Raw genomic sequence first — 111,604 nt, 5'->3', positions numbered from 1 at the left:
GACTAAACCAAGCTATAGAAACTTTTTAACTACTTTGATTTATTCCTTATCACCACTGATAAATGATAATTACATGCTGTCAAGTCTATTCTGACAGTGATTCTTTCCAAGGTTTTCTAGCTACAGAAGGCTCAGAAGTGGATTACTGTTCCCTTCTCCTGAATGCATGCAGCTTGGTCAAGGCCACAGAGGCTGGCTTTCCCTCCTGGGAGGCACCGTGGGGAACCAATCTCCCAACCTCTGACTCTGCATCCAACACATTGAGGTATCCATCCGGCTGTATCATCATTTAAGTTATATAATTCTTCTGTATTCATTGTTTTTAAGATATGCAGATGACACTGTATTACTTGCTGAAAAGATGAGTTGAAATGACTAGTGAGGCAAGTTAAGGAAAAAAATGCAGGATTACAGTTGAATATAAAGAATGGAGATTATACAGAACAATCACTCAGCTAAATTCAAGATTTGCACTTCACAGAGGGCTGTCAAGAGCTAAGATCACCAACTCAGGAGTACATCATGTGCGTGAGAATCAGCCTTCCTTCTCTGCCTCTCTGATGTCTGTGACGACTGTGCTCTTGTTTAGGACTCTTTCAAGAGAATGCTCCAGGGTAGACATGGCATATTTTCCCAATCGGGCATTAACTATTTCCCCTACCCGATCTTTTCGTATCTGCTATACTGGAAAACAAAGGAAGTCACAACAAGGTTACAAAAAGAGTTTGTATTTGACTGAAAACAAGATTGCTTTGACATTGTTGCACCCACTGGACATTGCATTGTACACAATATAATGTTTATTTAAAAGGGAGGCAGAAGTTTAAGGTAGTGAGTTCTCAATTGATGATCACATTTCACCCTTACTGATGGAAAGGAAGTTGTTTGCCTGAAATCCCCTCTACTTGAAAGCAGCACTCCAGAAGTGGAAAAATGTATTTCTGAACAAGACACACAAAAAAGTGAGAAAACACTAATTACAATCAGGATGGATACCAATCTATGATTTTTTTTTTAAAAAAAATCAAATTGATTTAAATCACAATTGAAATATAAAATGATTTAAAACATATCCATCCTGATCACAATTTCTTTTTTAAAAATTAAGCTTATAATAGCCTGGAAAACCCACAACAACGAATTATAGCTTATATTTTTAAAACTACCAGGACCTATGTATTAACGATCTGTCTCCGTAGCAGTTCTGAACTAATTAAATGCCACAAATGAACGGGTTTCTAACATCCAGGAAGTCAAACTCTTGTTTTTAACTGAGATCCGAGGATATCCGTTAGCACCCACAGTAGCACAACACACAGTACATTATCGCTTATCTGGAGGGACAACGCTGTTCAGTTTTTTTCTAATTTTTGCCCGAAGTATGTTGAGATCTTCCTCATGGGCACAGAAGTAGCCGAGATCTGTGGTTGGATAAAAAGGAGTATAAAGTCAGACACAAATATGAGCAGTTCTGGGCACTTCTCTTTAAAGATTCTGTTCTTTCCACTTTGTAGTGAATGGAACACCACCAGGTATAAAAAAAAGGAAATATCAGTTGAAGGCTGGGAGCCCCAAGAGACACAGAAGCACAATAAAGCTGTAGAAAGGGGGGAAACCTATGGGCATGGGTCCACAAAGAGCTGAATATGGAATAAACATGTTCATTGGGCACATAATATTGTCTGTTGGGGTTGACTGAAAAACTTGGAAGGAATATAGGACAGAATGAAAAGGGTATCTCAAAAGATGATAATGGCTAGCTCGCCCTCTGAATGACAGTGCTCCACCCAGCAATTGTTGCAGGATTAGATCTTAAAACCAAATCTCCCAATTTGAAAAGGCACTTGTTCAGCAGGCTGAGGCAAAGAGGCAGTCTCTAAACCAACAAAATCAGGGAGCTGGACAGGGGGAAAATTGCATTTGCCTTCAGTGTGGAAGGGATTGTCACTCCCGTATTGACCTTCTCAGCCACACTAGACGCTGTTCCAAGTCCTCCATGCAGCGCACATTACCATAGTCTCTAAAGACTGAAGGGTGCCTACCTAATAATCTTAAACACTCAATTTAGGGAAGAACTGCTTTACAGTAGGCACACTGAGTTTCCACTCCCTATGGCACAGCCATGTTTTAACTTAGAATGGCTGCAATCAACAAGTGTAAATCATCATCCTTATGTTTTCCCCAAGTCATAATTCCCCTGAAGTCTGTCCTCCTTCACTGCATTATCTCCTAAATAATCTTATCTGAGTTTTCCCTAATCCGCCACCCTCTAAGAATCCTGAACGTCCCTCCACCTCAGAGAAAAGGAATACATAAAAACAGTGATGCAGGAGCTGGAGATGAGTGTTGTGCTCCACTGGATCTGGAAGGTGCCTGCTTTGCTTTATTCTTTGAAGGATAGTCCTGAGGTTCTCCTCATCAGCTAAGGAATTGTCTTCCCTGTACTGCTCAGAGATCTGTGTTCTGAAAACAACCTTCTTGTCTTTGAAACACAATCAGAGAACTGGGGTGGTGGTGGTGGTGGTGGGGAAGGGAGCAAATTCCTATTGAATTAGCCAAGATGCAGTAGATAAATAAATATTTATTTTATCAGAGCTTCAAATAGTTAGCTTTTCTGAAATCAGCATAGCCAAAGATCATGTAGCTAGGGGATTCTAGACATTATATATATATGAAGCAGTGGGCTTTAGTTTTGGCTTTAACAGTGGTCTTCAAAATTTGGGGAATACACTGCCCATAGGAGTATGTCCCACCTTCCTAACATTTCCTAATGAAATGTAGGAACACTGTTATAAAAATTGTTTCCATTTCCACAGCTCAGCTTAGCTCTAATGCCTTGTATCTCCTGATACAGCTCAGCCTGCTGTGTTGGGGAAGGAAAGGAAACTCAGATAACAATGGATGATTTGCTTCCCTGTGTTGCTTCCTGTGCTCAGCCACAAACTCATCCAGGACATGAAAGGCGATGGAAGGGAAGGCAGAAAAACACATGAAAAATGCATTAGCCACTCTGAACTGTGGAACATGGCAGGACCAAGCTTCAAAGAGACCGACCTGCTTAACGTAGTCATGCCATAGTCAAGAGACTCAGGCCCTCCCAGCAATGACCTTTGCCAACTTCATCCTTTTTGCACAAGAGTGGGAAGCTTTGGCCCTCCAGCTAGTTTGGATTTCAGTCTTCCCCAGCCTCACCCAACTCAGTTTATGACAAAGGATGATGTGAACTGCAGTCCAAAACATCTGGATGGTCCCAAGTTCCCCACCTCTGTTTGGATTTTTCTCTCCAAGCAGGGCCCTATTATCTATTTCACTTTGTTGCCTTATCTTCTGCCCTCAGTATAGACCAGGGATGGGTTTCAAGCTGTCACTGGATGAATTTTAACCAAATGCAGTCAAAGGTGCATCAGTAGCGCCATCTTGAAAAATCTCACAGTATTACTTATTTGCAAATATTTAGGAACCACTTATATCTGAATACTTTAAAGTGGTATATAACAACAAACAAAAAACATATGGTAAGGGAGGTAAAGGGCATCAGAGTACCCTCATGTTTTTAATTTTAAAAATCTAGCAGAATTGTACCCCCAGGTGTTATTCTCCCACACTTTGCTTTTTTTGAGGGGGGGGAATTGAAACTAGACTCCCCCCCCCAAAAGAAAATATGTACTCTGCAAACAGAGGACACAGGGGGCATGAAAATAGCTCTCAAAGCTTGTTTGGCTTGGGTTAGAGTGCTGGACTGAGACTTAGGAGATTCAGGGATCTAAACCTCATTGAGTTATGAAACCCATGGAGTGGCATTGGGCTAGTTCTTGGTGGTTATGACCATAATGGAGAAGAGGAAAGCCTACTATGCCAACTTGAGCTCAATGGGAAAAAAAACAGGATATAAACGTAAAATAATAATAATAGTGATACAGCATTTATGCCATCTATAAAGGAGATGGCAATGCTGAAGGATACCAACAAACAACAACATTACTTACAGATCCTGGTGATGCTGCTCCTGTCCTGCCTTCCTGTTGCCTTATGCTTGAATCCTGCAACAACCGAGTGCTGCTGCCTGACCCATTTGGGCTTTGAGACTTGTTAGTCTGTAGTTTATTCCCCAGAAGAGACAGCCAGTTTCTTTTGGAAGGAAAACCATTCTCCTTGTTGGCTGTTTTGACACTGGAGGACTTGAAAGGACACGGAAGGTTTAGGAAGTCTGTAGAAGAAACAGAGGCAGCCGGCTCTTTCAGGCTTTGAATGGCTTGTGCTACTCCATACACGGTCTGGCAGACTTCCTCATGAGACTCTGAGCCTCCTTCGAACGAATCTAGCCGGGATTTTTTACACACTGGGTGAAGTGCAGCCACACAGTTGCAACTTCTCAGACAGTTCACATTTCCTTCCTTGCTGGATTCTAGCCTCCTCTTGGCTCGCACTTCAGACCTCACGTGTGGTGATTTGGAGGCAGAAGCTGTTTCAGAAATTGTTGCTGTTCTTGTGTGCGAAGAAGGCACCTTCATTCCCTTCGCAGGACATGGGCTCGGAGTCTTGGTAACCCACCGTTTAATGGACATTGCCGAGGCTGATGTTGCTGGTCTGGATGAAACGCCCGAAGGTGTTGCCTTCTGCTGCCCCGCCGGAATGACAGGTGTGGACATGGGGATCTTGGCTGAAGAGCACGTGGGTGTGTTGGTAGGAAGCGGAAGATCTCCCGCGTAAGCTGGAGCACAAGCAGCCGGTTGTGGTGAAGAAACGGGGGGGCTGCCCACTGGGAGAACTTTAGCAGGAGTGCTGGGTCTTCTTTTTACAAATCCTAAGAAAGAAGCAAAATGCACAGGCCAAATGAGGACAACGTATTGTAAGGATGAATAAAGCAAAATCATACTCAAAACGTGTTAAGTGTCCCATACCAGGGCTGGCCCAAAACACTTTGATCCCACAGGCAAAGGACAAGATAGAGAGCTGCCCAACCACTCCTGCTTGGGTACATGTAGAAAACTTAATCAGGCTGGCAATTAAATGCCGATGACAAGAGCATGGATTATTATTATTTATTTGTACCCTGCTAAGAGCATCATGGAGGCTTAGGAGAACATAGTTACATACAGCTATATTCTGGGAGGGGTGTAGCTTAGTCACACAGCACATGTCTTGCACACAGGACCCAGTCTGCACTCTTAGCATCCCTAGATAAGGCTTGAAAAACCCTTCCCTCAGTCTCTGGTGAGCTGCTGCCAGTTAGTGTTTCTACTACTGGACCAGACCAAGAGTCTGATAAAGCAGCTTCGAACGTTCTATCCTAAAATCATTCTGCATCCTTCACCATCAGCCACCTAAGACAGTGGCTTCACTGTGCCTAATGGTAGGACTGGCCTTGTGTCACACTGTATATGGTTCTCGCCGCAACTTGTGTGCAATTATGCTTAGGACAGTAGGCAAAATTGTGGAAGACTGAATCAGATTAGAAAGCAGTGCAATGGGTGACTTCTAGAAGAATGTTTGCATCCTGGCAGAGATTGGTTTCCGGAGGGAGGGGGAAAAAAGATAAGAGTGGAAATAGCTGAAATCAGAAACTCTGAAGAATGTCAGGGAGCTACATACAGTAGAGTGGTTCTGCCCAACAAATTCCTTCAACATCCAGGCACAGGACAGACAGGCTTTGCCTCCATATTCTCAAGCATCAGAGACTATAAATTTGCTTTTTTCCAAAACAAGAAAAAAAATATGAGGCCCTGAAGGCCACTTCAGCAAAACCCACACAGATATATCACTTTGAGAAGAGAAGGTTATACTGTGCATCACAAAGAGATGAGTATTTCCTGCAAAACCACAATATCACAGTTTTGTTCTGCTGAAATGGGTGGGAACTCCCTGGATGTAAAATTTTGTCGAGACAGCACTGAAACAGTACTTGCCCAAGGCAACAATGAATCACAGTGCAAATAACTACTGTACTTGTGTGCACGTGTGTTCAAAGAGCCAAGGTCAGCAGGAAGCCTGCTTAAGGTTTGCAATGCTCATGCACTTCCTTTCCAATTTGCAAGTTATTTCAAGGCACAGCAAACAACGAGACCTGACATTTTACCTAAGGAAAGCACCAGCTTGATTTTTTGAAATCTAGCACACATACCATGTGCATTTTTAAGGGGATACCCCTTCTATACTTATAGTAATACGAAGGCTTATTTATGTGTTTGTGTGTGTGTGTGTATCCAAAGAGAATAAAGACATGTGCACATGTATATGCAATACACAAAGCATGAAAGAGAACTAGTACATCCTTTTCTATTGTTCTGCAAGTTTCCTGTATGTCAATTCTTTGTTCACAAAACTATCTCTTCCTGTCATCTTTCTAGCTAGAGCAGCCATTTAGAAACAGTACTGACTACTGTATGAATTTATCTCAGCCCCAACGCATGGGGGGAAAACTGTATAACAAACTCAATCCAAGACTTACCGTATTTTTTGCTCCATAAGATGCACTCCCCCCCAAAAAATGTGGGTGGGAAAGTCCGTGCGTCTTATGGAGCAAAGGCAGCTGGCCCCGTGGAGGGGAGCGTCGCGAGGGTCCGGGTGAGCCTTCCAGGACCCTTGCGACGCTCCTCCCACCCCCGCACGGATCCAGCGCCGGCAAAATCGCCAGTTTCTGGGACTCTTTTGAGGCTCGTCAAGCCTCAAAAGACTCCCAGAAACTGGCGATTTTGCCCCCGCTGGCCCCGTGGAGGGGTGGGGGGAGCCTTGCAAGGGTCCGAGGGAGCCTTCCAGGACCCTTGCGAGGCTCCCCTCCAACCCCCCACAGGTCCAGCATGGGCAAAATCGCCAGCTTCTAGGACCTTTTCTGAGCCTTTTAAGCCTCAGAAAAGGTCCTAGAAGCTGGCGATTTTGCCCCCACTGGCCCCGTGGTGGGGGTGGGGGAGCCTTCCAAGACCCTTGCGAGGCTCCACCCCCCCCCACGGGTCCAGCCTCAGAAAAGGTCCTAGAAGCTGGTGATTTCACACACCCCTGCCCCATGGGGTGGGGGGAGCCTTGCAAGGGTCCAAGGGAGGCTTCCAGGACCCTTGCCACACTCCCCCCACCCCTGCATGGATCCAGCTCCGGCAAAATCACCAGTTTCTGGGAGTCTTTTGAGGCTTGGGAAGCCTCAGAAGAGTCCCAGAAGCTCGCGATTTTGCCCCCTCTGACCCCGGGGGGGGGCAGGGTGAGTCTCTAAAGGGTCCTGGAACACACCCTAGGACCCTTTGGAGGCTAACCCTCCCCCCCCGCTGGGCCAGAGGGGGCAAAATCGCCACCATCTGGGACTCTTTTGAGGCTTGGGAAACTTCAGAAGAGACCCAGAAGGTGGCGATTTCGCCCCCTCTGACCCCCGGGGGGGGGGCAGGGCGAGCCTCCAAAGGGTCCTAGGGTGTGTTCCATAAGATGGACCTCTCCATAAGGCTCACCAATTTTTAGGAGAAGAAAACAGATTATTTTTTCCTGTTTTCTTCTCCTAAAAATTTGGTGCGTCTTATGGAGAGGTGCGTCTTATGGAGCGAAAAATACAGTAAGTACCTTGTAATTGGGCTCCACTGTCTTGCAGGTTTATTGCTAGGATTTTCCTCATAATTACATTAAGGCAAGATTTTGGATAGAAATAGAAACCAAGGATAGTCAGGACACAGCCAAAAGTTGTGAAAAAGCCCTGAAGATCTAAGGAAAGGGGAGTTGACTGGGGAGGGAGAGAAAAAGAAGGCTGTACTGTATAGCTAGAATTCATATTTCTCCATTTGCATGCCCTACCTAGAGGATTTACATAAAGATGGAAAAGGAATTAGAGAAAGATGGCTTTACTATTATTACATAACACCGTCTGAAGCAGGAAACTGTATTTGACATTCACATTGCTTGTCCTCATGTAGTTCTAGAACAGTAATAACACACGTAGCCGGTTCTCTACAAAGACAGCATAGCTGGGTAAGAACACTCTAAGAATTAACATGCACATACAGCTATTGCTGTTGCTACTTAATAGTTGCTTGGGATTTCACAGTATGAAGCATGTGAAATTTTAGGCGCTCTTTAACTAGCCTCGTAGGTAACTTAATACCCTGAAGGGCACTTTTATTTTCAATTCAGCAACATGTAATTCCAGTTTTGTTTACATAAAGCCAAGCATTCTCTTTCCTACAGAGCAGGTGCTTCCCTTCGACCCTCGTTTGTGCATACAAGCTGAGACAAAGACCTAAGTCAGCTCGTTCTGGGCTCTATCCAGCACTGCGAGCGCTGATGTTTGATAATGTACTGGGCCTTTCTTTTTCCTCTTTTTGCCCATGCAGCACACTCCAACCCTGCGGCAGGAGGCTATCCATCCCTCTGAAGCAGGACTGAAGGACATGCAATGGAAAAGGGAAAATCCATCCTGCTCACAGTGTTCCTTCCACTGGCTGAGAAAGACAGAGATACCTTGACATCTCAAGTCTAGAGGGCAGTTCATATTTTGTGTGACTATAGAAGCTTTCAGTCTACAGTGGTGTTTGATAAGAGGCAAGGAGCCCTCCCTCCCTCCCCCAAAGAAAACCTCTCAGAACAGTTCAGCTGGATCATGGTGCCCATCTAGTCCAGCATCTTGTTCCCAACATGTATGGTCTCGACCAATGGTTCCTAACCTTGTAAAGCCCAGGTGTTCTTGGACTACAACTCCCAGGCCAGCACAGCACAGCTAGTGGCGAATACTTCTGGGAGTTGCAGTCAAAGAACAGCCCTGGGTCCCCAGATGTTCTTAAGACTAAAACTTCCAGAAGCCTTCACCACTAGCTGTGACTGGCCAGGATTTCTGGAAGTTGTAATCCAAGAACATCTGGGGACCCAAGGTTGGGAACTAGTGGTCTAGATGAATCTCTTTAGTCTAAGTACAACCTTATTTACTCCACAACTGCCTCATCAACATTTTGACCCCAGCGTTCAGAGACAGACTGTTTCCCTACATCAGGTTCCATGAGGAATAATGGTGAACACCCACCAGTAAACACCTTCTGTATTACTCCAGCATTTTTGAAAATCTCCCAAGGCAATAGCCTCTCTGTTACACCCATTTTTCTTCCACTGTACTTCTTCAACTTACTGCTCATCAGTTAAAACTACCCTCTATCTACTCTCACCCTTCATTAATGATTTTACAGTCATCTTCCATTCCTTACATGATCCCGGCCTCAATGTTCTCCTTATAGAAGTCCTCCAATCACTTGAGAATTCTGGTTGCTCTCTTTGTACTTTAGCATGAGCACCTTATGCTGTCATCTATTTTTGTAAACAGTCAAGGCATACCACCTGATAGAACAGGCTTTTGCTGGCCAGTTTGCAGTAACCAGGCCACCACTGACTGATTTCTCTTTGCAGAGAATCTCGCCATTGAAGTGCTTTGATTTCTTAAAAAAATGTATGTGAAGATCGGGCTTTACCAGGCTGTTTCTGGGTGGCGCACAGTAAACAGCACTCTTGCCATGTTTCTGCATTGCTTTTCCACATTCAACCTACTGCCTCACTTATATTGAGATATCATCATCATAATTATACACATACAAGCTGTCCGCTTCATATAATTGTTGCTAAAACCAGTTTAGGACTGGTTTCTATTTTAAGACTTTATTTAAAAAGTTGCCAAGACCCAATTTTGAAAAACAACCACAAAGAACCAACAAAACCACTCAAAGATTCTGGGGTCTTACCTATTTCCTTTTGTTCTGCCACTTTCTTTTGGCGAGTCCAACCCACCATGCTACTTTTGTCTGGCCAGTTCTCTTGACTGGCGTGCCGTCTTAAACGCCAAATCTTGACAGTGTTGTCATCTGAACATGTGGAAATCTGGAAAACAGAAGGAAAAAGTCAACAGAGAAATACTGCACTTCTTTGAATATAATGATTATTTGGGGAGTGAAGGAATGAAGAGTTGGAAAGAGTTTGCATGCAACAGGCTCCCCCTCCTGTACTGAAAACTTCCCACTCACTTGTTATTAACAGATTTTTAAAGGAAGAAATATTTCATGATTTGAGAGGAGAGCCTGACAAAAATATGAGTCAAAAAAGATACATTATCAACACAAATTTTCAGAATGGTCTACAGGATTAAAAAGAGGGAAAAAATCCAATTATAAAAATTTGTCTTCGGCTTGTAACGTCTGGTGCTTATATCTGACTGAGATGATTTTATGTTTCCTGCAACTTTTATTGATTATGCTTTTAGTTTATGTTTTGCTCTGCTTTTTGCTTTAAGGCAAAAATGGAACACTAACAGGCCTTTAATACAACATTATTATAAATTATTGCTATGTTTTATTGTTTTAACAGTTATTAAACTAAAAACACCTTGGTCCATGAAAAAAAAAAACAGGTAAAAGCAGCATAAAATCAGATTAAAGAACCTGCATACGGTATTTAAAAAAGAAAGTCCAAAGAGAATAGTTTATATGCTGTGTGAGCCACTGCACAAGGAAAGATCCACAAATTGTGATCCATAATGGAAAAATCCTTCTTCTTACTTGGCACTTACTCCACTCCTGATGGTGGGGATACTTAAAAGAGAACATTCATAGCACAAGGGATGAGCAATAAGTACAGTGAGGAGCATACTGCTGGTTTATCAGGACTGACAATAGGTCAGCAAAAGTTTTCAATTCCCATGGAGTTTCTCAGTGCTCTGGCTGCTGAAGATTTCTGTTGTTTGGTAAATCCAATTCTCCACTAGATTTCTTGTTACATGTTGTTTATGCAAAGCAACCATCTATACACCCCAGTAATTTGTGAAGAATTAAAGCCCAATCCCATGCATGTCTACTCTGAGCTGTTGACTTCAATGAGACTCAGCCATTCATGACTCTAGGCTATGACAGGTTAGCAAGATAATGTCTAACTATTATAGCCCGTATTCTTGAGGAACAGCAGCTACTCACACTTTGGAAGAAAAGGGACATTTTGGCTTTCACTGTGGAGCTCTAGAGGCTTCCAAAGTAAAGACACAGAAGAATTCAGAAGCAAACCTTAGAGAAATCAGAAGGGCACCAGGCAACAGAGGTGACTTCTTGCAAATGGCCTTGAAGTACGATGGGAGGAAACTGGGGCTGAGACACCTAAAAATAGAAGGAAGAATGATATCAAAAGAGTTCAAGCCATCCTAAGCCTCTCACTAATCCAGAAATTCCCTACACATTAATGTTCTCTACACATTCTTCAGAGGAATCTCCCCCAACTTGCTCTTTCCAAATTTGTTAGACTATGGCTCTCAACATCGCCATCCAGTATGGCCAGTGATTGAAGATGATGGAAATCATAAACCAAAACATCTAACAACATGCTGCAGAAGTTAGAGAAAATAGGAGAAAGATATTATTGGCATAGCTAGTCAGTAAGCTCTATGCAGGGTGTGTTGTTATATGCCATTAAGTCACTTCTAACATGGGAGTCCAATGAATTAGTGACCTGCCAAAACCTTTAGCAACACCAGCTTTGCTCGGGCCTTGCAAACTCAAGGCTGTGCCTTCCTATATTAAACCAAGCCATTCCATATTTGGCCTTCCTCTTTTCCTGCAACTTTCACCTTTTCCCAACAGTGTTTTCATTTAGTAAATCCTGCCTTCTCATAATACGTATGTCCAGAACACGACAGTCTCAACTGAGTCATTTTTGCATTCAAAGATTTCCTCCACCACTGTATTTCATATGAATTCCCCCCCCATCAGTTTTCTTTACTGTCCAGATTTAAAATCAGTACTGTACATAGTAATAGCACAAGAGTATGCAAAATGTTTTGAAAATTCCAGTGCAAAGCACTTTGAATTCTGTAACTTCCCCTCTAATAATCTGAACCTTTTTTGTATGTCTTCCCATTTTGCATAAATATATTAACTTTCCTACTTAGGGAAGGGCAAAGAGTCACAAAGGATATCATAAACCACTTCAAACTACTAGAAATGTTTTTCAGCTGTGACCACCATCTGGGCTTTGGAAATTGCAGTAACCTTTGGCTATACACTTTTAAACACGACTTGGCAGCTACATGGACTGGTGTTCTAAAACAAAAATAGAACAGGAGTTGAAGTTCTCAAAACCCTGAATGCTGCACACAGTACCGTAAACTTCAAATCCAAAAGAAATCACATCATAAAGATATATCCTTTGCTGTCTAAAGAAATATGGGCATCATTAGCCCAATTCCTCCTGATCCAGGACAACCCCCCTAAAAGATCTTCACTTCTTAAGATTTTGGCAGCATTTTGGTTGACTCTCTGGCTTCCTTGATTTGTACAAAATTCTTTCTCAATCAGAAGAGAGATACAAAAGAATGAAAATTAAAGAATAGAGGGGAGGACCTTCTAAACAGGTGCAGAATATATCTTACAAAGAGCTCAGAGTGGCTTACGTCCCAAATTCCAACCAGAGAGCTTATAGGGCTGAAGCTTCTTAGTTTGTGCACTGTAACAGACTTCAGACTATCCCTTGGGCCATGTGGAGCACTTGGGTTTACTACAAGGTTCCTCCTCTCCAGCAAACCCACTAGTCATGTCTGTTGGCTTGCAAGTCTTCAGCTGATCCACTCGCACACTTAACATACTTGTACAGAACATCGAGCCTTAGTAATTGATTAGGATAAACAAAGGCGATTTGCAAGTGCAATGCTCCACTGGATTTATTGTTGCGTATTGTTCATGCAAAGCTAATGGTCTCTATGTACATGTTCTCCATGAAGATTTACAGCCCAATCCTGTGCATGTCGACTCAAAGCTGTTGAGTTCAATGAAACTTGCTCCCAGGTAAATGTGTAGGACTGTAATCCTTAAGATCACACCAACATCCTTTGACAGTCCATTCTATTTTGAGTGCATTGAGTTCAGAAGCCCTGGCGAGCCCTGGAGCTAGATTTGCTTCCTGTGACTCTACGCATAATAGAAAGAAAGACTTATTTTATGTGGCAGAACTTCAGGGATGTAGGAACAGGCAGCACTGGGTTGGCTCAGCTAAGACACCATTCACAGCTGCTGGGCCTGTTCTTCAACTAACCAAAATAGAAGAGAGCTGACATTCAACACACTTCTTCTAGATGAGCGGATTTCAACATTCCATACCTTATGTCTCACTAATTACTCTATCAAAGAACCTGGGCTCCATCATAGAAGTCTGAAGTCATGTTTTCCTGAGAATGACATTTATATGCTCACTGGCACTCCGTTTTTTTTTTTTTGTTGTTACATGCTTTCAAATCACCCTTGGCTTATGTGAACCCTATGAATAAATAACCTCCAAAACGTCCTGTTGTCAACAGCCCTGCACGGCTCTTGTAAACTCAAGACTGTGGTTCCTTAGGGAGTCACTCCATCTCATACTCGGTCTTCCCCTTTTCCTGCTGTCTTCAATTTTTCCTAGCATTACTGTCTTTTCCAGAGAATCTTCTCTTCTCACAAAGAATGATAGCCTCAGTTCCAACACTTTTGCCTCCGAAGATAGAACAGGTTTGACTATTTTCAATACTGTTATTATATTTATCCCTTATGTTACATTATAAAACCATTAAAATCACATTTCAAAATCACAGCATTGTTGGGATAAACAAAACCAAATTCACTGTATTAGTAATTGAAAACTGTGGTAATGGTATTGAGTAGAAATTTTACTGCTATGGTAGCTGTAGAAAAGAAAGATAATATCTAGGAAACATGCACTGCATATTGGCAGGGTGACATGGGACTTGCAGGAGAGTGGATTATTATCATGTAAAACCTGTGCCCACCTAGACTACTTCTGGGCCCCACTGGGTGAGTAGTTTATAGCCCTTGAAAAGTTATTGGGCTGCAACTCGTGCCAGCCCTAGCCAACACAGATAATGATAAGCAATGATAGGCGTTGCAATCCAGCTTGTGGGGGTTGTGTGTGTGTCCTATATTGCCCTACCCCATTCTAGATCTTCCCTCTGGAGGCAGAATAAGGAGCGGCACAGCATAAAATCTCACCTTTTGATAGTTTACCAAAGTGACACAGGCTCAGACTCCTGCCAATTATTTTTATTGGCTGAGCCAGAATATTCAGGATTAACTTTGGGAAATGGCACAGGTGAGCAAGTAAAGCGGCAAAGTGCCACTCCACCTACTTGGAATCATTATACATCTAATGAATAGGGAGCAACCTAAGATAACCTCAAGTGGCAGCAACAGCAGAATCTTAGATGCCCGTTTCTATTTTTCAGTAAGCTCTACTTCCTGAAGCTATGAGTCACTGTTAGTAATGTAATATTTGATGGGGATTTGCACTGATGACTAAGTGAACTTAATAGATTCTTCACCATGTGTGTAAATGAAGCTTACAAGGGATGGAAGAAAGACATAGAAGTAAAAAAGGATGCTCCACTTCTCCTGTTCTATTTCCTTTTCACAATAAATGGTTCTTAGCTCAGATAGCTTGAAAATTATATAGAGTACATAGTTCTTAAGCAAAATACTGTATAGTAGGCTGATTTGTGTCAGGTCACCTCTTTTTAATGCTGGTCTAAACCTCACTGCCCCAGGTTTAGACCAGCATTTTGCTGATTTGTTTATTTTTTTTACATGCTGGCCCATGCAAAATCCACTATCTGTTCCAAAGCAGGCAATACCATGGAAACTAGAGCCCTTTTAAGGAAGACAGCTAAGCTCTTGGTAGGGAAAATACCTTTGTTTACATTTAGCAGATTTTCCTTCTACTCTGTGTAGCAAAATCTCTTAATCCTCTATTAATGAGAACAGGCAAAAAAGATGCTATTTCTTGTTGGTTTTAGACTCAGAAGTAATAAAAAAACCCCATGTGTCTGCTTATGGTCCCTGGCTTCAGGAGCTCTTCCTCATCCTACCCATGGCAAAAACTCAGACCTTCTAATAACAGTCTGCATACATTTTAAAACTTTCAAGAAAAGCCAGTCCTTGTATAGAAAACAAGTTGGTCATCACAACACAGCCAATTCATGCCTTGAAGAGGACAGATATACTGTACTAAAAGAAAGAACAGTATATTTCACACACTATATCTCAGTCCGGTTTAAGATGTCACCTCTTGCCTCTTAGCTTCTCTCCCAGTGAGCAGTCTTTCAGAATGCTGAACTTCAGAAGCCTGGTCTGGAGAACTCAGATCCCATGATCCTGTCCCATGAATGAAGGATGATGGGTATAGCAGTAAACAGCTGGAGGGCTACAGCTGAGACAGGCTTTTGTCTTGATCCAGTCAAATTCTTTCTATGTATGCAGAGGGGCACACACATCTGCACACATAGGGACAGCAGGTGTCATGGAGTCTTGCATATATATTACCTTGGATCAGAGAAAGCCAGTCTTCAGTTGCAGCACAAATAGCTGAATGCACAACAGAAACATCTGTTAGATTTTTTGTGTTGTGTTTGTTAGCGTAGATATGAGGAACATTTGGTCTTATAGATGTTATGAACCACAGTTCTTAAAAGCCCCAGTTGTTCTGGTCAGTGGCATGGATGATGATAATTGCAGTCCAAAACATCTAAAGGGCCAAGGGTTCTCTACCTCTTCCTAGAGATAACAAGTACTAATGGAGCAGTGTAGGCTTGCCAATATACCCCTTTTTCTTATAGAGCAGATGGAACATCCACCAGAGTAATCATCTTATACTGTTCTCAGAGAAGGTTATGGGGAGAGGAATGACTTTAGGTTGAAAGCTTTATCACACAGCAGAAGGACAGAAGTAAAGATTTAATCCACACTTTGCTAGGTATGCTATATACTATGATTTCTTAATATATTCCTCACATATCAAAATTCACAAAGGACTGCATGGTAGAACAAGGGAAAATCCACCAAATAAATACTGATAAGTGCTAGCAGGAATTTATTTTCAAAATCAAATCAATGCAGACAGCACACTGGGAAGATAACAACTGAGGCTGATTCACACTGGAAATAATGCTCAATGCGATCACATACTTGAATATGCCATTATGAGAACAACTTGCCGTGATCATGACTAAACCTGCTGGATGAAGTCTGAAAATTGACTTAGCAAAAATTATTTTTTTAACATGCCATTTGTTTCTTTGACATTGCCCCAACATCTTTAGACTTCACAGGCAAACAATCACTGCTCAGTGGCAGAGCATGTGCTCTATGTGCAAAAAGTCCCTGGTTCAATCCCAGATATCACCAGGTAGAGCTGGAAAACAAGCCCTGGAAAGCTACCACCCCATTTTCATAGGAAGTAATGAGCTAAGTGGACCAATGGCCCGAAAAGTTGCGAGATAGATTTCTATGTTCCTATGCTTCTTCTGGTCTAGTTTTTGTCGCAGAGAGAATTAAAACATTACAAATCTGACATGCATATTAATCACATTCTGCTACACCATGTGCAATGTAGGGCTTGGTCATTGTCAGCTATATGCCCTTTTTTCAGCAGTGCATCTCCATCCTGTCACACTAGGCAATGAATGAAAAATTGCAAGTCATCACTTGTGAATAGGGAAATTGTATATGTAACGTTTCTGTCTTTTTCAATTCCATGGTTTTATCTTTTCTGCTATAAAAATATGTGAAAATAAGCATGATTTATTATCAACCTGGCAATATCTAAGCAGTTTGTGTCCGGCCCCCAACCTACCTCTCGATTAGAAGTTTTTCCACCATGAAGGAAAGAATGGTGGAAAGAATCTGCAAATTCCAATATACTATTGCCTGGGTTCATTCATCTCTTTACTACTCAAAGAGATGAATGAACCCAGGCAGTAAGTAGTATAGTGGAATCTGCTACACAAGTTCTAAGGTGGCTCTAATCTGCTAGGGATCTACTATCTAGAAAGACTATCTGCTTCTTTCATTTTCCACCAAAATGTCACAACATTCTGCCTTTCATGGGCCAAATTAACAGAAGCCAGTAGGGGAAAAGAGAGGCCTGCTTGAGAAGGACACAGATTCCCTCCCGTTCTTATCCAGATGAGCTTTCAGCATGGCTGGTTATTTTAGTTTTGATTTAGCGGAAGGCATTTCATTCTGCTTGTTTTACACTGGATGGGGTTGGCCCCGAATATATAAATAAATGTCTTTTGGTGGAAAAATAACACAAAAATATTTGCATTTCTTGACACATCGGCCCACGTGCCAAGTAAGCTCCTCAGCTGCCAGCCATTACTTGGGATTTTTGCTTAAGACTCTGGCTGAGCCCTTGTTGGAATAATGCAGAGCTCTTAACTCTTAGAAATTAAGCAGTCCAAGGCAGGGGGGAGGGTGGTGAGGAGACACAGTTCTGATGCAAGAGCTTATAAACTGGGGAAAGAACTGGGTAGAGGCTTGAGGGGAGAGGGGGAAAATATGTAACAACTAAACCAGTAGACTCTGGGTCATGTGGATTGCTATTAAATATGAAGCACCACCTATCAGCTTGTCATAGCTGGCCAAATAAACAGGTTTCAAAGGGGATTTTTAAAGGTCTACGTATTAAAACCAGATTAAGTTCAGCAACTTGAAATAAGCAGGAGCAAGGAGGAAAGGTAGGGGCAGGAAGTTATATTATGGCTTGCTCTCAAGCTTGACAGTTGTGTTTTGTGGGCAAAGCAGGCCAAGGATACAGATACTTTCTGACCTCCTCCGCACCCCCAGCCACTGCTATTCCTGTACAAACAGCAAAAGTGGAGAAACTTTGTGGATAGAACAGCCACAGGGACGTCAGCTGCTTACCTTCCAGATATACGCATTCTGGTCACTTGAGCCACTGATCAGGAACTGGTCATCTGGGCTGATGCTGGACTTAACGTAGAAACTGGAGTTCTGATGTCCACTGAAAACTGACACTGAGGTTTGGGGATGGGAGGACACACAACAAACCAGACACAACTGAGACTACAGTTCAAGAATAAGCCAGTCATTCAAGACAGGTGCATGCATCTCCTACCTATTCACATACCCTCATAATTACAAGAGATCAGTACAATGCTAAAAAAAGTAACATTTTTGTGCAGGGACTGAATTGGAAGAGGACAAAATAGTGAAAGTAGATTAGAATACTGGAGGAAAGCAAAAACAAATGTTCTCTGGATTGTTTTAGCTCTTCTCCTTCATAAAATTCTCACTGTACAACAGGGGAAAAGCAACTCACTCCCCACCCCCACCCCCACCCCCTTGCTGGCAAAACTCTGTTCTCTAGTCTAAGGAATACCTGAAGGAGTTTTTCAAGCTATGTTTAGCTTCGAGAAAAGAGAACCAAGATATATGATAGTCACCTTCAGATCTTTCAACATCTGTCACGTGGAAGACAGAGCAAGCCTGTTTTTTAATACTACACCAAATTAATTGGTGGACTTTATTAGAGGGCTTTAAAAAAACAAGAAGACAATCATGTGTCAGAGATGCCTCAGCTATAGATTTCCTGCATTAGCAGGGGGTCAGACTAGATGAATCTTGAGATTCCTTCCAAATCTAAGATTCCAACACTGTAACAAGGACAAGCATGACAACAAACGTCTTTTTAACAAATTTTACAAGCTGTGAAGGAAGAATAAACAAGTGCATCCTTACTCTGCCCCCTCATACAGGCAGGAATCCTGTTCAACAACAGGGCATACAGCTCCACCAGAGCCCTTGAAGATTCATAGTAACAGACAGAAACTGACCAACTCTGGGAGCAGCAGCTCATAATTAAGAAATGTTTGAAATAGTTGAAAAACTTGTTCCACATCCGGGAGTTCTTTTTGGCCACAGAGAAATTCAATCAAAAGCTTTTAAAGCTTATCCTGAGTTGCAATGCATGGGATTCCAGGGTAAACAAAGAAAGCTTACATGGATCTAAATCAAACTGCTAGTCCCTAGGAGTTTAGCCACTTTGAATCAACACCTGAATAGAAAACCAGCATTTACATAAATCTCCTTGATTCGGTGGGTCTGCTCTAACTGTGGCTCACAACTTGCACTAGACCATAAGGGTGGATTTGCTTTTTAAAAACAATTTAAATTAAAAAACATCATTTTTTAAAAAAACATTTTTTTAAAAAAATTATGACTTAAAATCAATTTGATTTTGAAAAAAATTATTGATTTTTACCCACCACACATAGTGAACAGAAGCAGACCTTGGCAGTCATAAAACCTGCCCCGAGTTTGTTCACTTTTCAAGCAATAATCTCACAATCCCAAAAGTCTGACTTAAACAAGCTCCAGAAACTTTAACGGAACTTGATTCTCTTTAGAAATTCACATTTCATTTCTTTTTGCCTTCGCAGTGATTACACTCCTTGCCCCAAGTTGAGCGTGCTTCAGTATAGGGGTATAAATCTATCTGTTCCCAGTGGCCCAGCAGGCCCGCATGCTAATCTCTGGTTCCAAGATCTGAAAAAAAAAGTTTCATCTGCAGAATATCAGAAGATAAAAATGTCTTTTAAAAAAATAGGGGATGTACCGAACTTGCCTTTCAACAGGTTGCCAGAACAGCTTAGAGAAAGTTTTTTTTTTAATTATCCCATTGCTTTTCCTTTCTATTTGATCAGCTACCTTATATTCCTTGCAGCACAGATTCAGTTCAGAGTCTATGCCTCCAAACCCTGTCGTTGTGGCTGTCTCCTTAAATCTTTTGCATCGAGCACTTTGGGGAAGCTGCAGCTCATCTTCTTTCCTGCAAGTGGCATCTGATTTCACAAGGAGGATGTACACCAGCTTGGTGACAGGGGTCACTCAGCTATTTTTAAGGACTCCGTAATAGCCCATCTGATCTACTACGCCTTAGAACGACTGCTCCAAATAGTTGAGGCTCTTGGGATGCCAAGAACTGGAAGTGCCTGTCCCTAACGGGGAGAACTACGTGCAGAGGCACAGCAGTCTGGGTTGACTATGGAGGTGGAACAGGAACATCCTCAGCCTTATCACAAAATGTTACAGAAAATGCCTATTAGGTAATGGGTGAGAAATTATTTTCGGGTCATTTTTTTTAACCAGAGGGTATATCCAATTTACACCTCCCACACTTGAACGCAAAAGCTTGCATACTGATCTGCACTCTCCCCAAAAATGTAGATTTTAAAAATATGCACAGCGGCACATAGGATGAGGACCATGCCTGTTTAAAACAAAATATTACCTAGCTACGTTTTCTGATAAGTACTTGATTCTGAATGAGCTTTGAAGAAAAGATGGGAGAACATGGACTAGGTTGGATAATTGTCAGGGATGTTGGTAAGTCTTTGGGTCTGAGTACCAAGTCCAAGCCTTTGATATAAATACACCAAGATGCTGTTCCATAATGTCTAAGAGAGGACTGCCAACCATCTTTTCCAGGCACCAAATGTGAAGATATCCTCTTTGCCCTTCTTCCTAACATCAGTTCAGGAGATTAAGATGGTGCTCTGTTTGGGCAAGGTACAAAAGTTCAGGTCAAGTGCTCTCCCTCCAGAAACCCAGCATAATTGGGAATTTGGGCTTAGAATCCTCAGTGTTTTGAGGGTTATACTAAAAATGCCTTTGGAATGGTCAGTAAATGCCAGTAAGCTCACTGGGCTTAGATGATCTTTGTATAAATGTACCAAATTACAAGATAGTTCAAGACGACCTTTAGCAATAGAAGCAGGGGCTCTCAGCTTTAATATTGATGACAAATAAACTCTCTCTCTTTAGCAATTAAAAATACTCTCCAAATAGTTCAGAAACAGAAACAATTCTTTAAAAAAAAACTTGCCACTGAAAATTAACAAAGTTAGGTGTGGGTGGGCTCATAGTTTTCCTGGGCTTGTTTCCAAGGCAGTCATAACCCACTTAAAACAGGAGTTGACAATAAGCTGCATGTGTTCCCTTACTAAACAGAGCTAGAGCACATACCACCATTTATTTGGCCGTACAGTTCAGCCAAGAGAATAGGAAGATTAACACCAAAAGGAAAAAAAAGTATTAAGAATGAGAAAAAGCAGCAAGAGGGAAAAAAAAAGCCAAGATCCAGCTTTGAGAAGTAGCTTGGGAAATTATTTTTTCCAGGCTCCGAGATCATGTTGATCTGAGATCAATTGCCAGAGAGGATAACCAGCCAAATACTAGCACCTAAAAGCTATAAAGCCTCCACAGTTGGCAGGAATGGGTGTTCCCCTGTTTTTCAAGGTCCTGTACATTCTTCTGACTTAGTTCCCTCCAACCTGACATCTTCCAGATGTGGTGGGTTACATTTCCTGGCCCACATGCTCCTTCCCTCTCCACTTCCTCAAGGCACTGATAATTTTTATAAAAATTGCCTTTGGAATAATCTATAAATGTCAACAAACTCATTGGTCCTTGCCAATTTTTGCCCAACTACATGGAATTACAGTGTACAATATGAGGTAAAACAGCTGGAGTGTAGCCCGGTTCCTGTGAAGTTTCACTGTCACACAATTTCCTCAAAAAGGGGAGAAAGATGCTAATATTCTACAAGCTTTTCAGGCTGCAAGAGAGACTAGAATCAGATGAAGTATGAAGTGAAACATAGCAGCACCTGCTTTTTAAAAGTTATTTAAGTCAGGCACTCAGTATTTGCTGCTCCCTGGTGGCCTGAGTAGATTCTACAGAGAATACTCAAAAACACCGAGATCTAAAGAAGGTGGCAGGGTGGGAAACCCTAATCTCTTCACATTATACAAAGCTAAAGTATGGAATTCACCATCACAAACTACAGTGATAACCACTAAAATCTATGGCTTTAAAAGCAGATTAGACAACAATGCACGCTGTATATAGATAAATGTAGACAACTGTTAAAGCAATCCATTTCCAGGCACAATCCAAAGTACTGGTTCTAACCTATAAAGCCCTAAATGGCTTGGGCCCAAGCTATCTCAAGAACCGCATCTTCCTTTATGAGCCTGCTCGTCCTTCTCTTGCTCCCAACACCTTTACAGGTGTGTTTGAGGAGGTCCTTCTCTGTTGCTTGTCCTTCACAAGCAGGTGAAGATCTTCCTCTTCAGGTAAGCTTTCCCTTAGTGACTGGATACCTGTCTAGGGTTTTTAAATGGATTGTTGTGCCTTACTGTTTTGAATGTGCTTTTGGTGCTGTGTTAAGTATGGTATTCATTTTATCCTTTTTGCTATTTGTATATTCATTGTTGTTAACTAGAAATACTGTCTTTTAATTATGTGAGCCATCTTACATTAAATTAAAAAATTTAAACAAAATAAATACTTAAGTAAATATAGAAAGGCTTTATTTCCAGGAAACCTGGATACAATTGTACTGCTAGGCAAAACCAGTCATAATAATTACATGTGTCAGATCTTCCTAAGTATAGCTTGTGCCTAACGTTATGGACAAATATTTTTCAGCTCTACCTTCCTTACCTGGAGTGGTCTTCAGACTAAGCAAACTGAACATGTATATGTTGTCATCAGTACAGTTAGCGAATAAGCAGGTACCAGTGGAGTCCAGAACAAGACTAGAATAACCTGGAAGAAAGGAAGTTCTCTATTTAAGTACCATCAACCATCTGCCTCTTGAGAAGTTTTAAGGAAAAAAGTGAGCGGGACTTGTAAGAAAATGTTCACCCACAGAACATGGCTGATTCTGCCGGTCCTAGGAAACTATGCTTCATTTCATTCCCTTCTCCTGTTTTTCTTTTCAGTCTCCCCACAGGACTCTGTGACCATAAAGCATACCCCGTCCTCAGCACTGGCGACAAACAAGAGTTCCTCTCCTATAGCTCCCCTTAGGGAGAACAGAGGGTCCTCAGAAGGAACTAGGTCAGTTTCTGTATCAAAACCCCTAGATCTACACACAGTCTCAACCAGAAGTACAACTGTAATTTCCAAATGCAAAGGAGATATTTGCCCAAATCTTCTTGCTTAGTTATGCTGCCCTAATACAAACAGAACAACTTTAGGTGAATAGCTTTATGTTAAGAAATCATCACAGGCATTCTTGCATACTGAGTTGTGTGACTTTCCGTGACTTTTAATGTCTTCAGTGATCTCTTAACAAGGGGAAGTTTGCCTCCAAAATCTATACTACTACTGTACATACCTACATAACAGGATTTCAGCTATTATTGCTGCATGAGAGTGCAATAGATATTCTGCAGCAGAGCAAAGCAGCGTTCTATAAGGCAACCCCAAACAAAAAATTGTAACTTTGACAATGGATCTTGGATAAACACCAAATTTAGAACACATGTAGCAGACAGTCTGCTTTTGTTCTGTACCGAATTTGGGGACATTTGGGCTAACAGTATTCAAGTTATGAATTTGTAAAAGCACTGGCAACCTTTTCTATCTGCTAATTTAAAACAGATCAAATACATGTATTGAAAAGACCAAACTTGGTTTCACAATGGTTGAAAAGCAGCCCTGACAATTGCTTTGTGCTGAGTAAGAAGTAGTTAACTGATGAAAAAAAGAAGTCCACTTCTGGGATTTTCCCTTGCGTGGTGTCACTTTGTGGATGGTAGTGAGCAGAAGATAGTCCTGTAGACCACTGGTTCTTAACCTTGGGTTACTCAGGAGTTTTGGACTGCAACTCCCAGAAGCCTTCACCACCTGCTGTGCTGACTGGGGTTTCTGGGAGTTGCAGTTCAAAAGCATCTGAGTAACAAAGGTTAAGAACCACTGCTGTAGACCATCTTGACTACTACAATTGGTGTTGTTCGGTCTGCTCTTTGTTATATAAAGCTTGGCATCTTTTTTCCTGCTAGCAATATGGGCACAATTTGGTGCCATTTCCTGACTTTCTCAATCATGGATATGGAAGCACAACATCCCATATTCATAAACCAGAGGTTTACTGAAGACAACCACCTGGCAGATATCCTTTGATATGTATTCCTGCATCGAGCAGGAGGTTGGACTTGATGACCTTAGAGACCCCTTCCAACTTCACCATTCTATGATTCTATGAATTGAATTTTAAGAGACAGAAGGTAAACAAAGGAACTATAAAACTTTGATGTGGAAGAACATTGGTCCCTTCCTTTTTTCAACAAAACATTATGTCCTACCAAGTTTACGTGTGCAGGTCCCAGGGTAGCTGAAAGACCTGGATGGCACTGGATCCTGATGATACACAGTGTAGTTCTTGCGCAGGTCCCATATCTTGATTACTCTGAAATTGAGTCAGAACATTCCATATCATACTTCAGTCTCATTTGTAACATGCACACCAATCAATGGTTAGAATATGCCTGAAATCAAGTTAGTAAGAACAAGTAACAAGAACAATTACCTGACTCGGCAGCAACGCTGGTGATTTTATGAGCTCTCAGCACATCCAGAATTATAGCAATTAAACTTACATCATCAGAAACAAACGTTTTCTTTTAAATGAACTAGTAGAGGCATATGTTAAGTGTCAGCTCACTGACAGGACTCCTCATCTCCAATATGTATTAGGCAGACTGCACATTCTATACTAAACTGTAGCTACAGTTGCTGATACCTAAGGAAAATGGAACCATCCCATGATTAGAGAAACAACATACTAGGTCTGAGTATCTGGGAGGGGAAGATGCTGTACCCCTTGCTTCATAGTCCCGTGCAAAGTAGGAAGATTCATTGTGCTGCCTGCCCCTTCTTTGTCCTGAACTTACTCAAAAACTCTGCTGAACCAACAAACCTTCTCCAACCAGATACACTTCCAGATGTGTTGGACTATGCTTCCCATCAGCCGCAGCCAGTATGGTGACACACAGCTGGGGAAGCATGGCTTAAACAGACACAAGTGAATCAATATGCAAACTTTTGGGTTCCGCTAGGTGTACATCCAGTGCAAACTAGAGCAGAATCACTGAATCCTCTGAACAACTGACTCCCCTCCACACCCTTCCCTGCTTCCTTAGTGGGATTAAATAACGTGTTTCCTTGGTACATGAATGTTTGTCTTCTAAATCTAACACCCATAGCTGGACCATACAAAATCTCAACAAGAACCAGTGTGTTGTACTGGTTAGAGACTTGCAGGGTTATAATGAAAACTGCCCTAAGTTCAAGGGAAACAAAACAAAGAGTCAATACTATATTTATTAGCAGAAACAGAATTAATCAGTTTTATTTTGACTTAACTTGTACAGCCAAAAAGTAAATTTACAACATAATTGGTTTAGATTATTATGTGTGTTGTGGTTTTATTTTACTGTGCTGTTTGTAAATCAGTGAAAGATAACATCTCACACACATAGTTAAGAAAAATTACTTGACAAAGATTAATCTTGAAATAGCTAGGATACAACTAATCTGAGTTTTATATGAAGTGCTTTAAAATACAAGATAATTTCAAAACTGCCAGGCTTGTCCATTAACGCACTCCATTTATTGTTATTAATAAAATGTAACTACATTTTAAATAAAAAGGTTAAAAATGTTGTGGACCATATTACCGACTAGGACGAAAAGAAACAAGAGAAACTTTGTTCACAATGGGATTGAGCAACGTGGCTTCTGCCTGTCTGAAATTTCTCGTACCAGTTAAGGTGAGTGCCCGTAACACACTTTCTCACTCTGTTTAATATAAGAAATAAATAAAACAGCTAATGCATGGGCAGCTGCCTCACTTTATAGCTGTGGACAGTTTGCTAAACAAGAGAAGGCAGCAACAATGTGCATTCATGAATGCCAGGCAGAACTATGAGAACGTGGGAGAGGAAAAAACCTGTTTATTATGCATTATTTGCTAGGTTAGTTGTAAATGGGTAAGTCCTCTTGTAGTATGTCTATCTTCATCCTTCCATATTTCCACATCATTTTACTTATGAAGGCTTGGCTTATTTCAGTGCTGCTATTTGTATGATTTAGTTAAAGCCAAAGAACACACTCCTAGATAGAGACAGATTCAGCCCCATCCTATGACACTGTCTTGAAGTATACCTTAGTTCCTGTCACAAAGTTACAGGCTCTACAGAGGAGAGATATCTGGTGAAGAAATGGAGCTGGTCTGGTGAGGTTCCCATTATAGTCCGCTAGAGTTGGGCGCTTTGTACTGGCCCATCTCATCTCCCCAGTTGGCCGAGCCACTCACCCTGCTTCGTGCAACATTGGGGTTCTTTTTCTCTGGCAGCACTCCAAACCAGCCAGCAGCCCAGCCAATCCAGCCCTGCCTCTCCAAGGAGAATCCCTGCCCCACCTCCTCAATGAAGTGGTTGGCTACCTAAGGTGGGGCCGGCTTGGCCGGGCGCCTGGCTGGATTGGAGTGCACAGGGCCCCAGCGGTGCGCAAAGAAGGGTGGCTGGCGGGGTGTGAGATGGCCCAGCACATCACCTGCGATGTCACACTTTGTGCTTCGTATGAAGCACCCATCTCTACATTCCACCCCTTGAGTAGAGGAGGTAACAGGTGTTTGTTAAGAGAATGGCCTCCTTACCCATCAACTGCTCCTGCTGAAATCAAGGTGTGTTCATTCTGAAGCAACACCACTGTCACACTCTGTTGGAAGTCCTTTAACAAAGAAATGGAAAAAACAAGCTAATGCTATGGCAAAGTAGGTAATGCAATTTCAGACTGATTAAATGTTCCATATAAACACAGTTTTCAGTAAATACTGTTTCCTCTGTTCTGCATCTACCAAAACAGCATTCTTTTACTAACACCAAAGGAACAATGGTTGTATCACAGTTCTTCAGACTATAGTAAGATGCAGAACACAAATGAAAGCAAGGTACAGTAGTTCAGGCTGCAATCTTACCCTTAAGCCCCATCTGACCCCTTAATAAAGATGCATAAGATAGTGCTATTGGCCATACAAACAATCCCAAAAAAGTACTAGCCCACAAGAGAGGAAAGGTGCACCAATTCTCATATATGATGCCAGTTGTTATGTGCAGTCAAGTCAGAACTGACTTACAGCAACCCTAGTGAGGCTTTAAAGATAAACGAGATATTTAAGGAGAGGTTTTACCAGTTCCACTCCCCTAGTCAGTTTCCATGGCTGAGCAGAGATTCGCATCCAGACCTCCTGCATCTTAGTCCGTTACTTTATCCATTACACACCATACTGGGTATCTCTGTGACAACAGACACCCTTGTAGTTTTAAGATGCAACAGCTTTTACTTTATTGGTCAAGGCTGAACAGATTTTAGACTGTCCTTTGAAACTGCTGCCTAATCTTAAGAGCAAGTGGGACCAGGGGGCAGGCAGGGGGGACAAAGTTGCATCAACATAACATCTGTATAAGCCTGGATGCTCAGTGTTGTCAAATTCACAAACTACAGGGACTGTGTCTAAGATTCAGATGGGATGTTCAAACATTTTAGAGGGCAGGAGAACACGTGTGAAAAGATAGACTAAGGCTGAGGTGAGCTATCAGAGGTAGAATAGTCATGGAGATGGGAAAAGATGGAGCAAATCAGTTGCAAAGCATCTGGATGTACGAAGTTCCGGGTTCAACCTCTAGGAAAACAACATAATAGGCAGACCTCTGGCCAAGGAGCATCCTGTATTTAATAAATATATAGGTATGTGACTGTTCTCTTCTCCTAAAGGTAAGATGTTTGGTGTGATCCACGTGTGAAAGAAAGCAACTACACACAAAAGGGGTTGATTTCTCTCACATGTGAATCACACCAAACACATCTACACTCAGGGAAACACAACAATCACATACCTATATATTTATTAAATACAGGATGCTCCTCAGCCAGAGGTCTTTGCTGCTATGTTCACGCATCACCCTAAAAGAAAGGGGTGATGAGTGAACTTCGTGTACCAAACTGAACGTAATCATTTAGGAAGGGTTCTAAGATTTTATTTTTTAAAAAGCATTGCTTCTCTGTCTGCTCCCCTGGGAGGATAGGTAATGTCAAAGGTCGTGTGGGTCTGCTGCCTGGCGTTTGTTCTTCCTTGGCACCAGCTCAGCATTTCCTATTCCCATTGTTTTAGTTTCTGGTCTTGGCAGATCTCAGCATCATGGGATGAGGGATGCAGAACCACATAGAATGGCACCTTTCTAAAAGCAACATGAAGTCAAATATTCCTCAGCTTCCAAATCCTTACCACTGAAGGAGCAAGCCCTCTCACATTCTGCTTTTTCTTCTTTAGTTTGGATGGCGTCTGCTTATCTAATATGTTGTGGGCTCCACTTATTTGTTTCACTTGTCTGTAAAATCCATCTGAAAGGCAGTTTTGAAAACAGTACTCTTTAAAAAAAAACTCTTACTGCACTGTAGCAGCACACCAAAATGGATTAATTAGGGCTACGTAGATACCCCAGTAAGGAGGGGGAATGATTAAACTGTAGCAAACAGTATCTTTTTAACTAGAGTTTTTAACTAGAGTTAAAAAGAGATGACCCATGTTGAAGTCCCTCATATACTTCACTGGGTGATCTAGAGCCAATCAGTTATGTCTTAAAATTGGAAGAGGTGGGGAGAAATAAGCATACCTTTCTTATTGCACCGAGTGTCCCAGACCATGATGTTTCCATCTCTTCCTCCAGTGCAGAACACAGCTGTTAAATATACAAGCAGGGCTGTTCTTTTAAGCAGGCAATACAGAATGCCATTCATGAAGGTCTCTCTGCCTTTAGTCTCCCCTCAGCCACCAGTCTAGATCCATAATGAGGCTTTTAAAAAAAACCTCCAAAGATGTGCATGGATGTTTTAAATATATATATTTAAATAAACATATATATACTACTTTTTTTTAACTTTTACTTTTATTAGATTTTACCCCGCCCCACCCCCCCCAGACAAAGTCTACTCGGGGCAGCTTACACACATGATAAAAAACATAATAACGTAGCAAACATCATAAAATCATCCAATACAACATAACTTTAACACTTATTTCTAAAACATTGCTGAGATGAAATAACTCAGAAAACAAAGAATAAAGATCGGTTAATTGACTGGAGGGAAGGCCTGCCTAAAGAGCCAAGTTTTTAAATGGCTTTTAAAAACACCCAGAAAGGGTGCCAGATAGATTTATGTTGGGAGGCTGTTCCATAGCCGAGGGGCCACTGCCAAGAAGGCCCGGTTTCTTGTTCTTTCTTTCCAGGCATGTCTTGGCGTTAGGCCCCTCAGTCGTTCCTGCTGGCTATGTCAGGTGATTCAGGTAGATCTATAGTATGAAGAGGGGGAAAGAAAGCTGTTGGAGAATAAAATGGCTAATTATCAGATTAATTCTCTCCTTTGGTACTCACAGAGGAGCCTTAAATAGCCAGCTGCCGTGGGGAGCGGCAACAATTTTCAGTGTGTTGCTGTTGAGAAGTGAAAAGTGTACTGTATTTAAATCTGTGATTATAGCCTTAACCATTACAAGCCATCTTGGGTGTCCTATGGCGGGAAAGGCGGCATATACATAACAAACAATCCACCCCAAGTGCTGTAATCTCTCTGCTGTTCCATAGACTGCAATTAGCTTTTTTTTTTCTCCAAAGAACCGTCACTGACACAAGTGGAGGCTTTTTCTTCTAAGTCTAATTGCAATGCAGAACAGCATGAGTGGTGTGGAGGGCAAGCAGCTGGGACTGAGAGACAGGCTTCATCTAGCCCTTCAGAACCCTTGTTGCACAAGCAGAGATTCCGTCACAGAACACTTGGTGCAGCCACAGCCGAACTTGGCATTAAGGGACCTTCCCTCAGTTCCATTGTTTTTTATGTCAATTAAGTTCGTACTGAGAGTCACTCTAGATGACCATATTAATATTTACCTCTCTCAAATTTAGAGAAAGCCACTGACTTGAGGCTGCACTGGTGTCCTTTGCACACTCCGAGTAGTTCACCAGTCCTTACATCCCATACTTTAGCAGTCTGGTCTCCTGAAGCAGTAACCTTAGAGAAGACAAACACCATTTCAGTCCTTTTCACACCAAAAGAGAAGAAATCCTGTGGAAGCCTGGAGTCTATAAGTGAATTGTGGCAGGAGCTCTTCTGATGGCAACTGTATGTGTCACCCCAAAATGGTGCAAATCGTCAGATAAAGCTATACTTTTTCTCAGAAATAAATCCAACCAGATCAAAGCAAAGCATGTTGTTTATATATTGCCCCATAGCACTTTAAGCACTCTCTGGGTGGTTTAGTTTTTAATTATGCAGGCTACAAATTGCTTCCTGCCACAGTAAGCTGGGTTCTCAGTCTATCTACCTTGGAAGGATGGAAGGCTGAGTTAACTGAGCTTGCTACCTGAGCCCATTGGAACTGAAATCAGGCTGTGTGCAGAGACTTGACTGCACCACTAGTTTAACCACTGCCCCCAAGGTTCCTACAAGATCAGTGGAATATACAACCAAGTAAGAGCCTACAGAACTGCAGCCTTACAAAGCAGGTATACAGATGGACTGAGAGGAAGGTGTAGGATTGAAAGATAATGGACATATGCATAACACACCCCAATATTCAGTGTGCAAGACAATATCCTTGTAGAATCAAAAGAAAAAAGGATTTTGGAAGTCATCCAGTTTAACTCTCTCTTCAATTGAGAACATGCTTCAGTATGTTTGAGAGATGGCCACTCTTTCTACACACTCTACATACTGAACTATTGCCAAAAATAAATAAATAAAAACCCAAGGAAGTATTTTTCAATGTCAAACAGCTCACATCATTACAGGCCTTGTACTCATGTGGAACAGACATGTGTCCCTGCAACTTCCAGTCCTTGGTTTTAGTTTTAAAAATAAAAGCTGCTAATTGAACTCCAAAACATCTGATGTGGGTGGAGTTATTCTAAAGAACCAGAACCAGCTTAAAAGGTATACAAGCCACAAGATATACCAATCATTCATAGACCCTAGCCACACAGTTTCTCATCTTGCCTATTCAATTTCTAAAAAAATATAAGTACAGTCAAGATATCGGTAAATGTCTTGAAAGAGAATTCCAAATTATCACACTGTCTACACCTCCAATTTTTAATATTCCATCAAAGCAGTGCTTTTTCCCTTGGCTTTCCTGAATCATAGAAGACATGGTGAAGAATGTATCACAAGGTGAGATAAAGGAAAATAAACCTTTATCCACATGGCTGACTTGCTAGGCTGTTCTTACTGGAGTAGCAAGAAAAAAAGGGGGGCACTCTTAAACCTGTAGCACATAGGCAAAGAATCATATTAGTTTACTCACAATTTTATGTTCCCTGGGCATCCATGCAAGATCAAAAACAGCATTTGAGTGAGCCTGCCACTCTGATGGGGGAAAAGGGGCATATATTAGTTCCAAATATAATAGCATCAACCCTAAAGGTAAAGGTAAAGGTTCCCCTTGACAATTTTTTTGTCCAGTCGTGTCCGACTTTAGGGGGCGGCGCTCATCCTGCTCTTCAAGCCATAGAGCCAGCGTTTGTCTAAAGACAATCTTTCCGTGGTCACATGGCCAGTGTGATTTAGACACGGAACGCTGTTTACCTTCCCACCGAAGTGGTCCCTATTTATCTACTTGCATTTGCATGCTTTCGAACCGCTAGGTTGGCGGGAGCTGGGACAGGCGACGGGCGCTCACTCCGTTGCGTGGATTCGATCTTACGACTGCTTGGTCTTCTGACCCTGCAGCACAGGCTTCTGCGGTTTAGTCCACAGCGCCACCACGTCCCTACTACAGCATACAGCATCAACCCTACTGGAGCAGAATATAAATTTCTGAAGTATTTTCTCCAAGCTTGCAAAAGAGCTTTCAGCTTGTCATGGAGGTTTAGCAGAAGGGAAACACAACTGCAGAGCAGGAATGAAAAAGAATGAAGTGGGGCAAGGCACTGGACTATACCCCTCCAAAACAGGGGTGAGCAAATGTAACCCTCCAGATCTTCGGGGATTACAATTCTCAGAAGTGCTTACCAGTGACTTGTGATGAGCAGAGTTCTAAATCAAAAAAATCCAGAGGTCACATTCATCAAAAGTTTAGCTCTGCAGTGTGTAGGGTGAGGAAGGCAACTTGTGATATTATTGAGATGTTCCTTGAAATGTTATTGAATTACAATTCCCAACAAACCCTAGTCAACATGGCCAGTGATGAGATATCATCGGAGTTGCAGTTTAATGATATCTGAATGGTGACAAGCTACCCATTCATAAAGCAAACTAGAGTTACAAAAAATGCATACAAATAGACCTCTTTTACAGCCTTTCGAGTACAGTGGTGCCTCGCTTGATGACGATAATCCATTCCGTTCAAATTAAGCGAAATCATTGTCAAGCAAAATTAAAAAACCCATTAGAATGCATTAGGAACCGGTTAATGCGTTCTAATGGGTGAAATACCTCATCGTCCTCTGAAGATCCTGCATAAGGCAGCAATTTTCCAGTGCTTGTAAAGTGAGCAATCAATGCTGAAAACAGCGGGGGAGCCATTTTGCACAGCAGGCAGCCATTTTGCGACCCACTGATCAGCTGTTTTAAAATCATTGTTAAGCAAACAATCGATTCCCAAAGCAGGGAACTGATTGTTGTCAAATGAAAAAAGCCCATAGGAACATCGATCACAATAGCAAAAAAATATCGTAAATTTGTCGTTTAACAAGGTAATCATTAAGCAGGGCACAACTGTATTGAAATTTTATTTGTTTTCGTTAAGAACTGACAATTATCTAATCAAAGGGCAATCCAGTACCTAGTTCAATTCCAAGTTAAACTTTTCCATTTACCTCTGAAAACTTGCTTGCTGCTTGTACAGGCATGTGTATCATACAGCCTAACAAATCCTTCTTCATTTGCAACAGCAAGGATGTGTTCCACGTCTGGAGCTGAAAACAAGGAATTGTGTTCACGTAATTGCTAGGATTATATTCTGTAAAGTGCAATGTACCTACCTGACAGGACAAATGCATAACGTACTATAAAAACCAAATATTACATAGCAGCGTGGAAACAACAAAGTGGATTTCAAAATAAAGTAGCAAGATACAGCAGCGTTTAGTCTGTTTGTGTGGCAGACCTTTATAACTTCCGTTACCTGTTGAAAATGTGCAGCCAAAAGGAGGAACTGGCATTCCCATTTCTCCATAGGAAGGATGATCATCTTCTGTAGTACAGCAATAACTTTCTAAAAGATGGTGTAAGGAAAGCCTTGACAGCAGACCTAAAATGAAACAATAACTTAAAATGGGCTTCTAGGCTCTGCTCTTTTGAAAGTCAAGCAACAAAACACTACAACAAAGTTTACAAGAATTGGCACCTGTCACTTTATTTCTATTGTTTAAGGGTAAACTATCCTATAGTAAAAGATCTGTTTGCATATTCACAGCACATGTGCCTGTATTGCATTTTCAACGCAGTCAATGCCTCTTCCCATTTCTTACCATAAATGCATGTTAACTCAAAGACTATTCTGAATCAAGTTCAGTCTTGCTTTTCCCTTGTCTTTGCATCTTCCAGTTTTAGGTATAGGTCAAGAGGACAATGGCTTTGCTGTCACACTCCAAGTCATGTGTTGCAGAAAGAGGAGCTAACACAGCGCAGAGGTGTTCCTGACATGTACCTTGTTTGCCCAAAAATAAGACCTAGTATGATTGTTCAGGATGCTCGTAATATAAGCCGTACCTCAAAAATAATTTATTTTATTTATTTATTTTTAATAACCCCCAGTTAAGTGAAACCCCGCCCTCCAACATTGTGTAGCAACCAGAAGATGACATGACTATATTGGAATAAATGTAGATTGTTGTACATGAAAAAAATAAAACATCCCCTGAAAATAAGCCCTAATGCATTTTAGGAGCAAAAATTAATATAAGACCCTGTGTTATTTTCGGGGGAACACGGTATATTTGCCAGTATAACTGAATTAACAGAACCAGCTTCAAAGAAAGAAGGCACAGTATGGCAGGGCGTATCAGCTTTGCAACAGTTTCCAGCAGGGGTGTTGTGCTTCTATTATAACTTCTTTCCATTTGTTTTTTCTTCCCATGTTTTATCCCCAGGCTAGACATAAGAGTCTGAAATGGAGGACATCTGAAATTGTAAGAATTTCCTCCATTACAACAAGAGCTGTGTTCAAATATCTGCAGGCTCCAATCACATGCCTTCTAAGTCATCATACTCCCTAACTAGCCAGTTGGATCAATACTTTTGTGTATGTATGTCCCCACACCTCTGCATTTCAGAACGCCTTAAAAAGATTCTTTTTTCCTATAGAATCAAAAGAATCAGGTAAAACCATTATTAAAGCATCATATATTTTTTTCAGATCTGAGGAAGAATGAAAGACATACTTCTATTAAGTCCTGATAAAAATGGAGCTCAAGGCCTAACAAGTGATGAGGATAAAGGAAAAGAGAGTCAGGTTTGCTTTGATTCCAATACAGCTGATGCATCCTTGTTGGGGTCCAGGTCTTTTAGTCAGTAATCCCTGTATTCTGACACACCCCAAATGTCACTTTAATTGCCCTCTGCAACAAGACAAGGTTAACAGCTTGGGGGTGTAAGTAATCTGAATGGCGTGCTGTGGTTGCACTTCGACCAGGTCATTCATCTCCGCCATGCAGCACACAGGGCAACCTGAGGCCACAGACCACCTACCATCTCTTAGGCTAATCTACATCAGAGCAAAGGGGAAAGGGCAGAAACACCCCCCAAGACTTGTTCGGAGGCTGCAAGGGATGTGGAGAAGTATAAATAGAACACAATTTAAAAAAAAATTTTTTTACGAGGCATGGAATTTGGGGGCCTGTTGTGCAAAACAGTGACGTTTCCCTCTCCCGAAATGCATAACATTCCCAAGTTAGAGGAAGAAAAACCTCGGTTTCCACAACAACATAATTCAAAATTAGAGACTGCAAACTGGGAGCTTTGGGGAGGGGTCCGAAATTTCCTCCGTCTCGTCCCCTCCCCCGCCCGCCATTCAAGCACACGTTCCCTCAACGCATACCGTGCGGCCCCGACTGGCACCGATGAAACAGGGAGCGACACAGCATAGTGGCGGCGACGACAGACCCCCAACCCGACAGACTCCCCACGAACCGTTCGCCGGAAGCCCAGCAGAGACTTTCTCTTGCTAGCCTAAACTCCCGCCAGAACGAAGTACGCGCCAAAGTGATTTCGCGCTCACCGATTGGATGTCGTAGGACACGAAACTCCGCCTTCTCCTTTCTATTGGTTTCTCCCCCCCCCCGCGGGAAGAAGGCCACGCCTACAAGCCTCCCTTTCTGGCCAGATCCAACCACGAACGCGCCTCCCTTTTCTGCAACTGCGCATGCGTACCCAGTTCTCCTATCCCTTAGTTCTCACTCGTTTCCTTTGAAACGAAGAACGTCCTCGCAAGGGCGAAGCGCATGCTCACTACCAGCGCGACGGCGGGAACGTAATGGCGCAGGCGCCGCAAGCAATGTGGCGTCTGCACATGCGTGGTAGCTGTCGCTTGAGCAGGCAGGGAAGCGCGGCGGGTTGAGGAGTTCGTGTGTTTTTTGTAGGCGGGGGAGGGGAAGCAATACGTGATACCTTTTCCCTTCCTCCCCTCGGAAGCTCTTGTATAACACGGTACAGCATGGCCTCAGCTTCCAAATCTTTCCTCGCCGATGCCGGCTATGGGGAACAAGAGCTTGATGCCAACTCTGCCCTCATGGAGCTGGATAAAGGTAAGGCAGAAAGCGTAGGCGATCCGCGCATGCGCCGGTCTGATCGGTCCCCGTCAGAAGCCCCGCCCCTTCGGTGTGAGGCGGGGAGTTTGAGGCGGTTTGCGCTCGTGTGAGGCAGAAAGTAGCGGAGTCTTAGTACAAGGCCTTAAGCAGGACTGTCTATAAACTGTTGGGTAGCTCAGTGGTTTAGTTTGAGAGTTCGGTTTCCCCACTGTGTCTGTTTGATAGAGGCTGGACTCCGTTGTTCAAAGATTATTATGTATTTGAGCTAACCCAATAGCTCAGTGAGTTAGGTCTCTGGCTATGGAGCCAGAGGTTGGGAGTTCGAGTCTCCCCACTGTCCCTTCCTATGACTAGAGCCAGCCTGTGTGGCCTTCGGCAAGCGCCACAGTCCCAGGGTGGTGGCTCCTTCAGAAGAAGGGAATGGGAAATTACCTCTCAGTGTAGTACAGTACAGTATATAGAAAACTCTGGAAAGGATCACCCTATGTTAGAAGTGACTTGTTGGCAAATGGTTATGATTATTACGCTGGCTTTATTGTGGCATAAGCCTCTTTGTTTTATTTCTGTATTACATGATGGGCTGGCTTTGTTTATGAAACCACAGTATAGTTCCCCCCTCATTTTGAAGCAGTCTTTTAAAAGCATTTCAGATTTTTTTTAAAAAAAAAAAAATTAAAAATGGAGGATAGGTAAAGGTAAAGGTTCCCCTTGACAATTTTTGTCCAGTCGTGTTCGACTCTAGGGGGCGGTGCTCATCCAGAAAAACAAAACACATAGCCCTCTGTGAAAGGCTGGCTCTTCTGACCAGCCCCTCTAGTTGGCATCTATCCAGTGTTGCAAAATCAGTCTTTCTGCAGTTGTAAAGAGAGTGCTTAATTTCCAAGAAGCAGGTATATAATTTAAAAGCATGCAAACAGCAGCAAAGATCAAAGATTGGTCTAGTACGAAATTGATCTGAGCAACACTAGATGCTGTTCAACGTCCTGCATACAAAGCACGTAACCATAGTCTCTCGAGACTATGAATAACTACTCGCAAAAGTGACCTGATGAAGAAACCTACCTGATAGAAGTCCCAGAAATAATATTAGTATTATTTGAACTTGAAAAGTATAATGAGAATATATAAGTATGCCTCGCATAACGAGCGCACCGTTTAACAACGAATCCGCATAGCGATCTATTTTTTAATGGGTAAAACATCGCATTGCGATGATCGGTAAGCGTTTCGCATTGCGATGTTTTTCTAACAGCTGATTGGCGGTTCCAAAATGGCCACTGCAACCATTTTTGCGCAGTTTCCTCGCTTACCGAGGGCGCGAAAATGGCGGCGCTATGGAGGATCTTCGCTGAACGGTGAGTTTGGGCCCCGTAGGAACGTTTAATGCGTTCCTATGGGTTTTTCCGTTCCGTTTAGCGATGTTTCCTCATAGCGACGATTAATCCGGAACGTCGCTATGCGGGGCACCACTGTATAATGAAAAGTATAAATGAGAAAAGCTGGAAGAGCATAGGAGCAGATAGTGCATTGAAGACCAAGGGAGAAAGAAAGTTACTCTGCCAGACCAGACCAGATGGGCGGGATATAAATCAAATAAATAAATAAATAAATAGTGTCAAAAATGCATGCTTAGTTTTGTAGCTGTTCCAGAAGAATCTTGAATGAGCAATCTCCAAAATGTTCTGTCCTCAACAGCCTTGCTCAGCCCTTGTAAACTGAAGGCTGTGGGCTCCTTTATAGACTCTATCTCACTGGTGGAAATACTTTGCTATATGTTACCATTGGTATGACACACCTGTTACTTTATTTTATTTGTTACATTTATACTCAACCCATCCTAGTGCCTAAGCATTACTCTGGGCAGCTAACAACAGTTAAAACATTAACTATCCAATTCTACCCATGAGAAGATAGATACAATAAAGAGAATCAATAGACAGTAAAACTTAGAAGAAGAACAAAAGGAAACCAGGATGACAAATCAAAATCAATAGTCAATCCAATTCATGGATCCACTGGGATGTCAAAGGGGTAAGATGTTTCTAAAGGCCTCTTCAAACAAAATGTGTTTTATCCATTTTCTGAAGGTCAGGGGAGAGAGAGAGAGAGCCAGGCAAATATTTATGGGTAATGCATTCCATAGTGTTGCTGTTACCACCTAGAAGGCAATGCCTTTTCTCTGAAAATATGATCAGTGGCAATTATTGTTTTGGGGCCAGGTTAAAACTTACATACTCTGTTAACCTTCAGAGCCAGTTTATATTTGGTATGGGTTTCTTAAAGTGTCTGATTTGCTTTTTGTTTTACTCTGTAGTCAAATTTTTGGACTAACAGGCAAAGCCCTTTTTTTATTATACTGTATACCAATTTCATCTCTTTTACACAGCATTGAAATGAAAACACCACATACTTGTTTGTTGCTTTACACACTGCTTCACCTTCTTTACATCATTCATACTGCCTTTTGTTATTTGTCACAGGTCTTCGATCTGGCAAATTGGGGGAACAGTGTGAAGCTGTTGTCCGTTTTCCCAGACTCTTTCAGAAATATCCATTCCCGATTCTAATTAATTCAGCATTCTTAAAGCTAGCTGATGTTTTCAGAGTTGGGTAGGTAAAACCTCTTTGTTCCTGATTCTTAGTATTCATCCAAATGTACAGTATTGTTAATTCAAAACACTGGTAGGAGCTTTTTCATGTACAATTTGAAAACAAGATTCAAGAAATACTGCCTTTTTTCATAGGCCCCTGTCTGCTTAGGAGTAGGTCATGTGGAGATATCCTGTTGCAGTATGTTCTGCAAAGACCAGAGAGAAGGCCTTCTTGATACCCATGCCCAGGCTTTAGAACTTCCTCCTGAGGAAAACACACCTTATCACTTCCTTAATGACCCTTCAATGAATAGCAAACTCTCCTCTCTTTTTTTAACATTTTAGTGTTAAGCTCTGTCAGTGGTTCTTCCAATTTTTTAACTGTGCTGTAGAATTTCATTTAAATGTTATCCCAGAGCACAGAGTGCTGTCCTCTGAAGATGCCGGCCACAGAGACTTGTGAAACGTTAGGAGGAACAACCTTCAGAACACGGCCAAAGAGCCCGAAAAACCCACAACAACCGTTATTTCTATCTATTTGTTTCACTTTTTCCTCCTTTTTTTATTTTGTCACTTCATAGCTTTTAGCTCTGTTTTTAGTAGTGATGTTGTAGTTTGGAGGATGTTGGTCATCATTTTTCAGTCACTCGATGCAATGGACTCTTCAGGGGAAAGTAGGGTGCAAGTGTGGTAATTAATTAAATTAAATATATATATCAAAACAGAAACAACTTCCTGAGGCTGTGTGTTCTGAAGGTTACTCAGCAGAGCGAGAAGCACCTGGAAAAGATCCTGAACGTGGATGAGTTTGTGAAAAGAGTTTTTTCGGTTATTCATAGCAACGATCCTGTTGCTCGAGCAATCACACTGAGGTATGCATATGTAACGGAGCCAGGGACTGCCTGGCTGCTGTGTTTAGTAAGAGAGGTTTGAGGTAGACTGCTAGTTGGTGTAGCCACTAGTGCTTACATTTATGAGCAGGGAGATTTCAGGGTTCCTGATGAGGTCTTGCTCAATTCTACTACCTTAATGTCATTGGAATGTAAGACAGAAGAGATGAATTTGGTATTTTCTGCTTCCGTGTCATATGTTTTACGGCTGAATTATGATCCTTCTGCAAGGCTTGGGCTTTTGGGCAGCTTCTTGTTTCATTTAGTTTTAGAACATTACACCTGTATCCAGTGGTTTCCCTTCTGCTAGCAGAACAGAAACAATTGATGGACTGGATTTCCTCTTCCTCTGCAGTCTCGTATGCATGCCCAGTACTGTTTCAGAAGATGGGTGGGATCATTTGAGGGACATGGCCAGAGTTCAGGGACACTTCAGGGAAAAGCAGGGCATGGGCTCTAGCTCCTTATATATATATATATATATATACCACTTTTCAGAAGATGCCCAGTTTGCATCATGCAAGTACATAATTTTTCCCTCTGCTTAGCTGCTGCCTGGCATTCCTCTGTTTTATTCTTCAGGATGTTGGGCAGTATGGCATCTATAATCCCAGAAAGGAAGAATGCGCATCACAGTATTCGCCAGAGCCTGGACTCCCATGATAACGTAGAGGTTGAAGCTGCCATCTTTGCTGCAGCTAATTTTTCAGCCCAGTCTAAGTAAGTAAACCACACACTGTATATGTGTTATTCCTTTGTGTTAAGGCAGTATTTTCCAATGATCAGCTGACATTTACATCTGATATTTTACTTACGTTGTCTTGTCTACTGCTTTATTAGTGCCATCTTTTAACAATGACAACAGCAAACCTTTTGATTTTTTCTTACAGTATAGCTGGTAAGACAGCTAGGGCCGGAAGATGATGTCTTAGATGATTAGTGTACTGTTTTATATATTGTGTCTTTTGAGATATTTAGATTTTATTTTAAGTCATCATGATAGGCATTCTTCAGTCTCGAGAGATAATGGTAACATGCTCTGTATTGAGAAGTGTCCTCTCCAGAACATGAAGCCTGGTTAAAGTAATATGGAGGATAGGCTGTTACCGGAGCAGCAAGTCCCCCCTCTCCACGTTGCTGAAATGGTCCAATGGAAAGGCAAGAGCCAATACAACTGGTTCCAGCAGCGTCTCAGGAGTTGGCAGAATGACATGAACTGCCTTCGGGACTCCAGCTCTGGATTTTGCCTCTAGGTTAACTCCTGAAGGCTTTTCCATGAGTGGATATAGCCACAAAGCAGCGGAGGTTTGAAATCGGAATTTTCCTTTTCCTAGATGGGCTGCATTCCATGGCTGACGACCCCTACCTACCTACCCGGCCAGCTCTCTAATAGTGCACAAGTATGATCTCACCCTTAAAACTTTCCTGCCTCCCAGGTGTATGCAGTGCTAATTGGCTTTCCTATTTACCATATTAGGGTCAGAGATAGAGTCAGAGAATTTGACTAAGGGCACACGGTCCTGGCACACCCTTATTTAAGGAGGAAAGCCCCACCTCCTAGGCCATGCAGGGGGGGGGGACAAAAAAAATCCCAACAAAAACAAACTCCTCAGCAAAATGTCCTCAGCAAAAAGAGTTTGTTATTTTAAGTAAAAGTTACCTAAACTGTTAGGTGATATTTGTTTATTTAAATAATAAATAAATCGTAACTTAGAGAAAGCAGCAGACTATTACCCAAGGATTTGGATTATCTATAAAACAAATAATGCAATATTAGTGGGACTTCCAGGTTAGTGAGCAGGAATAACACAAGCCCGCTCAGGCATTAACACATGTGGATCACACAGACAGTGATGGAAATTCGCTTGCCTGTGAACCATCACTTTTAACATCTGAAAATCACAGTCTGAAGAGAAGGCAGCTGTTGTACCTGTATAGGCTCTACATGTATGCTCTAGCTTTCCAGGAGGAGCCTGCATGGATCCTGCTACCCAACCCTCTTCAGACTGTCATTTTAAATTGAAAGTTGGCATTCTCTCATCAGTTATGAGAGCACATGGTATAAGAATGCCTGTCAGGCTCTTAACTAAAACAGCTACAGCAGTTACATGTGTAGTCCATATTGACTTTGCTCTTCTAATGAGGCTTTTTAGAATTTTGTAAACATTAAGAAACCAAAATGGTGTGATATTAATGCTCATTTAACTATGCTGAATTGATGAAGATACATAGCTTAACTTAAGTGTTCTCTGAGGGCTTTACATTCTCTGACCTGCCCCTCGAGAGGCCCAGTATATGTGAAGGTAATGACAATATTAATTATGTAGTTGTCTGGGGTTTAGAGATAGGCATGAAAGTCGGTGGTGCCATGTGTTCCCTTCCCCGGCTTGATCCCTGTGTTCTGCTCCTCTCCTCCTCTTCAGCTGTTTGACAGTCTCCAGCAGGAGCACAGGCTTCCCTGCCCCACCTCCTTGGCTGATTACCCACTCAGGCAAGGAGTCAGGATAATCAAACCCATTCTCCAGCCAAGGACTGGTTGAACAGCTGAAGAGGAGGGGGAGGGAAGTGCACTCTAACAGATGTGTGGGTCATTGGCCAGGGAATGTATGGCCCCTGTGGTGCTATGCATACGACATGAAATGAACCTCCAAACTGAGGTTCATGCCCATCTGTGGTGTGTTTTTTAAGCCTATGGATTCTACCTGGCATAGTTGCTCAGTGTAGTCCATGCTAGTTGCCCAAAGGAAGGTACTGTACAGTACAGTATAGAGATCTAATTCACACAATTGCTGAAGGCAGCACTTATCTCTTGCTTTGGTTCTCCTACTTTGTTTTGCTTAGGATTGCTTGCTCTTTCTGTTGTGCTCTTGCCAGCTAGTTGTTTTACAATGGCAGTAGCAAAAGGTGTGAACAAGCTGCAGTCTTTCAGTGAATGTCAAAGCTAACAGTGAGTTAGAAAATAGTGTCAGACTGCCAGTCTTTGCAATTCACTCAATTCTATCACAATTTCTTCTTCTTTATGCTTGACAGAGATTTTGCTGGAGGGATATGTAACAAAATAAGTGAAATGATTCAAGGTATGTATATTTTAATTGGCAGTAAAACAGCTCTGGAACTCACTGTTTAAACTTCAATGTATATTTTTGTTGTTGTTGTTAAAATATTTTGGGCCATTGGCTAGAATTTTAAAAGTACCTGTGAATTTGAAGTGCAGTCTTAAGATCTGGTGCATCAATTTCTCTCTGCCAGTGTTTTTTTCATATGGCTAGATTTCCTTCTTATTTTGTGTCGCGTTTTTCTGAAGTTGTATGTTTGAAGGTGAGTTCTGTATTTTAAATTTTTAAATTTACATTTACAAATGCGAGATTTTTTATTAAATCACATTTAATAAAAAACTGAACCATTCCAATGTCTTTCTTTTTTATTTATATTCCTATTTGTGTATATTATTTATGTGCTGCCTTTCTTCCCATAGAAGATGAAAGAATTAAGACTATGCAATAATCAGATTTTAAAGTGCTGTAAAACTGTATCGAAAATCAATTAAACATCTGCCAATTTTAAAATAACAATAAAAACAGTTCTAAAACATTTTTTTTAAAGTAAAGTTCTCTAGATTCAATAAATATAGCATTCCTGAGACTCCCACTTCTTGCTTAAAAGCTTTTCTGAAAAGGAAGGTCTTTGCCTGAGGACAGAAGGACAAGAGGGCGGGGACTACCCTAACTTCATAGAGTAGTCCATTCCAGAGCCTATGAGTATCCACTGAGAAGGCCCTTTTTCTTTTAATAATCCTCTTGTGGCCATGTTGGGGTGGCAAACAAGCCCAAGGCTTGCCACATCCTGTTCTTTAATGGTAATCCACAGCTTGTTATATCCTGTGAACTGGCCCAGTATATGAACTTGGCAGATTGCTTTGGGCTTTTTGTGAATGAGGAAACTTTGCATTTGTACTTTCTCACTTTCTTTCTTTTAGCAACAAAACCTTACAGCAACTTTTGCCATGGTTTTCTAGGTAGAGAGTACTCAGAAGTAGTTTACAGTTCTCTTCTTGGTCTGCCTTGGTGTGCAGCTTGCCCAAGGCTATGCAGGCTGACTCTTCTCCCAGGAGGCACGGTGGGGAACCAAACACCCAGTCTCTGGTGCCACAGACAAGTATCCATATGAGTAGTCGGTCTTTCCATTAGATTCATAGAAAGAGAAAGTTAACTTACAAATAGTGGCTAGATGGCTGTGTATTGAAACTCCTGGAATATTCCAATTTTTGTTACCTGGAAGTGAACAGAAAGGAGTAATTAAACAGCCGGGTGCTTCCATATTTCTGCAAAACCATACTGCTGCTAATTGTGAATAAACTTAGTCTTTGACCGGAGCTGCAATTTTGTACACATTTTGGAGTAAGTCCATTTGAACTCATTGGACTTCTTAGCATACAAAAGATCAGATTACAAGTGTTCAAGGTGTGTGCCTATTGCTTTATGCGACTGAACATAGTAGATGCTGTCTGTGTGGCCATTATTAAGCAACTACAGTCTTGCTTGTTACAGAATTACTACACTTAAAAGCAGTATACTGTATAACTATAGCTGAATGCTTGTTGAAAAAGTTCTGCCTTCCCCATAAAATATGTGGTTTTCTGATTAACACATTACATGGCCACTATACCTGTTTTTATTTTAATCCTGGTTGATTTACTAACCTAAGAGTTTACTTTTCCTTTCATATACTAGGTTTAGCTACTCCAGTAGACTTGAAGCTTAAGTTGATCCCTATCCTGCAGCACATGCATCATGATGCCAGCCTGGCTTCCAGCGCATGCCAGCTACTCCAACAACTGGTGACTTCCTACCCTTCCACCAAGATGGTCATTGTTACTTTGCACACTTTTACCTTGCTTGCAGCCTCTTCTCTGGTTGATATTCCCAAACAGGTAAAGCCTGTCAAAAATACCAATGTATGTATGTCTGTATCTGTCTATCTATGTTTGTCTGTCTATGTGCCTACACACATGTGAGTACACCCCTATATATGAAAATACACAGTGAGATAATTTATCGTGATTAAATTAAGACATAAAAAAACACAGACACAAAACCTCAGAAGCTTCCTTATAATCATTATCTAGACATGTTTCAGGTATATTTTAGCAGCTATAAGGGCTAGTAAGTTGCTTTTTAAAAAACGTCTTCAAAGGTAAAGCAAAAGCAGGCTCCACTTTGTGTTTTTTTCTTGCGCATGCACAAGATTGAGGAACATACAGAGCCCTGCGTGCGTAATAACTATAATGTCCATTTGAGACATTAATAAAGATGATATTATAGCATGGAAATGCTCTGGAGCTCTCAGAATTGTATAACATTCTGCTTATTGATTGTACATGTAGTTTTTTCAAATGTACATGCATAGGTTTTTTTTCTTGATTGCTTGCACTGCATGTGTGTTGAGAAATGTCATCAAAATCTATTCCATATTAAATTCACAGATACAGCTGTTGCTCCAGTACTTGAGGAATGACCCAAGAGAGGCTGTAAAAAGGCTTGCTATCCAAGATTTAAAGTTGTTAGCAAATAAAACCCCTCATACTTGGAGCAGAGAGAACATTCAGGTATATAGACATCCTCTTTGTTTTGGAACTGAACAGCCAGAATTGTAGTTGTAAGCTTACTGACCAAGAGATAAGGCATATTAGACGTGGTATGATTTCCTTCTGACTGTATTGAAGGTTGAACTCTGAATGTCTGTCTTCCCTCTCCTTGCGCTTTGGAAGTAGGACTCCTTTAAAAATAGTTGCCTTTTTGTTGTTTAAGGACTTGTCTAGTTGTGGTCTGTTGGTTGGTAGATGTCCAACATAAAGTAATTTCCCAGCATTGCAGCTGTAATCTGTAACATCTTACGGTGTGGTGGCTTCTCCTCACATATTTATGTTTCATGTGTTTAGTCGTGTCCGACTCTTCGTGACCCCATGGACCAGAGCACGCCAGGCCCTCCTGTCTTCTACTGCCTCCCGGAGTTGTGTCAGGTTCATGTTGGTTGCTTCGCAGACACTGTCCAGCCATCTCATCCTCGGTCGTCCCCTTCTCCTCTTGCCATCACACCTTCCTAACATCAAGGTTTTTTCCAAGGACTCTTTATGTTTCAGCACTACACTTTTCAGATGCTGAAGCAGGGAAGTGCTATCTAAGATGAAGAAGCAACATGATGAGGTGTGCTACACTTTATAAGGAAGATTCAGATGTCATTCCAGTCTTAGAATGAGGTTAAAGTAATCATCAACAGTGGAGGGGATTGGGCTAGTGTGTCCCACACACCCTATGGTTTTTTTTAACCTTGTCTTGGATGCCTGAAGAGTGCTATATAGAGACAACACTCTGTATGTTATGTACAAACATGCAGCAGAGTAATTTTTACTAAACTAAAGCAGTGTTGGGCAGCCACTGTGTGCTCTGTATCAGACTTAGGCTGAAGATAGCCACGACATGACCTCTCTGACACCCTACATTTCTAACTAATTAAGAAAAGCCCTTCTTCCTTGCACCGGGCTTAACTAGTTTCAGAAAGATGAAATAACGAACAGAAATTAGGATTCTTTCCTTTATTTGCATTCTGCTGTTCAATAAAATAACAGTCCCAGTTCAGAAAAAATGAAAGGAGCAGAAAGGGTGTGTGCGTACTAACCATATGTATATCCTGTCTCTGTCCTTTTAGCAAAACCATGTTTCTGTGTAAACATACTTGAAGAAAGTAAAATGGAAGTTTGTCAAGGTTGTGTAGGCTGATTGGTTGCTGGGGCTACGGAGCAAGCCTTCTGGGGATGTTGAAGCCAGTTTTTTTGATGTGAATCCAGGATTCTTTGGCCTTAGTGATGCTGGCTCAAACGTCTAGGCTGTTCTTTGTTCAACAGGCTTTGAAACCCTGCCATCCTGATCTCCTTCCCTATTACTTGGCCCTTCCAAGGTAGCTGGAACCATTCCCATCCAGTTATTTTCCTGGGGCTTTGTTCTGCAGAGACCACTGGCTCTAGCTCATATAGATTTATTTTAGTCTGTGCTCTTGGTATTAATCTGTTTTGGTCTGTCCAGCTCTAACCTAAGGCTCTGGGCCTGAAGCCTCTCAGGATATCTTCAACAGAACTGAATTGTGTGAGATTGGAAAGACCTTGAAAAATGATTTCCTGTCACAGTACCATGGCGGGTGACCGTAGTACTGCCCTTTAGACTCTTTAGACAGGTATATTTCTTGGAGGGGGCTGTAGGTTGTTCTGACATGGCTTTGCTGTGTCCAGTCTCTTTCTTAGTTGCATCGCTGTGCATTGTGACATACAGTCTTGTGATACTTCTGGCACACAGCCCACATTCTCAGAAGCTATTTATTGTAGCTTGACATTTCTGGAACCCCAAATCTTTAGTCTGTGCATTTTAGAAAGTAGGCTGTGTTTCAATGAGATCTCATCCTATAATAAATTTCTTAGTCTCAACAGTACAACACAATTCTCTGTTATTTTGCTGTGATAAATTAACACTGCTGCCTTATGGAAACTGGGATTGTGGACTCTTCAGCTGCAACAAGGAACCAGTTTATTCTTTTATAGTCAGACTTAGGCACCAATATCTTATGCAGATTCCTGATGACAGTGGACAAATGTTTGGCTTACGTGGCCAGTTGTTATGTGCCTTCAGATCACCTCTAGCATAATGTGACCCTATGAATTAATTACCTCTAAAATATCCTATCGTTTGCTGCTCTGCTGATCTCTTTCAAATTAAAGTCTGTGGCTTCCTTTATGGAGTCAATCTATGTCATATTTGGTCTTCAAATTTTCCTGCGGCTTCATCTTTTTCTAGCCCTTGTTTTTTAGCAAGTCTTATCTTTTCATGATGTGCCTCAGTTTTGTCATTTATGCTTCTAGGGAGAATTCAGACTTGATTAGCTCTAGGGCTCACTTGGTTGTCTTTCTGGTAGCCCCAGAGTATACACAGAACTCTCTTCCAGCACCATATTATGAATGAATCAGTTTTCTTTGTTCTTTACTTTCTAACGTTCACATTGATAAATAGTAATCAAGAATACAATAGTGTGGATGTTTTTGGCCATGGTCTCCAGTGATAAATCCTTGCGTTTGAAGATCTTTTCTAGTTCTTTCACTGCTGCCCTTCTGAGTCTCAGTCCTCTACAGATATCTTGACTGCAATATACAGTACATTCAGACTGACAGTGTTGTCATTGTCCACATAAAAGTTATGTAGGTCTCCTGTAATAATTATTTTGCCCTCTAAAAGATTAATTGCATTCCTGCTTTTACACTTTTTACTTTGTTAGGAGATGTTTCAAGTTAAATTAATGCAATGGTCCTATAGTTACTGCATTCCTTTCTGTCTTGGTGATTGGAATGTATATTGCAAGTTTCCAGTATGTGGGCCCTTGAGTTGTTTTCTATATTTGCTGGCATGTTCTTGTTAGGATTTTGACATATTCAGTCACTGTAATTTGAAGTAGTTTTGTTGTTATCCCATTTCTGGTTATTTTTTTCCCTTTCAAAGTCCTTTGAGAGCAGCTTTCACTTCACTTTCTAAAACTGCAGGTTCTTCTTCAAATATATCTACCATCCTTATATTTCTTTTGTATATATCTTCAGTGTGTTATTTCCACCTTCTCTTTATTTTATCATAGTCAGATAACATATTCCCCTGTTGATTTTGCAGTGTACTTAATTTGAGTTTAAATTTCTTTTTGATTTCTTATGAAAAAGATCTCTTTATCCCTCTTTGGTGTTTCCCTTCTGTATCGTTACAGATTATTGTAATAATTCTCTTGTTCTGTGTGACAGCTACTGAGAAACCATATTCAGGATTCAGTGTTGAGTTTCTTTCATGTTGTGTGACTTTTTCTTCTTCATATGTGACTCCTAGACCAAGAGTCCAAGGGGACATAAGTACACAATAAAGTGTTCTTGAATTGTTGGTCCTCTGCCTTTTTTTGGCAGTACAGAATTAATTCATTGTTGGATATCTCCTCTGCAGACTAAAATAAACCATCATAGAAAGTAAGCCAGTGTTGCATTTTGGGCAGTGGGTCTCTTCCTGTTTTTCTGGACATGGCTTCTCAGACAGCTTGGCTTCTTTGAGGAAAAATAGCTATTCATTTTTCTAGAATAGGATGTTTGTGGTATACTAAATAAGCTTCCCTTGTCAATTCCTGTGCGAAGGCCTCCTCTTCTTCTCTTAGCACAGAAGCTCTTTCTGAGCAGAGCTTGGAATTTCTGATTGATTGCTTTGTTAAGGGAGACAGCTGAGCCATTTTTTCTTTCTGTTGAAATGAAGCTTTTTATTAATTCTTCTTGTAGAAGTGATTTTTTTCTTATTTCCAAAATGAATGAAAAAGGAGAGTGCAGAATTTGTCTGTGTCTTGTGGTGGTTTGACACTGATGGTGAAACTGAACATTTCAAGGCATTAATTACAGTATCCAAATATCATATGCAAACAGTGGATCAGAATTGCTGGTCAGCTTCTCCTCAACCTGCTTCTTGTTGTGTTAGCTTCTTACCAAGGTGTATAGTATTGTTATAAAATGTTCTCAGCTATTCCAACTGATCAGGAGAATTCTATACCACACATCTGGCAACCCAGGCCACTCTGGGCGCTTTACATTCTATCATAACACAAAATATATGGCTCTAAAGCGGCTTACATTAAATACAACCCCACTTATGGTCTTCGGGAGAGCCACTAAGGAAAAGCTTGCCTGAAGAGAAAAGTCTTTGCCTGCTTGTGAAGGACAGCAAACATGGGGCAAGCCTGGCCTCCTGTAGAAGGGAGTTTTAAAGTTTTGGAACAGCAACAGAGAAGGCCCTCACATCTGTCCCCATCAAGTGTAGCTGTGAGGGTGGTGGGATTGAGAGAACAGCCCCCCCCCCGATTATCTTAAGACCCAGGGTGGCCCATAGGTGGAGATGTGGTCTTTTAGATAGCTTGGACCCAAGATGTTTAGGGCTTTATAATTTAAAATCAGCACTTTTAATTGTGCCTGGAAATGGATTGGCAACCAGTGGAGCTCCTGTAATGTGGTTTTTGGGATCCCTGTAACCAGTCCCATTTACAATCTGGCTGCAGTGTTTTGAACCTGCTGAAGTTTCCAATTACTTTCCCAAAGCAGCCCCATATACAGTACATTACAACAATCCATCTGGAATATAACTAACCCATCTCCAGGAATGGGCATAGCTGGCACACTAGTTTTAACTATGCAAAGGCATTCTTGGCCACTGCCAAAACCTGTGCATCTAGGCTCAAAGATGAATCCAGAAGCTCACCCGAGCTGTGCACTTGTGTTTTTAGAGGAAGTATACCCCCATTCAATACAGACTGTATCCCTGTATTTTTATCTGCTTTTGACTGAACAGGAGCTCCTCTGTCTTGCCTAGATCAAGTTTCAGTTTATTCACCCTCATCCAATCCATTGCTGACATCAGACACTGATCTAGAACTGAAATAGCTTCCTCGGATTTTTATGGAAAATAAAGATAGAGGGGACAGCAAACCCCAAAACTCTGGACAACCTCTCCTAGGAGCTTCCTATAGATATTAAATAGGGGACAAAAGAGAACCCTGATGATTAATACAGTATGTCAGTGGCCCCCAAATTTTCCCAACTGCAGACCAGTTGGGGTGTGTGGTTCATGCGTGGGGGGTCAGGGCACCTCCCATGCTCATGGGTGGACGGGGCATGTGCTTGGGGGCTGTGCCCGCAGGGGTGAGGGTCGCTTGTGTACAGGGGCAGGGGACGTGCTCATGGGTAGGTGGGGGCGCGGGGCACTTACATGCATCCTTGCAGGGGTAGGGGGAGTGTGTGCAGGGGGGGTAGATCTGTCTCTGCAGCGTGGTCCTGCCGGGGCCATGGCCCTCTACTGGGCTGCGGACCGGGGGTTGGGGACCCCTGCAGTAGATAAATAAGGAAAAGGACTAAAGAGAATCAGTAGCCAGGGGAAACCCTCACATGGGCCTAGCAATAGCAGGGTTTTGTGGGGGGGGTGTTGCATGAAGTGGAGTTCTGGGAACAAACCATGGTTCTAGTGGCATGAAATATTCAAGCACTGTACTATGTTTGATTTGGAGTAACCAGCTAAATCTTAATCTTGTGAACAATATTAAAGCATTATCTGAGACAGTTGACTCGCTTGGTTCAGAACCGTATCCATTTTGCTGAAATCTCCCGAAGTGCATGCCAGTTATTGTGTTCCCTAATGCGTTCTACTATACTCATACATGCATCAGAAATCTAGTAAGATTTGTTAAGACTGAGACAGATGGTGGCGTGTTAAATCACTGGCATTTGGGAGCTAAAGGCAAAAAGGTTGCAGAGAAAAATAATTGAAGATCTATCTTCTGTTGACCATTCTGTTTTCCTGTTTTTTACTCCTAACAACACATGGAACAGCTGTCTTTATTCTGGGGAATGTTTTGATCTTTCCATTGTTCACATAAGCACAACTCTGTATGTGGCAACTTGGCTCTTGGTTTTCATTTGTCATGGTTTTAAATGTGAAATGTGTTTCAAATATTTCCAGAGCTTGGGCTGTGAATGCCATTGTTTATACAGTCAAAAATGCAATCCCCATGTACAAAAGGCTCTCCCAGAAATGTGCAAAAATACTCAAAATTTTAGGGGCAAGGGAGGAGAAAATAAATCCCTAATGGAGAAGGTGAGCAATCGCAGAAATAGCCGAGTAAGAACTGGGTTAGCCGAGTGACCATTGAATGTTGACCAGAGGAGGGGTAGATGGGAGAGGAAGGAGAGTGTAAGCTTATAGACGAAAGTGTTAAGAAGAGCTCTTCACACACTGCAGCATTTTGTATACATGCTTCTTAATATTATTCTGCATGCAAGGAACCTTGTAAATTGAATACACTGCGCTCAATTGATAATATATTGTGATAGTGTTCCCAGGATGAATTTGACCTGGGATTGAGAGTTTCCCCAAAAGTATAGCCAGCCCTCATCTCCTGTTGCCTAGGTCCCTTTGAATCATATGAGTCATATCTTAGTCCAGGGACAAACACAACTTTGAAGACTCCAGATTTTTTAAATTATGTCTCTGGTTGAATGTTTCTGTAGGTAGTGTCACAAGACTGGTGTTGTTTCCTTGGCTTTTAAACCAAGAGGTACCTCACGACTCTTTTCCCCTCTTTTTAACATTTATATAAGGACAACCCAAGTAGTAATTAGGAGGTTGAAACTCATCAATATGCTGGTGATATTCAGCTACACTGATGCCATATAACCTCTTCTTTAGATTACTGTAATGTGCTAAATCAGTGGTTCTTAACATGGGCAATAATGCCTCCCATGGGGCGTTTTAATTTTTCAGGGGGGTGGTAGAACAAAAAGAGGCGGTGTGGGGGCGGTGGAACAGAAGGGGGACGGTAGGGGGACACTGGAGCAAGCCAAACCTGTGAAGGTGGCTGCAGCCACGGTGCTGGCAGTGGATCCAGACAATCCAGCTCTTTCTGCCTGCCACGTCTCACCTTCCTCCCTTAGGGGAGCACCGAGTGTGGATTGGGTGGAAGGAAAGGGTCTGTCGGGTCCCCATCCTTGCCCGGTGAAGCGCTGCCTTGCACTTGGGTGGGGAGGGAGAGACAAGCCCCATTTGTCTGTCCTGCCTTCCCGCCCACCTTCCTGCCCATTGCAAGGGAAGTGCGGAGAGAAACAGGTCGGTTTGGGGTGGCATGGCAGGATTTCTAGAGATGGGGCTGGCTCGGGTCATCCTGGGTGGGTGGGAATTTGGCAGCTTTTCCAGTTTTTCTTGTTGTCCTGTTGTGGCTGGCTGGCTGCGGGGGGGGGGGGGGAAGAAAGCTCACCTGACCAACTTTAAACGACTTTGAGGGACGTCGAACTTGGGGTCTTCCCCTGTCTTCCGTGAACACGGGTGTGGTGTGCCTCTATGTGTAAATCGTCTGGGAGAGAAAGCTCTCAAATTGAACTGAGAGCACTGAGGGCAAAATCCACGGGGCTGTCATAGAGAGACAAGCAAACACACTACAGAAAGTCAGCTGCTCCTCTTTCTCCCTGAACCCTGAGGATCCATTCAGTGAAGGCAAAAAGGGCAGCATGTCAGTGGCTTGAGTATAACAGTTTGCTTCAAGAAGGGGGTGGCAGGGGTGCTTCAAAAAGTTAGACTACAACTCCCACAATCCCCTGCCCTTGGCCCACCTTCCTGCCCATTGCAACGGAAGCGCGGAAAGAAACGGGTCAGTTTGGGGTGGTGCACCATCTTTCATTGAGCTATTTAGCAGTTCAGTTGTTTATTGTTCTGTTGGGTCCTTGGAAAGTTGTTTTTAAGGTAATTTGTTATGGATGTTGTTGTAACCCTCCTCCCCCAAAGTAATTTGTGTGAGTAAATGTTGAAAGAGTATTAATTACTCATTACTTTCTGACTACTGTAAAACCCTTAGGACTGTGAAGTGATTGGCATAAAACTTGAAAATTCTTCTCAAAATCTTCTGAAAAGATAATGTGAAAAGGTTACATTAAACAAGTTTCTTGTGTAGAAGGTTGCTTTGGTCAACAGACTTTTGCATTATTCTAACAATGCTCCTTGAATTTAAAGAAAAAACAATTTAAAATTGCTACAAGGCAATATATAACCCTAATTTGCTTCTTGATTTACTTAATACAAAGTCTACTATCTACAGAATTTCTCTCTAACTTTGCTCTGCTTTTTCAAAAAAAATTATTTTGAGACCCAAGTGGGCTGCTATCTTGAATTTAGGGTTCAGACAGCAGCAAAATCAATATTCCTTTCCTTTCAAACAAATACTCTATTATTCTAAGATTCTCTGATTCTTAAAATTCTGTTAGGACTTGTAGCTGAAGTGACAAAACCAGTTGCTAGCATATTATTGCCAGCAATGCCAATAATATGCCAGCTGACATATTATTGGTCAGTATGAAGACTAAGTATTTTGGTGAAACTAGAATGGGCCGTTAATACATAGTCCTGGCTATGTTTTCATAAGGATGTGGCCAGAAGCCATAGAGACATCTTGTTTTTAATTGCCACCCTTTAGTATCAGAGGTAGTTTGTGGAAGATAAAGTGAAGCTTTTATCAAGATGCATTTTTCAAGCTTTGGGATACACAGGCTTGTGTCTAGTAAGGCTCATCTTCCTGGTGGAAGGAGAAATTAGGCTGCTTCCCTACCTTAATTTTCTTTTTCCTGTGCTGCCCTCATTCTCCATTGCCACCACACCAAGGTCAGTTACCCAACTCACACTTAATAGTAGATCTGAAGTGGTCTGCAAGAGGGAGAGGCATCACTGAAAACTGTCTCCTTCCCTCTTCTGAAAGGGGACAGTGCCTTCTATCAGTGGAGTGACTTCCACTGGATAAAACCTCAGCACCCTTTTTTCATTTTCATGTCTTGTTTTGTGTTTTGCCCATGGGTGATTGATTAATTAGGAATCCTTCAGTCTCGAGAGACTATGGTAACATGCTCTGTATGGAGGACTTGGAACAGCATATCGTGTGGCTAAGAAGGCCAATTTGAGAGTGACCATCCCTTCCACACTGAACACAAATACAGTCTGTCCCCTGTCCAGCTCCCTGATTTTGCTGCTTTCAGGACTGCCTCTTTGCCTTGGCCTGCTGGACAAGGGTCACTTCAAATTGGGAGAGGCTGTGACGCAATGCCTGCCTCCAGGCTGAACACTCAGATGTCAAGGTTTCCCATCTGTTGAGGTCCATTCCTAAGGCCTTCAGATCCCGCTTGCAGATATCCTTGTATCACATCTGTGGTCTCCCTCTGGAGCGATTTCGCTGCACTAATTCTCCATACAGGAGATATTTTGTAATCCGATGTCAAAGGGATCTGATGTTGAGCCATCAAAAAATACAGTGCCCTTCATTCCCCATGAAAGGACATGATGATGGTAAGCAGTCGAGGTGGACATCCAATCTTGGGAAGTATTTTAAAAAGGCCCTCCCTGGGGAAACCTCTGGAAAAACACAACCTACAAACGGTATTCCAGCCCACCACAAAAATACAACAAATGTTACGGTCAGCAAAGGACAGAAGGGACCCCCTCACCACTGCAGGAGTATACCGGATACCTTGCAGTTGTGGCCAGGTATACATTGGAACCACAAAACGAAGCATCCACACCAGAATCAAAGAACATGAGAGACACCGCAGAGTAAAACAGCCGGAAAAATCTGCAGTAGCTGAACATGCCCTAAAACAAACTGAACATGAAATTCTATTTCAAAATACTGAAATACTGGACAACACCAGCAATCCTTACGTCAGAATGCACAGGGAAGCCATTGAAATCCACAAGCACCAAGAGAACTTCAACAGGAAGGAGGAAAGTTTGAAACTCAACAAAACCTGGCTCCCAGCTCTCAAAAACACAGAGTGCAAAAGGTCAGCGAACTCCACCCAGCCACAAGGTCAGGGGATTACTACACACAAAAGACCAACTAATGACACCCATCAACCACAGGGACAAATAATCTCCCCTCCTTATCACAATACACAACAAAACACACTAATCACCCATCTCCTGATCAGGACAACAGCCTCACAAACTAGCCTTCTCACAGCCATAAATACTCCACTCCCAGCCTACCCAGAGCACAGTTTGCTGTCCTCTGAAGATGCCGGCCACAGAGACTGGAGAAACGTTAGGAAGAACAACTTTCAGAACACGGCCAAGAAGCCCGAAAAACCCACAACAACCATTAGACTCCATCCGTGAAAGCCTTCGCGAATACATATTTTTGTTGTGCTTTCATAAAATTTTGTGTTCTTCTTGCATTCATCTTGTTTGGTTTTGTCTCTTTTCTCCTCGTTTCCTCTTCCTCCCTAAAATTCACATTTATTTTTGTCGTGCTTTCATAAAATTTTGTATTCCTCTTGTATTCATCTTGTTTGGTTTTGTCTGTTTTCTTCAATGCCATTTTTTTAAAAAATAAAAATAAAAAACAGGTTATCTGGGCTACCCAGAAATCAATAAATGGGTCTGAGGTGGACCAACCTACAGAATTCATCGCCACGTGATCGTCTCTCTATTAGGCGAGGATCTCACAGGAGGCGATGCATTGGAACCTGAACCCCTGACTCGGTCCCCCTTTTTTCCTCTCCTTGCAGGGCTCTGTCCTCCAGTTCCTCCAGTCCCGCATGCCAGGTCTTGGATCTTGTCCTATGGCTGGTGAATGTCTGGCTGTGTTGTTCGTTTTTAGGAGGTGGACTGTTTGTTCTGAATGGAATTTAGTGTCGCCTCCAAAACAGAAGCCTCTTTTGCCAGGTGCAACCTTTCGGAGTGGTGCTGGTGGTGGCCTGTAGAAGATCAGCCTTCTTCTTCAGGATCGTGGCTTCCAGAGCCCCCGTGGCGGCGGCTGCCCTCGGCAGGTTTGGGCCGGCCCTCTCTCGCAATGCCTCCAGCCCAGTCAGAAGAAGATGCAGTGTCTCATCTTCTATCTCTGTCACTGGAATGCTCTGTAAAAGGGCCCCTGAAATTTCCAGAGCTTTCATCTGGACCTCGTCCTGGCCATTGGAGAAATAGTTTGCCGTTTTTCTCAGGAGGTCCACGCTCCGTTTGGGGCTTTCTTTGACCAGGTGCTGGCAGAGGTCTACAATAGTTTTTGTGGAGCTGATGTTGGTCATCTTACACAGATGCCGAAGCCGTTTTTCTGCCACAAAATCCAGAGTGTGGGAAAAAGCAAGTCTGCACGCCTCCGAGACTTTGCGGTTCGGGTCGCTCTGGTAGACGAGCAGGGGTGCCAGATTTTGCTTCACCTGCTCCGCAAAAAGCGCCGGGCACTGCCATTTGGTCCAGGTGGCCAAGACTGCAAAGAGGTGGAGGGCCGCCCCGCGAACGTGGTCATCCTCGTCACACAGGAACACTGTGACGTTCCTGCAGATGTCTTTGAAGACGGAGGCCACTTTGCCCCACCTGAGGTGCTGGAGAACGAGGGCCAAGGTGTCCAACACTTCATTCACCACCGGGGCGTCGCGTAGGTGACCGCAAAGGACTTGAAGTATCACCTTCTTTTGTCCTCTCACCTCAACTGGTGCCCAAAAGAGAAGCCGGCCCAAGCTTCTCAGAGCCATGAGGCAGATGTCCGGCTGCTGGTCTTCGGCTCGTTCCTTCAGGACCGGAAGGAAGGCTCTCAGCCGGATCCTTTCTTTGCTGCAGAGCGGAATCACCTCTGTCAAGATTGTGGTTCCCAGGAGCCGGAGCTTTGAGGATCCCGACTTCATCCAGGGAAGGACCCTCTGGATGAGCACGCCCTCAAGCATGCCAGTCTGCAGCAGGCACCCAGTCAACATACGGAGGCCCTCCAGGTGAGTCGCAGGATCCGCAAACAAGCGCCAGGACTTCACTTGCTCCGGGAGAGAGTGCAGAAGCTGGGGAAATGCGTTCCGCACCATCGCCTCCATGTGCAGCCCCAAGAGAACTTCATACATGGCACAGGTGGCCTTATTACTCCCACCTCCTCCTCAAGCTGTTCACGGCCAGAGCCGGAAATGGTCCCCAGGATGGACGGCCGGGTCATGAAGGACAGCAGCTTCGGGAGGATCCGCAAGGCCAGGGATGGGTCCCCACCTAAGTGCCTCCAGATCCTGCTGGTCCCACAAGCCAGTGGAAGGCGTTGGCGGAGGAGGTGACTCACGACGGTGTCCAGGTGCTGGTGGGCCAAGGTGGAGACCGCCTCCATCAGGACCTCCTCCAAGCCATACTGCGTGGTGGCAGGCAGGTGGATGAAGAAAAGGTCCAAGAGCCCTGGGATCTGGCTCTTTATCGTATCCCCACGATTTTGGATGAGGGCGAGCAGCCAGCAACCCCCAGCCCTGGGACAGATGGGGATCCTGGAGGCGAGGTCTTCCAGGAGGGCTTCTGCGAAGTCCAGCACCTGATCTTCAGGAAAGTGGGTGCTCACCACCTTAGCCAGTGTGGCCGAGGCCCCAGTCAGATCAGGGGGGACTTCCGCTTGCAGATCACAGAGGGTGGAATCCAATTCTTTCTGTTCCTCCTCTGTGATTCTTGACCGGCCTTGAATGCGCACCAAGTGGCTGATGCCCTTGGCTGCCCATCGCCGGCACTCGCTGGAGCTCTCCCAGGTATACGGGGCTAGGAAGACCACCCGGCCACCATAGGCTTTCAGATTTTCTCCCTCCGGAAGACCTGCAGTGACCTGGAAGGCAGCCAGCACCTGGCAACTGGCCTGCAGGGCCCTCTCTTGGATCCACTCGGATCGTGTCAGCCAGGGCTCCATCACCTGGATCATTTCCTCAGTTCCCTCTGAGCTTGGATCTTCCTTCATGAGGACCTGGATGAGGTTCCCCATAGCTTCCATCGACCTGGTGTACTTGCGTCGGAAGCCTCCTGCTCCGTCCTGGCCCTCTTTTTCAGGTGCTCCAGGGGAGGGAGGGGAAACAGGCACCTGGTGACGAGAGCCAGCAGACACCGGAGGTCTTCAGCCAGCAGGCATGGCTTGAGTTGGCTGACAGAGACTACGGCTGTGATGGCTGTCGGGCAAAGGGATGTCTCAAAGAAGCGTTTCCTTCCAGGAAAGCCCAACAAAGTGTTGAGGATCTCTTCTTTGCAGGCCAGCCAGAAGCTGACATTCTGGGCTTCGTGGACGGCGTTGCAAATGTCCGTCACGCTGTTGCAGAATGTCAGCTCCATGTGGGTGCCCTTGTTCTCAGCGGTGACACCCAGGAGTTGGTAGCTGGCCCTGTAATGGCCGAGGGCTCGCCTCAGAATACCCGTCCCCGCCTCCAGCGACAACAACTCTTTCGGGGCCTGGAGGGCGATCTGGCCGTAGATGAAAACCAGGCCTTGGTGGAGCTGGCCTCGCCTGCTGTTCTGGTCATCCTTCTGGTGGGCGAGGAGGGCAGCCATCCCAGCTGTGCAGTCCTCTAATGTGGCCAGAGTGAGGCCCAAATGCCCCGCAGCAGAGAAAGAAAGGATCTTGGCCACTTTCTCTATCTGTGCTGCTTCCCGGAAATCAGATTTTTCCACCAGCTCCTTCAGCCTGCCCTGAACGAACGCCCAGTCCTTGCAACAGGCCAGCGACACTCCCAGCACTTTATAGAGGAAGCTCTTTTCCGGGGACCCATCAGTGTAACTGGGCCTCTGTTCTTCCAGTTTGATGATGACATTTTGGGTCCACCCATCATCCTCTATGTTTTTCAGAGTTCTCCTCAGAAACTGCAGAAGCTTCTGCTCCCATTCTGGCTGGCTCGCTCTCGGGCCTTCTGCCTGGCAAAATCTCCAGATCTCCGGGATCTGCTCTGCCCAAAGCTGAACGACGGCTTCATGGACGTCAGCCCGTAGGGCGTGCAGAAGTTGGAGGGCCCAGAACCCTCTCCGGCTACAAGGGGCAGCCGAGACCAGAAGCCGCACAAGGAGCTGCTGTGGACTTGGAAGTTTTACTCCTCCTTGGCAAGACCCAAGGTGCAGCCTGGATCCTTCTGGCCGAAGGGCGGCCAGCTCCTTCAGGCGCCTGCAGAGTGGCGTCACAGCACGAGCGTATTCCTCTGCTACCACAAGGGACAAGAGCTTCGGCCACGGAACTTTATTCCTTCCTGGGGCCGAAGCGTTGAGGTGCTCAAGCACGTTCATGGCTGGTCCTTGGGAAAGGACCTCCTTTTCTTTTTCAGCCAGGACTCTGACAGAGTCTTGGCCGTCTACGAGCATTGCTTCCATCATCAAGGAAGGAGACTGATCAGACAGCCAGTCTCTCTCTCTCTCTACTGGAAACAGTAAAGTGATGGGGCAAAGGGTGTGTGAGGAGGGGAAGGCTGGCTTTACTGTTGTGACAGGAGATGATGACTCATACTGACCAGGGAGGCTGCTGGCCTGGGGGTTGCTCCCATGGTCATAAAGGGCCACCAGTTGATCTCTTTCCTAATTTTATTTATTTATTTATTTATTTATTTATTTATTTAATTAATTAATTAATTAATTAATTAATTAATTAATTAATTAATTAATTAATTAATTAATTAATACCCTGCCCCTCTAGGCCATGTCTACTAGGAGATAATTATCTACATAGGAGATAATTATATCTCCTATGAAAGACTGAGGTCCGTTCAGGACTTCACATTGAAATAAAAACAGATTTATTGGTTTTTAAGTTATTTCAGGAATGGTTCTTACGCACATTCTTAAAGTTGCACAAAGCTTCAGAATTTTCCCTTTAACCCCTTCTATCTTAACTAATAGACCTTTGGTCTAGATGTGCAGCAGCTCTTTAAAATTGTTCAGGATTTATTTCTGGGACAAAATGTGGTCCTTATACATCTGTCAAGAACTTCCAGGCACATTTCAAGTTTCTGACTTTACTGGTTGCTGGGATATCTGAAGGACCACCTCCTTCTATACCAGCCTGCCCATAACACATGATGATTACCGGAGGACATGTTATATATTCCTTAGTTAGTGAAACAATGGTTGCAGTTGAACCTTTTCAGCAGTAGCATTCTAATGATGGACCTATTCCTTCTGCTTTATATGACTGATAAACAGTCCTCTTCTGACAGTAGTTTAATGTTTTATTATCACTCTTTAATTTTTATGCTACTTTTAAATTTTATTATATGGCTTTTTCTGCTTTGTGGTCTTTTATGTCATGTTCTAATGTTTTTATTGTACATTGCCTGGAGTGCCTGCTAGCAAAGGGTACGATTTTGTAAATGTAATAAACAATTATATATCTGGGGATTAGAGAGCTTTTTAGCACATCTTAGCCTCTGCACCTCTTTCTTTAGAAACTAACTGTTGGAAGGAATGTTTCTTGTTTACATAGAGAGCTGAGGAAAACTCATGGCCGTGGAGCATTAGTCTTTACTATTTTTTTGTAGAAGGCTTTTTGGACCATCTTCTTAAGCAGAGTGGAGCCAAACTAGACACCTGGTGGTGAAATAGGACAAAGACCTGAGTGATGGTGACTGAAAACCTGGAGTGAATCCAAACAGATACAGGCTAGAGTTAATTGAAGGGCTTACCAAAGGCAGTGCTGGCAGCAGAGAAATCATTTTGCTCTGCCATTGATGCATCTGTTCTGAGACGCCAGAAGGACTGTTTCAAGTGGTCAAGGGCCTATTGTGTAGTGGCCAAGAGGAAGGAGATGTAGATCACTCAACAGTCCATTGGGAACAATTTGCATGGCATTTTACAAGCAAAATCACCCCAACCTTTTCTGGACTCAAATGCTGTAATTGAGGCAATCCCACTGGATGTAACTTTTGCTCCTGCTTAACCTGTAATAATGGATAAGGGGGCGCTACTGTAATCTATTTTTGAGTAAGGTTGCTTCTGTGGGTGATTCCATACAGATGTATTCATCATCAGTGACTACAGCTTCAAGTGATGAATTGCAGAAGTGAAATAGTCTTATGAATGAGGATCAGTGGAGGCAGAATTTTTCTGTATCTCAAATGGCATCAGTAAAAAAACAGCGTGGTGTAGGGCAAAGGTGGTCAAATGGTGGCCCCAAAGGGTAATTGGGGGGGTCACTGAGCAGTGTAATGCCCCCAATAGCACAAAAAAGAAAAGAGGGGAAATTGTTTTTCCATTTTTGGAGACCTCTGTTTTTCCCTTCTGTTAGGAAGGCTAAAGGGGGATTTCTCAGAATTCTGTTTGGGGGAATTGTTGGTCATTTCCAGGCCTGATGAGGCCCATAGTTGGGGCTGGGTGAAAAAATACGTCCTTCAGACCCACCAAAGTTGCCCATCCCTTGTTTAGGCCCTAGAGTGTAAACTGTGAGCAAAGGAACCTCCAGGTTAATCTTGTCTGGCAGTTTTAGGCTATATAGTTTATCTCAATGTCACATTTTCTTTACTCCTATGTATTTTTTCCACCAGGAGATATTATAGCAATCAGTAAGTGGCAAGGAGACAAAAGCTTCCCATTAGGTCTGAACCATGGCTTGGTGTACTACTGAGAAGCCAGGAACAGGAAGCCGACCTAAAATCCTGGATTCAGATTTGTGATGTGCCTGCTGACTTTATTTGGGAAATTTCTGCTTCTTCCTTGTTTGTCATTAGCTTAGCTGTTCCTGATCATGGGAGAAGCCAAGTGGTCCAATGTGCATGAATGTATGTCCTGTGAATAATGTAAGCCAAAACCTTGCAGCAATTTTAGCATACAGTGGTGCCTCGCTTAACGAGGAAATTGCTTGACAGTTAGGTTTTTGCATTCGCAAAAGCGACCGCAAAACAATGTTTTAAATGGGCTTTTTTCACTTCCCAACGATCGGTTCCCTGCTTCGGGAAACGATTTTTGCATTATGACGATCTAAAAACAGCTGATCGTGAGGTTTCAAAATGGCTGCCGGGTGTATATAATGGCCCCCCACTTTTCTAGGACGGATTCCTTGCTTTACAGGCAGCGAAAATGGCCGCCCCTATGGAGGATCTTTGCTGGACAGTGAGTTTTAAGCCCATTGGAACGCATTGAAGGGTTTTTAATGCGTTTCAATGGGCTTTTTTATTTTGCTTAACGAGGATTTTGTTCTATAGCTATTTCGCTTAAACGGATTATCCTCGTTAAGCGAGGCACCACTGTATCCTTACATCAGGATGTAATATGCTTTTGATACTGCAAAGAATTTTTTAATATTACTAGCAAAAATGATTTCAGCAGAGATGCTTTGCTAACTCTGATGTGTTTGATGAAATGATGTATACATATGAATCGTCAAAACATGTTCTTTATATATTGAGGATCTTTGTTATTTTTCATATGGAGAACGGTTGCCTTGGACTAAATCTATAATTTCTTCTGGGTCTTAGGCACTTTGTGAATGTGCTCTTCAAACCCCTTATGACAGCTTGAAACTAGGCATGCTATCTGTACTTTCCACGCTGTCGGGAACGATAGCCATCAAGCAGTACTTCAGCATTGCTCCAGGTATGAATAAATTAGATCAGTCCAGTTCTAGCACAGTTTTCTATTTTCTCTTTGCAGACCTGAGTATGACTAGTCCATTTCAGTCCTCTGAGCCCTGTTAATAATTTTATGAGCTGATTTTAATAGCTGAAGTTACGGACTGAATGTCTACTTTTCAATTAAAAAAAATTGAAGAGCCAAATGGGTGTAGGAAAGTCTGCAGGTCTAACGAAATGCATTGTTGGTGTGGCTCAATTTCATACTGCTCCTGCCCCTTCATTTGTTTCCAGATCTTCCTTTTCCTCTCTCTGTTCTTGTATGTACACAAGCCCACAGCCCTGCATGCTAGTAACATTGTTTGCACTTGTTAACTGAGAACATGCCAGGGTGCAGGGCTTACAGTACAGCACAAGTTAAACATACGGGCCACATTTAGCCTCCAGGCTCATTTGAATGAATTCTCTCTCTTGATCTAGTCCCTGTAAAGTCCGATTTATTACCTTTGGTGGTCCTTCTGGGTTTCAACAAATGATGTATTACTTCGTGTCCTGCTTTTTTGCAAGGAGGTTGGGCAAGCATTTTAACCTTGCAACAGGCTTTTGAAGCCAGGTAGACTGAGAGATAATGAGCTGCTGGAGAATGGCCAGCATTTAAAAATACATAGAGAGGTGGACCCAAATGCAGCATGTAGAGATGGATGTATTCCTCGATTGAGGTGTAAATCAGGTGTAGGATGAACCCAGAGGACCTGGATAGTGGCCAGAAGACAGACTTGGAAGGATAGCACAGTGTCAGGCAGGGGTCCAGAAATGTTGGGTTAGCTTGCTAGCCCAATTATTTCTCTTTGTCTCTGGTATTTTCTCCCCACAACCTCTGTGCATTCAGTGTGTGCCTTCTAAAAATGTCTCATGAAAACTTACACAAAATCCAGTCTTTCTGCCCTCCTCGAGCACTCTCAGATGTACAGAGTCTTTCTGTGGGAGAAACAGAAACATGTTTCGCCTTCTTTTGGAAACTAAATCAACCAGTGGGATGAAAAGTGCCATTTCTGTCTTGAAGGCTTTGCATGTATGCAAATCTAGTGAGGTGCACAGCAGTTGTGATGGCTCCCAGCTGAAGAAGCTTGGGAATTTTCATAAATTCATTTTTTTTAATTGTAGTGTAGAATCACACACCAACTTACTCCACGAGACTAGCCAATATTGCTTAGCATTACAGAAACAGTTTCCTACTTTCTGTCATTCTTAAAGTATGGAAAAGAAAGTCCTTGATAGAGTTTGCAATGCTGCGGTGTTCAAAAGTGTCCCTCTGCTTCCCATCTAGGAGCAACAGCTACCGCAGCAAGGTCATCTGATCTCATCAAACTAGCACAGGAGTGCTGCTATTATAACAACCAGGATATTGCTGCTCATGGGGTACGGGTTCTGACAAATATAGCTGCTTCTTGTCAGGATAAAGGTAAGCGTGAAAGTATGGACTGGGGTTCCTCCGCATTTTGTGTAATGTGTTGTGTTGTGTTTTACTCTTGGAAGCAGAAGTTCCTTTGAAAATTTGTTGCTAAATTTGAGAGCCTGAGCTCTCAAATATGTTAAACTTACCTGTTTTCTCTTACTGATCCCCCAGGAGTGTTTTGTATCATTCTACCACCAAGCCAATAGAAATTCAGTGAATTTAGCACATCATTCTTAGGTTGAAAACTCTGTGTTATAAGCTTGTAATTACAAACACACGGTGGTCTTGAACTTTTGTCCATGATTTCTCCTAAGGTTCACCATGTTTAGGAAATTTAAGTGCCATTTTAATCACAATTTCTCAGGCTTTTGAGTTATATGTGCAAGTAAAGAACCTGAAAGCCAGGCACTTTCATCTTAACATTGATTTCAAAGAGGGACACAAAAAGTGCCAGAGCTCGTTTCGGAGTTATCTTTTTTTTTTCTCCTCCTAGTGTTTGAGTTTCAAGCAACCAGATTACAGATTAGCCAGCTAATCTGTAATCTCCTTGGCCACTGCTGCTTAAATCTGTCTTCAATCTTTTGTTCCTTACCCTTCTTCAAAAAACCGAAGCCTCTGGCCTCAGTGGAAAGGAAGAAGATAGACTTCCAGCCCACTGTAAGCATGGCAAGTGACAGGCTCGCCTGCTCCACCCACTGGAAATGCTAGGCTGATTTTGTGGCTTCACCAACCAGTTATGCTCTTCTCCTGTGAGTTTTCTGAGCTTGTCTCCACAGGTACTATGCCTCCTAACCAGAGCTTTCCCACTTCTGACTTTTGTAACAGGGGCCATCAGTCTTTCAGAGTAATTGTCTGGTTTTCAAATACCATTCGGTGTAATCAGCAAGTTAATTGAAGTTGTAATTGCTGGTTAAATTTTATTTATTGATTAGTCTCTGATGCCAAGATTGAAGGGCATGCAACTGATTGAGCAGGCTCCAAAGATCTGGCTTTTTGCTTCATGCCAGTTTGATGAAAAAGAAGTCTAAAGATGGCACTGCCTTTTGGTTTGTAGACAAAATGAATAATTGCTCTCGTAACACCCGTGGCAGAAAGAATCTAATGCAAGATCCTGCTGACAGTGTTTCAGGTGGAGTCACCATCCGTGGTTGTGTTAAATTGGATTGGATTTGCATTTGTTTGGTTTTGAATCTCTTTTGACCTTGCCATGTTTTTTCAATAACATGTTCTCTGTATTTCAGATTTATAGATCTGTGGGAGGGAGAATATTTAAAAAGACATCTCTCATAAATGTTGTCCTTCACAGTCAAGACTGCCAGAGTGGGTAGCATTAAACTAATGAGGCTTAACATGTTTTTGTCTTAGATCTCTTACCATTGGAGCAGGATGCAGTTTTTGGCCTTGAATCCCTCCTTGTCCTTTGTAGCCAAAACAGCAGTCCAGGTACTCAAGCAACTTTAAAGGTAAATTATGTAAATCTTTTTTTGTCTGTCATATTAATTTGTGTACGAGGTGTAAAAGTTTAAGAAGCTTATAGCGGAAATGCTTCATTTGCATTCTGATTGTAGACTAAGATTGGTAACCTTGTGCATTAAAAGTAGAAATCTATAGGTGAATGTTACAGGATGTACTTATTAAAAAGTGAAGAATCAAGAGTCCAAAACGTCTTGTATATGCATGTGGGACCTTTGGTGGATTAAGGCATGAGAGAGGATTTGACCTCATGTGGCTTAATTCAGATTTGATTTTGACTCATTTTACTGTTACTGGTGAGAATGGGGTGGGGGTGGGAGTGGGACCAGTTACAGAACTTTAATATGACAGAGCAAGTCAACCTTTTCCCTGGAAAGAACTTTCTGGTTGGGGCTGCTTCCTGCTCTGAACAATGGCAGGATGCAACCTGCTACTGCTTTTCATGACACCGCCCTACATGTCCTGCCTATCCTTGCCTTCCTTTTGACGTTTGTGTATCTTGACTCTGGTGTTCCCTACTCCTACCAAGAATCTGCTTTTCGGTGCATCTGGGATTTCACCCCATATATTTGTTTCTGTTTTTATTCTTTTAAAAGTTTGTATGCTACCATAAGTGCTTGAATGAATGCAAGGTGTGCAGTAGTTTTTGCTAGAATAAATGGCCATAAAATACTTGAGACAAGTGTTAGCTGTTCTATGCAATAAGTAATGCCGTACATGCCTAGGTTGTATGCAACCTGAGGCCTGGCCTAAGTGAAAACATTGCAGTTGGAAGGCTGGGACAGAGATTGGATTTAACAGTGCTATTCCATGCATAATTGTTCACTGAGTCTTGTGGGAGTTAACGTCTAAATATGCACAGGATTACTACTGAAGATTGTATTGTTAAACTTCTTTTAAATCAGATTGGGTTTTAAATTGTGGTTTAAATTTAAAAAAAACATTTTAACTATTTAAATTAAAAGTTTGGGTTTTTAATTAAAACATGATTTAAATTTTGATTCAAATAATGATTCAAAAAAATTTTTAAAGCATTGATTTTTATCTACCTTCTTTTAAATGCAGTCAGTAAATTGCTTCAAGTCACATTGTAAGATTCATTCAGTGGCCTGTTTTCGAATGTAATGTTAAACCATGAATTAGCATAGGATAAGGAGTCTTTGACCTTGACATGCTGATGAACTGCTACATCCATTTTCCTTTAGCATTTCTTAGTTTAGCAGGTACTGATGGGAATTGTGGTCCGTCATGTGGAGGGCCACATGTTCCCCCATCTTGGTTAGTACAACAAGATGAGGTAATTTGCAATTACTCCACCATTGATTGCATGGAGCAGATTAGACATTTGTGCTGGGAACTTGTCATTAGTTTAAATTATGACCAGTTGGAACAAGACAGGTTCAGAAACATAGCTGAATGTAGCTTGTTTCAAAAACCCATTATTTAAGCATTGGGTGAGCAGCATGGCTCTCCAGATGATGATGGACTGTAACTTAGATTGTTCCTCCTTGGCTGTGGTGGCTTGATGGAATTGTAGTTTAGCAACATCAATGAGTACTAGTTGCCCATTCCCAGATAAACTACAGTTCATAGTTCTTGGATGTAGCAATAAACTGGGATTGATTTTAAAGCAGGAAGTGGATGCTCCCAGTCTCCTCATAGTGAGCCAGAGAAAAGCAAGTGGAGAGGGAGATCCATGAGTCTCATTAATAGAATACTATAATTTAGTGGTAGGGCCAAAATGGGCCAGTGCTTCTCATATACTAGGAGTGTGGAATGAACAGTTGTTTTCTAAGTCTTTTATATTATGCTAAAAAAAGTGGTGGAAAAAAGAAGTGTCCCTGATGACCATCCTGTGCATAGTTTTCAGTTTAGAAACTTTGATGATTTGACGAACGACTTCTGTATTTTCTGCTGTGTTGTAGTTTCTGAGTAATGTGAATTTTGTGACCAAAATATAGCTCCTTTTGAAAAGTGATCGTTGTGCAGTGAATACTGAGAAAGTGTCATTTACTTTAATGCAGATCACACTCACTTGCATGGTGAAGTTGGCCAAGAGTCGCCCCCACCTGAGCCAGTCGATTGTTGAATCCTTGTTGACGCAGCTGCACAGTGCACAGGATGCTGCCAGGATTCACATTTGCCATTGCTTGGCTGCAATTGCCATGCAGTTGCCTGTCTTGGGGGATGGAATGCTGGGAGACCTAATGGATCTCTACAAAATGATTGGACGATCTGCTTCAGATAAACAGCAAGAGCTTTTGGTAAGAATGATTGATGCAGGGTCATTGTTGATGATAGCAGCTGGGCTTGGGTGACTCAAACTGAAGAAATGCTAGCGGGGGGGGGGAAAGATGTAGTCTTAATGTTCATGTAACATTCAGTTAGCAGTCCTTGTAAAGTGAGTAGAAAGTATGACATTTTGCAATATTGCATCAAATAAATACATAAATAAATAAATCTCATCCCTGGGTCTTGTTCCGACAGAGGGTTGGTTCCCAATCTTGGGTTCCCAGATGTTCTTGGGTGATAACTCCCAAAAGCCTTCACTTCTAGTTGTTCTGGCCAGGATTTCTGGGAGTTGTAGTCCAAGAGCATCTGGGGAACCAAGGTTGGGAATCAGTGTTGTAGAGGAACAGTTTGCAGACCTGTACCATGTTTCCTTCTGTTTATGTAAGACATTTCCTGCTGTCTGTGTAAGGAGAGGCATTGACAGTGAGAAGGGCTCAAACACAGACGAGACCACTAAATTTAGCCTAGAAGAGGAAAGATCAGTCTTTGGAGGCTTAACTGAGGACATGTAGCTCAGCAACTGATGAAAGAGCACAAGGAATAAGTGAATGGAGTGATTTAGAAACAAGAATTTTAATTGCAATGCCATAGATGAAAGGATTCTAATAAAAGTTATGGAACGTGTCAAAGCTGGGCGCCTCTCATAAGTTGGTATTAAACAGATGCTGTTATTTAGCTAGCAGAGAAAATTTTAAAAAATCTACACCTAAGACCTGAACCATGTGCCCACAAGAGAAGTAAATTCTACCAATTTCAGTGTGAATTTCTATTAAGCAATGTTGCAAGCACATCCTTAATCCCTGTCCAGCCATTAGATGGCACTTGCTTCACGTGGACATTCTGATTGTCTCTGCTTTAGCAAGCACAATGGAAAGCAAATGACTTGTACGATATTGTTGCCTCCTTATTGGTTCCTTAAATTAAAATGAGCAGGTCTTTATTTTTTAATTTTGATCTTATTCCATGGTTTCTGTGTTCCTTTGTGGATTCTTTAGGGCTAACCTTAGGGACCAGCAGAGAGGTGACCAAGTTTGTATAATTACGCCAAATTGTTCAGGATGGTGAAAAGGAAAGTGGCTTATGAAGCACCCCAGAAGGTCCTTTGCAAAGTGACGCACATCAGGACAGAAATTCCTGTTTCATGGATATATTGCTGGGTGTCTGAACTGATGGTGACAGATCAAAAAGAGATATTTAAATCATGTTAGATAGCTTTATCAGTGAAAATGTGAAAGGAGGAACTTTTGTGCTAGGGATGATGAGGAAAAGCATTAATGAGAAAAAAGCCAATGTCATAATGCCTTTTCACAACTCTAATGCAGCCATACTTGAAACACTTCAGATCGTTGTATCTAAGTGGTTCCAAAGTGGTTCCAAAAATATCCACATGTTCTTGGAATAAAATTCCTGTGTAGGCCAGAATTTCTGGGAGTTGTAGTCCAAGAACCTCTTGGGACCCAAGGTTGGGAAACATTCCTGTATCTCAAAAAAAAGTTATTGTAGGGCTCCAAAATGTGCAGAAAAGGGAACCCAAACTGTCAAGTGGAAGAGCATGCAGGAAAATTACAGAGTTAATTTAGAAAAAAGGCAAGTAAATAAATATGAAAAACATCTAAAATCACAGTGATTTTGAGTAAAATTACTGAAACAGAGACATCTACAGTACGTTGGCTTGGGCATGTTGTGAGAATGGCTGACAGTCAGATACCAAAAGATATCCTGTATGGACAATTAGTGCAGAGAAATCACCCCAGAGGGAGACCATAGCTGCAGTACAAGGATATCTGCAGGAGTGATCGGAAGGCCTTAGGAATGGACCTCAACAGATGGGAAACCTTGACATCTGAGCGTTCAGCCTGGAGGCAGGCGGTGCATCATGGCCTCTCTCAATTTGAAGAGACCAAGGCAAGGCCAAGGCAAAAAGGCAGTCCCCAAACCAGCAAAATCAGGGAGCTAGACAGGGGACGGGTTGTATTTGTCTTCAGTGTGGAAGGGATTGTCACTCTCGAGTTGGCCTTCTCAGTCACACTAGATGCTATTCCAAGTCGTCTATTCAGAACACGTTAGCATAGTCTCTTGAGACAGAAGGATGCCTAGGTAGAGGTAATGGTTCCCTTTACACTTAGTCCAGTCATGTCCGACTCTAGCGGGCAGTGCTCATCCCCTTTTCGAAGCCATAGAACCAGCGTTTGTCCATAGACAGTTTCTGTGGTCACGTGGCCAGTGCGACTAGACACGGAATGCGATTACCTTCCCACCGTGGTGGCACTTATTTATCTACTCGCATTTTACATGCTTTTGAACTGTTAGGTTGGCAGGAGCTGGGACAAGCGACAGGAGCTTACTCCATTACGTGGATTCAATCTTACGATTGCTGGTCTTCCAAGTAAAATTAGATAGATTTAAATCAATATAAACTGTAACAACAGCAGGGGAAGGATCCTGCCCCGATGACCTTGTTCTGGGCTTCAAAGAAGCATGTGATTAATCATTGTGGCAAACAGGATGCTAAAGTAGAGAGACCTTTCACTTTTCTTATTCTTTATTATGTACTCAAGAATTAATAAAATAACATTTTACTAACATGTTTGCTAGCCAGAGTTTGTAATCCAGAGCTGCTGAAATCCACGAGGCAGCTCTAGGGAAGCATGTCCAAACCCAGGGCGAATTGTGCTGGGGCCTGGACTGGTGATGTTTTAAAACCAAGAATGCAGAATAATGTTTTGATGTGAAAATAAATCATGGGTTCCCACGTCCTTTTCCCTATCCCTCTCCTCCATGCAGAGTGTGAACTCTTCCATTTCTGATTTAAAGCAAATGATAATTTGTTATTTTGTTGGAACCAGGGTGCGTAAGGTGGAGATTGGGGCTTGCTTGACAAGCCACAACTGCCTCCCTCCCTCCTTGCCTCCTTACCCTCAGTCTCTCTCCCTCTCTCTCCTCTCTCTCTCTCTCTGATCATGCAGTCCTCCCCTCCTCCTTCCCATTGCAAAAGGAAAAACAGCCCTCTTCTTGCAAGAAGAGAATTTGAGTGGCACATAGATATATAGCTCTGCAGGAGAATGTAGAGTAGTCCCATGTTGGAGAATATGGAGATTCCCTGCTCCCAATTTCAACCAAACGACCTGGCTCCTTAAGAGGCCAGGCGCATTTGATTTCAGTTTTATTTTTGCTGGAGACATTCAAAAGAAAGGCATTCAAAATGCAAGCTTCATGGCCCCACAGGCACGCAGGTAATAAAGCAACCCAAGTCTCAAGCTATATTTATTTTGGGTTTGTCCGCATTGTTATGTAGAGAGTGCCTAGTTTAAATTAAAGTTTAAGTTTAAACATAAATTGCAAGGCTATGTAGTCCGGTCATGCTGACTGGTGAAATTTTTGACTGACTGGTGAGACATTCTAAAATGTTTCAAGCCCTGGTGGAGATGAACAACTTGGAGACCATCCAGGTGTTGTTGGAATACAGTTCCCATTATCCTTCATTAGATTAATGTGTGGGGCTGATGGGACTTGCCATTTTACCACATCTGGAGGTTCATGTATATGACATCCCTCATTTTCTCACAAACTAGGATTTCAGACTGAGGGCTGATTGTCATTGGTAACTACAGTGGTGCCTCGCTTAACGAGTGCACCGTATAGCGATGTTTCCGTATAGCGATCCCTTTTTCGGGATCGCTATACGGAAACATCCCCGATCGTCGCAATGGGGAAAACCCGCATTGCGAAGATCGGGTATTGCGGCGGCCATTTTGGAGCCGCCGAACAGCTGATCGGCGGTTCCAAAATGGCCGCCGGAAGCCCGGAAATGGCTGCCGGCAGCCGTTTTCGTGCCCTGCCCTCGCTTAGCGAAGGCGCGAAAATGGCTGCTGGCACTTGGAATCCTCGCTGAACGGGTAAGTAACAAAGGTATTGGAACGCATTAAACGAAGTTTAATGCGTTTCAATACATTTCCCCTACCCGTTTAGCGATGATTTCGCATAGCGAGGGTTAATCCGGAACGGATTAACCTCGCTATGCGGGGCACCACTGTATATTTTGGTTATAAATTGCGATATGAGTACCAATTATTTTAAGTTAGGAGGAATAAGGCGCTTTTGAGCCTGATGTTCCTGTTGTTAGTCTTAAAGCAGTTTATCTTTGTTGTACCTGAAAAGGTTTGTTTTCTTAATTGTCCCCTCATTAGGTCTCTCTTGCTACTGTGATATTTGTTGCCAGTCAGAAGACGTTATCCTCTGATGTAAAAACTGTTATCAAACAGCAGCTGGAAAATGTCTCCAATGGCTGGACAGCTTACAGGATAGCCAGGCAAGCTTCCAGAATGGTATGTGTCATCAGTGCTTATAAATAAGGTTTTCTGATCTCATCATCTTCCTTCAAATTAATTCTTTGTATTTAGTTTTGAAGGCTGCCTTTTTTTTCCTGTACTGGAACTCCTGGTCCATTTCAAGGAAAGCATAATTTAAAGTAGAATTTAAATATGTGAGCGTATTTCAGATTGAAATCACTTTGGAGCCAAATACCAGTTAATGCTGGGTGAAAATCTACAGTTACTTTTCAAAACAGACTTTTCAAAATCGGGCTGCTGAAAAAGGTTGGCTGCATGCTGGAGCATTGTGAAACACAGGAAGCTGCCTTATACATAGACTATTGGTCCATCTATCCCATTATTGTCAAACTTGACTGGCAGCTGTTGTCAACTTTCAGGGAGGATGTTGTGCAGCTCTGACTATACCCAGGATACTTGGGAGATGCTGGCTATGCTAGCTGGGGAAGACTGGACTAGGGACCCAATCCATCTGGAGGTCACCAGGTTGGAGAAGCCTGGTGCATACCAATCTGTCAAGCATTTCATCACATTTCTCCAACAGGGACATCTTTTGGTGGGATGTGGTGGGAAGAAATTTTTAAACAGGTTTCATAGACTTACATCTTGGTTAGAGTCAGCCTATAAATTGCAAGCATGGATTGAGCTTGTTTCAGATATGTCCCCAGTGCTGTAAAGCAATTTGTTTAAGGGCTACAGAGATTGTTCTGCAGTTTTGATAACCTGTTTCCCATTGCCTTCCATAGGGTAACCATGGCATGGCCAGAGAGCTCTACCAAAGCTTACTGACTCAGGTGGCCTCTGAGCACTTCTACTTCTGGCTGAACAGCTTGAAGGAATTCTCCCACGCAGAGCAGTGTTTAGCAGAGCTGCAAGAGGATGATCACAGTTCAGCACTTTCTTGCATTGCTAAGTCACTAAAATCTTATCACAAAGGAATAGCATCCTTAACGGTCAGTGTAAACTCTTTTTCCCCAGTACTCATTGCAGATCTGTAAGTCAAAGCTTTCATCTCTCAACAGATTCTGTGTTTAGCTACAGCTACCAAAGACCCTGGAAAAAAATCAGTAGTGTCTAATTGCCTTATCTGTTTTCCTGGATCACAACTTGCTAAGCACTGGGCACTTTTGAACTTCGCGGGAGCTGTTCAGCTCAGACTGTGGAGCTTATGTAGGACTAGGAGGATCCCCTGTTTTGTGACTCCCTGCCATGCCCTAATGTGGACAGGTGCTTACATGAACCTCATTTTCCTCCCAAGAAGATCCATGCACAGCTAGCTGAGCAACTTGCCAGTGGCCCTGAAGCTCATTCCTGGTACAGTGTCCCTTTTGCTCCTGTGGGACCAGCAGGTGAAGAGGGGGGTAGACCTCAAAACCAACCAGTAACACAGACAACTGGTGTGAAGAACTCCAGTGCTCTGCCTAAAATATCTGGATCCAATGCCTCCTCAGATTTCCAACAATGAGAGGGTCTGCTGGGAAGTCGTGCTCTAAGGAAGTCCTACATCTGAATAGGACTGAAATCTGACATTCCTGCTTTCTTAAAGAATTATAAGGTAAAGGTAAAGGTTCCCCTTGACTATTTTTGTCCAGTCGTGTTCGACTCTAGGGGGCGGTGCTCATCCCCGTTTCCAAGCCATAGAGCCAGCGTTTTGTCCGAAGACAATCTTCCGTGGTCACATGGCCAGTGCGACTTACACACGGCCAGTGCGACTTACCTTCCCACCAAGGTGGTCCCTGTTTATCTACTTGCATCTGCATGCTTTCGAACCGCTAGGTTGGCGGGAGCTGGGACAAAGCAATGGGAGCTCACTCTGTCGCGTGGATTCGATCTTACGACTGCTTGGTCTTCTGACCCTGAAGCACAGGCTTCTGCGGTTTAGCCCACAGCGCCACCATGTCCCTTAAAGAATTATAGTTACTCCATAATTTATTTGTGTTATTTTATGAGAATACTTTTTTATCCTGTTTTCCCTCCTGTGAGCAGAAGTTGTCTAGCAGCAGAAATAATGGTCAGAACCCTGTTATTTTACATGAGTATTGATTTCCGGGGGGGGGGGGGTGTAACCATGCAAGCTACTTGTTCTTTAGAACTGTTTACTGTACACTCCCAAATGCCTCAGTTGAATAGACAATTGCATGCCTGATCACACAGCAGATAGCAAGTAACAGGAGGGAAATGTTTGCACATGCAGTTTTCCTCAACAAGATCTTGGTCAGTAAGTTTAACAACTAAAACATCTTTACAATTTAAGGCAGAAACAAAGCTCAGTAAATACTAAAACACAGCAAAGGATCTACTAAAACAGCAGATAAAGCTACAATAGGAGGATGAAATGTTTAAAATATTTTTTTAAAAGAAGCAGTGGAGCAACAGCTTAAAATTTATATATTAAAGATTTTTTTCACCCGCTTTCCAGGCAGCCATTAATCAAGAAGTGAGGGGGCCTACTTTAGAAGAGAGTTTTGGAACTTTGGCATAGCCACTGAAAAAGCCCCCTCCCTTGTCCCAATGAAGCTTCTTTGGAAATGTTTTCTAATACACAGGGAGACCTCCAAACAAGAAAGACCAGATATCCTTGTCTCAAACAATTAAGGACTTTTAGCATTGTTGCCAATGCTTTGAATTATATCTCCGAAAGTCAGACATCTGTATACTTTTAAAGTGCTACAGTGTTTTTGTATATTGTTTTGTTAGAAGAGTACATCGGTGGAACCAGTTACCTCAGGAGGTGGTGAGCACTCCATCATTAGAGGCATTCAATAGAAAATTGGACAACCATCTGAGAGATCTGTTTTGATTTGGATTTCTGCATTCACTAGGGGGTTGGACCCAGTGGCCTCATAGGCCCCTTTCAACTCCATTATTCTGTGATTCTACAATGTTTTTGTTTTGCTTTATTTTGTCTGATGTGCTTTCACAAATGAGCACAGCTACGTACTTCTTCAAAAACTACAGCTGTTTCAATAACAGAGTCATGTATTCATGGTTCCTGTTGACACATCAGGTTCAGCTGGCAGACACTCTCCCTATATGCAACCAAGATCTAGGTATTCAGGTTTCAGCAGTAAAGTTCTTCCATAGTTAGACTGTCCACACTAACACATTGTCAGTTAAATCTTTATTGAACAGGCAGTGTGGGCAATGCAGAAATGAATATCTTTACTGGAACAATGACTTCATTAATACAGTAACATGCAATTTGCTCTGTCAATAGCATCAGTTGTAAACTACTGCTTTTTGAGATGCTGACTGCTTTGGTACTTGCATTTTCTCTGGAACAAGAGTGGAAGAGTGAAGTCTGAACAATAGCAATCTTGGTGCTGATTTGAACAAGCTCAGATTCTTTTATGTAACCAAGAAAGTGCCAGAGTTCCCTTCCATAAAATGAAAAAACCCTCTCACTCTTGCTTGTCTTATTTAATGAAATTTTGTATTAGCTGGAGTGGAACTATTTTTCTGTGTTCTTTCAGCAAGGGATGTTAACTTGTTCTGTTGAACAAGGAACACTGTGTCGCAGAATAAGATGGAAATGATTTGCACTTTGGATATATAAAGTTTGCATATCATTGTCATTACATTTTTTTATTTGTTTATTTACTGTGCTTTTATGGCCACCTTTCGGACAGGTGCAGGGATGTAGTGGGTTAAACCGCTGGAGTCTCTGTGCTGCAAGGTCAGAAGACCTGCAGTCGTAAGATCGAATCCACACTACGGAATGAGCCCCCGTCGCTTGTCCCAGCTCCCATCAACCTAGCGGTTCGAAAGCATGCAAAATGCAAAAATGCGAGTAAATAAATAGGTACCACCTCACTGGGAAAGTAAATTGCCACTGTGTCTAGTCACGAAGGCAAAGACTTGGAAAAAATTACTTGCACTATTTCTGTTACACACAATTTCTCTTACACAGTTTTTTATAATAGGATTCTGGCTTGTGATAGTTGGAGCTTTCTAGAAGAAAAGTGAAATGTACATGTATAAATAAACACAGCATTGCTTTTGTCCTTTCATATGTATTTCTGGAGACACAAGGTCTCATTTGCACACATTAAAGAGGGAGCCTGCAGAAGAGTACCAGTAGAGGTAGTGTGGATACATATAGCTGTGAGAGATAACTTGTCCAGGTGTCTCCAAAAATGGCAGTATATGTACATACATTGTCTCTTCAAAGTCACTTTTTTGGCAGAAGATGATGGGCATAATTCTTATTTAGCATTCTAGTTCTGTTATGTCACTGTAGTCTTCCATGATGCAACATGAATGTCTATGTGTCTGACTCGGAACAAAGCAGTTTGTTAGCTCAGGTGAGCAGAAATAAAATGGTACCTAGTTTATACAGAGCAGAAAATTATTTAATTGCTTAACGTGATGAAAACAGTCCCAATTTCAGTAAAAGAGTTATGGTACAAAGAAATGGATGCTAAATTTAGTTTGCCTTTGAAACGTAGGTGCTGTAGATTGAATCTTTTGTTCACCTAGAGAGCATTTTATGGAGCTCTGTAAAGGTGGCCTTGTAATTTTCTCATTTCCATGGGCAGATACTGATTTGATTGTTTCCTGTGTCATTGGCCCTGCCCTTTGAGTGGATATGGTAATCGCAGATCTTGTTTACTAGCTTGCTTATCAGTTTCAGCGCAACTCGGGCAAAGATGTTTATTGAGAAAATGCTGCTACTGCAGAAAGTGTAAAAGCTATGTGTCTCCATGTCCTTTACAAGGGTCCAGCTTGTACTTCCTCTGCCTGCTTTGCCCTATCCCAAATTTAATTTTAGTTCTATATAGAATTCCAGTATCACATTAAGAGCTGCAAGGTCCTGGGCTTAACTACAGAATGATCCTGTAATATTTCTTTATATCCATCACAAAGGTGGAACAAATGCAGGAGGAGGTGATACCTTTATTAGCCTGCTAAAAAAATCAAACGAACAGCAGGCTTTCAATAATAATTCTTTTTCTCATGAAAGAGAAAATTACCATTTTCTCATGAATTATCATTGAAAGTTTGCTGTTGTTTGTTTGATTTCTTTTGCTTTGTGTTGTGGTCTAATAAAGGTATCACCTGCTCCTGCATTTGTATTGTTTTGGAGACTGTGCAGCCTTTTTCTGATTTTTTTTTCTGAAGCTGGAACAAATATTGATGACTGCATTCCATCCTGGTTTCTGTCATCAGCTGCTTGTTTCTTTGATTTGCATCTTTGGAAAGTAACAACTGCCCCTCTGGACATTTTTTTGATCTACAGACCATTATAAGAGTGTCTTGGAAATTCTCAAAAATTATAGGCGGGACCTAATTTGTTAATACTGACTACAGAGAGTAATGAACCCCTGATTGATTTTCATAAACAAAAACCACCAATTTTTAACAAATTATCCAGCTTGAGCAAATCCCCTTTTTTTCCTTTGGGGAAATTATTTCTGCATTATTGAAAGATCATTACTTAGTGACATGTTACTGTTTATTTTCTCCCCAGGCTGCCAGCACACCTCTTAACCCTTTGAGCTTCCAGTGTGGGTTTGTTAAGCTCCGGATTGATCTTCTTCAGGCTTTTTTTCAGCTCATCTGCACCTGCAATAGCCTGAAGACCAGCCCCCCACCTGCCATTGCAACAACAATTGCTATGGCTTCAGGCAGTGACCTCCAGCGGTGTGGACGCATTTCCAATCAGGCAAGTCCAGTATATTTGTTGTGCAAGCAAAAGCACATCCTGGCTTGGACTTCTAAGAGAAATACAGCAAGCTCTTTGACTAGTTCATTGCAAAGTGAGGTCCCTTTTGCTGTTGACATGGTACAGATAATACTGTTCTTGCTAAGGTGGATCTTACAGTGGAGAGCATTCCATAACCTTGAGGCAGCCACCAAGAAGGCCATCTATGGCAGTGATGGCGAACCTGTGGCACGTGTGCCACAGCTGGCATGTGGAGCCCTTTCGTCTGGCACATGAGCCATAAGGTCGCTACCCCGCCTCCCCACAGCCAAACCTCATGAGGCGGCTTCAGCCGGGATTCCCCCTTCCGCCACCACTTCCAGGTCCTCCAGGTCCGTCAGCATGATTCCCCCTTACACTGCCACTTCCGGGTCCGGGTCCACCGCTATTGCGGTGGTGACACACCACCTGCTGTTCCCACCCCCACCCCCATTTTGGGCATACGAGCCCAAAAAGGTTCACCACCACTGATCTATGGGGTCTCTGACAAGCATATTCGTAAAGGTAACAGAGCCAAGAGGAGAGCCTCCCGGGAAGACACCTGAGGAGGTGATATGTGGAGATATAGTCCTAGAGATAGCCTGGATCTAAGCTGTATGGGACTTTATAGGTCATAATCAGTGTTTTGAATTGAGCTTGGAAACAAACTGGTGGCCAGTGAAGCTGTTATAACAAAGGAGTTTCTGAACCATCTTCAAAGACAGCCCCCTCCACAAGTGTATGTCACTTCTTTGATGGGTTCTGCAGAGTTTTCCATCTTGTATGTGAACTGGAATGGCTTTTATCAGAAGCACAGCCTTCACTGTTGTTGTCCCAGAGCTTGAGAATGTCTTCCCAAGAGTGCTTTTCTTGGCATGTTTTTCTCTCTGTGTGTGGTGTGCTTTCAGTTTGGCTTGATTTGGTCATTTGATCTTTTCAAAATCAATTAAGCTTGTGGATTTCTGTGAATAATTGTGCCCACTGCTTTAAAGTGTACAGAAAGTATATCAAGCTGTAAAATAAATATCCTTTATTTCAGTGCAGTGCTATTTTAATATAGTGGATAATATAGTGTAACTACATTACACTAATTGACCATGGAAAGTCAGTGTGGGGTGATAAAACCATCCCTTAAAAATATTTCACATTCCTGGAAACTCTACTAGGGTTGTCATAAGTCATAACCAACTTGAAGACACACACATCCTTTATTTCAGCATATAAAAATTCCCTGAAGGAACCAAAATAATATACTGTAAAAATTTATCAGATCGGAACAAGTTAATAATGCTAAAAAAACTAACAGTATTTTTGTTTCAAGGTCTTTAACTCTCAATTCTCCAGCATCTGGGACAGTATGATAAATTCCATTTACTATCTAAAAGTCAGATTAGATCTAGCCAAATAAGCTTTAGAGAGAAAAACATCCCAAAAAAAACTCTGAAGAGATGCTCATCTCAACCTAAGTGGATGGGTGAATTACTAGGAATTGTTAAGGGCACAAAATGTATTCTATACAATGAAATAAAGCTTCAGAGCAAATAGATGGAGAAGAGGAAGCCTGGCTAGGCATGCTTCAATATGGAAGGTAACACAGAAAGCCCTGGCAAATTTAAGGCACAGACAGTGTGTTTCAGCTGGCTTTGGATCAGCCTGTCGAGCCTCAAGGTCCTTTCTTCTGTAGGGCTAGCAAGAGCCTGGAACCAAAGAAAACAAGGAAGCTTAAGCAGCTCTGAGTGAGTCTATGTTGCGAGGCAGCGTAAAATTTAGTAATTCTCAATGGGGGGGGCGGGGTCTCTAGATTAATGCCTTGCAAGTTGATTGAGGGCATGAGGGCACCATGCAGGGGGGCACTGTTTGCTCCATCTTTTCTCACTATGTCTTAAAATAAAAGATCATCATTTTTCTGTATAATCCGTCATCAGTTCTGTTTTGGTTTTGTGCCCCCACCCCTTCCCCCACTTCTGCTGCAGATGAAACTCTCCATGGAAGAATTCAGGAACCTGGCCGCAAGATACGGAGATCTCTATCAATCATCCTTCGATGCAGACTCAGCAACTCTGAGGAATGTAGAGCTGTATCCTGCTGTTTAAAGCAAAAGGGCCTGGTTATTCTTCCAAAATAGTCATGCCTTCCACCTGAGGATTTCATGTGGGAGCTCAGGAGGTGCCAAACTTGGGGGGCAAGCATAGCTTTCATACAAGCTAAGCATGCCAGTTCTTTTTTTAAAAGCATTATGAAACATTACTGCAATTTGCTAGACAGAATTCACTGCTAAAGATATGACTTTTTTTACCAAGTCAGAGCATTGCTCAGTCTCAGTGGTTCCCAACCTTGGATCTCCAGATTTTTCTTGCACTGTGACTTTCAGAAATCATGGCCAGCACAACTAGTGGCAAAAACATTTGGAAGTTTTAGTCCAAGAACATCTGGTAACCCAAGGTTGGGAAGCACTGTTCTACCGAGTTTAGCAAAGCCCACTCAGCTCAAATCCATCCCTTAGAAATGACTTTCTGAGGTCTTCCCCATTCTTACTGTTCTAGATATTTCATTTTTTCCACTAGTTTAATATGCAAGGAATTGAACCTGCCAACACTTACATGCAGAACACGCACTTCTGGTGCCAAGTAAAATTATATCTTTGTTCAGATGGTATGCCTGCAAGAATGCCTGTTTGCCTTTGGAGTTAGGCACTGGATCACAGGTAGATTTTGTTAACACAAGGAACAGGATGCTGCTGATTCCCTCACCCTGCTATCTAAGAGGCTCATGTTCTTTGCCGCCTTCCTTTTGGGGCAAGTTTTCTTTTCCTTTTGCTCTGAGCATGTACTTCTGTAATGAACATCCATGTTGTGTGTATTTCTCTTGCTTGTGGCCTATACCTGCTTTGGGCTGCTCGCCAATGTTGCTAGATCACATCCCCTGAACTCATCATCCCAAGCCGTTCTGGTTTTAGTAGAAACTGTCAATGTCTTTTTAGTCTTTCCCCTCCCCCTCTCAGAGCAGTGAGAAAGGAATTTTCTTTTCTTACAAAGATGCAAGCTCAGGTTCCCTGGAACCTTGTCAAACTATTACATTAACGTCTCACATTACGTTACAAAGGATGCTGTGTATGTGTAACACGAGTGTGTTTGCTTTCATGTACTCTGTACATGAACCTGCACATTGTACTAGTACCTCTGTCAGGAAATTGATTAGAGGTCCTTGCCATGAGCAGAGGTTGGTCAAAATGCCATGCTGATTATACTAACTTATGACTTCTGTTTTTTTGCCATATAATGCCATATCTTTCATGTGTTCATCTTTAATGCTGTATCAAGACAGCAGCAGAGTTGCTTATTGATATCACATGCAATTGAAGCTCTGATTTTAGATCCTGAATCTGCCAGGTAAGTGTGATGCAAGATTATTTTCCTCAGGCTCTTATCCCTTTTTTTTTAAACTAATGACCATTTAAACATAAAACATTTATTAACGCAGGAGGCTCCAATCGTAGTTTACTTCCAACTTTACATGTTGCATAAAATTATCCAAGGCTTTGAATATATGGGGGAGTCTATTCAGGTTGCCCTTTAGTTTAGTTACTCATCTGTAATGTGAATTGTATTTCACTGAAAAGTAAATAAAACTTGCTAATTTGAGTAAGATACTCCATGCATTTTTCTAGATTTTTTTGGTTGCCATAATGATGGTTCTCCTGCTTACATTTTTCTTTTTTCTTCTTAACTGTGGAAAAGACAAAAACAGCAACAACAACAACAACAACAACAACAACAACAACAACAACAACAACAACAACAACAACAACAACAACAAGTATGTAAGAGAAATACCAATATTGCCCCCCAAAAGGCTATCTTATCTAAACTGACAAGACCTATTTCACTTTCAGTGAAATACAATTTAACGTGTGTGTGTGTGTTCTGTGTTGTCAAGTCAGAACTGACTTATAACAACCCTAATAGGGTTTCCAAGTAAGTGAGATATTTAAGGAGTGGTTTTACCAGTTCCACCCCACCCCCAGTGAGTTTTTATGGCTGAGCAGGAATTTGAACCCTGGTCTCCAGAGTTCTAGTCTGTTACTCTATCCGCTACACCACACTGGAATTTTTTACAGATGATTAAGTAAGCTAAACAGTGATTTGACTAGACTGTCCCATATATTCAAGGCCTGTCTAAAGGTAAAGGTTCCCCTTGACAATTTTTGTCCAGTCGTCTTCGACTCTAGGGGGCGGTGCTCATCCCCGTTTCCAAGCCATAGAGCCAGCGTTTGTCCGAAGACAATCTTCCGTGGTCACATGGCCAGTGCGACTTAGACACGGAACACTGTTACCTTCCCACCGAAGTGGTCCCTATCTATGTGTAATTTATTTTGCTTTTCCCAATTCATTGGTATTTTGTTAAAATACAGTGGTGCCTCGCTTAGCGAGGTTAATCCGTTCCGGATTAACCCTCGCCCAGCGAAACATCGCTAAATGAACTTAAAAAGCTCATAGGAACGTATTAAAACTGATTTAATACGTTCCTATGGGCTTAAAACTCACCGTTCTGCGATGTTCCTCCATTGCGATAGCCATTTTGGATGCCTCGTTAGCGAGGCAAAATAGCGGTCACCATTTTGTTTTAGCGGCGGCCATTTTGGAACCGCCAATCAGCTGTTCGCTATGCTTTGATCGCGTCCGCGCGATCATCGCATCGCGAAAAAAGCCCATAGGGGCCATCGCTGAGCGAACGCTCCGGCGATGGCCCGCAACCCCTCGCTATGTGGTTTCATCGCATAGCGAAGCACTCGCTATGCGAGGCACCACTGTATTAACTTAAATTAACATGTCAGCATTATACCACAGTTGTAACGTGACTCAACTTCAAACTGAGATGAATCACAAAAAATGTGGAAGGGCAATACTATAACGTTCAACACATCCTTGTTTACATAAATATAAATATGCAATAAATATTCCTTTCAACACAAATATCAAAAGTCCATTAAAGGAAGTCCTGCTTGCATTAAAGTTCATAAATGACTGGGTTGAAAGTGAACCGTTAAATGAACTGGCTTGAGAGTGGTGAAAAGATTTAGAAAAATTAAAACCGAAGAAATAATGCTGAAATTGTACTTTTATTATCTTCTAGACTGGCAGCCTATCCTTTAAGAAACCTTCTGTGTTTCCTTTAAATCTGAATGTAGTAGGAATATTGCACCTGTGCGAAACTGAGGTGCTGTAGGTTAACACTTTTCAAACCTTTTCTCTTTAGGAAGTGTCTTTTATATTGTTAAAATATGAGGAACCCCTACGTATGTCCTGAAATTCATGAATACTATAGAGAGGTCTGGAACAGTTCAGTTCACCATTGGGTTTCAATTCACTCTCAGCCATAAGAATCTGAAGCACAGTCTAGAACAATTATCCACTACAGGGACAAGTTGCTTTGCTCCTTTTCTGGTGCTCATACAACATAATCACTGGAATGAACTAACCTGTTCCTACTTGCACTTTTCTGGGTCCCTGTCAGGGTTCTCTACTTTTTTGTTGCAGCTAGGATACCACTGGGAATTTCTAGTATTATGAAGTGGCTTAAGAAGAGAGCCACTTGAGAGTATTGACAAATCAAATTCTTCCTCTGCAGAGAGGCAAGGAAGTTAAAAGAATATTTTTAGACTCATTATGGCAGCGGGGATAACACTGCATCACTTATTTTATAAATTGAAAATGCCCACCCAAAAGCAGGAAGAAACAGGAAGGGGCGAGGAGGGACATTTTTTTTTTATTTGACTTGTTTTAAAGGTCCAGTTGAGAACCTGCCTGCAGGCGAATCCACTGCCGGCTGAAAGATACCACCGATTCTCTGTGTTTGATGAAAAGGCAGCTTTAAATTTAAAAAAATAAAACAAAATAGAAATCAACCCAAGCAGTGACATTTTGAAGGCTTGGAGAGGGGGGTTGACTGTATTTTAGGAGTAGAGAAGAACATTCTGCTAAGATTCAGTTTTTGCTAAAGTTAACGGTGTATGCTTGTCTTCAGGCAGATCATTAGCAGAGATCCATATGTGTGGCATTGGCTTCTCTTGTTCACCAGCAGTAGCTTTTCCCCCTCTACCAACACCTTCTTTCCCCATCTGCTGTGCTTGTCATAGAATTCAGAGAAGGGAAGATGAGTCTGTCATATTACGCTTTATTTTGGAGCAGCCAAAGCCACACTGACTTTTCATATACTCTAAAGCCCACTGGGAGATGTCTCCTCTGTTCTCCCAGGCTATAGTAGAGAAGGGTGTTTCTTATGCTTTGTTGAGCACAGGAACAAATTATTGCCCATAATGAATAGATACACATTGTTCTTTTGCCAGACCAGCATAAGAGAATGCCTTCTCTGTAGACGGCATCCATACGTAATTGCAGAATTGCTAGAAGAAGAGATAGCACATGTTTATATACTCTTATAAAGGACATTCTCCATGTATTCAGCTCTTTCTTTAAAATGCCAAACGTGATGCAAAGGCAGCCACCACATAAGTGTATCTGACATATGTTTGGAAATCTTTAATAAAAATGTGCAGGGAATCCAGTAGGAAAACTAAGGATGTACATATTTAGTATAAAATGCAGAATGATTAGAAAGATGTGAAGGGTGATGTAATGGCTAGTACTGAAAAGAGGAAAGAAACAGAGCAGGTTACTCTTCTTGAGGTCCTGGGTAATGCCGAGTAACTTTGTACAGATACTATTTATCATTAATATTTTTATACTACCCATTACTATTATCATGGTTATAGTTGTTCCTCCTGCTTTTCCTTCCAAACAGAAAGCCCACAGCATTGATATATACAGTACAAGATTTTGAGGGCACATTAAGGAGAATTTTTCTGGACATCACTAGAATTGAATTTCTTTTATAGCTTTCAGGAATATGGTTCTGCTGGAGTGGCACACGCCACGAGTGAATATGAAAGGAGAATGATGTCGGTGTTCACTCATGTATTGGAGGAAGTCGAATCACTGAATAGGAAATACACCCCTGTATCCTACATGGCAAGTAATTCCTATCTTTTCAAAGAGACTTCTGAAATAATGGTTTTGTATGTTTCTTTGCATTAGAAAGTCAAAACGTTGAGTCTCCAGGTTTTCATTGGCACCAAAGAACTTTCTAGCACAGAGACAGAAAGCAATATCTTTCAATGAAAGGTGAAGCTGGAAGATCATTTTGTGCTGCGAGTACACTATTTTTTTTTTAAATGATTTATCCTGCTGATTTTTAAGTAGTAGCAATTTCAGATCATTCAGTTAGAAATGACAAGATTCACTTCACAATTTATTGGCTGAAATTGTAGGAATGTAGGGAAGAACTCATGACTTAAAACTTTTGGACAATTAACCAATGTTCATACAATTCAGTACAATTCAGAAGTCGTATCAAACTAAGGACCACATATGCTAAAATGTTTCGATTATTTAGTACTGTGCACAGTCAGAGCATATTTTCCATTGTAATAAATCTAAAGTCTTGTAAAGTATTTTGATCACTAGCACCAATGTATTCTCAATAGCATATTTCTTATACATAATTTTTTAGCTTTTAGATCTGGATTCCTTGTTTTGCTACATATATTTTAATCATGTACTTCCAGTGAAAAGATTTTCATTGAAAGTACCTGACTAAAGCTTTGGTCCACATCTAATAAATCATTAGAGGTTCTGTGTTCTGCATGTAATTCTCTCTCTTTTTCAAAGACCTCCGTTATTTGCTACACTCTTGATCCTGCTGTTCTTATGTCTGTCATTTGGAATTTTTATCTGTGGAACGTCCTAAAAATGATCTGCCATGTTCCACCTTACTTTATGTATTAAACTATGTTTCAGTAAAACTAATGCGGTGTTTCACTTTCTGGGCCAAGAATACATGTACTAGTTTGCAGAAACATGTAATACAACGTGAGGAGTAATTCCTTGTGTCTAGATGAAAAATTCTTGTTTAAGGGTTTCAGATATGGAATTCAGGGTGTCTCCACGACTCCTTTGAGAAGAAAGCAGGATTTCTGATGTCTTATATGCTGAGCTGATATATATAGGCTAACCTGCCTTCTTACATGGAGTTCTGCACAAAACTTCACTGATGAAAGCAATGATATCTTTTGAACAGCAGTAACAGAAGATTTGTGCCCTTGTCTCTTGCCTTTCACCTTGCCAGTGACATTTGGTTGGAATGTGAAGTTGGCTGTGATAAGCATCTGGTCTAATCCAGCAGGACTCTTCGTATATTTGTGTTTTTTTCCGCTGGCCACTTCTGTGCCCCCATTTTGTAGCAGAGAGTGTGTGGGCACTTTGTCTGGCATAAGGACAAAGCTGTTGTTATGATCACCAAATTTAATGCCAAATAATGCATCTCTGCCTCCTTCTATAAATATATTTATAGAGAAGGAGAGAGATCTATGGAAGATATGTCTATATATAGATATATTTTTGAAAGTTGCATGTGGAATAGAGAATTTCTAATGTCACCTCCTATGCAAGTACGTATATATAGTCTGTGTCCTTGCTTCAGAGTTGCAATCTGCCACTTCTGTGGGGTAAATTAAGTCGTTTTCCTTTAGAAGTATGTCAATTTCCCTTCCCTTAGTTTCTTGCTCATGTGAAATACTTAGGAAAAAGAGAGAGTTTAGGAAGAAGGGCAGGTTTGTGCTGTCTCCCAAATTATTTTAAACCAAACCTGGAAGGGCTGCTTGGTATCTCTTCTATGCAGAAAGAAACTGGATCTCTTGCAGTTTTTCATGTCTTTTTGATGCCTCCTAATCTTGATGACACTTATTTGGCCTTCTTCCTAAGTGTAAGCAAGTTGTGGTGCTCATACTCAAAAGTACACACAGTTTCCTATACTTGCACTAGAAGGATTCATTTTGATCTGACTCGGCATTGTCTTGTTCCAGCACACAGCTTGTCTATGCAGTGCAGTCATTGCCTTGCTGAAAGTCCCCTTGTCATTCCAGAGGTATTTTTTCCAGAAGTTACAGTCAACTAGCATAAAGGTAAGTTATAGTCACACTGATTTTCACCTGCATTTGAAGTGGATACACCTTGCGTGCATTGATTGGTGGACCTGGAGAAGGTGTGGGGGCACATTGTTGCTGCCTGTGTCCTTGTTTTAGAGGTGCCCTCTGCCGCATCTGTGGAGTAACGTTTTTGCTTTCCCTTCACAAGTGTGTCGAAGTGTTTGGTTTTCATTGCTAGTTAAATCCTCACTGCTCATCGGCATACTTTGTCCAGCTGAAGTTAGCCGTGTAGCACTGACCCCATGACCTCTACTGATTCTTTAAGCAGTGATCCCCAACCTTGGGCCTCCAGATGTTCTTGGACGCAACTCACAGAAGTCTTCACCACCACCTCTGCTGGCCAGGATTTCTGGGAGTTGAAGTCCAAGAACATCTGGAGGCCCAAGGCTGGAGACCACTGTTTTAAAGCAAGGAAAGGCAGCAGGTGTGGCCCTGGCTCAGGCTTCGTGAGATCCCTGTATCATGGTTGCGCCAGCACATGGCAAGGGCCTGGCAAATGTGGTACAAATGCTTTTTCTCCATGGGGCAGATTGCAGTGTTGGAAAGAAGCATGGTTTCAAAACATTTAATCTGACCATTGCCCTAAAGAAATTTGGGCACACATACTTAAAGCTGTTTTGATTATTTTATATATGTATTTATTGTGAGAGTATTTGTTTACTGTGGGAAATCCTGTTCATACCCTCTTTGGTCCCGACAGTCCTGCCCTTTTAAAATGAGGAGAAACAGAGCGAGCACTCAAGCAACACCATGCTTCTCTTTCTGCCTGGCTGGAAAAAGCAGTTCAAGGCAATTGTGTGTGTGTTTCTTTCTCTGTGTGTGGTTCTTTGTAATGCTAGGAGCAGGGACACTAGCTGATGTGAGGAGTGCAAAGGAGATTTGGAGCAGGGTGAATGCAAAATACAGGAGAAAGATAGTGGAATGTGCTATCGGCCACTCCCTAATAAATAAAAGCAATACTATATAGTGCTGCACAATAATTATTTTCAGACGGTCGTATTTTCTGTGTGTGCATGTGTCTCCACTTCTATTGCTGTGTATCTGAAGGAAATATATGAGGAATTCTGTTCTGTGTGTATCCTGACGCTGATTACCTGGAGGTATTTCTTAGCAGAATGGGTCTTATGTTTTTGTGCAGACAGATTCTGATACTTACTGTATTGTTAAAACCCTTAAACTCTTGTGGTCTATTTCATGGCATTGTTTTCCTTCCTCATTTTAATGGCTGGTTTTATTGACTATCCATTTGGTGTAATACGGCCTCAGAAACTGCTATGCCATTAACCTCAAATCCTAGCTATAAAATAATTAAGCTCCTGAATAACTTTACTGATATCCTATATAAATTAAACATATACTGAAGGCAATAATTTACCAGAATAATTCATTCAAACACAACACAACTTAGCCTTTTGGTTATGCAAAGTGAAGTTTCTATCTCAAGAAAAGTCAGTGCATGTTTCCCACATGCGACATAGAGTTGATAGCTATTATTTTTGTTTCATTTTGGGCTCTTTGGGGGCTGGGGGTTTCTTTTGTTTTCATGACTTCCATCCATCAGTCCTTGTGACACAAAAGGGAAACCCTCTTTTAGGTAATTCTGGTTTTTTTTCCCATTCACATTCTACCTGGCACATGTTCAAAATCTCTAAAGAACCTGTGAAAACTATCATAAAATTCCAAAGGCAAAGCAACAGAAAATCAGTCTACTCTAGAAGCAGGTAAAACCAACAGCAGCCACCAAAGCAACAAAGCAGCCTCAAAAGAGAAACACAGAGAGAGAGAGAGAGAGAGAGAGAGAGCCTCCCTTCCAGAAACCAAGAAAAGCAAGCAAAAAAAGGCAAAAGAAAGACCTGCCCAGCCAAAACTACTGGAATATGGAGAAACTTCTCTCCCCGTTACCTTGATGCTCTTCTTCTTTTCTGTTCCTTGAGTCCAGTGCAGTGGCAGGCAGGCAGCAAAAATAACTCAAGGAAGGAAAGGGCCAATGAACTGAGGAAGTCCCCCAGTGAAATCAGGGCCAGAGGGAGATTAAAAAAACCCATTTCAGCAAGGCCTTGTTACACTATTGGATGAAAAATTTGCTAGGTGATTTGACTGTTTGAAAGACAGGGGTAAATGATTTGACTGTTTGAAAGACAGGGGTAAACAAAAGTGAGAAACACAGAAAAGATAATTTTTTTCTATCCCTTTCATTTGTTAACATGAAGCATTTCTGGTCTCTTTCTGGAATAACTGAAAGAACACAGAAATGAAAGTAACAGCGTCTTTCATGTTTTTCCATTTTGGTTAACATGAAAATCCCATCTCTAATGTATACTTCAGTCTGCAGATGATGGCTCAAATCCTATTCACAGAGCTGTACAGTGGTGCCTCGCATAACGTTTTTAATTGGTTCAAAAAAAAAAACCTTATGCGAAAAAAACTTTATGCGAAACACCATTTCCCATAGAGATGCATTGGAAACCGGTTAATCCGTTCCAATAGGCACGGATTGCCGTCCTTAAGCGAAAAAACCCATAGGAAACATCGTTAAACGATACAATGTATCCTCCATTGGAATGTATTGTAGCTGACTCAATAGGTTTCAATGGCTTTGCGAAGTCAATTTTTGCAAAATTAAGTGTGTCATAAAAGGGTCAAAAATGGTTTTAAATGCTTGGATTAGCTTCTGCACCCTCTAAAACGGATGCAAAAGTTAATTTGGCTTTGATCTGACTTTTCGTTAATTAATGGTGAATTTTTTTCCCCCAACTTTTGACAGCTGTCAAAATCTGACAGCTCCATTATTTCCTATGGGAGAAGAAAAAATTCACAAAAAATTAATGAAGACTCATTTATTATTTATTTATTTATTTGATTTATATCCCGCTCATCTGGTAAATCTATACCACTCTGAGCGGCTAACAAGAACATATATACAATTATAATAAAATAAATTAAAAATCAATTAACAGAAAATGACAAAAATCATAGATAATTGCAAATAATAAATAGATAAAGGAGAGAAAAATAAATTAAGTTAGATTAGGTGCTGGCAGGAGGGAAGGCCTTGACATACAGCCATGTTTTCAGTTGAGTTTTGAATGTACCCAGCGTAGGGGCTGCGCGAATCTCAGGAGGGAGATTGTTCCAAAGGCGAGGAGCCACCGCCGAGAAGGCCCGGTTTCGTGTCTTCTCCCTCCGGGCCTCCCTCGGCGTCAGGCTCCTCAGCCTCACCTCCTGGGTCGCGCGGGTGGTCCGGGTAGAGCTTGGTGGGTGAAGGCGTTCCGCCAAGTATCGAGGTCCCAAACCGTTTAGGGCCTTATAAGTGAGCATTAAAACTTTGAAGTCAATACGGAAACGAATGGGCAGCCAATGCAGTCTAGCCAGGGTAGGAGAAATGTGATGGAATTTTCTCCCTCCGGTAAGGAGTCTGGCTGCTGCATTCTGCACCATCTGGAGTTTCCGTATCAGCCTCAAAGGTAGCCCCACGTAGAGCGCGTTGCAGTGATCTAATCTTGAGATTACGAGCGCGTGTACTAAGGTGGTGAGCGCCCCCGAGTCAAGATAGGGCCGCAGCCGGGCAATCCGCCAAAGGTGGAAAAAGGCGGAGCGGACAACCGACGCCACCTGTGTTTCCATGGTGAGCGTCGGGTCCAAATGTATGCCCAAGCTGCGGACCCCACTCACCGGAGCCAGGGTGGCCCCCCCAAACGAGAGAGAGCCAACCAAGCCACCAACCACGGGGGGGGCCCACCCTCAGGACTTCCGTCTTGTCCGGGTTCAGCCGCAGGCCATTTTCCTGCATCCATTCCAGTACAGTCCCCAGGCAGCGTTGAAGGGACAGGACGGCATCACCTGCTGTTGGTAAAAAGGAGATGTAGAGCTGGGTGTCATCAGCATACTGATGACACAGCGCTCCACACCCCCTGATGACCCCCGCTAGTGGCCTCATATAGATGTTAAATAGCATTGGGGAGATAATCGACCCCTGTGGAACCCCACAGTTGGAGTTCCACGGGGCCGAGACACTCTCCCCAAGCTGAACTCTCTGGGGACGGTCCTCCAAGAAGGAACGGAGCCAGGCTAACGCCAGGCCACCGATTCCCAACTCGGAGAGCCTCCCCAGGAGGATACCGTGGTCGACGGTATCAAAGGCCGCCGAAATATCGAGGAGGACCAGCAGAGACGTTTTGCCCCTGTCGGCCTCCCTCAGAAGGTCATCATACAGGGCGACCAATGCCGTCTCTGTCCCGTGGCGCGGCCTGAAGCCCGACTGGAATGGATCCAGGGCATCTGTTTCATCCAGGAGTGCCTGAAGCTGGTCTGCCACCACCCTCTCCACCACTTTGCTCATGAAAGAAATATTGGCGACGGGCCTGTAATTGCCAATTTCGTCCGCCGCCAAACTAGATTTCTTTCGTATGGGCCTAATGAGTGTCTCCTTGAGGGCAGATGGGAATCTGCCCTCAAGGAAAGACCCATTTATTATTGCTGTGGCCCATTCAGTTGTTTTCGGCCTGGCTGCTTTGATTAGCCAGGCCGGGCAAGGGTCCAAGGAGGAGGTGGTGGCCCGACAGCGGTCAAGCACCCTGGCCACAGAATCAGGCGTTACTGGCTGGAAAGAGTCGAAAATAACCGGGCAAGACGGAGCGCTGGACATCTCAGCTCGATTCACTGCATTTAAAAAAGGAGAGAGCTCCCGGCGGATGGCCTCCACTTTAGATTTAAAAAATGCCGCAAATTGGTCAGGTGAAAAACTAGGGGGAGGCCCATCACCCGGACCAACTCCGGATAGGTCGCGCACTATACGGAAAAGCTCCGCCTGCTGGTTGGACGCTTCGCTTATCCGGTTAGCGAAGAATGATCTACATGCAGCCTTCACCTTATTCAGGTAAAGGTTAGTTGCGACCTTGACAGCTATCCAGTTGTTGTCCGTCGGGTTCTTCCTCCATCTACGCTCTAGCCTTCTCCTAATTCGCTTCATCGCCCGGAGCTCCAGGTTGAACCAGGGCGCCGGACGAGTTCTGCGCCGGAGAGGGCGTTTGGGCGCGATCGTGTCGACTGCCCGGGTGGCAGCGATGGACCAGCTGTCCACCAGGACGTCAACAGGAGCGCTAGCCAGGTCAGCCGTAATCCCTCTCATGGCCTCCTGGAAACCGATCGGATCCAGTAGTCTTCGAGGGCGGACCATAGAAATAGGCCCCTGCTCCCTGCGGGGGGAGAGAGCCACTGTGAGGTTAGATTTTATCAGGTGGTGATCTGACCATGACAAGGGGATAGACACAAGGTCCGTCACCATCAGACCACTCTCGCCCCAATTGGAGGAAAAAACCAGGTCTAGCGTATGGCCACCCACGTGGGTGGGGCCGTTGACATGTTGGGACATGTTCAAGGAAGCCATGGTTTCCAAGAACTCAAGAGCTGGCCCAGTAACCTCTGCCTCCGCATGCACATTGAAATCGCCCAAGACCAGAAGCCTCGGGGATCCCAACAATGCCGCGGAGACAAAGTCAGCCAGCTCCGGAAGGGAAGTGGCTGGGCCGCAGGGAGCACGGTAGCCCAGCAAAATCCCAATTCCATCCCTGGCCCCTATCGACACGTGGAGTGCCTCAGCAACTGTTCTAAATTCTTGGGTCCGTTAGAGGACCCCCTAAGTTGTGTGCAAACCTGATTTGGCTTTGATCTGAACTTTCGTTAATTTTTTGTAAATTGTTTTCTCCCCCATAGGAAAGCATGGAGCTGTCAGATTTTGACAGGTCCATTGGTTCCTATGGGCCAAAAAACAAAAATTCACAAAAAATTAACGAAACGTCAGATCAAAGCCAAATCAGGTTTGCACATGACTTAAGGGGTCCTCTAACGAATCCAAGCATTTAGAACCGTTTTGGACCCTTCTAAGACACTTTTTAAATTGAAAACAAAAAAAACGTTAAGCGAAGCAGGGGACCTAAAACCAAAAACGTTAAGCGAAGCATGGTCCCAAAAACGCTATGCGAAAATCGCCCATAGGGAAAAACGTTATACGAAGCACAATCTGCCTCTGAAAAAATAAACGTTAAGCGAAAAAAACGTTAAACGAAGCAAACGTTAAGCGAGGCACCACTGTACTACTTAAGGCTGCTGATGCCATCAGCCATGATGATTTTTTTGGGGGGGGGGAAATATCCAACCTCCTCCCGCTCCCCAAAGGTTCTGAGGCTGCAGTGAAATCCCTTTAATTGTGGAAAGCCTTGTGGCAAAATTGAGCAGTATTCCAGCCAATATGTTTGCTTAGTTAAACAAAGTATAATGTGTGGATTTGCATCACTGGACTCTGTATATATAGCATATAACACAGAAAAACGCAGTATCTCTTCTTTGCTCAACCTTGCAGATATATAAAATGTTTGCATCACATTTTGTAGTGGTTCTGGAAGCTGTGTGTGCACGCATGCTGTGTCACTGATCCAAGCTTTCTAGTGCCATCTTAGAATTTCATCAAAGATTGTGTGTTTGGAGGATTGAGCAACACATCTCGAGGGCACAAGATTGGAGCTGGCTGTGCTAATATTCCTCTTTAGAACAGACACACCACACTTCAGGCCTCTTTCATGTAATCAGTTGACTTTGTCAACAGTAGTTGAGTTAATATATGTTTGAAGTTGCTTGTAGTATGTATACTTAATGATTGTTGAAGTCAAACGGTGAGGGTTCTTAACAAGAGGGCTTGCTTTCCTGAAAGATTGTAGAATGTTACAGGAAAGTCCCAGTGTATAAGGCTTTCCTCTTTTTAGGATCATCAAGGTGCCCTTTTTACAGAAATATAGCACTGGAAAAACCCTCTTCTGTGGTTTCAGTCCAAGATGATGCTGTAACATATAATGGCCAAGAGTGTGGTGAGAGATAGCTAGTCACATAGCACACATACAACCTGGCATTGTTCCTGGTTCCAACTAAGTGAGAAGACCCATGTGATTGAGTATGTATTTGGTTCTGGACCTTTAAATGTTGCAGCAGTATTATGGGATAAAACCACACACAGGCATCTGTCACAGTGCTGCTGTAAAAGTTGCCTCAGTTTTACAAATGATACGGAAAATGCCACAATGTATAATCAGCTCTTCCTTGTTTCATGCCTGAAGATGACACTGGTAGCATACTGTACAATCTATAAGTGTTCTGTGGTAACCCTTTTCAACCCTTATGTTCTGTAGTAGAGAAACCAAGATCTCATTCTTGCTTTATGCCAGCATTAATCTGAATATATTAGTATAATTTTGCTTCCAACATTCATTTCTTCTGATGATGAAAAGGTTGGCAAGGAACAAGGGCTATAAAAAATAGAGAGTAGGTGAAGGTTATAAAAGGCACTAAGGCTATGGTTAGCTGTTACGTCCAGAAGGGAAGGAGTAATAATTCTGTAAGAATGATACCTGCTGGATATTAACTAATCATCGCTGAAACTCAAGTCTTCCTTCAAGGAAGACTCAACATTTTTCTTATTTTCAAAATTTCCAAGTTTATTTTAGGGAAAAGGAAGGCAAACATAAAAAAAATGAAATTCAGGTTTAAAATGTTTAGAAGGCGCTTGGCATTCATGCTTCAGCTAAGACTCTGTGAAGGGATAGTTCTAACCACCCCTCTATTGAATGCTTGAGGAGATAAGCATAGAGAACTAATCGTAACATCCTCAGCATACTTTTACATATGCACTATTGGCAGCTCTGACATTAGCACCCTTATGGTGACGTCTGAACTCTGTCCTTGTTTGGGGGGAAAGATATTAAGTGAGTATCCATAATAGCTGCCTATGTGCATTCCATAAAGTGCCATTTCAGAGTACAGCTAGGAAGAGATCTTCAATTCTTCTCTATCTAACATAAAGATTCCCTGTTGACAAAATAGACTTATCACAAAGAAGACTAGTTTGAACTTCTCTGCTTCACATCCTCATTCTGTATATACAGAAGAAGGTCTGGTTTGGTTCAGTTTTTAAGCAATGAGTGGCATTTGAACACCCCTTCCCCTGCCTTACGCACATTGCTGCCTAAAGTGGCTTTGCTACTTGATTATTCTGAATTGTTTGACTTGCTCTAATATGAGCCACTGATGGGATAATCTTAATTACAGATGATAGAGTTATGTAAAACAGAGGAGTTGGATACATTCTGTTTTAAAGAAAATGCATTTAACATTTTTGCTAGTTGGAGGCTGTTTCCCCCCCCCCTTTTGTTCTTTCTTTCTTTTCTACAATGTGCTACAGCAAATCATATATCACATAACTAATGTCCTTTATTTTGAGCATTCTAATGGAACTTACTCATTCCTCCTTTTTCATTTTGTTTCCCATTTCAGTTGAGAGGTACTTGCTTCTATAATTTTGCTTTTTCCTTACAAATGCATGCCCCTTGAAATTATGTAAGGACAGTTCACTTTTAACCACAAAAGTTGTATCTGTTGTACTCTATCTGTGAAATGCAAGGGAGGATTTAGCTAACCTGGAAATTTATGAGGTGGACCTGTAGAGCAGGGAGGATATTCTAGAAGAAATTTCTTCAAAAATTCATTAAGATAATGAAATAATGTATCTCTGGTACACTAAAATGAATACCACTATCACTATTTGGAGGTCAGAATGGAAACGTTTTCCTATGAGAAAATACTAATGTTTATTATGTTCATAGCAGCCAGGCAGGTTATAGTAACAGGTTGGGAAGTAAGTGTGCATATGTTGTTGGGCTGTCTGTACAACAACTTCCATATTATCAGAACAACTAGTGTAAGAGGCAGAAGCACTGAAGTCACAGAAGAGAAACATAGGTAGTTTCATGCAACCATTTCATTAGCTGTGTTAAAAGAAATTGACAGTTCAGTAGCACCTCTTATATCTTTTATGGACAGGGTGGATAAGAACCAATGATTTAAAAAATCAAATTGATTTAAATTGTTCAAATTTTTTAAAAAATTTAAATCATCAAAAAACATCAATTTTTTTGCATTTACAGTATATCGTGATTTAAATAAGATCCACCCTGTTTATGGACCACTTTGGGAAGAGAAAGATAATGAGAATATTCTTTAGTCCTCTTACAGGTTCTATTGGAAATATGTTATGGGATGTATATACATATGTATCTGTAATGTTCTCTCCAATGAGTTTTTGTTGTTGAGTTAGCATCTCTTACCTTCAATGAAATGTGCTATTTTTCATAAAGTAGAAACATTCTTCAGTAACGATCATTCTTTGTCTGTTTCAGCTTGCTCTGTCACCATCACCGCGTAATCCTGCTGAGCCCATTGTAGTTCAGAATAACCAGCAGCTGGCCTTGAAGGTAGAAGGAGTGGTTCAGCATGGCTCCAAACCAGGCCTCTTTCGCAAAATTCAGTCCATCTGTCTAAATGTATCTTCAACACTGCAAAGCAAATCTGTACAAGACTACAAGGTAAGAAATATGAAGAGCTGCAAGCTGCGAACAGCTGTTTCTTGACAGCCATGAAGCTCAGACCGGCCCTGTTCCTTTTTGGTCAGCAAGAATTTTATCCTTCTGTTTCCATATGTCTGTTTTAATGAGAGTGTAGACCTTGAGCAGCATCAGAAGAAGGGACCGGTAAATTGCTTCTGAGTACTCGATACTCGACGGGGGGACAGACGGGTTGTCCTGTTATACTTTTGTGATAACTTTGATTCTGTTGAAGATGAAACCCTTGAATAAGAGCTGGTCTATATGAAGACTGTGTCTCCATGGTAAATTTTCCCATCCGGGTATTATTATTTACTTAGGAGAATGTATGCATCTTAGAGGTAAAGGTTGTCTGGAACAGATAATCCTTCTCGTCACTTGCTATCTTGGCAGCCCAGTGAACTGTCTTAGCATTGCAGTTGGCAAAGAACTCACAGCTGTTTGGCAGCCGGAAACAAATCTATCCAAGTCAGAGAATGCTGATCTTCTGGATGACCAGTTAGAGGTTTCCAAGCCTTGAGCTTTTTACATGAACAGCTGAGCAACTGGTAATAATTCAAGAAAGAGTGTTGTGTTTTTGCATAGACCTGCTAAAATGTAGCAGCTAAATGAAAGTATAGGGCATCAGTGTGCTTGCCCCACCTCTATAAGTCAAAGAAGCCACCCTTTGTTTGTTCTGCGTGGCAGAACTGAGTTCTCCTTAAGTGGCACAGCATAAAATGTCTTCCTGAGTCTTGTTGTTGTTGTTGTTTTTTCTCAGATGCCTACTGACAGCCTGACAAATGAGATGGAGCAGATGGTCGAGCCTCACAATGACTACTTCAGCACACAGTTCCTTTTGAACTTCATCATTGTTGGCACCCATAGCATCACAGTGGAGTCTTCTGTTAGAGATCTCAATGGTATTATATGGAAGACCGGTCCAAAAACTACTCTGTTGATTAAGTCTCTTGAGGATCCTTATTCGCAGCAAATTAGGCTCCAGCAGCAGCAAGGACAGCAGCCACCCCAGCAACCCCAGCAGCCCCAACCTCAGCAGCGAACAGCCTATTCCCGTTTTTAACACCACTGTTTTTCAAGGGCCCAAGTCAGAGGAATTCCGTTTATTTTGATGTGGTCACTTCATGCTCTTCTTCTCCAAAGAAGCCATCTGTATTTCTTTCACAGCAGCCATTGTACATCTTCACACATGTTTGTATTTTTCTTAGTCCCAAAATGCACATGCTGTGTGATCACCAAAGTCAGCCAAGTGAAGGGCCTTTATTTGGCCTGTTGGTTGAGTGAAGTGATTCTGCTCAGAGTTCTTTCACCTTCCACCATTTTGCTGAAACCGCCCTTTCCACTGGCATGTGGGAAACTGGAGGAACGGATGTAGCAGTGTGTGTTAAAGGCTTCTGGGTGTTTGCAGACACATACAACCAGTAAAACATTACCATGTGTTACAGAGTAGCTGGTATAATGTGTATCTGTGCAACAGGGATGCACTCCCAGTAGAGGAGGATTGCTGCTAATTAAAGAGTTCTGTTAAAAAAAAATCAGATGTATGTAATTTTGTATCATTGAGCACAAGTTCCACGCATCCTGGAATCGAAAAGGGAATTCTTAAATCCACAGCACTCTGCTACGACTGGTGACATAATCCCCCTTGAGCAGGCAGAACTATTCAGCAGAAAATGAGGCAGTGTGTTTGCAAATGAGAAAATTGACCTGATTTCTCATAATAATTCTTTCTGGATAATTATAAGAAATCAGGCATTGCCAAGCTAAAAAAAAGGTGAGGGTGCCCAGTCCAGTTATTGAGATCATGTAAATTTATGTTTTTGAGCCCCGATGACTAACACTCTTGAGTCGCACCTATATATTTAAAAAATCAACAGATTTCTACTGGAAAATAGATAATATTGCTTAACATGGAAAAAGACGTTGCAGGCTGGTTGCTGAAGGGGGCTTGAAAGATTGGAAGGCCTTGTGTTGTGTTGGAAAAGTGGCAAATTAGAAATGCTGATACAGCATTTTTCTCATTTCAGCATAAAGAAGGTGTACATTGAGAATACCCTAGTGCTTTTAATGGTTTGAATATTATCAAGCAGATTACCTTCTTTGTTATGTATAAAATTTTCTAATAAACCTTTTGTTTTCAGTTTGCATCTGGATGTCCTTGTGAAGAAAAAGATACTGAAAATAGCCATTTAAAAACACCATTATACCTTCATAAGAAAACATCGCCATTCGTGTTCACGGCATGCATGTTAATTTGTAACCTCTGACATCAAGCAACGGGAGATGGTGGGTGGAGATATGGCATTTCCTCCTTTGTGCTTTGTTAATCACTCTTGGAGAAAGATGAAATTATTACATAGTGAAGAAGAATGTTCTTGATCCACCAACCAGTATTTATAGCCTTTATTGCTGCACTTCAGTACTGAAGTGGATCAGTGTCTTTTAACCAGAATGAACACATTGTTTGTTATGCATCTTTTCTAGCTCATACAAACAATCCATGAAGTTTAAAGAGTGAGTGGAGGTCATACATGTGGGAAAAAGAGACATAGATCAGTGACCAAACTTAATTTTTAGGGCCCATGTTTTAGGACGACCTTCTCTGTCTGGCAGTTCTTGGACACGTTGCACTGCAAATCCCTTGATTCCTGTCATTAAATTGTAAGATATGTAGCTCAGCACATCTGAAAACTGTCAGTCTGGGGAAGGGAAGGTATTAAGGAGTCAGAAATGGAAAGTGACAGTAGGAGGTCAACAGTGAGAAATATGGCATTCTCTATAAATCCAATATTTTTTTTAGAACAATTCAGTTGGCAAAGTAATGAATGATGGCACAATGAATTAGAATCCACCTTTCCTAGTATTAACAGCAAATTAATTTCACTGTCTACATTAAAGAATTAAATTTTAATCAGCATTCCAAGCTGTGAATGATCCATTCTGTGTTAGATGAAATGGAGATGGTTTGCTGGCAGTGGTAAATTTATCACCACGAGGAGATGGAGTTAATGGGGTAAAATGGGTACAGGAAGGATGCTTTTTATATATTGCTTTGATACAGAATACCTGTGTTCATGTCAGTTCTTTCCTCTGGTGCAGCAGAGATCATTACAGTTTTAGATGAGATTAGAAACAGCTGGCTAGTTTTTTAAAAAAGAAGTCAGAATTCAGCACAGAAAAAGGAACTCAGCATTTTTTCCAACCTATGATTCTGTGGCCACTCTTTTCTCTCCTTTAAAAAAAACCTTGTTATTTAATTTTGGCTTCTGATGGAGCTGATGCAACATATTCAAAATTCCAAGGATGGTAAAAATAGGACTAGAGCTGGCATCAGCACCTGGTCTTCTTGAGTAGCTACCACAACCCACAGTTGGTTCTTGCCCTTGCCCTTCCCAATTCTTTTTCCCCCCTCTGTCCTGGAACTCCAAGGAGCCACAGCCACAGCTGTCTTCTCTCTGGGACATCACTGGAAGTTCAGAATGCAGCCAGATCCCACAATACAGCATTGCTTGGAGTGCTGTTACTGTGGCTTCACAGGGCCACCAAAGGCCGTCAAAGGAAACACTCCCTGAAGCCTGGAGCTATCTCTGCATAGAACGTTTTGGATTCTTTCAAGGCAAACTGACCAGATGCAAGATCCACAATTGGAAGCTTTTGTTTTGTTTTGCACCACCACTTGCAGGTGGTGCATTTGTGTTCTGCTTTCCTTCAGGGCAGGATCGGCTCATGTGAACCCTAGTACCGTGTTCTATGCTGATCCATGGACTTTGTTGGTGGTGACATTTGATGAACTTTGTGGGCATTTTTCTGTTGGTCAATCTCCACCCCTCCATGCCTCAAGGAGCAAAGGAGAAGAGAGTGAAGTGGGAGAGTAATGTGTTGCGAATGAGATCAGGGACAAACTACACATACAGTATTTGTGAACAGGAGTTAACTCAGGCAGCTCTGTGCTTCCCGGTACATCCAGCAAATATTCCCCCACTTGGTGGACCCAAATACCAGGATGATCTGTTTAAATCTGCAACAAAAATTATAATAATGATGTAGATCAATCCCACAATGACCAAACAACACCACAGTTCAGACAAGTTCTAAGCACTTAAGCCACTAGAGAATTGCCACATCTGTTTCTTTTCTATAGAAAGTGTAGTAACACAACTACATCAACAACAACAGGATTGTACCGTTTCCCCGAAAATAAGAGAGGGTCTTATATTAATGTTTGCTCCAAAAAAACGCATTAGGGCTTATTTTCAGGGGATGTTTTATTTTTGTCATGTACAACCATCTACATTTATTAGAATGCAGTCATGTCATCTTTTGGTTGCTGCACAGTGGTGGAGGGCGGGGTTTCACTTAACTGGGGCTTATTTTTGGGGTACGTGTTATATTACAAGCATCCACTTCTGTATCCCCTTGTATTCTTTCTCAATCTAGTGGTGCATGAATTGGCCATTAAACTGGGCTTTTTTTATGTTCCTACAGAAGAAGATTATGAGAGAGAATAGAATTTCTGTGGAAGCCCCTCGGCCTGGAGATGGGTCTTGAAAGCATGTGTAGGCATTTGTTTAGAACACATGACTAGTTTGAGGGATTTCCCTGCAGTGCATGAGCTCACCCGTTACTGAAGGGAAAGGAAAGCACAGCTGTGTCCAGAGAGCAGCTACCCTCAGGGATGATGATGATGATGATGATGATGATGATGATCATCATCATCATCATCATCATCATCATCATCATCATCATCATTATTATTATTATTATTATTATTATTATTATTATTATTATTATTATTATTATTATTATTATTATTATTATTATTATTATTATTATTATTATTATTATTATTTTAGTGCAGTCCTAAATTCCCTCCTCTGCGGAAGTTTCTCCCTCGGAAAGAAAATTTGTTTGACAACTCACTGGGGGCTTCCAAAGGTTTGGTTAAAAATAGACATGTTTTTCTGCCAAGTTTTATTTTTTGTTTTTTGTGGACATGACCTTACCAGTCTATTTTTATGTGTAAAATTGCAAGAAATTTTATGTTGATTGGATTACTGGTAAACTGAGATGTCTTTCATGCAAAAACATTGCAAGAAATTGTATTTTGATCACACATCTGGTTAGCTATGATGTGTTTCATGATGCTGTGATGTGTTTAATTTATCATTGGTAAGGCCTTAGAAAGGGTCTCACGGTGTAAGAACCCTGTACAGCAGAATAGGCGTACACACCAACCTTTTGCTGCAGCTGATGTTGAAAATTCATCTCCTCCTCCTGGGGGGGGGGGCTCTACTTGCCCTCATCGGCTTGTGAAGTGTTCTACTGCACAGCCACAATGGGTCACAAGAGACCACATTGCCCCTTCAAATTGTAGACCGCAGGAATTCACATGGTTGAGGTTTTCAGGCCAGTTTTCTGCCCTTAAATAACAAGTATAAATTAGAATCTGAACCTGGGATTATGGGATAAGGCATTACACACATACCCCTTGCTCAGGCCATGGTCAACTACATTTTCATTACTCATCACATGTAACTTCCAAGCTCTGGGTTACAAGGAGTCCAGTATGCCCCCTCCCAAATTTGTCCCTGGATTGGCCTCTTTAGGGGAATATGGGAGTGATAAGAGGAGGACTACAATACCAATAGAAGAGCATCACAAGTGGTGAGGCTGACAAACAAAGCTGTCTTCTCTGACTCAGATCATGGGTGCACCCAGCCCAGTATTGTCAACTCTGACTGGCAGCCATAAATCTCCAGGGTTTCAGGCAGGATTCTTTCCTTCTCTGCTTGGAACTGCCAAGGACAGAAGCTTGGACCTTCTGCAGCTAAAGCAGGTTCTCTACCAATGAGCTTCTGCCCTTTTGTGCTGTGTTTCCTGGTTTGGACTGTACCATCTGCACTGATCATCTTTGCTGATCCAAAGAGTCCAGCCTACTATTTGGATAAGTGAGGATCACAAGCATCAGCCTAACAGACAAGCAAATGGGCCTGTTTGTTTAGCCACGAACACCTTTGGATTTCTCATTGCTTGATTATTCAACAGGCATATTGCTGTAGGTCATAGAAAAACCTCTATCTAGGTATTCTTCTGGGCGAAGGTCCAAGAATGGTGTAAATCATCCCATTTTCCACCACAGTCTTCCTGAAATGGTAATCTACAACTCCCATAACAGCTGGTTGGAGGATTATAAGATTTGTAGTTGAACCCATATGGGAAGCACAGTTTGGAGTAGGCTGGCTTACTCTACACAAAATTTTAAGTCACAAAGAAAAACGTATGGAAATGAAATGTCTTCTCCCAGGCTAAATCCCAACCAATTTACCCTAAATATTATTTCACAAACAGTCTATTTGAGGAAAGGCTACAGTTGATTTAAGGACCTACTTAAGTGCTTCTTCCCGTCACTTTTTAAATTTGCTGATGGAATGTGTGCCCTGCTGCCTATTTCAAATCTGCATCTGAACCATTTTCAAATTGTGCTTTTATTATATAATGTATCCAGAGGTTACTTGCTTCATGACATTGAAATGAGGTTATGCATTAAATAAGAGTTGCGAAGAGATTGGCAAATAAGCAGCCAGTCAGCATACATGTGCTGACTGCCCAGAAGAGGAGCCTCAGAAGAGAACATTCAGCATACAGAGACTTTCAATGTCCATCTATTGTGTTTCCAATGTATCCAAGGAAGTACAAAAATGTGCGGAGTGGGTTGGGAGGAAGAAGCAAAATGACAAAGCGGGGAGGAGCCCAATGCAGACGAAGGGCGATTGAATATTGAAGGTATTGTGTAGGAGGAGAAATCTTGATATGGAATGAAATGGAGTGTCCGTGAAGAGGGTGTTTTCATGTCATAATGTGAAGAATAATGTTTTTAAGCCTCGGCAGGGGGTGGGCTTCAGCATCCTGGGGGAAGGGGGGCCCATATGAAACACCAGGGCCACATGTGGCATATGGACTCCAGTTTATGTACCGTAGAATCTAGAATCGCATGGTCTAGAATCTACACTTCAGAGTTAGACACACTATTACGTAGTTATGCTGGGCTGGTCAATCAACGTTTCCTCACTCTTGCATTATGTCTAATGGGTGTGCAGCATTTGTTCAATATCTCCAGTTCCCTGAATGCTGTGCGCCACTCCAGCTGCTGAGGCAGCCCATGTCAGAGATTTGTCCTTAGCTCACAATGCCAGATAAGGTAAAGGTAAAGGTAAAGGTTCCCCTTGACAATTTTTTTTGTCCAGTTGTGTCCGACTCTAGGGGGCGGCGCTCATCCCGCTCTTCAAGCCATAGAGCCAGCGTTTGTCCGAAGACAATCTTTCCGTGGTCACATGGCCAGTGTGATTTAGACACGGAACGCTGTTTACCTTCCCACCGAGATGGTACCTATTTATCTACTCGCATTTGCATGCTTTCGAACCGCTAGGTTGGCGGGAGCTGGGACAGGCGACAGGTGCTCATTCCGTCGCGTGGATTCGAACTTACGACTGCCCCTGCAGCACAGGCTTCTGCGGTTTAGCCCACAGCGCCACCACGTCCCCATATCCCCACCACGTGCCAGATAAGGAGGGGGGAAAAGAAGACCTGCCATTGTTGCAGCAATAAACTCCCCCAGTTCAGTGAGCTAGCATGCATATACAAGTTGAATTTTCCTCATTCAGTTCTGGTGTTAACATTCACATTGGATTTTTGTACCTAAAGTTGAGAAAGACATTCCTCCCAACAGAATACGCTTGTGAGAAAATGATAGTCAGATATGCAGAAAGCCACTTATCCAGAGGGTCAGTCAGTCTATAAAAAGGTAGTCATCAACATTCTCTCATGGTACAGAATGACCCATAATGGGGTTGACTTGAGATCTGGAGACTAATTTCCTGAAGCCCCCATCTAGTACTGTTTACATATGGACTCCTTTGTTTCTCTCACATAGGTACACTACTAAACATTCATTCCTGTGAGGAGAAAGAAAGCGCTACATGGGGCAGAATTGGGGACTATATGACTTTCCAGATATTGTTGGACTGCAACTCCCATCAGCCTTAGCCAGCACAGCCAATTGTGAAGAACTATGGGAGCTGCAGTTCAACACTATTTGGAAGGCTACACATACCTACTATGGGGACTTATTATCCTCAAGGTGGAAACTGAGTAGCCTGATCTTCCATAAGGAAGTGTTGCAACGGCTATTTGTCTTGACTCTCTTTCCTGCATTCTCATCTGTAATTTTGCCCATCTGCTTCTCTTTCCCTCTCCCTTTGAGTGGTTCCCAAATACTCTTGGACAACAACAACCAAAAGTCCTAACGAGTAGAGCCAATGATCAGGGTCTCTTGGAGTCACAGCCCAAGAAATTCCAGGGCCCAAAATTTGAGAACCTGTTTTCTAAGCAAAGCTCTTATCTCCTCCTCCCCCCCCCCAATATCCTGTGATGCCCCATCTGGGAAGAGTTCTGGCTACAGTGCTAGCCTGAGGAGCACCATGATATGGCAAGGGCAAAAGCACACCCTGGATGAGAAGGAAGGGGTAAAACCAATAATGGAGGCCTGCAGCGAAGGGAAGGGCTGCCTCACTCCTTCTGGGGGCTCCGTAGCTCCGTTGTAGAACACATCCTTGGTACACCAAAAGCTGCAGTTTTGGCTCTGGCATCTGGGACTGGCCTAAGACATTTGAAGCTTGTTGTTGTTTAGTCGTGTCTGACTCTTCATGACCCCATGGACCAGAGGACGCCAGGCCCTCCTGTCTTCCACGGCCTCCCGGAGTTGGGTCAAATTCATGTTGGTCGCTTCAATGACACTGTCCAGCCATCTCGTCCTCTGTCGTCCCCATCTCCTCTTGCCTTCACACTTTCCCAACAACAGGGTCTTTTCCAGGGAGTCTTCTCTTCTCGTGAGATGGCCAAATATTGAAACCTCAGCTTTTGAAGCTGGCCTGAGGCAAAGGAACAAATACCCCTAAATATTTCTAAATGTGGTTTGATAAATCAGTATAAGCAAATTTAGTTCCTCCTTTTCTTTCTCCTGCTGCTCCCTGTGAGGGGCCACCTGCATACTGAATGACTTCCAAGTTATTTTTCACCAAAGTGCCCCTCTTGTTCCCAGGCAGTGAAAACGTCCACAAGAACAACATAAATGAATAGCCATTTGCTTTCCCCTTTGTGACATTTAAAATCACATGCTAAGGCAACTATCTCACTCTACCTGGGTTGACCCTGCATGTTTCCCATGCTCATGTGTACCAGCAATTCATTTTGGGAGGGGTTGTAGCTTAGGAACAGAAGTAAGACCAAATGCTTAGGGGGAGAAAACTATTCCTGAAATACGTACTGGAATGCCACTGCTATAAGTACATATCTATAAGGCCACTGAAAAAACATTTTTCTGCCCAAGACAAAAGACAGGATGGCATCCATTCCCCCAGTTTAAAGGCCTGATTTCTGGTCATGATACAGCATCCTTCCTCATACCTGAGGGTGATAGGTCAGTTTGAGGATTAGGCCAATGGCACACACAGCTCTATCTTGCAAAGGGGAGGAAAGGTTGAGGAACAGCTAAAGGACTGCCATTGCCATCTCCCAGTATGTGTCACCTTGGGTATCTCTGCCTAGCTAGAATCTCAGGACACTGCTGCCTTCCAGCATTAGGGCCCATCCTGCTATTGGGAGCCAGGCTAGGAGTAGAGCACCAGCACCAGAACTTAGGAGCCTTCCTGTTGCATAAACTCTGGCAGCAAAGTCACAGAGCTTCAGGTGACACAACCTTTGCATGATGTAGTACTGAACCTTTCAGTAGCCCCAGCAGTCGTGCATGGCATGGAAAATCTTTCCCCCAAATCTCTCATATGCTGTGAGTTAGCATGGGATGTACTCCCTAGCAAGAATGACGACCAGCTGCTGGGTTGTTTTTTTCTTGGTCCTGTTCTACAGAATGTATTTGTCTTATTTATTTAGATGCTGCCCTCCTCCCCACAAGAGCTCCCCAAAGCAGCTCACAACAATTAAAACTATAGGTAAAGGTAAAGGTTCCCCTTGACATTTAGTCCAGTCGTGTCCGACTCTAGGGGACGGTGCTCATCCCCGTTTCCAAGCCATAGAGCCAGTGTTTGTCTGAAGACAGTTTCCGTGGTCACATGGCTAGCGCGACTAGACACAGAATGCTGTTACCTTCCGATTGTGGTGGTACCTACTTGTATTTTTACATGCTTTCAAACTGCTAGGTTGGCAGGAATTAAAACCATACAACCCCCATATATATATGTATATATATATATAATAAAATAAATAATAATACCAGTATCATCTGGTTAGATGGGTTTAGTTGGATTCTAGTTGGATTCTCATATTTTCTTGTATCTATTTTCACAATCAGCTGGCCTAGAATCAGTTCCAGTCTCCCTCCCACACTTTGCCTGCCCCACTATTGTGACATCACAGAGACCCACACTCGGGACTCAAATTTTTCCCCTAACATCCCAGGGAATGAGATACTGCTGCCTGAACAGCTGGAGACAGTCACCTCACTCTCCCTGATGGGTAAAGACTGTTCCTGCTGGTAAGAAGGCAGCTTCCTGTGTCCCGTCTCCAGTCCTTTTGATGACCCCGGCTGATCATCATGGCAGGTCTTTCTCTAAAGCACAGAGAGGCAGCACTTGTGATTAGAAACATGCTTCTTTTTAAAAAGAAGGCAGGAAAGAAATCCAAGGTTTTGATGTTCAGGCACACACTGCTGCCAGGTCCCAGATAAATTTCTTGCTGTGTGTCACAAAGCCCTCCTGATTCTAGTTAGTGCCATTATGTCTTCACTAGTGGAAAAGGATGCCAGCTGTCATTCTAAATTTAATTTGCTCTGTGTGCTTGTTATCTCTGGCATATTTTCTATGCAGCCTTCCTCTTATAATGCCCAAGCAAGGACTGTGCAGAGGCCATGTCTGTGACTACTATGTTTCCCCCAAAATAAGACAGGGTCTTATATTAATTTTTGCTCCAAAAAACCCCCCACATTAAGGCTTATTTTCAGGGGATATTTAATTTTTGCAAGTGCAACAATATACATTTATTCAAATACAGTCATGTCATCTTCTGGTTGCTGCACAATGGTGGAGGCTGGGGATTAACTCAACTGGAGCTTATTTTTGGGTAGGGCTTATATTACGAGTTAGGCATCCTTCAGTCTCGAAAGACTATGGTAGTGTGCTCTGTATGGAGGACTTGGAACAGCGTCTAGTGTGGCTGAGGAGGCCAATTCGAGAGTGACAATCCCTTCCACACTGAAGACAAATCCAATCTGTCCCCTGTCCAGCTCCCTGGTTTTGCTGCTTTTGTGATTTCCTCTTTGCCTCGGCCTGCTGGGCAAGGGTCGCTTCAAATTGGGAGAGGCCGCGATGCAGTGCCTGCCTCCAGGCTGAACGCTCAGATGTCAAGGTTTCCCATCTGTTGAGGTCTATTCCTAAGGCCTTCAGATCTCGCTTGCAGACGTCCTTGTATCGCAGCTGTGGTCTCCCTCTGGGGCGATTTCCCTGCACTAATTCTCCATACAGGAGGTCCTTTGGAATCCGACCATCAGCCATTCTCACGACGTGCCCAAGCCAACGTAGACGTTGCTGTTTCAGTAATGTATTCATGCTGAAAATTCCAGCTCGTTCTAGGACTGCTCTGTTTGGGACTTTGTCCTGCCAGGTGATGCCAAAAATCCGTCGGAGGCAACGCATATGGAACGTGTTCAGCTTCCTCTCCTGCCGTGCACAAAGGGTCCAGGACTCGCTGCAGTACAGGAGTGTGCTTAGGACACAGGCTCTATAGACCTGGATCTTTGTATGTGTCGTCAGCTTCTTATTGAGCCATACTCTCTTTGTGAGTCTAGAGAACATGGTGGCTGCTTTGCCAATGCGTTTATCCAGCTCGACATCCAGAGAGAGGGTGTCAGAGATGGTTGATCCAAGGTACACAAAGTCATGAACAACCTCCAATTCTTGTGTAGAGATGGTAATGGAAGGAGGTGAGTCCACGCCCTGGCCCATGACTTGTGTTTTCTTCAGGCTGATTGTTAGTCCAAAGTCTTGGCAGGCCTTGCTGAAACGATTCATGAGTTGTTGGAGGTCTTCAGCAGAGTGGGCAACGATGGCTGCATCATCTGCGAAGAGGAAGTCCCGCATGCATTTCAGTTGGACTTTGGTCTTCGCTCTCAATCTAGAGAGATTAAAGAGCTTTCCGTCTGATCTAGTCCGGAGATAGACACCCTCGGTTGCAGTTCCAAAGGCATGCTTCAGCATGACAGCAAAAAGTGTTGGTGCGAGGACGCAGCCCTGTTTCACTCCGCTTCGGATGTCAAAGGGGTCTGATGTTGAGCCGTCAAAAACTACAGTGCCTTTCATTCCCTCATGGAAAGATCTGATGATGTTAAGGAGACGAGGTGGACATCCAATCTTGGGAAGTATTTTAAAAAGGCCATCCCTGCTAACCAGATCAAATGCTTTTGTAAGGTCTATGAAGGCCACTAAGAGTGGCTGTTTTTGTTCCCTGCATTTCTCCTGCAGCTGTCGGAGGGAGAATACCATGTCAGTGGTTGATCTATTAGCTCGAAATCCGCACTGTGATTCTGGATAGACTCTGTCTGCAAGCACCTGGAGCCTCTTCAGAACAACACGGGCAAGCAGCTTCCCTACAATGCTAAGAAGAGAGATGCCACAGTAGTTATTGCAGTCACCCCTGTCTCCTTTGTTCTTGTACAATGTGACAATGTTTGCATCCTTCATGTCCTGTGGTACTCCACCTTCCCTCCAGCAGAGACAAAAGATTTCATACAGTTCGGTGGTGATGATCTCCTTACAGCATTTCAGCACTTACGAGCGTCCTGAAAAATCATACTAGGGCTTATTTTCAGGTTAGGTCTTATTTTCAGGGAAACAGAGTAGTCAAGAGAGGCTCATGGGCTACCCAGAATTCTAGAAAATACCGAGTTAGGCATAGAACTGGTTCATTACATAACCTAACAATTTCATTGGGAAATAAAAGTGTTTAATCAAAAATCTGATAAGAGAAACGCTATGTCTTCTGACCGAAGGTAAAGGTAAAGGTTCCCCTTGACATTTTGTCCAGTCATGTCCAACTCTAGGGCTTGGCGCTTCTGGCCATAGATAAAAGCAAATAAACACTTTTTGTATTATTTTTCCAATAGAACGTACAAGTGATTTAAAGCATAATCTTCTCATTAGCTATATTGCACCCTTCCCTTAAAAAGTTCATGAGCTTAAGAGCTAAATGGGCCTTTAAACCTAGGAGTTCTTTATTCAAGAGGGCTCTGCTATTTGTACTGTAAAACCACAATGCCTTAGTTTGAATCCATCTACTTCACAGCTGTTAGCATCAGGTAATGAAACTGCAAAAATACCACATGGTCATCGCAGATAGCATCTGTTACATACAGCACTGATGTTACCTGTCTGTCATGGGTTTGGAGGGAAAGTTCCATCCTATGGGGAGTGGAAGGCGGGACATCAGGAGGAGGGGCTGTACTGTATAAATATGTGAAGCGGGTGTGGAGAGTTAGGGGAGATGCTGAGAGACACTGGGTTGTGACGAAGCAGCAGCTGGGAAGAAGAAGCTGTTGTGGGAGTCTGTGTGTCAGACAGGGTACTACTGTGTGTCAGAGTACCAACCTGATAGGTTCAGGTGTCTGTTGGTTAGCCAGAACTGATGGGTTCAGGGTCTGTGCTTTAAGTTAAGGTTCTGTGTGAACCAAACTGTATGCTTGTATGAGTGAGAATAAGCCACGTTACTTTATTTTATTCACCTGATTGTTTATTTTTCCCTGTGTGCATTTAAAATAAACCTTATTCTTTTTATTGTTTAAAAATCCATCCCTGGTCTGTGTGACTTATTAGAGGGAATGGTTGGTGGCAGCTTAGTGTAACTGTGTGACAGATCCCAGTAGGTCTGGGTTTGTCACATTGATTGGTGTCCAGCGTGTGGGATACGACTGGTCCAGTTGTCCAGTGGTCCAGCAAAGCCTTGGCAAGTGTGCCCAGAGCGAGGGGGGTCTAGTCAGGGACAGTCTGAGGCGCGTAGGTAATCTTCTAGGTGTACCTCACGGGGAGGTGCGCTAGTAGAAGAACGTGCCAACTGGGGAGACTTAGATTAAGGTGCTCTGAGGCAGCCTAGTTTTGGCGGGAAAAAGCTGAGGCAAAAACTGCGTAGTAACAGTGATCTAGCTTGCCAGCTGAGAGGCCCAGCAGAGGGGGGTAGGCTCTGACTCGATACTGTTGCAAGTTAGTGCTGAAGAACAGCAGCAATCTCTAGGGAGAGCTGGTTCTGAGGCAAGAAGGAAAAAAGTGGTCGTTTTATTTTGAGGCTTGACTTTTTAAAGCAGCCTGTTCTGAGGGGGGGGTTATGCCCTTGACTCGAAGCCAAGTAGCAGAAATGAGTGAAGTGAAAGACCCCCAGATTGACCAAGGTTCTGAGGATGAATTTGGCTCAGTGCAAGGTGACAGCACAGGAGAGCAGAACCCAGAACTTAGAAAAATACTCATAGCCCAACAGCATGAACTGAGGGTGAGGGAAATGGAGGAAAGGGAAAGAGAGAAACAGCGGCAATTTGAAATAGAGAGAATGGAAAAGGAAGAAAGATTAGAGAGACAGAGAATTGAATTGGAATTGCAGAGAGAGAAAATGGCGTTTGAATTAAAAAAATTGGAACTGATGAATCAGAACAATAATAATAATAGGGATTCTGAGGGAGGCCAACTGTCTAAAGCTGACCTGAAGAAATTCCCTGTGTACCACAAGGGAGATTGTCCTGAGGTGTTCTTTTCCTTAGTGGAAAGAGCGTTTGTGGACTTCTCAGTGAGGGAAACTGAGAAGATGACCATCATGCGGTCTTTAATCAGTGGTAGCCTGGCTGAGGTTTATGCCGAGATGCCTGAGGAACTGATGAAAGATTTTGCAGAGTTTAAAAAACTGGTCTTTGCCAGACATGGGATAAATGCAGAGCAGCTGAGACAAAGATTCAGGTCCCTCACCAAAAAACCAGAACAGACTTTTACCCAAGTGGGGGCCCAATTGGTGAGGCTGCTTGAGAAATGGCTATCGCAGGAGGGAACAGAGACCTATGAGCAGCTTAAAGACTTGATAGCACTGGAACAGTTCTATTCAGTCCTGCATGGGGAATTGAAATTCCAGGTGAGGGAAAGGAAACCGAAATCTGTGGCAGCAGCCGCAGAGATCGCAGATTTTATTTCCCAAATAAGAAAGCCCTTGGGTGAGGGGAAGTCTGTGGGTAAACCCAAAGAAACCTACAGCAAGTACTCTCAGGGACCAGGGAAAAGCCAGCAAGGGGGAGGGGCCCATGGTGAAGGGAAGCCCTCAGACATGAAACTTAGACCTCAGATTTTGGAGGGAAAACCAAAACAAGATGAGAGAGAATCAAAATACACCAGAAAGTGTTATTTCTGTCAGGGAAAGGGTCATCTAATCTCAGAGTGTGAGAAATTAAAGCAGCTAAAAGGAATGGTGCCTCAGAATTCTAGTGGGACCAAGCCAAAAGCTGTGTTCTGTGTCCAGAAAGAGCAAGGCTCAGTGTCACTGAGGGAGCCTGTTGCCATGACTACTCAGTCTGGAACAGCTACCTCTGCTGATCAGGCTGAGGAAAATGGTCCTCTTGTGGAGGTAAAGCGCTGCTTGCTGGTGAAAACAGATTCTCAGTTGTTTGAGACAGCAGGGGTGGACGTAGGAATACTTGACCGTCAGTATAGGGGGCTGCGGGACACTTGTTCCCAGGTAACCCTGTGCCATCCAGATATCATCCCTAGGGAGTTTATAATCCCAAATGAGAGCATGAAGGTGGCAGGGATTGAGGGGCAGGTAATCTCTCTGCCAGTAGCAGAGGTACCTGTCAACTTTCAAGGCTGGAGGGGAGATTGGCGGCTAGCGATTTCATCGACTCTGCCAGCAGCCGTGCTCGTGGGAAATGACCTGGCTGAACATGTGAAACGGGTGCTAGTGATTACACGCTCACAAGCCACCACAGGGACAGTTCAGGGGGGTAATGATGAGCCAGAGACGGAAGCAGAGGGGAGTTCAGAAGCTGTGGTGGAAACCTTAACCACAGACAGCAGATTTGGA

The 111,604-nt window shown here is 42.6% G+C and overlaps 2 protein-coding genes across 5 annotated transcripts; one reads left to right on the top strand and one right to left on the bottom strand.

Moving 5' to 3' along the window:
• Positions 1-712: 712 nt before the first annotated feature.
• DTL (denticleless E3 ubiquitin protein ligase adapter) lies at positions 713-35,419 on the bottom strand. 3 transcript variants are annotated; one of them, XM_072990054.2, is made up of 15 exons: positions 35,283-35,419; positions 32,800-32,925; positions 32,492-32,590; positions 30,979-31,040; positions 29,567-29,687; positions 28,298-28,363; positions 27,910-28,025; positions 26,281-26,354; positions 23,927-24,030; positions 22,278-22,382; positions 17,673-17,785; positions 11,001-11,090; positions 9,693-9,828; positions 3,987-4,804; positions 713-1,421 (listed from the first exon to the last, which is right to left on the bottom strand). In XM_072990054.2, the coding sequence occupies exons 2-15, from the start codon at positions 32,840-32,842 to the stop codon at positions 1,353-1,355; spliced, it is 2,016 nt and encodes a 671-aa protein (XP_072846155.2). In that variant the 5' UTR covers positions 32,843-32,925; positions 35,283-35,419; the 3' UTR covers positions 713-1,352. The 3 variants fall into 3 exon arrangements, with proteins under 3 accessions (XP_072846155.2, XP_072846154.2, XP_020650256.3); XM_072990053.2 differs by lacking the exon at positions 35,283-35,419 and adding an exon at positions 34,894-34,998; XM_020794597.3 differs by lacking the exon at positions 35,283-35,419 and adding an exon at positions 34,714-34,882.
• INTS7 (integrator complex subunit 7) lies at positions 35,287-97,639 on the top strand. 2 transcript variants are annotated; one of them, XM_020794634.3, is made up of 20 exons: positions 35,287-35,419; positions 37,903-38,032; positions 38,739-38,885; positions 39,486-39,623; positions 41,934-41,980; positions 43,634-43,833; positions 44,386-44,508; positions 61,702-61,819; positions 63,122-63,256; positions 64,616-64,713; positions 66,748-66,987; positions 71,203-71,340; positions 72,090-72,296; positions 76,814-77,008; positions 79,000-79,103; positions 80,347-80,415; positions 83,922-84,054; positions 85,947-86,045; positions 95,291-95,476; positions 96,255-97,639. In XM_020794634.3, the coding sequence occupies exons 1-20, from the start codon at positions 35,329-35,331 to the stop codon at positions 96,555-96,557; spliced, it is 2,901 nt and encodes a 966-aa protein (XP_020650293.2). In that variant the 5' UTR covers positions 35,287-35,328; the 3' UTR covers positions 96,558-97,639. The 2 variants fall into 2 exon arrangements, with proteins under 2 accessions (XP_020650293.2, XP_078239070.1); XM_078382944.1 differs by lacking the exon at positions 44,386-44,508.
• The last annotated feature ends 13,965 nt before the right edge of the window (positions 97,640-111,604 follow it).

This window comes from Pogona vitticeps, chromosome 1, assembly GCF_051106095.1.
Source record: "Pogona vitticeps strain Pit_001003342236 chromosome 1, PviZW2.1, whole genome shotgun sequence".
Classification (NCBI taxonomy): domain Eukaryota; kingdom Metazoa; phylum Chordata; class Lepidosauria; order Squamata; family Agamidae; genus Pogona; species Pogona vitticeps.
This window is presented reverse-complemented; position numbering and strand designations above follow the sequence as displayed.

What these genes read in the sequence shown, in the direction of transcription:
- DTL (XM_020794597.3), bottom strand. Translation starts at nt 34,759, where the DNA reads ATGCTGTGTCGCTCCCTGTTTCATCGGTGCCAGTCGGGGCCGCACG. An exon ending in CACTCGGTGCAATAAGAAAG is followed by an intron (nt 28,026 to 28,297) that starts GTATGCTTATTT and finishes ACTGCCTTTCAG; the next exon opens with ATGGATTTTACAGACAAGTG. An exon ending in TAGTCTGAAGACCACTCCAG is followed by an intron (nt 17,786 to 22,277) that starts GTAAGGAAGGTA and finishes CCCAAACCTCAG; the next exon opens with TGTCAGTTTTCAGTGGACAT.
- INTS7 (XM_020794634.3), top strand. Translation starts at nt 35,329, where the DNA reads ATGGCCTCAGCTTCCAAATCTTTCCTCGCCGATGCCGGCTATGGGGAA. An exon ending in CCTCATGGAGCTGGATAAAG is followed by an intron (nt 35,420 to 37,902) that starts GTAAGGCAGAAA and finishes TATTTGTCACAG; the next exon opens with GTCTTCGATCTGGCAAATTG. An exon ending in GTACTCAAGCAACTTTAAAG is followed by an intron (nt 64,714 to 66,747) that starts GTAAATTATGTA and finishes ACTTTAATGCAG; the next exon opens with ATCACACTCACTTGCATGGT.